This window comes from Dama dama, chromosome X, assembly GCF_033118175.1.
Source record: "Dama dama isolate Ldn47 chromosome X, ASM3311817v1, whole genome shotgun sequence".
Taxonomy (NCBI): domain Eukaryota; kingdom Metazoa; phylum Chordata; class Mammalia; order Artiodactyla; family Cervidae; genus Dama; species Dama dama.
This window is the reverse complement of record NC_083714.1, coordinates 22,788,701-22,932,879: the sequence shown is the minus strand read 5'-3', so window position 1 is coordinate 22,932,879 and position 144,179 is coordinate 22,788,701. Positions and strand designations below refer to the sequence as shown.

The 144,179-nt window shown below is 43.6% G+C and overlaps 2 protein-coding genes across 2 annotated transcripts; one reads left to right on the top strand and one right to left on the bottom strand.

Annotated features, from left to right (window-relative positions):
* Positions 1–81,199: 81,199 nt before the first annotated feature.
* Positions 81,200–124,982, top strand: KIAA1210 (KIAA1210 ortholog). Its single transcript, XM_061137526.1, has 12 exons — positions 81,200–81,260; positions 86,387–86,555; positions 89,486–89,612; positions 89,855–89,980; positions 93,108–93,251; positions 110,131–110,325; positions 113,887–113,995; positions 116,149–117,052; positions 117,263–119,943; positions 121,073–121,236; positions 122,994–123,099; positions 124,810–124,982. Exons 1-12 carry the CDS (start codon positions 81,200–81,202, stop codon positions 124,980–124,982), a joined length of 4,959 nt encoding a protein of 1,652 aa, XP_060993509.1.
* Positions 124,983–131,076: 6,094 nt separating this feature from the next.
* Positions 131,077–133,775, bottom strand: CT47C1 (cancer/testis antigen family 47 member C1). Its single transcript, XM_061137524.1, has 3 exons — positions 133,139–133,775; positions 132,130–132,271; positions 131,077–131,089 (listed from the first exon to the last, which is right to left on the bottom strand). Exons 1-3 carry the CDS (start codon positions 133,773–133,775, stop codon positions 131,077–131,079), a joined length of 792 nt encoding a protein of 263 aa, XP_060993507.1.
* Between the last annotated feature and the right edge of the window lie 10,404 nt (positions 133,776–144,179).

The following is a 144,179-nucleotide window of genomic DNA, read 5'->3' as shown; positions in this document are numbered from 1 at the left end:
CCAAAGCAAGGAGAAATAAGGAAATATAAAAGAACAGAAATCAATTAAATTGAAAACAAAAGGCAATGACAGCAAAAGTAGATTCTTTGAAAAGATCAATGGAAATGACAATCCTCAAGTAATACTGACAAAGGAAAGAAAGAAGACAAATTAGTAATATCAGGAATGAAGCAGAATACCCATACAGGCACTGTAAACATCAATGGAATAATAAGGGAATAACTCCAATAATTCTATCAAAAATTTGACAATTCAGATGAAATGCTCCAGTTCCTTGAAAACCACAGACTACCAAAACTCACCCAAGAAGAATTAACCTGAATAGGTAATTGAAAGTAATTAAGGTAATTGAATTACTAAAACATTCCACCAAAAATAGCCCTGTCCAAGATGGCTTCCTTGGTGAATTCTACCAAACATTTAAAGGAGATATAATGCAAGTTCCACCTAGTTTCTTTCATAAAACAGAAGAGGAAGGAAATACGTCTCAACTCATTTTATGAGGCCAGCATCAGCCTGATACCAAAACCTGACAAAGATGTGACAGATACAGAATGAAGGGATAAAATAGATGATTAAGCAGTTAATCCCACTAGGGGATTGTAAGTAGAAAAACATGGGGGACCCCTGTTAGTTAACTCAAGAAAGCAGGTTTGCTTAACTACAGAACCAAGCAAGCTTGCTTAGCAACAAAACTATGCAACAGAAGCACAGGACATGCTCCAAAACAATAAAACAATGGTGGCATGAGACCCACATCCTGTCCAGTGAGCTCAGTAAGTTAATGAGCCCTAAGACATGTTCTCTGCACACATAAAGACAATAATTTGTGGGCTTAGCTTGACCATGTAGGGACAAGAAAACTCCTCTGCCCAACCTGGAGGAGGAGCCGATGATGGAAGCATGACATCTACTCAAGAAAGACAAAGAAGTTCTTCTCCCCCTCTCCACTTTTCCTTTGATTATAAAACCATAGCCCAATAAGTTCTTAGATCATGGCATTTCTTGCCCGCCTGCTTGTAAACCTCACAAGCATCCTATTCTAATAAATCACTTATCTACCACTTTGCTCTTGCTGAATTCTTCTCTGCACTGAGACATAAAGGACTATGGTACTGGAGCTCTTCAGAGTCCTGGAAATGACACCATGTATTGGTTTCATATGGTCCAAAAATCAAGCAATCAAACTACAGGCCAATATTCCTCATGAATGTAGACCCAACAGTTTTCAACAACATATTTGTAGATGGAATTCAGCAACATATAAAAAGAATATGTCACAACCAAGAGGAATCACCTGAAAATGTAATGTAAGGCATATTCTAATTTGAAAAGCAGCCAATGTAATCAACCACATTAACAGTCTAAAGAAGAAAATATAGATGCCTAGGCCTCAGTATAGATGCCTTGGTTCAGACCAAATGAATCAGCACTTTTATGAGCAGGAGCAGGCAATCTGCATTTTAACAAGTCCCCTAGGTGTTTCTTGGGGTGTCTCAATACCCACAACCTTTCAGAATAAAGAATTCCCCTCTTAGCTTGGCATAAAAGGCCCTCTGTGAGCAAGCCCCTGCCTGCCACTCTGCCTTCATCTTTTATGTCTCCCCTCCTGAAGCTGAAGAAATGTTCAACAACTTGGGGTAACCACTACCTTCCACATACAGATTTTCCTATTCCAGCCATCTGCTCTAGACTCCTCTCTGGCCTTAGCCTAGTGCAATCTTTGCCTTGCTGATTCCCATTCTTTTTTCATAACTTATAGCTCAAACATCACCTTCTCTGGGGCCCCTTCCCTGGGCCAGGCACCCTTCTTGGGGTTCCCACAGTCTCCTTGGACTTTCCTCTCTCAGATCCCTGGCCAAATTGTATTGGGATTTTCTGTTACTTGTTGCCTTACCCTGCTCTTTAATTCAAGGCCAACCCAGAATAGGTGCCAAGTACTTTGTACTTAGATAGCTGGGAGGCAAGGGCTCCCTCCTACAATTGTAGGACAAAGGGAGTGAAACAATGGGCACCTCTGAAAACTCCTCAAAGGCCAAGGGCCCAGTGACAGACAGATACCCGAGACCCTCCTCCATTGTAGGAGGCTAATTGAGGGTTTGTTCTGAGCCTCAGTCTTCCAACTGTGCTTTGGTTTTGTGCAGCCCTTTCACCCATGTGGAGGCAGCAATACACCCAGGGTCAAGACTACAGGTGACTGTCCATTATCAAGTTTAAAGGATGGGGGAGGGGGAGGTGAAAGTGATTAGAAGTGCAAACCACTGAGCACTCTGGACTTAAAACAGTGATTTTCAAATGGATGGTTTTGCCCCCCAGGAACACTTGCCAAAGTCTGGAGACTATTTTGATGGTTACATGAGGGTGGGGCGGGGAGAGGAGGCACTACTGACATCTAGTGGGTAGAAAGCAAGGATGCTGCTAAACATGCTGTAATGCTCAGGACACACTTTCCCAACCCTCAGATAATTATCCAGCCTGAAATGTCAACAATGCAAGTTTGAGAAACCCTTGATCAGAGAGGACTGAGAGGTGGGGCTCAGAACAACCCTGAACGGTGCAGAAATATCATCATCATTCTCAAATTACTTGTCTGCCAAAAAGGCCTGAATAACTGTGTTGATTCTCGAGCCTTTGCTTCTGGGATCAACTGAAGAACCCGGAAGGCAGTTGGTCTCATTGTTTCTGAATAATTAGAAGATGAAGGCCCCCTACAATAGTAAGAAGTCCGATTCATAGACTATTTAAAAATAAGTTATTTTCAAGTAAAACAGTAACCTCAACTAAAGCCTGACAGGATGTGACTAAGTAGAGGTTAACCTTGACCTTTGTTAATGAATAGATAAGGTAAAGCAATTAGCACAAAATTGCATGCAAATGATGCGCCTACCAGACTAGTTGAAATGTCTCCAGCCATTTTTATTCAGATGATTAATTTCAAAGCTTACCATTTTTTAAAGCATTGGGGCTGCCTATACTGTGTACTGTGGATTATGGCTCTTTCAATTAACGAGATTTCACTCTGCTGTTCAGAGATTCAACCAAGGTTTCACTAATCTTAAGTAAAGAGTTTAAAATTAAGATCAAATTATGTAGGAAAAAAGCTGTGTGTGAGATACATTTATTTCTACATTTATATATTTCTTTCTATATCCATCTGTCTCTCTCTCTCTCTTTCTCTCTCCCCATCTCTCTCTCTCTCTGTCTCTCTCTCACACACACACACACACACACACACACACACACACACTTGTAAGGAATAGTGCATAGTATGGGGAACCATGGCCACCTCAAGAAGAGGGTGTTAGAAAGTATTTACAGGATATGGGCTTCTGTTCTGTGATTTGGGGAGAGTTTAAGGTTTGCTCTAGATTGGGTGCTATCAGGAAGCAGGGTCACTTCAATGACTGGATATTTCAATAATTTTATCCAGAAGAAGGGCAGACCAGAGAGATGCTAAAGCTATAATTGATAAACAAGCAGCAGCCACTCATATTAGACAGAAGAGGAAGATGTTTGGTCATTTCTGTGGATTGGACAATGGTCATGTTTTGCCTGGGGTCAGACATGATTAATGAGTGGTCATATTTCTGCCTTGGTCCATTACTGTCACTGAGCGGCATTGTCTGATGGTACTGTTCATGAGATTATTTATATTCAACAGGAGAATAGCAAGTCCTAGCTGTGAGTGCTGGATGACCTGGGATACTTCTTCCTTTCTTGATGTATTATGTTATATTAATATTATATCCCATCCTATCTTACCATATCTTATAGTAATATTATTCAGTATATATATATATATATAATATATATTTCTATATTATATTATATATATTAAAATATATATTTATATATAATATGGGCTTCCCAGCTGGCTCAGATGGTAAAGAATCTACCTGCAATGCGGGAGACCTGGGTTCGATCCCTGGGTCGGGAAGATCCCCTGGAGAAGGGAATGGCAACCCACTCCAGTATTCTTGCCTGGAGAATCCCATGGACAGAGGAGCCTGGTTGGCTATAGTCTATGGGGTTGTAAAGAGTTGGACATGACTTAGCAACTGAACAACAACAATATTTTACATATATGTGTATATATAATAGATAAAATACATTATATAGTGTATATATAATATATAAAATATATACTGAAATGAAAGTGTTAGTTGTTCAGTTGTGTCTGACTCTTTGCAACCCCATGGACTGCAGCATGCCAGGCTTCCCTGTCCTTCACTATCTCCCAGAGTTTCCTCAAACTCATGTCCATTGAGTTGATGCCATCCAAACATCTTATCCTCTGCCACCCCCTTCTCCTCGTGCCCTCAATCATTCTCAGCATCAGGGTCTTTTTCAACTAGCTGGCTCTTTGCATCAGGTGACCAAAGTATTGGCGCTTAAGCTTCAGCACCAGTCCTTCCAATGCATTTTCAGGGTTGATTTCCTTTAGGATTGACTGGTTTGATCTCCTTGAAGGCCAAGGGACTTTCAAGAGTCTTCTTCAGCACCACAGTTCAAAAGCATCAATTCTTTAGCACTCAGCCTTCTTTATGGTCCAACTCTCACACCCATACATGACTACTGGAGAAACCACAGCACTATACAGACCTTTGTTGGCAAAGTGATGTCTCTTTTTTAATACACTATTCTAGGTTTCTCATAGCTTTCCTTCCAAGAAGCGAACATCTTTTAACTCCATGGCTGTAGTCACCATCCACAGTGAATTTGAAGCCCAAGAAAATAAAATATATCACTGCTTCTTCTCTTTTTCCTCTTCTATTTGCCATGAAGTGATGGGACCAGATGCCATGATCTTACTTTTTTGGAATGTTGAATTTTAAGCCCGCTTTTTCACTCTCCTCTTTCACCTCATCAAGAGGCTCTTTAGCTCTTCTTCACTTTCTGCCATTAGAGTGGTATCACCTGCATATCTGAGGTTGTTGATATTTCTCCTGGAAATCTTGATTCTAGCTTGTGGCTTATCCAGCCTGGCATTTAACATAATGTACTCTGGCATATAAGTTAAATAAACAGGATGACAACATATAGCCTTGTCATACTCCTTTCCCAATTTGGAACCAGTCCATTGTTCCATGTCCAGTTCTATTGCTTCTTGACCTGCATACAGGTTTCTCAGTAGACAGGTAAGGTGGTCTGGTATTCCTATCTCTTGAAGAATTTCCCACAGTTTGTTGTGATCCACACAGTTGAAGGCTTTCATGTAGTCACTGAAGCAGATGTTTTTCTGGAATTCCCTTGCTTTCTCTGTGATCCAGTGAATGCTGGCAATTTGATCTCTGGTCTCTCTGCCTTTTCGAAACCCAGCTTGTACATCTGGAGGTTCTCAGTTCACATACTGCTGAAGCCTAACTTGAAGGATTTTGAGTGTAAACTTGCTAGCCTGTGAAATGAGCGCAATTGCACAGTAGTTTGAACATTCTTTGGCATTGCCCTTCTTTGGGATTGGAATGAAAGCTGACCTTTTCCAGTCCTGTAGCCACTGCTGAGTTTTCCAAATTTGGTGACATATTGAATGCAGAACTTTAACAACATCATCTTTTAGGATTTGAAATAGCTCAGCTTGAACTCCATCACCTCCACTAGCTTTATATGTGCCCTGCCACATCCACAGGCTCTGCCTCTACAGATTCAAGTGACTGTGGATGGAAAATATTCAGGAAAAAATTCCAGAAAGTTCCGAAAGGAAAAACTGGAATTTGCCAGGATCCAGGCAACTATTTACATAGAATTTATGTTGTATTAGGTATTATCGACAATCTAAAGATGATTGACAGTATGCAGGAGGATGTGTATAGGTTATTTGCAAACACTGTGGCATCATATAAAGGACTTGAACATCCTTTGGTTTTGGCATCCGCAGCAGGTACTGGAACCAGTCCCCTACTGGTACCAAGGGACAACCTTGGTACCCATAACCTATATTCCCATAACCTAGAATCAACTAGTATTAACTTAGTGTTCTTCCTTCTGGTCATGTATTCAGTGCTTAGATTTTCATTGGTTGGTTTTCTTTGTTTAAAGACTGTACACATGTTCTTTGGCTACTTTAGGAGACATGGTTTCCCCTCTGAGACATCCACAAAGTTAGGACACTCACTAGCACATCAGCACCATGATTCTTCAGGCCTGCCCTCATCCCAGTATGGTCTCTTTCCCTTCCAACCTGCCCACCTCTCTATCTCCACAGCCACCAAAAGCTTTCTCCTGCTTCAGATTCACTGTGAGAACACCATAGCATACGACCTCTGCTGGCGGTGACGGGGAGGTGCATTTTGGCAGCTGAGGGCACATGGCTACTCTACCTGCTTGCTCGCCCCCCATACAGAAGAGACCCTAAACTAAAGGAAGGATGGAAGTCCAGAGTTAGCAAATTGAGAGGGGCACTCTGACACTACACCACTCAGATTTTAGACCACTTAGGTTTCCGGTTGAGGGTTTGGGGATGCCCAACTTGATGGAGCAGGAATTTTGAAACCAAACACGTGATGGAATTGGGGTCCTGATCACCCCATGGCTCTTTATCTGATCTCCATCTTACAGCCAGTCTCAAGGGAATTGGGAACCTGACAGCCGTGGGTGAACATGTGCTGAGTCCTGAGGATGGAGTGATCTGGTGAAGGCCCCTTTATTTATTTATTTTAGTTTATTTACTTTTTAATTAAAGAATAATCGCTTTACAGAAGTTTGCTGTTTTCTGTCAAACCTCAACATGAATCAGCCATAGGTATACATATATCCCCTCCTCTTGAACCTCCCTCCCACCCCCCTCCCCATCCCACCCCTCTAGGTTGATACAGAGCCCCTGTTTGAGTTCCTTGAGACATACAGCAAATTCCCGTTGGCTAGCTATTGTGCATATGGTAACGTAAGTTTTCATGTTACTCTCTCCATACATCTCACCCTCTCCTCCCCTCTCCCCGTGTCCATAAGTCTGTTCTCCATGTCTTTTTCTCCATTGCTGCCCTGCAAATAAATTCTTCGGTACCATCTTTCTAGATTCTGTATGTATGCAATAGTATACAATATTTATCTTTCTCTTTCTGCCTTACTTCACTCTGTGTAATAGGCTCTAGGTTCATCCACCTCATTAGAACTGACTCAAATGCGTTCCTTTTTTATGGCTAATTAATATTCCATTGTGTATATGTACCACAATTTCTTTATCCATTCATCTGTCAATGGACATCTAGGTTTCTTCCATGTTCTAGCTATTGTAAATAGTACTTCAGTGAACATTGGGGTACATGTGTCTTTTTCAGTTTTGGTTTCCTCAGGGTATGTGCCTAGGAGTGGGATTGCTGGGTTATATGGTGGCTTTATTCCTAGTTTTTTAAGGAATCCCCATACCGTCTTCCATAGTGGCTATATCAATTTACATTCTCACCAACAAGTGCAAGAAGGGTCCCTTTTCTCCACACTCTCTCCAGCATTTATTGTTTGTAGACTTTTTTATGATGGCCATTCTGATCGATGTGAGGTAATATCTTGTAGTTTTGATTTGCTTTTCTCTAACAGTGAGCAATGTTGAGCATCTTTTTATGTGTTTGTTAGCCATCTGTATGTCTTCTTTGGAGAAATGTCTGTGTAGGTTTTTTTCCCGCTTTTTGATTGGGTTGTTGGTTTTACTGATATTGAGTTGTATGATCTGCTTGTATATTTTGAAAATTAATCCTTTCTCAGTTGTTTCATTTGCTATTATTTCCTCCTATTCTGAGGGTTGTCTTTTCACCTTGCTTATAGTTTCCTTTGCTGTGCAAAAGCTTTTAAGTTTAATTAGGTCCCTTTAAAAGGGACTTTTCTCTGGGACACCTTCCCTGACCCCTCCTATTATAGTCTCTTTCAAAGAAGTTCTTTGGGATGAGATGAGACCTGGAATGTTAATCTGGGTGTATAAGCTTCTTGGCCTTTCTGAAGCTGTTTCTATATCTTTAAAGAGGTGCTAAAAATAGTCTCCTCTTTGTAAGATTTGTTGTGAAAATGAGAGAAAACATCTACATAGTTCTGATATGTAGTTATATACTTAAAATGTGGTGGCCTAGCCTGCTCACTCAGCCTCAGTGCAATGATCTCTCAGAAATGAGAAAGAAGGGCAAGGAATGGGCCCTGACAAGCTGAGATGTCCTCAAAGGCTGAGAAGGGAAGACTTCTTCCTGTTCTTACCCCTTGCCTCAACTGAGAGCTGGCAGAATCTCCCCCCATCAAAATCTACTCTTAGGTAAGATTAGGGCTGTAACAGGGAGTCTGGCCTTAAGCTGGAAGACTGAAACTCTAAGGGGGAAACACCAAGCATCAGGCAGTGGATGGGAGAAGAACAGATGGAGAGGATTTGCTTCAGTGCCCCCTGAAATCCAGCCCACTCTACACACGAGAAAAAAGGCAGTTTTGGTCAGGAAGTGTTATTAAAGAAGTCACATGGTCCTAGTAGGACACAGTCATTTCCACTGACATGCCACCACAGGGGCTTCCAAACACTAAGACTGGGCTGACTGTTCCTCCTCAGACTTTCGGTTAAGGCTAATGATTCGTAAACAAGCTCATAACTGCAGGCTGGTCTTTCAGTGACCTTGAAGGATACTCCTTCTATAATCCCAACTTCTAATTTGCTTAATTTGTACTTCTAATAATAATGAAAAAGCCATCATGGACTCCCTTCCCCTCTCTGCCCTCCTCCTGTCCCTTCTACCTAATCCAGCCTAAGGCTGTGATCCCTTCATGGGACTGTGGCAAAGGGGCTTGCATAACTCAATGAAGCTACGAGCCATACTGTGTAGAGCCACTCAAGATGGATGGTCATAGTGGAGAGTTCTGACAAAACGTGGTCCACTGGATGAGGGAATGGCAAACCACCCCAATATTCTTGCCATGAGAACCCCATGAACAGTATGAAAAGGCAAAAAGGTATGACACCCGAAGATGAGCCCCCTAGGTTGGAAGGTGTCCAATATGCTACTGCAGAAGAGCAGAGGGCAATTACTAATAGCTCCAGACAGAATGAAACAGCTGGGACAAAGTGGAAACGACACTCAGGTGTGGAAGTGTCTGGTGATGAAAGTAAATTCCAATGCTATGAAGAACAATATTGCATAGGAACCTGGAATGTTAGGTCCATGAATCAAGGTAAACTGAATGTGGTCAAACAAGAGATGGTAAGACTGAACATCAACATTTTAGGGATCAGTGAACTGAAACGGATAGGAATGGGTGAATTTAATTTGGATGACCATTATATCTACTACTGTGAGCAAGAATCCTTTAGAAGAAATGGAGTAGCCCTCATAGTCAACAGAAGAGTCCAAAATGCAGTATTTGAATGCAGTCTAAAAAATGACAGAATGATCTCGGTTTGTTTCCAAGGCAAACCATTCAACATCACGGTAATCTATGTCCCAACCACTGATGCTGAAGAAGCTGAAGTTGACCAGTTTTATGAAGACTTACAAGAACTTCTAGAACTAACACCAAAAAAAGACATCCTTTTCATCATAGGGGATTGAAATGCAAAAGTAGGAAGTCAAGAGATACCTGGAGTAACAGGCAAGTTTGACCTTGGAGTACAAAATGAAGCAAGACAAAGGCTAACAGAGTTTTGTCAAGAGAACACCTTGGTCATAGCAAACATCCTCTTCTAACAACACAAGAGATGACTTTACATGTAGATATCACCAAATGGTTAATACTGAAATCAGATTAATTATATTCTTTGCAGCCAAAGATGGAGAAACTCTTTACAGTGAGCAAAAACAAGACCTGGAGCTGACTGTGGCTCAGATCATCAGCTCCTTATTGCAAAATTCAGACTTAAATGGAAGAAAGTAGGGAAAACCACTAGGCCATTCAGGTGTGACCTAAATCAAATCCCTTATGATTACACAGTGGAGGTGACAAGTAGATTCAAGGGATTAGATCTGATAGACAGAGTGCCTGAAGAACTATGGACTGAGGTTTGTAACACTGTACAGGAGGTGGGACCAAAACCATTCCAAAGAAAAAGAAATGCAAGAAGGCAAAATGATTGTCTGAGGAGGCTTTACAAATAGCTGAGGAAAGAAGAGAAGTGATTACAGCATACTGACACATGTATATGGAATTTAGAAAGGTGATAACGATAACCCTATATGCAGAACAGAAAAAGAGACACAGAAATACAGAACAGACTTTTGAACTTTGTGGGAGAATGTGAGGGTGGGATATTTCAAAAGAACAGCATGTATACTATCTATGGTGAAACAGATCACCAGCCCAGGAGGGATGCACGAGACAAGTGCTCCGGCCTGGTGCACTGGGAAGACCCGGAGGAATCGGGTGGAGAGGGAGGTGAGAGGGGGGATCGGGATTGGGAATACATGTAAATCCATGGCTGATTCATATCAATGTATGACAAAACCCACTGGAAAAAAATAATAATAATAAAAATAAATAAATAAATAAAAAAAATTTAAAAAAAATAAAAAAAAAAATAAAAAAAAAAAAAAGAAAAAAAGAAAGAAGAGAAGTGAAAGGCAAGGGAGAAAGGGAAAGATATACCCAACTGAATGCAGAATTCCAGAGAATAGCAAGGAGAAATAAGAAGGCCTTCTTCAATGAACAATACAAAGAAAGAGAGGAAAACAATAAAATGGTAACGACTAGAGATCTCTTTAAAAAAAAACTGGAGATATCAAGGGAACATTTCATGCAAACATGGGCATGATAAAGAACAGAAACAGTAAGGACCCATCAGAAGCAGAAGAGATTAAGAAGAGGTGGCAAGAATACACAGAAGAACTATACAGAAAAGGTCTTAATGACCCAAATAACCACAACGGTGTGATCACTCACCTAGAGCCAGACATCCTGGAGTGTGAAGTGGGCCTTAGGAAGCATTACTACAAACAAAGCTAGTGGAGGTGATGGAATTCCAGCTGAGCTATTTCAAATCCTAAAAGATGATGTTGTTAAAGTGCTGCATTCAATTTGTTAGCAAATTTGGAAAACTCAGCAGTGGTTATAGGACTGGAAAAAGTCAGTTTTCATTCCAATCCCAAAGAATAGCAGTGCCAAAGAATATTCAGACTACTGTACAGTTACACTCATTTCACATGCTAGCAAGGTTATGCTCAAAATTTTCAAAGCCAGGCTTCAATAGTATCTGAACTGAGAACTTCCAGATGTACAAGCTGAGTTTAGAAAAGGCAGAGAGACCAGAGATTAAATTGCCAGCATTCACTGGATCACAGAGAAAGCAAGGGAATTCCAGAAAAACACCTACTTCTTCAGCGACTACACGAAAGCCTTTGACTCTGTGGATCACAACAAACTGTGGGAAATTCTTCAAGAGATAGGAATACCAGACCACCTTACCTGTCTACTGAGAAACCTGTATGCAGGTCAAGTAGCAACAGCTAGAACTGGACATGGAACAATGGACTGGTTTCAAATTGGGAAAGGAGTAATGACAAGGCTGTATATTGTCACCCTATTTATTTAACTTATATGCCAGAGTACATTATGTGAAATGCCAGGCTGGATGAGCTACAAGCTAGAATCAAGATTGCTAGGAGAAATATCAATAACCTCAGATATGCAGGTGATACCACTCTAATGGCAGAAAGTGAAGAAGAGCTAAAGAGCCTCTAGATGAGGTGAAAGAGGAGAGTGAAAAAGCGGGCTTAAAATTCAACATTCCAAAAAGTAAGATCATGGCATCTGGTCCCATTACTTCATGGCAAATAGAAGGGGAAAAACTGGAGAAGCAGTGATATATTTTATTTTCTTGGGCTTCAAAATCACTGCAGACGTTGACTACAGCCATGAAATCAAAAGATGGTTGCTCCTTGGAAGGAAAGTTATGATAAACCTAGACAACATGTTAAAAAGCAAAGATGTCACTTTCATGACAAAGGTCCATATAGTCATATATCTACTACTGTGGGCAGGAATCCCTTAGAAGAAATGGAGTAGCCATGATGGTCAACAAAAGAGTCTGAAATGCAGTACTTGGATGCAATCTCAAAAACGACAGAATTATCTCTGTTCATTTCCAAGGCAAACCATTCAATACCATGGTAATGCAAGCCTATGCCCCAACCAGTAATGCTGAAGAAGCTGAAGATGAATGGTTCTATGAAGACCTATAAGACCTTCTAGAACTAACACCCAAAAAAGATGTCCTTTTCATTATAGGGGACTGGAATGCAAAAGGAGGAAGTCAAGAAACACCTGGAGTAACAGGCAAATTTGGCCTTGGAGTACAGAATGAAGCAGAGCAAAGGCTAATAGAGTTTTGCCAAGAGAACACACTGGTCATAGCAAACACCCTCTTCCAACAACACAAGAGAAGACTCTTCACATGAACATCACCAGATGGTCAACACCGAAATCAGACTGATTATATTCTTTGCAGCCAAAGATGGAGAAGCTCTATACAGTCAGCAAAAAGAAGACCAGGAGCTGACTGTGGGCTCAGATCATGAACTCCTTATTGCCAAATTCAGACTTAAACTGAAGAGAGTAGGGATAACCACTAGACCATTCAGGTATGACCTAAATCAAATCCCTTATGACTATACAGTGGAAGTGAGAAATAGATTTAAGGGACTAGATCTGGTAGACAGAGTGCCTGATGGACTATGGATGGAGGTTCATGACATTGTACAGGAGACAGGGATCAAGACCATCCCCATGGAAAAGAAATGCAAAAAGGCAAAATGATTGTCTGAGGAGGCCTTACAAATAGCTGTGAAAGGAAGAGAAGTGAAAAGCAAAGGAGAAAAGGAAAGATATTCCCATTTGAATGCAGAGTTCCAAAGAATAGCCAGGAGAGATAAGAGAGCCTTCTTCAGCGATCAATGCAAAGAAATAGAGGAAAACAACAGAATGGGAAAGACTAGAGATCTCTTCAAGAAAATTAGAGATACCAAGGGAACATTTCATGCAAAAATGGGATCAATAAAGGACAGAAATGGTATGGACCTAACAGAAAAAGAAGATATTAAAAAGAGGTGGCAAGAATACACAGAAGAACTGTACAAAAAAGATCTTCATGACCCAGATAATCACAATGGTGTGATCACTCACCTAGAGCCAGACATCCTGGAATGTGAAGTCAAGTGGGCCTTAGAAAGCATCACTACGAACAAAGCTAGTGGAGGTGATGGAATTCCAGTTGAGCTATTTCAAATCCTGAAAGATGATGCTGTGAAAGTGCTGCACTCAATATGCCAGCAAAGTTGGAAAACTTAGCAGTGGCTACAGAACTGGAAAAGGTCAGTTTTCATTCCAATCCCAAAGAAAGGCAATCCCAAAGAATGCTCAAACTACCGCACAATTGCACTCATCTCACACGCTAGTAAAGTAATGCTTAAAATTCTCCAAGCCAGGCTTCAGCAATACATGAACCAAGAACTTCCAGATGTTCAAGCTGGCTTTAGAAAAGGCAGAAGAACCAGAGATTAAATTGCCAATATCCTCTGGATCATCAAAAAAGCAAGAGAGTTCCAGAAAAACATCTATTTCTGCTTTATTGACTATGCCAAAGCCTTCGACTGTGTGGATCACAATAAACTGTGGAAAATTCTGAAAGAGATGGGAATCCCAGACCACCTGACCTGCCTCTTGAGAAACCTGTATGCAGGTCAGGAAGCAACAGTTAGAACTGGATATGGAACAACAGACTGGTTCCAAATAGGAAAAGGAGTATGTCAAGGCTGTATATTGTCACCCTGCTTATTTAACTTATATGCAGAGTACATCATGAGAAATGCTGGGCTGGAGGAAGCACAAGCTGGAATCAAGATTGTCGGGAGAAATATCAATAACCTCAGATATGCAGATGACACCATGCTTATGGCAGAAAGTGAAGAGGAACTAAAAAGTCTCTTGATGAAAGTGAAAGAGGAGAGTGAAAAAGTTGGCTTAAAGCTTAACATTCAGAAAACTAAGATCATGGCATCTGGTCCCATCACCTCATGGGAAATCGATGGGGAGACAGTGGAAACAGTGTCAGACTATTGTTTTGGGCTCCAAAATCACTGCAGATGGTGACTGCAGCCGTGAAATTAAAAGACGCTTACGCCTTGGAAGGAAAGTTATGACCAACTTAGATAGCATATTAAAAAACAGAGAGATTACTTTGCCAACAAAGGTCCGTCTGGTCAAGGCTATGGTTTTTCCAGTCGTCATGTATGGATGTGAGAGTTGGACTGTGAAGAAAGCTGAGCGCCAAAAAATTGATGCTTTTGAACCGTGGTGTTGGAGAAGACTCTTGAGAGTCCCTTGGACTGCAAGGAGACCCAACCAGTCCATCCTAAAGGAGATCAGTCCTGAATATTCATTGGAAGGACTGATGCTGAAGCTGAAACTCCAGTACTTTGGCCACCTCATGCGAAGAGTTGACTCATTGGAAAAGACCCTGATGGTGGGAGGGATTGGGGGCAGGAGGAGAAGGGGACAACAGAGGATGAGATGGCTGGATGGCATCACCGACTCGATGGGCATGAGTTTGAGTAAACTCCCGGAGTTGGTGATGGACAGGGAGGCCTGGCGTGCTGTGATTCATGGGGTTGCAAAGAGTCGGACACGACTGAGTGGCTGAACTGAACTGAACTGATGGTTTCTCCAGTAGTCATGTATGGTTGTGAAAGTTGGAACATAAAGATGGCTGAGTGCTAACGAATTGATGCTTTAGAACTGTGGTGCTGAAGAAGACTCTTGAGAGTCCCTTGGACTGCAAGGAGATCAAACCAGTCAGTCCTAAAAGAGATCAACCCTAAAAATTCATTGGAATGACTGGTGCTGAAGCTTAAGCTCTAATACTTTGGCCACCTGATGCCAGCTCACTGGAAAATACCCTGATGCTGGGAAAGATCAAGGGCAGGAGGAGAAGGGGACAACAGAGGATAAGGATGGCATCACCAAGTCAATGGACATGAGTTTGAGCAAACTCTGAGAGATGATAGTGAAGGACAGGGAAGACTGGCATGCTGCAGTCCATGGTGTCACAAAGAGTTGGACATGACTCAGCTACTGAACAACAACAAAATCTCCCAGACTGAGAATGCCACCTGAGACACAGGCTGTTTTATTTCCCTATCGCAGAGCTGAGCTGGAGGCTCCCTGAAGACAGGGCCCAATATGTGGTTTTAACATTTCATCAAATGCTTCTACATGCCAGGCACTGTGATTTGTCTCTCTCTCTCTTTTTTTTCCAAATTAAAAAATATTCACAGAAAGTTGTGAAGATACTACAGCGAGTTCTTATGTATTTTTTGCCCACTTAGTCCCGACGGTTAAATCTTTCGTTCCTCTAGTAGAATAACAAAATTGGGAAATGGACACTGGTGCAATGTCTGTATGAGTTCAATGTCATTTCATGACAGGTGTAACCACTGCCTTGGTTAAGATCCAGAACTATTCCACCAGCACAAAAATCCCCCTCTAGCTACTTCTGTACAGTCACTTGCTTTCACTTCCCCTCTGCCTTCACTCCTAACCCCTGGAAATGACTCATCTGTGCTCCAACTCTGTACTTTTGTCACTTCAAGAAAGTTACACACATGGAATCAGATTGTGTGTAGCCTTTAGAGGTTGGTTTTTTCCATTCAGCATAATGCCTTTGATATCCATCCAAGTCATTGCATGTCTCTATAGTTTCTGTTCATTTTTTTTTCCATTGGTAGCTAGTGCTTTTGGTATCATGTTTAAGAACTCTATCAAGTCCCTGGTTCTGAAGCTTTTCTCCTGTGTGTTCTCACTCTCCACTCTAGAGAATGGGGGAAACAAACCCTCCCTTCCCCCAAGTTCCACAGCTGATCTATCATGATGTCAAAGATGATCCCACATCCTAACTGGGCCTGGTCCATGGCCACCACTCTGCATGTTCACCGCCTGCATCATAGGAGACTTTCGTCATCACCTCCCACCTGAATGCCTGGAGCAGCTTTCCAACTGTCTCCCCATTTTTACCCTTGGCTGCCCCCCAAACTCAAGGCAAACTTGATTCTGTGTCCTGCCAGAAGCCCTTAAGTAGCTTCCCAAAGCTTTTGGTGAAGTGAAAAGTGAAAGTGTTAGTTGTTCAGTCACGTCCAGGTCTTTGCAACCCCATGGACTGAATCCCGCCAGGCCCCTCTGTCCATGGAATTCTCCAGGCAAGAATACTGGAGTGGGTTGCCATTTCCTTCTCCAGGGGATCTTCCCTACCCAGGGATTGAACCTGGGTCTCCTACATTGCAGGTGGATTCTTTATCATCTGAGCCACAGAGAAGCCCGAAGTTCTTAGGCTGCACCCTAAATCTTGTGGTCCATGAGGCCCCTCTTTGCCAATCTCCCAGAACTCACAGAGCCTCTCTTCCCACTTCCCTCAGCCCCAACCTCTGGCCAGCTTTCTGTTCTTTGAAAGAACATGCCATCTGGCCTCTGGGCTCGCATGTGCAGTGTCCTCTCCCACCTCTCCACCTGGCCAAATTCTTCTCATTCTTCACGTTTCAGCTTTAAATATCACCTCTGTAAAGGCTTCCTAGACCCCTCCACTGAATGAGGGCCTCCCTATCAAAGTATTTAGCACAATCGTAATTAATTAGTTATTCACGAAAGAAATTAATCTCTGTCATGTCTACTGATTAGACTCTAAGCTCCCAAGGAAGCCATGGATATCCAGTTCACCCTTGAATTTCCAGCTCCCGGAGAAGTGTCAGCTCTTAGCGGCTGTTTGGCAGATTCTTCTTGAGTACACACATGAAGGAAAGTTGAAGCTGCTGGTCCTGAGTTACTGTAACTTTAAAAGACAGGGAGGGACTTGGAGCTATTGGGAGGCAGGGATGACTGAATAACACACTGGCTGAACAGCTGGTTGTTCGAGAGGCCTCCTCACTGTAACCTCAGCCCCCTCTTTCTTCCCTCTTCCAGCCTCCCTTTACGGGTGAGAGGCCCCGAGAAGGGAGAAGGTTTTTATGAGGTGCTAGGGACCCATTTTTTGAGACTTATATGTCTGCAAAATGTTGGCAGTTTCTTCAGGACACTTAGATTTCAGGTTTGGCAGCGCTAACTGGAAAGCGTCCTAGGATCTTTAGGAGGTGGGGCGTGGCTTCTGGGTAAGAGAGGCCTCTTTTACTTACCCTATCCAAACAAGTCCCCCTCCTCTCTGCTCCCCCATGAGGCTGTAAGTTCCAGAAGCGCAGAGAGCCTGCCCTGTTCACCACTGTGCCTCCAGGGCCCAGCGTGTGATAGGCTCATCATAAATATTTATTAAGTGAAGGAATGGGGAATGAATGAATGAACAAATGAATGGTTAGCTGAATTGCTGAAGGGACCACAAGTTGCCTGGAAGCCAAAACTGACTGACCTGATTATATGCTCTTGTCCTCCTGTCTTTCTTGGGACCTCTGCCTTGTTCTCTCATCCCAGGCTGAGGGCATCCAGAGGGTGGGAGCAGAGGCCCCCCAGGCCATCCTCGGGGAGGGTTGGCCCTGAACGGTTCAAGGCTCCTTGCTGCAGCTCCCCCCTCCCCCGACTCCCCCATTCAGCCCTTCCTGGCCTCAGAGTTGCTCATGGCTTTCCAAGTTGGCAACTTGCAAATGGATGAACTAATTCCAGCAAATAGTTTCTGATTCCCTCCCTCCCAAGCAGCACGTGCATTTTCATAGCTCAGTTTTATCACTGGAGACCTGGGGGTAGGGGCAACTGTGGAGAGATGTGGCACTTGGGAAAGTGTCCAGACCGTCCCTCCCCCTGGCAGAGTGGGAGGTGGGTGCTGCTACCCACCCCTCCCCCGCAAGAAAGTAAGAAGAAAACACCCTCCCCACCTCATCCCAGCTGGAGGAGGTGACTGGGAAGGCCCTGGAGAGCCACCTGTGGGAGGCGCCCTCTTGGGAGAGACCCAAACCCCAAACTTGTTTCTCTGCCTTTAAATAGGTCACTGAAATGTCAGAGCTGGGAGAGAGGGAAGCGGCCTCCCTGGGCAGCACCCCTCAGGGACAGGCCAGGCTGGCAGCAGCTCCTGAGGCTCAGCTTGGAATTTGTGTGGAAAGGCCTGGCAAGGCCTTGCGCCATTCCCTCAGGAGAGGCTCCAGGTTGGGGCGAGGAGGGGCTGCATTTCCTTAGTCTTACCTGTTACATTTGGACATCTCTGTGCTGTGGAACATGTCCAGCCCAGAAGCCTGGCCCCAGCTGGGGCACTGACTCATTCTCTGTGTGAACCTTGCACAGGTCTCAGCCCTGTCTGGCTTTAGAGTTTACAAATGTAGAACGAGCATGCTTCCTGCCCTGTGTGCTTCCAGAAGGCGATGGGAAGCAAAGGTGATAACAGAATGGAAAGTCCGTGGTCAGAGTAAGAAGCTTTTCTTCTCTCCCATCGCTGCTGGTTCCCTGAACTGGCTGCTGGCCTGTTCCATAGGCCCGGGCGGGCTCTCTTACCTTGGCGTCTCAGAGAGAAGTTTCGCCCAGGGCAGGGGGCTCTCTACATGGGATGCTACAGAGGGCCCTTCAAAGTCTCACCTTTGTCCTGGTGAGCTCTGAACCTTCCTTCTCCCCAACTGGAGCTAACCCCTGGCTTGAGACATTCTTTCACTATCAGCATGAATGTGCCTGTGAGAGCTCAATAGCCCAGTCGTGTCTGACTCTTTGCAACCCCATGGACTGTAGCCCACCAGGCTCCTCTGTCCATGGAATTCTCCAGGCAACAGTACTGGACTGGATTGCCATTACCTTCTCCAGGGGGTCCTCCTGCAACCCAGGGATTGAACTCATGTTTCCTGCATTGCCAGGCAGTCACTAGTGTCACCTGGGAAGCCTTGTCAGCATGAACAAGCACGGACAAAATACCTGCTGGAGCAGTGACTCAGGCTAAGCCATGGCCCCCTCCTCTGGTCAGTAGCAATGAGGACAGGAAAGGAGAGAAACAGGGGGGAAGATCTTCCTTTTTGTGTACTGCTTTACAACTTACCAAGTGTTTCACATTTTCATTTAATCTTCAAATTTTATTTACAGTGATGAAATGGAATTTCAGAGAGGCTAAGCAATTTGTCCAAGGTCACAAAGCATACTAGAGACCGGGCTTCAAAGTATTTTGATTTTAAATTCAAGGCAGTTTGTCTATAAAAAGTTGCTCTTCTATCATCCCCAGGAAGCCCTTGTTGAGATATAATGGGAGACAGATTATTTCAGGGCCTTGACTGTCCACTAACACCTCAGCATGGATTACTATAGCAGGGCCCACGAGAAGGGGACAAATAGAGCAACAGAAGGAACTTTTCTTTTTAAATGGCATTTAAAAAAAATTTTTGAGCTAGGTTGACACGCCCCTGCAAGAAATAATACCAAGATCCCATTTACTCTTTACCCAGTTTCTCCCAATGGTAACACATTGCAAAAACTACAGGATAATGTCACAACCAGGGTATGGCATTAATACTGTCAAAAGATACAGACTATTTCCACTGCCACAAGGATCCCTGATATTGCCCCTTTATAGCCACAGCCACTTCTATCCCACCTCAACCCCCTCCTCATTCCCTGGCAACCACTTACCTGTTCTTCATTTCTATAATTCTGTCATTTCAAGAATGTTACCTGAATAAAATTATACAGTAGGTGTAACCTTTAGAGATTGACTTTTTTTTTTTCACTCAGTATGATTCTCAAGAGATTTGTTCAAGTTGTTGCACATATCAAGACTTGATTCTTTTTATGTCTGGGTAGTAATCCAAGGTATGGATTTTCAGTTTGCTTTGCCATTCACCTGCTGGAGGACATCTAGGCTGATTCCAGATTTTGGCTATTAAAAATAAAGCTGCTATCAATACTCATGTACAAGTGTTTGTGTGACTGTAAGTTTTCATCTTTCCAGGACAGATGCCCAACAGTGTAAGAACTGGGTCATATAGTAGCTGCATGTTTATCTTTTAAAGAAACTGCCAAACTGCTTTCCAGAGTAGCCAAACCATTTTATAGCCCCACCAGCAGTATGGGAAAGTCACTCAGTCATGTCCAACTCTCTGTAACCCCACTGGACTGTAGCCCACCAGGCTCTTCTGTCCATGGAACTCTCCAGGCAAGAATACTGGAATAGGTAGCTATTACCTTCTCCAAGGAATCATCCTGGCTCAGGGATCCAACTCAGGTCTCCTGTATTACAGGCAGAGTCTTTACCATCTGAGCCACCAGGGGATGACAGAGGATGAGATGGTGGGATGGCATCACAGACGCAATGGACAAGAGTTTGCACAAACTCCAGGAGATGGTGAAGGACAGGGAAGCCAGGCATGCTGCAGTCCATGGGGTCGCAAATGAGTCAGACACGACTTAATGACTAAACAACAACATGCAACATATGAATGACTCTATTTCTCTAAATCCTCACCATCATTTGGTGTTGTCACTATTTTCTTTCATTTTAAACTTTCTGATGGGTATGTCACTGTGGTTTTAGTTTTCATTTCCCAAATAATGGCTAGTGATATTGGGAAAGTTTTAATGTACTTGTTGGCTATCTGTATATCCTTTTGGGTGAAATACCTGTTCATGTCATTTTGGCCATTTTAATTGGATTGTTGTGTTTTTTTTTCTGAAGTTGAGTTTGAGAGTTCTTTATATATTCTCGACACTAGTCCTTTGTTGGACATGTGCTTTGCAAATATTTTCTGCCAGTCCGTAGCTCGTCTTTCCATCCTTTTAACAGGGCCTTTCACAGACTAAAAGTTGTTACTTTGATGAAGTCCATCTTACCATTTTTTAAATGGATCATGCTCTTGGTATCAAGTCTAAGAACTTTTGCCTCACCCTAGATCCTGAAGATTTTCTTCTATTGGTTTTCCTAAAAGTTTTTTAATTTTACATTTTATACTTAAATCCATCATCCATTTTGAGTTAACTTCTTTGGGGGGGGGGGACTGTTAATATCTACTTGCTCCAGCATAATTGCAACTTTATCAACAATCAGTTGACCCTGTTTGTGTGACTAGTTCTAGATTCTCTACTGTGTTCATTAATCTATATGTATATTACTCTGATTCCATCCACTTGTTATTTTTCTCTGCCTTTCCATATAAATTTTAGAATAAGCTTGCTGGATTTTGCATTAAACATATACATAATTTGGAGGAGATATGACATTTTTATTCTTTTAAATCTTCTAATTCATGAACACCCCTATATCTCTCCATTTATTTAGACCTTCAATTTCTTTCATCAGTGTTTTGAAGTTTTCAGCAAAGAAATGCTGTATATATTTTGTTGGATTCATACTTAAGTATTTAAATTTTTGAGCAATTGTAAATGGAATTGTATTTAAAAATTTTTGTGTCCTTGCATTCATTACTAATATAAGGGATTTTGTGTCCATGCATTCATTGCTAATAAACAGGAATATAATCAATATTTTTATTTTACTCTTCTATCTTGTGACCTTGTGAACTCACTTATTGGTTCTAGATTTTTTTGTAGCTAGATTGGGATTTTCTATTTAGACAACCATGCCATCTGCAAATAGGGACAATTCTTTTTTCTTTGTTTTATAGCTGTGTACCTTCCCATGTGGCAGAGCCTTCTTACTGTTGGGCAGCAGAAAATTCCTCATTTTCCATTAGGTCTCCTCTGATGCCATCTTGGGGGGAGGTGGGGGCATCTCCTACAGCCTCCTGAGGGAGGAAGTATGGTCTCCTCACTCAGCCTCTGCTGCCTTTAGTGGGGATGGGGCCACAGTTTTTCTGTGCTGTCTGACTGGAGTAGAGTATTTATTTAAAATTGTTTTCTATCTTATGGCCTCTTCCTTTCCTGGTCCTTTGGCTAGCGAAAGCAGGGGCTTTTTTGGACTGTGTCTCTTGTCCTTTTTCAGCTGTCTTCTTTAGTCTAAAGTCTGAGATACCTGAGGCAAAAAGAAAGTCCAAGGAACTCCCTGCTACTGTTGTTCCTCGTGTCCTAAGGCCTCCAGTCTGCCGTTTTCTCTCTACCTTTGAGTCTTTCTCCCCCTCCTCCTCCTTCTTCATAGTGTCCAGCATTCTTATTTGCATTTAGCTGGAGGAATAATGTTCATCTACTCCATCCTCCTGGAAGCAGAAGTCTCCACAGGAAGGTTTTAAAGTAGGCCTGAGAGAGAGGGGAAGAGATCTGGAATTCGGATTTTATAGCTCCACCTAGGTATTGCGGGCCTGCCTCTGGGCTAGGTACATCAATCGGTCCAGATCATCCCAGCGGTCCCAGTTGCCTGAGGTACAAGGTATTGACAGGGATGTATAAAAAGGCAGCTGGGAGGCCCCTAAACATGGCCCAGATTCCAGTTATCCAATTGCACTGTGCTGAGACTTCAGAAGGCTGGGGCAGGCCCCAAGAGCAGCTTTGGCCAGGATTCCAGAGTGAATTGGCCAGACTCCCAGCAGCCTGTAGGTGGCACCTGGCATCAAGGAATTCAGATGTGGGCCTTCCAGGGAGTCCAGTGACTGTGGCCATGACAGTGTTGGTCCCAAGTGTGAGCTCAGCTGATTCAACCAGGTCTTCTTCCTTTAAGTCCACAGGGCCCTGCAGTGAGACTGAGTTCCTCCTTCCAAATGCAGAGACTACCCAGGACGTGGCTGCTCGGAAAGTGGGAGCCTCTCATTTCAGTTTTTTTTTTTTTCCCTCTCATTTCAGTTTTAATGAAGGTTTGTTAAAGGAAAATGTCTGATTCATTGCAAATTAACTCATCAAGCACCAGAGCCTTTTGGTGTGGCTCCTCTTCCTTTATCCATCAGATATCATTTTGTACCAGGCTCAGTTGTAGACACTGTGGATATAAAACAGATAAAATTCCTTTTCCCAAGGAACCTCCCAGTGGAATTATTCTTAAAAATTTTACGTATTTATTTTTGGCTGTGCTGGATCTTCGTTGCTGTGTGGGCTTTTCTCTGGTTGCTGTGAGCAGCGGGCTACTCTTTTGATCCGGTGTACTGTGTGCTGCAGTTAGCAGTGGATGTTTGGAGATCAGAGAGAAGCTTATCTAGAATTGTTTGTTTTCTAAGGAATTGCTTTATTTTTATTATTTTTAACCCCCCCTCCCAGTTTTATTGAGATAGAGTTGACATACAGCACTGTACAAGATTATAGTGCCCAGATAATGATTTGACTTATGTGGATCATGAAATGATTATCACAATAACTTTAGTGAGTATCCATCATCTCACACAGATACAAAATTAAGGAAATACAAAAATATTTTTTCCTTGCGATGAGAACTGTTAGGATTTACTCTCTTTTTTAAAAAGTCTAGAAGTCTTCCCAGGTGGCACTAGTGGTAAAGAACTCGCCTGCCAGTGCAGGAGAGGTAAGGGACCTGGGTTCATTCCTTGGGTTGAGAAGATCTCCTGGAGGAGGACATGGCAACCCACCCCAGTATTCTTGTCTGGAGAATTCCATGGACATAGCATCCTGGTAGGCTACAGTCCATAGGGTTGCAAAGAGTCCGACAGGACTGAGCAACTTAGCACACATTGGATTTGTTACAATATTGCTTCTGTCTTACATTTTGGTTTTTTGGCCACAAAGCATGTGGGATCTTAGTTCCCTGACCAGAGATTGAACCTGCACCCCTTGCATTGAGAGGCAAAGTCTTAACCCCCTGGACCATTAGGGAAGCCCCCAGATTTACTTCCTTAACAGCTTTCAATGATATCATACAGCAGTGCTAATTACATTTACCATGTTGTACTTACATCCCTAGTACTTATTGATCTTATAAGCAGAAGTTTGTATCTTTTGACCACCTTCATTTAGTTCTCCTTCCCTCACCCCCACCTCTTTTTCAATGAACTTGTTTATTTGTTTTCAATGGATAATTGATGAACAACAGTATGTTAATTCCTCCTTCTGAATCACACAACACAGTGATTCAGTATTTCCATACATTTCAAAATGATCACCACGAGAAGTCTAGCTCTCTGCTGTCACGATACAAAGATATTATGTAATTATAATTGTTTTAATTATTGACTAGATTCCTCATACTATACATTTCATACCTGTGATAGAATTGTTGTTCATAAAAATTATCACAGTGATCTACAAAGCACACGAATCCCACCTGCCTAAGGAAAACTGGACTTGGCTGCATTTCTTGCTCAGCTCTGTGCCTTTCCTCATACCCCCCGCATTTGTGGCTGGATCCAGATTGCCCTGAGGAATCTGTTGCTTCGCTAACACATGAATTTTTGGTTGTGCCCCACAGTGTGGCTACCACTTTGGCATCTGGCACCAGGCTCAGGGTCCAGAGGCAGGGATAGAAAAAGGATTCCAGAGACAATGGACTGTGTGGCCAGCAGGCAGTCAGTTGGTGGCGAGTGGCTCTTCGAGAGGCTCTTTACCACAGGGGTCAGACGGCTGGGGTGCCGAGTACTCCTGCTGTAGCGCCCTCTGTAAGCTCAGCCCAGAGTACATATGCCTCCATTTCCCATCTGTGGTTTCTCACAACTGAGCCTGTTCATCAAAGCCGGCCAGAGCCTGCTTCTGAAACCCTGGGTCCTGGGCAGAACAATGCAATTGAGAGAACAACAGGGCCAGTGTTGCCCAGAAGGACTATTGTTGGAGAGATATTAATAGGCTCTTTGGACTCTGGGCCCAGATACACTTTGTCATCTGTTGACCCCTGCTCACCAGGCCCCCAAAGCCTGTGGCTCCTTGCAGATGTGGTCTCCAGGTTCCCGGAGGAGTGTAGATGTGACTAATGGCAATGACTATGGCAGTGGGGTCTGTTTTGTTGTGTAGCTGGACTTGGCCTGAGCTTGCTAGTTACTCCCTCCTTCTGTTTTTTGTTACATCCACTAAAGAAGTGTTTGTTTTCTTTTTAAAAATTTATCAAAGAGACACTCAAGTTTCTATGTAGGGAAAATCAGATGCCCCTTGTTGCTTATTTCCTAGGAGTTATGGAGATTTCTTTCCATCTTGTTTGTTTAGCTGGCATTGTTATTAAGAACCACTTGCAGGAAATCAAAGTAAGTTGCAGCATATATGTTTACGAGCAGATTACAGGGCTCCACTCACAGAATTGCAGACTGGCTGGACTTCAGAGGGCATCCTTCGAGGGTCAGGCTGGTTAAAAATGTCTTAATACCATTCTGGATAGAAAAATCATTTAAAGAAATAATTAAAGTTATTAAAAACAAAACTAATTAAAATGTAAGGACAGAGAAGAAGTAGGTTTCAGGAGGAGGTCATCTCTTCTCTATTTGTAGCTGGTGTAAGATTTCCATTTGGAGAATTCCAGGAAGGAATGAATTGCCATTTGACCATGAGGTGATCGTTCAGTGGAATCCATCAGAGTTTAAGGCATTGTACTTGAAGTGTTGGCCACTGGATGCCCGCCCCCCGGTGAAGATTGGATGGGGGGCAGTGGTAGGAGTGGGGTGGGATGGGGTGGGGGGTGGGTCACCCTCTGGTCGCTTCCCCTCAGGCCTAGTGCACATCCACATGAACTTTGGGGACTGGTTTACAGTCTAGCCAGCCAGAGAAAACAGTATGAATGAGAAAAACATTTACTGAGTACTCCTTCTGTGCCCAGGTCTGGTTCCAACGGTTTTGACCTAGATACAGGCACATCTTATTTAACTTATTTAACACGCTTATTTAACTTATATGCAGAGTACAGCATGAGAAACACTGGGCCGGATGAAGCACAAGCTGGAGTCAAGATTGCCAGGAGAAATATCAATAACCTCAGATATGCAGATGACACCACCTTTATGGCAGAAAGTGAAGAAGAACTAAACAGCCTCTTGATGAAAGTGAAAGAGGAGAGTGAAAAAGTTGGCTTAAAACTCAACATTCAGAAAACTAAGATCATGGCATCTGGTCCCATCACTTCATGGGAAATAGATGGGGAAACAGTGGAAACAGTGACAGACTTCATTTTTGGGGGCTCCAAAATCACTGCAGATGGTGACTGCAGTCATGAAATTAAAAGACGATTGCTCCTTGGAAGAAAAGTTGTCATCAACCTAGACAGCATATTAAAAAACAGAGCCATTACTTTGTCAACAAAGGTCCATCTAGTCAAAGCTATGGTTTTTCCAGTAGTCAAGTATAGGTGTAAGAGTTGGGCTATAAAGAAAGGTGAGTGCTGAATAATTGCTGCTTTTGAACTGTGGTGTTGAAAAAGACTCTTGAGAGTCCCCTGGACTGCAAGAGATCCAACCAGTCCATCCTAAAGGAAATCAGTCCTGAATATTCACTGAAAGGACTGATGCTGAAGCTGAAACTCCAATACTTTGGCCACCTGATGCAAAGAACTGACTCATTTGAAAAGACCCTGATGCTGGGAAAGATTGAAGACAGGAGGAGAAGGGGATGACAGAGGATGAGATGGTTGGAAGGCATCACTGACTCAATGGACATGAGTTTGAGTAAGCTCCGGGAGTTGGTGATGGACAGGGAGGCCAGGCATGCTGCAGTCCATGGGGTCGCAAAGAGTCAGACACGACTGAGCGACTGAACTGAACAAGCACATCTCGGAGAGCTCTCCGGTTTGGTTCCAGATCACCTTGATAAAGTAAATATTGCAATAAAGTGACTCACAACATCTTTTTTTTGTTTCCCAGTGCATATAAAAGTTATGCTTATATTATACTGTTGCCTATTAAGTGTGTAATGATAGCATTACGTCTAAAAAACAATGTACACACTATTAGTCACTCAGTTGTGTCCAACTCTTTGCTACCACATGGACTGTAGCCTGCCAGGCTCCTCTGTCCATGGGGTTCTCCAGGCAAGAATACTGGAATGGGTAGCCATTCCCTTCTTCAGGGGATATTCCCGACCCAGGGATTGAACTCAGGTCTCTGGCATTGCTGGCAGATTTTTTTTTTTTTAACCATCTGAGCCACCAGCGAAGCCCTATCTAAAAATTACTTTATTGCTAAAAAAGTGCTGACCAAATGTTGTTGGCAAAATGGCACCCATAGTCATGCTCAATGCAAGGTGGCCACACATCTTTCATTTGTTAAAATCACAGTGCTTGCAGAGCGCAATACAGTGAGGTACAATAAAATGAGCTATGCCTATAATCTCATTGAAACCTCATGTCAGCCCTCTGAGGGAGGGACCACTGTCATCTTACGAAGAAGTTACAGTGACAGAGGGATCCATGCTGTAAAACCTGAAGGTGTGGCTAGGCCAGCTCTGCCGATTGTTGTAGGTTTAGTCACTTGCCAAGCAAAGGCTACAGTATTTTGGGGACTCACAGGAGGGGCTGCTTCAAGCTTCATAGGCATGAAGGGAGGTGAGGAAACTCTGTGCAGATGTTTGCATGTAGGCAGTGCATCACTCCTTAGCTCCTCCCCCCTGCAGGCTTCCGTATGGAAAGTCTGTTGGTGATTATTCTGGTGTCTGTCTTGTTAACAAACCTCATGGCCAGTTGTTAGCTTTAAGAACTATCTTCCTTTAAAAAAATCATTCAGGAAATCTCTTTCTTTTTGCAAGCTTAAGACAGCGGGGAAGCAGGTCTGTTCATAGGATATCTGCTATATTTGAGTTTTTCTTTGTAAAGTGCTCTGAACATGGAATATAAGTGATAATTATCATTATTGTATTCATATTAGCTGAGTAATGCCTATTACTAGGATCAATGAGGCCTCCAGCTTCTGGCCCTTTATATATAGCAACTAGTTAGACACCCCTTACTCCCTTCATCCTCACCCCACCAACTACAACCTGCAGGGGCAGATCCTGCCATTTAACAGGACTATGAGTTCTTGACTAACTGTTCTATGACCTAAAGGAAAAGCAGGCAGAAAAGTAAATTGTTCTCTCTTGGCCTTTAGTGTGTCCACTGGCAGATTTAGGCAGGTCTAGGACAGTAGGCTCGGAGAAGGCAATGGCACCCCATTCCAGTACTTTTGCCTGGAAAATCCCATGGACGGAGGAGCCTGTTGGGCTGCAGTCCATGGGGTCACGAAGAGTAGGACATGACTGAGCGACTTCACTTTCACTTTTCACTTTCATGCATTGGAGAAGGAAATGGCAACCCACTCCATTGTTCTTGCCTGGAGAATCCCAGGGACGGCGGAGCCTGGTGGGCTGCCGTCTATGGGGTCACATAGAGTCGGACATGACTGAAGTGACTTAGCAGCAGCAGCAGCAGGACAGTAGGCTAGTTTAAGAAAAACCCAGCAACTTTATTGAGACAATTTCTATGCCATGCAACTCAATCTAATTTTTTATAACTTCTTATTATGGCCATTTCTAAACATAGACAAAAGTACCTGGTTACTCAGGTGGTAAAGAATCTGCCTACAATGTGGGAGACTCGGGTTTGATCCCTGGGTCAGGAAGATCTCCTGAAGAAAGGAATGGCTACTCACTCCAGTATTCTTGCCTAGAGAATTCCATGGACAGAGGAGCCTGGCGGGCTACAGTCCATGGGATTGTAAAGAGTTGACTGAGTGACTAACATACACACACTTACACACACACACACTCATATACATAGAAAACAGTAGAATGACTCCCCATGTACCCGCCTCCCAGCTGCAACAATGAACAACTCCTGGCCGATTAATCTTGTATCCATCCTGACACTCCCCACCCTCCTCCCCATATACCCAGGAGTATTTTAAAACAAATCACAGAAAACATTTGAATTCACCTATAATACTCCAGTGTGTATCTCTAACACAGAAAGGATGAAAATAAAATAAAACCACAGGAGCTAATCTGGGTTCAGATTTCTATATTGGAAGTGTCTGTAATGTGATGGGGGTAGTGGTGGTGGTGATGGGAGGGGGTGTTCATGAAAGGCTTGGGAGGATCTATGTCCTCCCTGAAGCTATGCAAAACACTGTGTGTATTTTGTGAGGGGGCCACTGAAGGAGTATAGGCTTCTGTGTGGATGTGTCTCAGGGAAGGAGGGGCAAGACTCAGACTTTCAACAAATGTCAAAGTGGTGTATGACTCCATAAAGGCTTGGAGTTCCTGGTCTAGAGAAAGGGGCTAAGTAGACCTGGCATGGATAAAAGAGTCCTAGTTTTCAGTAGCCAGTAGTGGGTGGCAGAGTTGCTGGGAAGAATGCCACAGCATCGGGCCTGGCGTGGAGGCTTTAGCCTTTCGGTCTGTGCTCTATGCCAAACTCAGGGAGTAGTGTCATTTTGAGTGGGGCCCTAAATCTTCCCAGTACCTCAGAACCCCTTGGTGTGGTGTTTTAAACATGCAGATTCCCTGGGCCCACTCCCCAGCCTTCTGGGTCAGTGGGTCTGAGATGGGGCCTGGGAATCTTCTGTTCACCAAGCTCCGGCTTTGAAAAACACAGGTTCTGTGGCTAAGAGCACCGGCTTTGGAGTCCCACAGCCTTGGGCCTGAACCTTGGCTCTACCTCCTATCAGCTGTGTGGCCTCGGGCAAGTCATGAGACCTCTCCTTAAAGTGGGCCTACTTATAGCTCCTCTGCCCCATGGTTGCAAGAAATAGGTTAGATAATACACGTAAAGTATGTGCATGGTGTCTTACATGAAAAATGGCACTCAATTGGATGGTAGTTCTTTTTCTTCTTTTTTTGTTAAAAATGACCAGTAGTGTCTGGGGCTTCTCTGGTGGCTCAGGGATAGACTCCACCTGCCAATGTGGGAGATGAGGGTTTGATCCCTGGTCTGGGAAGATCCCATGTGCCTTGGAGCAACTAAATCTGTGAGCCGAACTGCTGAGCCTGTGCCCTAGAGGCCATGTGCTGTGACTACTGAAACCCTGGCACCCTAGTGACAGTGCTCTGCAACAAGAGAAGCTACCACAATGAGAAACCCTCACACTGCAACTGGAAAGGAGCCCCCACTCACAACTAGAGGAGAGCCCACGCAACAGTGAAGACCCAGCACAGCCATAAATAAATAAATATCATTTAAAAAAAATGTGCTACAGTGACAGGCTTTGAAAAGGCACTCCTTACAGCCCCCAGGATGATAAGGGTTTACTGTCCTTCTCATAGAATTGCCTAGATTTAAAAAGTATCAAAGTTTATATGATTCATGGGCTCTGCTGACTTCAGCTGATAAGAATGAAGCTGAGAAAACTGATGGGCTGAGGTAGTATTATCAAACTGCCTGGGCCAGAGTGGAACTGGAATTTTTTTTTTTCCTAGGCACCTTCCTGGAGTTGGTGGTCATCTGGAGCATGGTGCGTCAGTCAGGAGACCCTCCATAGCAAAGCCAGCCTGATTTGGCAAATATGTTTCCTGGGCCACACTGAAGACTCTAGGAGAGAATGTGGCTGACTCAGGGCTGGTCCCTCTCACTTGGAGAAAAGGAATTCAAAGCTCACATCCAGCTAAAGGGGGATTGGGGAGCAGTGCTTGCCATACTCTCATATGCATGGGGTGGGGTGCCTCATTGTGATACCAGTGGCCTTTTCTCACTTCCAAACCCTGGTGGTCTCTGGGGACCCAGGGCTGGGAGGCACCAGCACTGGGCCTGTATTTCTTTATACGAGGGAAAGGCCCTGCTAGGCTTCCAACTCTACGAGGGCAGGGCCCTGTCTAGGCCTCACCAGAAAACTGTAACTTCTACTCAGGTCCCCCGGCCTTTAAAACAGGATAATCTGCCCATGAACACTGAGGCCTCAACTCCCCCGTGTCCATCCTTTTTCAAGGTAATTGGGCTTTCTCACCTTGCTGTCACCTTTATTTTGCCAAGCTTACCTCCATTCTGGTGTCTACGTGGTGTCTGACTTTCCAGGTACCATCTCTTGTTTCTGGCTCTGTGCAGCCCTTGGAAATGAACAACCAGACACGGTCTTCTCCCCTCACCCCTGACCCCCACAGACCCTCTCGTCTCCTGGGACACAGATCATACTTTTTTAGGGACTTCAGGTAATTGTCCTGCCTCTGCTCTGCCTGGGCCTCCTGCTAAGGAAAGCTGGCCTGGTCACCTCCATCCCCAGACGAGTGGCCATATAAGTTGTGAATGCAAATGAGTAGTGATGGGCTCCAGAGAGCACTGGCTGTCCAGGTTGCTGTGAGTGGATGGCTGGTGAGGGAGGGAGTGACCCTTCCTTCCTCAAGCCAGTGCTTCTGCCTGCCAACTGTGCTCACAAGTCCAAGGACAGGCTGGTGGCCTTTTGGTCATGGAAGGAACTCTGGGGCCAGGTTGGGGCTGACTCCGTGTCTGTTCTCTGATGGCTGACAAACATGCAGGCCACTTTTCTGCCCAGAGGCCTCTGGCTACAGGGTCCGTGGAGCCAGTGGGGAGCTAACTTGAGCTATCTCTGGCCTTCTCAGCAGATGGAAACTTGGAATGGTGAGAATCTTGGGGAAGGGACTTTGTGGAAATTTCTGGGAAACTGAGGCTCAAGCAGAGAGCCTATTTTGTCATCCTCCCCTTTGAAAGAGTTCAAAGTGTCTGAGGCCTTCTTCCTGTCTTCCTGAGTTCAGCCTGGTGGCTGTCATGAGCGTTTATGTGGTGCTTAAGCTTCCCAGCTAGCTGGGATCACTGCCCAGGCTGAAGAAAGACACCAGCAGTGTGTCCAGGTAATTACTGTGACCCCAGCAGATGTCCAGGTAATTATGCATGTGTGTGTGTGTATGTGCACGCTTGTGTTTTGAAATGTTGATTTTTTTTCCCCTAAAGCAGAGTTAAGGAAAATGTTTGCACAGGGAACTCTGTTCAATCTTACATGGCAACTTAGATGAAAGGGGAGTTTGGGGGAGAATGGATACATGTATATGTATGGCTGAGGCCCTCTGCTGTCCACCTGAAACTATCACAGCATTGTCAATCAGCTATACTCCAATATGAGCTTCCCATTTTGGGGTTATAGGAAGATAGGGAAGAAGGAATAGTTAGGGGCTTTGGGATGGACACTTACACTCTGCTATATTTAAAGTGGATAACTAACAAAGACCTACTGTATAGCACAGGGAACTCTGCTCAATTTTATGTGGCAGCCTGGATGGGAAGGGAGCTTGGGGGAGAATGGATACATGTACATGTATGGCTGAGTCCCTTCACTGTTCACTTGAAACTTTCACAACATTGTTAATCAGCTATCCAGTTCAGTTCAGTTCAGTTTGGTCACTCAGTCATGTCCCACTCTTTGCGACCCCATGAACCGCAGCATGCCAGGCCTCCCTGTCCATCACCAACTCCCGGAGTTCACCCAAACCCATGTCCATTGAGTCGGTGATGCCATCCAACCATCTCATCCTCTGTCATCCCCTTCTCCTCCCACCCTCAATCTTTCCCAGCAGCAGGGTCTTTTCAAATGAGTCAGCTCTTTGCATCAGGTGGCCAAAGTATAGGAGTTTCCGCTTCAGCATCAGTCCTTCCAATGAACACCCAAGACTGATCTCCTTTAGGATGGACTGGTTGGATCTCCTTGCAGTCCAAGGGACTTTCAAGAGTCTTCTCCAACACCACAGTTCAAAAGCATCAATTCTTCTGTGCTCAGCTTTCTTTATAATCAGCTATACTCCAATATAAAATAAAAAGCTTTTTAAAAATATTTTAAAAAAGGAGAGCTAAGGAAAATGCTTGAGGAGGCCCAAGTAATTGATTGAGCCTGTGTCCCCCTAGGAAACAGACTCTTCTGACCCAAAACTGTTTCAGCCAAGGATAATTTGGAAAATCAGACAAAGCAGCATTTAGGGAGGGCTGCCAAAGCCACCCCTCCGTTGGTACCATTGGCCAGTGTAACTTCAATTTGGGTTTCTGTGTTCACTTGAGTTTTCTCATGGAGAATAGCCCAGGAGCTAATCACTGAAGAAAACTTGATAGAGTGCTGCTGTGCTGAATGCTGTGGGGGGACACAGAGATTGAGGAAGAAAGAGCTCTTGTCATCAAATAGCCTCATGAGGAAACATGACAGTAGTGTGATACAGGGTAGTTTGGGGCTTATTCAGAGCCTTTTTCTGATTTTATGGGTCTAGGGTGGGGGCCCAGGAATCTATTTGATCACACTGCCCAGGAGGCTTGGCATTTATGGCAAGCCACTTCTCTTCAAACCTTGGGGTCCTTGGCACAATGAGACAGATGACCTCCCAGAGTTTGTCCTGCTCTGATACTCTGAGATTCCCTGAAAAGCCAATTCACTAACCCCACACGGAGGCCTATAATGGGTACCAGACTTACCAAGACAGATAGCCTTTCTAGGAGCTCTGAAGAGGGGGAATCCTTGTTGAATTGGGGGTGAGAATGGCCTTTCCTTGTTGCCAACAAAGCTCCATCTAGTCAAAGCTATGGTTTTTCCAGTAGTCATGTATGGATGTGGGAGTTGGACTATAAAGAAAGCTGAGCATTGAAGAATTGATGCTTTTGAACTGTGGTGTTGGAGAAGACTCTTGAGAATCCCTTGGACAGCAAGGAGATCCAACCAGTCCACCCTAAAGGAAATCAGTTCTGAATATTCATTGGAAGGACTGATGCTGAAGCGGAAACTCCAATACTTTGGCCACCTGATGCGAAGAGATGACTCGTTTGAAAAGACCCTGCTGCTGGGAAAGATTGAGGGTGGGAGGAGAAGGGGATGACAGAGGATGAGATGGTTGGATGGCATCACCGACTCAATGGACATGGGTTTGGGTGAACTCCGGGAGTTGGTGATGGACAGGGAGGCCTGGCATGCTGCAGTCCATGGGGTTGCAAAGAGTCAGACATGACTGAGCAACTGAACTGAACCGATGGTCTTTCTTCATGGAGACATTCCAGATGAGGCCTCAGAGGGTGGAACGAGGATTTGGAGAGTATGGTGAAACTATGTGACCAAAGGTTCAAGGCTGTGCCATGCTGCTCCTCTGTTTTCCTTTGTGCTTCTTATTGGGGACTGGCAATGGAAGAGTTGAGTTGGGGATAAGAAAGTCACACTGAGCACCACTCAAGGCCAGATCTCAAGTCCCTTGAAATTTCTCAGATCCCGTTCCTACCGAAAGTCAGGGAACCCTCATTAGGTACTGACTAGTTGTTACTGGGCGGGGGAGGGGGTATTTTATGAGGTCATTAATTCATTCCATAAACCTTTACTGAATGCTTAGTTCGGCTAGGTCTTTTTTTTTTTTTGAGATATAATTGACATACAACATGATATTAGTTTCAGTTGTATAACAAACTGATGTGATATTTGTATATATTGCTAAATGATCACCATCATAAGTCTAGTTAACATCTGTTAACACACAGAACTACATTTTTTTTTCTTGGATGAGAACTTTTAAGATCTACTCTCTTAGCAACTTTCAACTCTGCAATACAATATCATTAATTATAGTCACCACGCTGTACCTCACATCCCCAGGACTTATCTCTTTTATAACTAGAAGTTTGTACTTTTTGACCTCCCTGACTTGGTCTTGTGTTGAGTGCTAAAGTTACATAGATGAATAAAATGTTGTGCCCATCCTTGAGAGGCCTCAGTTTGAGCAGTCAATTACAGTGAGATGGGTGCATCCAAGATCTTACATGGACATTAGTGAGCAGAGAGGCTGTGATGGGGGAGAGGGGACAAGGAAGACCTCACAAAGGAGGTAGATATGATTCACCAGATTGAGGGAGGAAGAGGGGAGCATTTTGGGGTAGAGGTGGTCACTGCTAAGTCACTTCAGTCATGTCTGACTCTGTGCGACCCCATCCTTGGGATTCTCCAGGCAAGAACACTGGAGTGGGTTGCCATTTCCTTCTCCAATGCATAAAAGTGAAAAGTGAAAGTGAAGTCGCTCAGTCATGTCCGACTCTTCGCGACCCCATGGTCTGCAGCCTACCAGGCTCCTCCTCTTCCATCCATGGGATTTTCCAGGGAAGTGTACTGGAGTGGGGTGCCATTGCCTTCTCTGGGTGTAGAGGTGGTAGAGAAGTGTAAAACCGTATGGCACACCAGTGATGAATTAGCACAGCTTCACAGCTTGTAGGCCTATCACCTGTTCCTCCTCTAGTTGATATAAATGGTTTGAGGGCCCTATGGGAATGTTGGGGTGTTGAGTACAGTATAGCAGGGGCCATTGCTTGTGTCTCACCAAGTTTTCCCACTCTATCTTAAAAGCTCTAGGGAGGCAAGGGAGTGATTTGAAAACAGATATTGACTTGGATGAATTTGAGTTTTAGAATTTTCCCTTTGGTGGTTTTATAGATGGCGGGGATGGAATGAGTTGAGTAATAGCCAGAAAACTATTGAGAATAAATTTCTCTGGTCCACTGAGAGTTGATGAATTGGGGCAGTACCCAGGAGACTGAGCTATAGGTGGACTGGAGATCTATTTGGTAGTTAAAATCTGTAGTTTATTGATTAGTTGACAGTGGGGGTGTTGAGGGAGAAGATGGAGCTGAGGATGACTTCCCAGTTTGTGACTGGGATCATTAGATGGGAAGGGAAGGTTTAGGGGATTGTGGATTAAGGAGAGAAAACAAGTTAAGTTTTGGACAAGCTGAGTTTGAAGTGTTTATGGGACATCCAGGTAGAGATGTCCAGTTGTTTTTGTTGTTTAGTTACCAAGCTGTGTCCGAATCTTTGTGACCCTATGGACTGTAGCCCACCAGGCTCCTCTGTCCATGGGGTTTCTCAGGCAAGAAGACTGGAGTGGGTTGCCATTTCCTCCATGGGATCTTCCTGATCTAGGGATTGAACCCACATCTTCATTGGCAGGTGGATTCTTTATCACTGAGCCACCAAGGAAGCCCTGATATCCAGTAGGCAGCTGGATAGTGAGAGAGGTGCAGCTGAGAAATGTTTCTGAGGAGGGATTGCTGGATCCTATGTTTATTTCCTCCCTATATATTAAAAAAACAATATTTTTACTCTTAATACACTTCTAAGGACAGATTTTGGTGCTATATAAGGTTTTATACTTTCTCCTTCCCAATATCTACATATCCACCATTCATAACACATCATGTATCCACTCTTAAATTCCCATTATTTATATAAAAATTCCCCTAAATCATGAGGGAAATTAAAAGATCTCAGATCACTTCTTCACTCCTTGCAGCCAAGTGTGGATATTCCAAAAGTCAACCAGGTGTTTGTTCAAGATTCTAGAAGGCATTTGTAATTTCCATGGGCTTATTGACTGTTTGTATATCTTCTTTATAGAAATGTCCATTCAATTCTCTTGCCCATGTTTTAAATTGGGTGGTTTATTTTTTGTTGTTGAATTGTAGGAGTTCTTTATATATTCTGGTTATCAACTGCTTATTAGATATACAGTTTGCAAACACTTTCTCCCATTCTTTGGGTACATTCATTTTTACAGAATGACTTTTCTTTGAACAAGGATCCCAGTCCTGTTCCCCTAGTTCTACAATTGACTAAAATGAGGATAACACACCCTGCCCTGCCCAATAATAATAACAAACACTTACCAAGCACTTGATAAGTGCCAGACACTGTTCTGTTTACACACATTAACTCATTTAATCTTCAAACAAAACTGTCAAGTAGGTACTATTTTATTTTCATCCTTATTTTATAAATGGGAAAACTGGGTTATAGAGAGTATATGACTTGCCTGAGGCCAGTAGGTGCCAGAGCTGATATGTTACCAAGCAGCCTTGCCTTAAAACCCATACATTCATGTCTCAGGGAACTCAAACAGGGGCGTTGTATCAACCTAGAGGGGTGGGATGGGGAGGGGGATGGGAAGGAGGTTCAGGAGGGAGGGGACATATCTATACATAAGGCTGATTCATGTTGATGTTTGACAGAAAACAACAAAATTCTGTAAAGCAGTTATCCTTCAATTAAAAATAAATAAATTAAAAAACAAACAAACAAAAAACCCCATACATTCACCCATTTCACCAGGCCACTTCCCTTACTGTGCTCTTGTGAGGAGCCAAGGTGTGAGGAAGGCCAGAAAACTGGTAAGTGCTGTAAACAGACAAGAGATGGTTTTCATTTCTGGGCATATTCAGAGAATAGTGAGGGTTCATTGACCTGGACAGGCCAGTTCGGGGGCACACCAAGATCATGGGGAATCAGGGAGAGGTCTGTGCCAGGCACAGGGCCCTTGGTGCAGACAGACCATGGGCTTTGGAGTCCAGCCACAAGACATGAAGAAAAAAGATGTGCCCTTCACATTGGACTCTCTCTGCCAGGTCTCCAGTTGTTAATGTGCATTCCCTAGGAATGTGGGTCGCTAAGCCATGTCTTACTCTTGGCGACTCCATGGACTGTAGCCTGCTGGGCTCCTCTGTCCATGGGATTTCCTAGGCAAAGACACTGGTGTGGGTAGCCATTTCCTTCTCCAGGGGATCTTCCCAACCCAGGGATCGAATCTGCATCTTCTGTGTCTCCTGCATTGTAGGCAGATTTTTTACCTTCATGGAAGGTACCATGTCCCCTAGGAATAGTTCCTTGTACCTACATAACACTTAAAAATTAAAACAGAGGTTTACACACATTATTCCACCAGATCCTTGTAATAACCAGTCAGACAGAAAGGGTGGGGATTATTGTTATTATTTTACCAATGGGAAAATTGAGACTCAAAGCTTAAATGCCTAATCAAAAGCCCCAGTTGGTGGCCAAATCAGAAATAAAACAATGATCCTTGAATCTTTTCATTCATTCAGTCAGTTCAGTCACTCAGTCCTGTCCGACTCTTTGTGACCCCATGGACTATAGCACACCAGGCTTCCCTGTCCATCACCAACTCCTGGAGCTTGCTCAAACTCACATCCATCGAGTCGGTGATGTCATCCAACCATCTCATCCTCCGTCGTCCCCTCTGTCATCCTCCTGCCTTCAATCTTTCCCAACATCAGGGTCTTTTCCAATGAGTCAGTTCTTCGCATCAGGTGGCCAAACTACTGGAGCTTCAGCTCCAGCATCAGTCCTTTCAATGAATATTCAGGACTAATTTCCTTTAGGATGGACTGGTTTGACCTACTTGCTGTCCAAGAGACTCTCAGGAGTCTTCTCTAACATCACAGTTCAAAAGCATCAATTCTTTGGTGCTCAGCTTTCTTTATGGTCCAAATCTCACATCCATACATGACTACTGGAAAAACCATAGCTTTGACTAGATGGACCTTTGTCAGCAAAGTAATGTCTCTGCTTTTTAATATGCTGTCTAGGTTGGTGATAGCTTTTCTTCTAAGGAGCAAATGTCTTTTAATTTCATGGTTGCAGTCATCATTTGGAGTGATTTTGGAGGCCCCCAAAATAAAGTCTCTCACTGTTTCCATTGTTTCCCCATCTATTTGCCATGAAATGATGGGACCAGATGCCATGATCTTAGTTTTTTGAATGTTGAGTTTTAAGCCAACTTTTTCACTCTTCTCTTTCACTTTCATCAAGAAGCTCTTTAGTTCTTCTTTCATTCATTCTTCTTTTCATTCATTCATCAATAAATCTTTTTGCACACAAAGGAGCCTATTCCTTCCCTAGCTCGGGGGCCAAATAGACAGGAAAAGCTATGTGTGCTAACCTCTCCCTCTCCCAGAGAGAGGTGAGCCAGAGCCTGGCCCCCGGTTTCCCACATGAAAGCTCTGTAGGTCACTAAGTGTTTCCTTTTCAGCCCACTGATCATCAGCTGGCTAGGACCTTGGTTCTGAGGGTCAGGAACCCAAGAATTTATATACCCCTCTAGGTCGACACTGTCTCCCTTGTGTGATGCAACAACTCTATGAAAGAAGTCCAGAGGACACTATTGCCTCCATGGATAGATGTGGAAACTGAGACCTGGGAGGGTAAGTAACATGCCTGAGGTCATGCTGCTAATAAACGCTGAAGGATCTGCCTTCAATATCAGTATATTTTTTAAATCACTACAGCAAGTTGCTAAAAGGCCCCTGGAGTGGTTAATGGTTACAGACTTAACCATTAAAGTTCTGTATTATGATGTGGTTGTGCCAGTTCAAGTGCGCCAGTATACACATTCTGGGCTGCCCTGACCAATAGCACACAGCAAGCTTGGAGCAGGCAACCGGCAATGTGGTATGGCATTGTGTAAATAAACAAACACCACCAAAATGAGAACCAAAGACACTACTGATTCAGTGCTTACTACACCAGGGAGTCTGCTATCCTCATCTGACAGAGACTCTGAGGTAGGCAGGGGAGGGAGAAAGCTTTACAGTGAAAAAAGGGGAAGGCTTCAGGTATGACCTGACTGGAGGCTGTTTCACTGGGGAAGCTGGAGGTGGGCTAACTAGAAGCAGGACATCCTATACAATTGTTTTGTGAAGCCTATTTGGCTTCCTCTGGCTATTCCTGAGTTGGAAGTGTTGAGGGTGTCGGGGGTGGAATAGCAGCAAAAATAGGGAATCTGGGCTGATTATTGAGAGCTTGTGGTTTGATGTCCCAGGTGGTTGTTACAGAGGTGTGGGTCACAGTTCTATTGTCATACACCATACGATCTGGCTATTGTCTGTTTATATATCCAACTTTTCAATATAAGGGAGTGAAAAATTGCCCTAACTGAAAAATCTATTGTAGTGGCTAAAATGTCCATTGTTGCTCTTCAGTCACCAAGTCGTGTGACTTTTTGCCACCTCATGGACTGCAGCATGCCATACCTCCCTGCCCCTCACCATCTCCCAGGAGTTGCCCAAGTTCATGTCCATTGAATCGGTGATCTCATCGAACCATTTCATCCTCTGTTGTCTCCTTCTCCTCCTGCCTTCAAACTTTCCCAGCACCAGGGTCTTTTTGAATGAGCTGGTCTTCGCATCAAGCAGCCAAAGTATTGGAACTTCAGCTTCAACATCAGTCCTTTCAATGAGTATTCAGAGTTGATTTCCTTTAGGAAAGAAAGGATTTCCTTTCCATATGTGCCTGTCACTGTCACCCATCAGAAGCTAGTTTGCTGTGTGTATAGGAAAAGAGAGTTCAGATAAAAAAGTTTGTTGCAGGAGGGTGCTGGCAATGTCTGGACTCCTGAGGCTATGCTCAGTCAAATAAGACCAGGCTGGAGATCGGAGGAGGGCACTCAAGAGTGAGCACTCCCCAGATTAAACGGAATAGGTGTGAAAGAGCCTCCAAGACCTTTTTTCAATTGACGCCCTCCATTCAGAACACTTTTGCAGCATATCAGTTGTTTTAATTCACCCATGCCACTTTCCACTGTGACTTATTCCCATTTATTTTAATTAGTTTATTTTTGGTATAGACTTCCTTTTTTAAGAGCAGTGTTAGGTTCACAGCAAAATTAAAAGGAAGATACAGACATTTCCCATATATCCCCTGCTGCTCATATGCACAGCCTCCTGCAGAGAGGTACATTTGTTAACGTTGATGAACCTACACGGACACATCATTATCACCCAAAGACCATCATTTACATTATGGTTCACTCCTCGTTTTGTACATTCTATGGGTATAGACAAATGTATAATGACATGTATCAACCATTATAGTATCATACAGAATATTTTCACCACGCTAAATATTCTCTCTGCTCTGACTGTTCATTGCTCCCTCACTCCTTGGACGTGGGGTAGCTCCTCTCGACTGCCGCCCCTGACCTTGGATGTGGGGTAGCTCCTCTCGGCCACTGTCCCTGACCTGGGTTCCAAAATCACTGCAGATGGTGAATGCACCCATGAAATTAAAAGACACTTACTCCTTGGAAGGAAAGCTATGACCAACCTAGACAACATATTAAAAAGCAGAGACATTACTTTGTCAACAAAAGTCCATCTAGTCAAGGCCAAGGTTTTTCCAGTGGTCATGTATGGATGTGAGAGTTGGATTATAAAAAAAGCTGAGCACCGAAGGAATGATGCTTTTGAACTGTGGTGTTGGAGAAGACTGTTGAGAGTCCCTTGGACTGCAAGGAGATCCAACCAGTCCATTCTAAAGGAGATCAATCCTGGGTGGTCACTCGAAGGAGTGATGTTGAAGCGGAAACTCCAGTACTTTGGCCACCTGATGTGAAGAGCTGACTCATTAAAAAAAAAAAAAAACAAACAAAAAAAAAAAAAACCCTGATTATGGGAAAGATAGAGGGCGGGAGGAGAAGGGGATGACAGAGGATGAGATGGTTGGATGGCATCACCGACTCAATGGACATGGGTTTGGGTGGACTCCGGGAGTTGTTGATGGACAGGGAGGCCTGGTGTGCTGCAGTTCATGGGGTCACAAAGAGTAGAACACGACTGAGCGACTGAACTGAACTGAACCTGCATGAAATTTTCCCTTGGTATCTCTTATTTTCTTGAAGGTATCTCTAGTTTTTCCTGTTCTATTGTTTTCCTCTATTTCTTTGCACTGATCACTGAGGAAGGCCTTCTTATCTCTCCTTGCTATTCTTTGAAACTCTGCATTCAAATGTGTATACCTTTCCTTTTCTCCTTTGCCTTTTGCTTCTCTTCTTTTCATAACTATTTGTAAGGCCTGCTCAACCATTTTGCCTTTTTGCTTTTCGTCTTCTTGGGGATGGTCTTGATCAGTGCCTCCTGTACAATGTCACAAACCTCCATCCATAGTTCTTCAGGGACTCTTTCAGATCTAATCCCTTGAATCTGTTTGTCACATCCACTGTATAATTGTTAGGGATTTGATTTAGGTCATACCTGAATGGTCTAGTGGTTTTCCCTAATTTCTTCAATTTAAGTCTGAATTTGGCAATAAAGAGTTCATGATCTGAGCCACAGTCAGCTCCCAGTCTTGTTTTTGCTGACTGTATAGAGCTTCTCCATCTTTGGCTGCAAATAATATAATCAATCTGATTTTGGTGTTGACCATCTGGTGATGTCCATGTGTAGAGTGTTCTCTTGTGTTGTTGGAAGAGGGTGTTTGCTATGACCAGTGTGTTCTCTTGGCAAAACTCTATTAGCCTTTGCTCTGCTTCATTCTGTACTCCAAGGCCAAATTTGCCTGTTACTCCAGGTGTTTCTTGACTTCCTGCTTTTGCATTCCAGTCCCCTATAATGAAAAGGACATCTTTTTTGGGTGTTAGTTCTAGAAGGTCTTGTAGGTCTTCATAGAACTGTTCAACTTCAGCTTCTTCAGCATTACTGGTTGGGGCATAGACTTGGATTACTCTGATATTGAATGGTTTCCTTGGAAACGAACAGAGATCATTCTGTCATTTTTGAGATTGCATCCAAGTACTGCATTTCGGATTCTTGTTGACTATGATGGCTACTCCATTTCTTCTAAGGGACTCCTGCCCACAGTAATAGATATAATGGTCCCTGAGTTAAATTCAGCCATTCCAGTCAATTTTAGTTCGCTGATTCCTAGAATGTCGACGTTCACTCTTGCCATCTCCTGTTTGACCACTTCCAATTTGCCTTGATTCCTGGACCTAACATTCCAGGTTCCTATGCAATGTAAGTATCAGACCTTGCTTCTATCACCAGTCCCATCCACAACTGGGTGTTTTTTTGCTTTGGCTCCATCCCTTCATTCTTTCTGGAGTTATTTCTCCACTGGTCTCCAATAGCATAAGGGCATCTACTGACCTGGGGAGTTCATCTTCAGTGTCCTTTTCATACTGTTCATGGGGTTCTCAAGGCAAGAATACTGAAGGGGTTTGCCATTCCCTTCTCTAGCAGACTGTTTTGTCAGAATTCTCCACCATGACCTGTCCATCTTGGGTGGCCCTACATGGCATGGCTCATAGTTTCATTGAGTTAAACAAGGCTGTGGTCCATGTGATCAGATTGGTTAGTTTTCTGTGATTGTGGTTTTCAGTCTGTCTGCTCTCTGATGGAGAAGGATAAGAGGCTTATGGAAGCTTCCTGATGGGAGAGACTGACTGAGGGGGAAACTGGGTCTTGTTCTGATGGTGGGGCCATGCTCAGTAAATCTTTAATCCAATTTTCTATTGAAGGACGGGGCTGTGTTTCCTCCCTGTTATTTGACCTGAGGCCAAACTATGGTGGAGGTAATGAAGGTAATGGCGACCTCCTTCAAAAGGTCCCATGCACACACTGCTTCACTTAGTGCCCCCACCCCTGCAGCAGGCCACTACCAACCCATGTGTCTGCTGGAGACTCCTGGACACTCACAGGCAAGTCTGGGTCGGTCTCTTGTGGGGTCACTGCTCCTTTCTCCTGGGTCCTGGTGTGTACAAGTTTCTGTTTGTGCCTTCCAAGAGTCTGTTTCCCAAGTCCTGTGTAAGTTCTGGTGGCTCTATGGTGGAATTAATGGCGACCTGCTCCAAGAGGGCTTATGCCATACCCAGGTCTATTGCACCCAGAGCCCCTGTCCCTGCAGCAGTCCACTGCTGACCCGTGCCTACACAGGAGACACTCAAACACAGTTCTGTCTCAGTCTCTGTGGGTCTCTGGGTCCTGGTGCATATAAGGTATGTTTGAGTCCTTTGAATGTCTCTGGTAGGTACGGGGTTTGATTCTAAATGTGATTCTGCCCCTCCTACTGTCTTGCTGTGGCTTCTCCTTTGCCCTTGAACATGGGGTATCTCCTCAAAGTGGGTGTACCAATGTACATTCTTACCATTAGCATGGGAGAGTTCCCTTTTCTCCATACCCTCTCCAGTATTTATTGCTTGTCCTTCTTTCGTTTCTGATACTAGTAATTTGTACCCTCGCTATTTTTCTTAGTAAGCCCTAGCTGTGACTCTGAGAGTTGTCCACATGAAGCCGCCAATAATTTGTTCAGGTTTTCCTGCCCCAGCACTGGTTCCCTGGAGCAGTTTATGCCTATGAATCTTGGCTTTGGGGAGCCGTCACTCCCTGTACTTGCTTGTCTCTCTCTCCAGTCTTGGGGGCAGCAGTTTGTCCTGAGTCCTCCCCACTTTATGGATCTAGGAAGAGTCAGTGATTTTATAGTTTGTTCAGCTTTCTACTTGTTAGAACAGAGTGGTGACACCTAAGCTTCTTATGTGCAGAACCAAAAACCAGAAGTCCTGTTATATGATTTTTTTCAGTTGTATTGTGATATAATTGATATATAACATCATATAAGTTTAAGATGTAATATGTGATGCTTTGATACATGTATATATTGTGAAATGATTACCACAATAAAGATAGTTAACACCTCCATCACCTCACATAATTGCTTTTTTGTTTGTTTTTTGGTGAGAACATTTATGATTTACTCTCTCACCAACTTTCAAGCATTTCCATATGACGGGATTGAAAACCCAAACAAACTTTTTGGCCAATCCAATATCTAATACAGTATTGTTAACTATAATCACAATGCAGTACATTAGATCCCCAGAACTTATTCATAAAACTGGAAGCATGTACTCTTTTACCACATCTCCACATTTCTCCTACTTCCCAGTCCCAGGCACCCAGCATTCTACTCTCTATTTCTATGAATTCAACTTTTTTAGATTCCATATATGTGAGATTGTATGGTACTTATTGTTCTCTGTCTGCCTTATTTTGCTAAGCATAATACCTTCAAGATCCATCCATGTTGTCATCAGTGGCAGGATTTCCTTCTTTTTTTCATGACTGAATAATATTCTTGTGTGTGTGTGTGACATTTTCTTTATCTATTTATCTGTTGGTGGACCCTTAGGTTGTTTCCATGTCTTGGCTATTGTGAGTAATATACATGAAGGTGCAGATATTTCTTTGAAATAGTGATTTCCTTTTCTTTGTGTATATACTCAGAGTGGGATCAATGGATCATATGGTAAAGAAAGAAAGTGAAACTGTTAGTAGCTCAGTCGTGTCTGACTCTTTGTGACCTCATGGACTGTACCCACCAGGCTCCTCTGTCTGTGGAATTCTCCAGGCAAGAATACTGGAGTGGGTAGCCATTCCCTTATCCAGGGGATCTTCCTGACTGAGGGGTCAAACTAGGGCCTCCTGCATTGCAGGCAGATTCTTTACCATTATAGCTACCAGGGAAGCCCAGATCATATAGTAGCTATAATTTAATTTTTGAGGAAACTTCATACTGTTTTCCATAGTGCTTGTACAATTCTGTATGGTTTTATTTATATAACATTCTCAAAATGACAAAATTATGGAAATGGAGAACAGATTAGTGGTTTCCAGGGCCTGAGGTAGGGGATGAGGTAGAAAGGAAGTAGATGTAACTGTGAAAGGACAACATGAGGGATCCTGGTAGTGATGAAAATGTTCTATACCTTAATTGTATTGTTATTTCCCTGGTTGTGACATTATACTGTAGTTTTGCAAGATGTTACCATTGGGAGAAACTAAGTAAAGCGTACATGGGATCTCTCTGTATTACTTCTTAAACTGCCTGTAAACCTAGCTTAAAATAAAAAAAAGAAAAGACCTTTCTGTGCCTATGTTTATCCCCTTCTCCTGGGCCCTCATTTGGGTCAGCATTGATGTGTAAAAGCTAAGTCATTTTGAGGCTGGTGGTAATTCACCAGAGCAGTTGAAGCTGGCAGTCAAACAGGTGATGTATAGGAGGTGGCCTGAAAATCAACATCTTTCCTTCATTCTACCCCGACTCAAATAGCTTCTGCACTGGACCTACCATGATACCTAAGCCTCCCACCATTGATGTCACTCTTTGGGAACATCTCTTAGCGTGCCTATGCTCTTTGTGGCTGAGACAAGTAACGTGTTTGTTGGCATGATTACTTTTACTAGCTATTGTCACCTTCCAGACAGTAAGGTGTTGAGTAAACAGGACAGACTTTGGGACTGAGTATGAGAGAGAGGTCACCATGGCAGTTCTTAAATTCTCACTCCCAAGGGTCATCTGAGAGTCTTCTGGTGAGCAATTATCAAAGAAGGAGGGACAACTTCTTGGCCTGGGAGGGAGAGATTGCCAAGATTGCTTGTGTGTGTGCTAAGTCATTTCAGTGGTATCAGACTCTTTGTAACCCCATGGACTGTAGTCCACCAGGCTCCTCTGTCCATGGGATTCTCCAGGCAAGAATACTGGAGTGGGTTGCCATGCCCTCCCCCAGGGGATCTTTCCGACCCAGAGATCGAACCCATGTCTCTTATGTCTCCTGCTTTGGCAGGCAGGATCTTTACCACTAGTACCACCTGGGAAGCCCCCCAAGATTGCTTACCAGGTGGGAAAAAGATAAAAAAGCAGGGTAGAGCATGATTCATTTTTGTGTGTTTGTTTGCTCTTTGTTTTTGTAAATAAAAAGAACACAAACCATATATGTAAGGAGGAATCCAAGAAGTAGGATATGGACTTGCTGGGAATGAAGGGCAGAGAGGGGCTTGTAAGTTTCATCATTTTATACCTTTGTGTGCCATTAGAACTTTTCAACCACATTTTCTTTCTTTCTTTGGAGTCTTTGGAGGCCAGCTGCCCTGGCTACATGCCTTTACTTGTCGCACTGACCAGTCATTCAACTCAGGATGCCAGGGGCCTAGGAGGGAAGGGTTAGGAACCCCCTTCTCCAGGATGTTAAGTAATGAAAGAAATAAAATGACAGCAGGAGGCTGTTTGGGTTGGCCTGTGTGAATCACTGATTCCAGACCAAGGGGTCGCTTTCTTCTCAGCTGCCGAGGCAAGGAAGCCAAAACAGTTCCCTGCCTGACTAGGTGGTGAAAAATCCCACTTTCTGTGCCAAGCAAGTCTCCTTCCTCCAGTGGGGGTGGCATCTCTGGGCTGATGGCAGGGTGGAAGGGGGCTGAAGGCTCTGGACCATGATTCCTGTAGGGGAGGTGCAATTTGGCAGTGCTTCTGACCCCGGAGGTGGTAGCCAGGTGCCTCACACCTCCCAGCTCTGGGCTTATGAAAGTGTGAGTGATAAATGTGTGTGCTTTCTCTTTCCCCGTGATTTTCAGGTTGGAGGTCATTATTTTGGCCAAAAGGGAAGTGAGGGAAAAGAAGATTGGATTCCTCCTCTTTCCTGAGCACTGCTGCATCCTCAGACTTGAGGGCCAGGGAGCTGGGGGTAGTGAGAAGGGGTCATTCTAGAGTTTTCACACAGTCAGGAGAAAGGAAATGAAGGCATCCAGTAAGAAACTGGAAACGGTCTCCCACTTCCTGGCAGCTTTGCTCCCAACACCATTGGCCCCATCTGAGCTCCAGTTTCCAGTCAGGAAAGGGAAAATCTGAAACACAGGCAAATCAAGCAGGCAGGCAGATGGATGGGTGTGCGTTTAGAAACATTTCACAAAGCGTCTGTTTACAAACTCTTCTCCTCTCCGCTCAGCCAGGAGGGTCTGCTAGGACCACACCTGGAGGCAAGTTTGTGTTATTGGATACAGAGCCTGAAAGCAATAAAACTACATTCTAAACAGTTTATACAGTACACACTTCCTCCAAATCTGGAGTGTGGCAAGCGATGGTGACTTTCTTGGTTGTCCCCTCCTTCAATCTGAGGTGTCGAGAGACAGAAGGAGATACTCAGTGACTCTGAAGACTGCTTGATGGGGGAGGAAGTGAAGGAAGGTGAAGGGGAGGGAAAGTGGACGAGGATTTGAAGGAAGAAGTTGACTGTGGTCTACCATTAGCCAATGGCTTTGTAAGCACCATTATGTACTCATGCCTCCCTTTCAGCCCTCCAATTCCAGGGAGGCATTCTTTCCTCCCCCAACTCCCATCATAGTCTCTTTCTGGCTTGCCCCTCCCCATCCCTACCAGCTCTGCCCTGAATGTGAATTTGCATCCGACTTGCACCTGTTTAAAAATGTTGGGGACTTGGGGATGTCCTTGCTCCACCAAGTATAGTTTCCCTCCGTTCATCTCCCTCAGAAATAGCTCTGGCTTTGTTGGTCTTTAATTCCTGAATCTCACCTGCCCCCAGACTCCCTAGGGTGTTGTGAGGGCAGATTTTCTGAAGGCACTCAGATGTCCAAGTGGATGGCTCCATAGAAGCCATAAGTCAGCTCTTTAGCTTATCCTCCCAGGCTTTCTGAGGTGTCACTCCATCTGAGATGCTGTGGTCAGCAAGGTCATGTGGACTCAGACTCTACACTGCTTTGTCTTTCTCTTTCCCAACCCCTAAACTCACCATTTCTTTGCCAGTCTTAGCGAGAACACATTAAGTGAGACACAGAAAATAGAGGGAAGAGAGAAAGAGCAAGGGGGGAGACAGAAGCCACAAGCCACAGGGACTGAGAGGAACCTTCTGAATGGTTTGCATCTGCTCAGAAGTGAGTGAGTCTCACTATTCTCTGTTTAAGGCCTTAGTGATTACAGATTTTTTTTTTTTCAAGAGCAAGATGTTTAAAAGTCTTGGTCTGATTTTAAAGTCCATCCTGAAGGTTTTAGCTGAATGTACCCAGCATGTTTTAGACTCACTGGAATCACTGATTAGAGCCAGGAAGCTCAAATTTCCTCCCAAAGCGATGGAGGCATTTATCTAAGAACTCGGGGAGTCACTTGCAGTGTTTGCATCCCTCTTTGGTGGGGAGGGAGCAGTTGTGCCCTGCTACCCCTGGAAACCTGTCTTATTTACCTGGCATCCTAAGGATGTGCCCACCTTGCTTAGCAGAAATCATCCCTATCCTGAAAGCCAAGTAATGGAATGCATGTCTTCCTGGTATTTACAAAAGGTGACACTTTCCCCCAAAGTCTGGATATGCATGAAGGTATCTACCTTCAATTTTAAGACTTAAAAAAACATCTATTTCCCAAATTGTTGTTTTTATAGTCGTATCTTCTTACTCAGCTCCCCTTTCTCTGTCTCTGCCTTATACATACACACACACACCCCTACACATTTTTTTCTGAACTATTTTAGCATAAATTGCAGACATCATTCTACTTCACCTCTAAATACTTCAGCATGAATCTCCTAAGAACAAAAGACATTTTCCCACTAAATGACAATACAGTTATTACACCTCAGAAACTTAGCCAGTCAGAACTTGACCCCAGCTCTGACTCCAGAGCATGAACAGCAAGTTCTGTGAGAGTTCAGCATAAAGAACCATAAGTGCAGTCTGGGAATCACAGGATGGATTTTCCATGGACTTTCTCCTCCTAAATATCCACAGGTAAGGGAAGAAAGGAGTTGGCCAAATAGCTGCAAAGCATGCATAATCAAAGTCCATGGTTTTCAGAGTGTGTTCTACTTGGGTGGGCGGGGAATGACACAGATTTGCCTTCCTAATTAGCTTCTTCTCTGGCCAATCTTAAATTGGTCTTTCTCAACCACCCACTGACATTACAACTGGGGTAGCTACCCCAGAAGTTGTTCTTTGATGAAAACACAATAGCAGAAAATCCCCTAAGTGGGTAAGCCACATATGAATAACAGAGAACTGACCACAAATTCCAGCTAAAAAGGAATTCTAGCTAGACATGTTAGCCACAGATCAGGATTCAGTATCTACAATACATTAAATAGATCTAGTCCTTGGTTAGTTATGTTAAGAGAGGGTTCCATGCACTCCCCTGCTCACCCAGTGAAATTCCAGAAGCAGGCTCTTGCTCACTGCAGACTGAAGGAGAAAGCAGGCCGGATGCTACAGATCAACCAAAAGCCCCTGAGGGATTCTGACCTGGCTTTCTTCTCTCTATTCAGGGAAGCCAGATTTAGACAGACTGTCAGATTAGCCCCAGTCCTGCGGTGCTTACTGACCTCCCTGAATGCAGGCCCAGGAGAAACCTTGACCTTTTAAAAGTCCTTGATTTCATTCAGTAATTTTAAGAAGCCAAAAGCCTGCGTCTGCACTTGCTTCACTTTTCACGCTTTCACCAGCCATTTCACAAGTGAAAATCTTGCTGATCTCTGCATCTCTGATGCCAGGACGGAGATTCACAGAACTGGGATTGGGAGAGATACCCTCTTGCACTTTCCAGGTAGCCAGCATTAGGTCACACTTTGGGGCTCTCTCCAGACCTTTTGGTTTGGGGCAGGCACAATCTGATCAGCAAGTATTTCTGAAGCCACTGAGCCATGATATAACTGGGATCCACCGGGTATATGCACTTTTTGGTGGGGACTTTTATCTCATGGGCATCACTTGAGATCGCACAACATTAAAGACATTTTTGCTCTTAGTGTTTGTGACCCCAGACTTGCTTAGGGAGTAAATGGTTTTCCTTAGGATTAAACAAGAACAAGCGGATCAAAAATAGTGTTTTGGTTGAGATGAGAAGACTTGCATCCTTGCTATTCAGCCCCTTTGGGGCTTCGCCTCTCTCTCCCTTCCTCTGTCCCTCCCTTCCCTCAGGCTGCAGATCTAAAATGCCAGAAAGCGACTTCTTTGCATTTTCTCCCCAAAGCTGTGGAGTGTCCTTCCCCGCCTGGATCAAAGTCTCTAACTCCTCAGGGCTTCCCCTCCGATTTACTCCTTACACTCGTCAGGGATCCAGGGAGGCTAAGAAAGAGCATCTGGTGTCTTTCACTAAGGATGCTGTGGTTGTGGGATGTTGGAGGCAGAGGAAAAAGGGAGTTAACGGTTCCTAACCACTAAGGAACAAGCTCGGCCCTTTTTGGACCCAGTTCAGAAGACAGCAAGAAGCCTCTGAGAAGAAACTTTATCTGTCCACTGATAGCGCTGGCCGGCGTGTCTGGGGCTCCGTGCGCGTGAGCACCGGCGTATAAAGCTGCCCCCAAGGGCAGGCCCCCAGCACTGGCTCCTAAGCGCCCCAGCGGTTAGGGCGCACAACTGGTCTCCGGCTCCCTCGGAGGCGCCATGGCTATGTGTTCCTACTGCCTGAAGGCTGCAGAGTAAGTGATGGGCGCTGTAAATGCTGCAACTGGACTGCACGGAGTGGGGAGTGGCACAGCGCTGGCCGTTGGTGCGGGCATCTCTTCCCGCCTGAGCCCGGCGCCCGCCGCCCACCACGAAGAGCGGCAGCTGCCAGGCACCCGAGGGCGCGCGGCGGGGAACGCGCGGCCTCCGAGGCTCGAACTCGCGTCGCGGAGGAAGCTCCTGGGAGGGCTCGTGCAGGTTTGCGTACCTGGGCCTGTGCGCGCGCGTGGGAAAGCGGTGGTCCGGGCGCGCGGCGGGCGCTTCCAGGACTCTGAGGTCTTTCGGAGGGGGCGGGACGGGGTGGGGCTGCACTGGCAGACTTTCTCTTTCCCGCCTCCCGCCGCTGTCCCCACCTGGCTCACCTGAGTCCCCCGGGAGCTCGGGCTCCCTTCGGCAAAGAGAGGAGGGGAAAGGAGGAGAGAGGGATGGAAAGAGAGAGGGGGAATTTGGGTGAGTGGAGAAAATCACCTCAAAGTTTCTGAGCCGTCTTCATTTGTGAAATCTGTTCCCGGCTGTACAAGGCGCAGCCTCCCAGTTACTGGACGTGGCATTAGCTCCAAGCAGTTTAATCTCACTAGGTGTTCCTGGAGGTGTTTTTGGATGTCATGTGTGCGTCTTTCATGCAGTGACAACAGGAAGAAGCAGAATGGATCTAGTCATATGATTGATTTATGGATGTGCAGTTATTTTGCATTTTCGTTCAGGAAGCTAACACTCCTCTGCCTCAGCTCTCACAATCCAGAACCATGCCGGAAACTCACCTCACTCATGGCAGGTCTCCAATAGTCCAGAATTGCCGAGGGGGTGGGGGTGGCGGGGTGGGAATGCGGAGGGTGCGGGGGAGGTGGGAGGGTGTTTGGCCTGGCCCCTGGAGTCCTCTGTCCTTATGGAAAGGCACAGTGTGGACAGCGACTGGCGGCCTCTGGCCTGCAGGCCCACAGTTGTATTCCATGTGACTTTTAGTGGCACTCCATTTGAGGCACCCGAGAGGGGAGATTTAGGCATGGAGGTGTGGGTAGGCTGGCTGCCCGTGTTGCTGCTTCTCCAGATGGGTACCAGAGCACGCTCCTGTTCTTTCAATGGGGAGTGGACCTGGCCTCTTGAAACTTGAAAAGCATCCTTGCAACTGTTTTATCACCCCAGCTTCTGGGCTCACTGTTGTCCCCCTCAGCCTAGGGCCTCAGTTGGATGACATGGAAATGACAAGGCTTTCTCTGTGGTACTCACTGTAGCACCAGATCATGGACAGGTAGACGGCAGAGGCTTTAGGAGGAAGAGGGAGATGACAACCATTACAGTAGGAGAAGATGCTAACGGTGTTGTTATTGCTCCCAGGTGGATGAGCCCCTTCCTCCGTGGGGCTCAGTGCTGGCTTCTGTTCGATCCTCCTGCTTGCAAACACACGTGGGGCCCTTCATCCTAATGTCCACTTTCCACGCAGCCTGAGGTCTTTGGGGTGGAAAAGGGGGATTAGTGGACCAAATGACCTCTTCCTGTGGCCACCATTAGAGGCCTGAGCTCATCTGCTGATTTATGGAATCTGGGCTGAAGGCACAGGGGAAATGATAAGAGAGCATTTGAGGAGATAAAGGAGTTAAGGCTTCTATAAATAAGAAGCTTGGGGTCCCTCATAGGACCTATGGAGACTCAGGAACCATTCAAAACGACTGTGCACCTGCTCTATAGAAAGCTTTGTGCTGAGCATCGTGGAAGAAACTTATGCTTTGCCTTCCTGGAGCCAAGCAAGCACAGTGCCTGGCACTGATATTCGTTGAAGGAATGTTGTTGACTGAACCAAGGTGCTCTTGAGGAGCTTGCCTTTTGCGGGAGTGGTCAGGCTAGTCAGCAGCAATTTGCCAGAGGTGGGGTGAGAGGCATAGGCTCCCTAGGACAAAAGGTAAAGGAGAACAGGAGTCTGGGGTAAGAAGTAGCGGCAGGGAGGACTGGAAGAAGGAGATGAGATGAATGGCAATAGAGAGCAGAATTTGGGTGAGTGGAGAAAATCACCTTACATTTTCTGAGTTGTCTTAATTTTCCAAATTTGTTCCAACCTATACAATATGCAGTCTTCAATTTATTTGATGTGGTGTTAGGGTCCCTTTTCTGAGCTTTTTTGAGGGCTAGGGGAAGAGACAAACCAGGAGGGAGATTGGGCTGCTGAAACATTCACTGCTTCTCATGTGAGCCTTGGGTTTCCTGTCACTCTCCACACCTCCCTCCCATATGCCCCACAGGAGGGTTTCCTAGAATCACAACTTGGCCACCTTAGGAGGGTGGCACCCTTTCAAGAAAGCCCAGTAGACTTTGAAAGTTGAATTTGGGTGGAAACACAGGGTTAGTTCATAGTCTCCTCTGCAGATCACAGTTGCATTCTAGATATTTTATACAGGTGAGTACATTTATGATATGAGTTGGAGCTGTTTGGCCAGTGTTGGAAAAATGTTCAGAGCCATCCATATCCTTGTAGGCATGGCTCCATGCCACCAACCCCACTGGCCCCTCGCTCTAACCAGGTGAGTTGCTAGGGTACCAATTTTGGTGTTTAAATTCAGAAACCAGTTCTTGTTAGATCTAGCTCTTGCTTGAGATAGCTAGCTATTAAGTTCTTGCTTGAGATAGCTAGCTATTAGCTAGCTAAAAGTTCTGTTCTTTTCATAGACACAGAATGACAACAGGTGACAAGTGAATTATCAAGGGATCAGTGGGTGTGCTTGTTGGTAAAGGGAGAAAGTAGTAGGCATCTTGAATTATGTGAGATTGTTTTGTGCAAGTACATGAGGAGATGGAGGAAAAGTGTAAGACCTTTCTTAACCAGATAAGATCCTGTGATGGTGCAATGGGTGAAAAGGTTTTTATTTTAAGGGTGAGAAAACCAGACACTAAAGTTGGGTCACACAGTCAATGACAAGTGTAAGATTAGAATCCTGGGTACTCTGTCTTCCAGTGTAGAGCTGTATAGTCGGGGAAAGAGGAAAAACCATCTTCTGAGCAAAGGACGAAAAGCCTGCATCATGCTGCTGTGACCCCTCGCAGAGGTCGATTCAGCCCAAAGCAAAATAGTGAGCTAGAGCAGCTTGGGTTTTGGCAACCTCAGTCTCCTCTGTCACAACCATTTCCCATTTCAGCCCCTTCCCGCTCTGGGTGTTCTGGGCCTGCACCTTGCCCTCCTCCCTCAGCCTCCGGTGTCCCAGGTTGTGGACCCCTCTAGGCTAACACACTGCCATCCTGTGGCCCAGGGGCTAGCTCCTGGCCAGACTGGCCAGTGGATGCTAGGTTGGTGGGCCTGGATGGATTACTCCTGATGATGTGCGTTTTGATATGACCTGACTACGTTTGTGTCACTCTGACGCTCGGGGCTCAACCGGAGGACTTTGCAGGTTGCTGAGTGCCTCACATCGTGCTGGGCAGCTTCTCCTACTCTCAGACGGGATGCAGGAAGCTGAGCACTTCTGCCATAAGCCCTGACCCCTGACCAGAGAAGAACTATTGTAATTGATGGGCCCGTCTTCTCCCCTTGGCTGCAAAACTTGCCTGATGTCCCCCAAAGCAGTGGAGGCTGCTATATTTGAGATTAGAGGTCACACATGTTAGCTCTTTCTGAGTTCCAGTTGTTGGTGTTCAAGGGGTCCATGCGTTCTCTTTTTAATAAAAAAATTTTTTTTTGACTATGCTAAGTCTTCATTGCTGTGTTTGGGCTTTCTCTGGTTGTGGTAAGCAGGGGCTATTCTTCATTCAATGCCCGGGCTTCTCATTGCAGTAGCTTCTCTTGTTGCGGAGCATGGGCCCTAAAACATGGGCCTTCAGTAGTGGTGACTCTTGGGCTCTGGAGCATAGGCTCAATGCTTGTGGCTCATGGGCTTAGTTGCTCCATTGCATGTGGAACCCTTGCATTGACAGGTGGATTCTTAACCACTGGACCACCAGGGAAGTCCCATGCATTCTTTCTTGGCCCTGAGCACCCAAATACTAGAGGAAACCCACCCCAGGTCCCTCCAGTGGCTGATGATCTCCAGGCTGTCTCCCCTCTCACCTGTAGCCTGTTCTCCTGAACCCGAGGCTGATAGGCACCCGGGGAGCTGTGATGAACATGAAGCCTGGCTCCCCTTGACCTTCCAGTTGGGGAAGGCAAATATGGATGAGCAGAAAGCTTCTGAAATGTTTGTGGAGCTGCAGTCATTCAGCTTGCCAGCTCAGATCCACCCTCCACTCCTCACTGTTATTAAGAGTTTGGTGGCTCAGTGGTAAAGAATCTGCCTGCCAAGCAGGAGACTCGGGTTCCATCCCTGGGTCGGGAAGATCCCCTGGAGAAGGAAATGGCAACCCACTCCAGTATTCTTGCCTGAGGAATCCCATGGACAGAGGGGCCTGGCAGACTACCAGTCCATGGGGGTCACATAGAGTCGGACACAACTGAGCGACCTAACAACAACAACAACAACAACAACAATATGGTCATTAGAGATCCATGTGGCACTTTGCTTCCTTCTTTCCTTCACTTCTTCCATTTTTTTTTTCTTCTTCTAGTTTTAGAAGAAAAACTATTAACTCCAGTTCCCCTGGCAAGGGGTACAGACTGGCTGTTGCATTTTGCTAACCTGCATTCACACTGTGGCATCTGCCTGAGGCCCTATCCATTCATAAGCATGATAAGAGAGCCTTGGGGTGGCAGGTGACCACCCAGGAGGCGACGCCCTGGACCCCCAGCCTCACCCTCTGCTGGGGAGGTGGGGGAAAGCGAGATCTCTGGAAAGTTCTTGAATAAACTACTTGCCACATTTACCAGCTGACCAAAAGTTTGTCTCCTTTGATTAGAACATTGTTAAAATATTTAACTTTCTGCAAAAATTCATTTAGGAGTGAATGGCTTTCAAAGCTTTTGGAGATTTCCCTCAGCATGCAGTTGACAGGTCCCATTGGTCTTTAGCAGCTTTCTAGGGCTTCCCTGGTAGCTCAGCTGGTAAAGAATCCACCTGCAATGCAGGAGACCCAAGTTCGATCCCTGGGTGGGGAAGATCCCTTGGAGAAAGGAAGGCAACCCACTCCAGTATTCTTGCCTGGAGCCTGGTGGGCAACAGTCTATGGGATTGCAGAGTCAGACACGACTGAATGACTAAGCACAGCATAGCTTTCTAAGGAGTGTTGCATTTGTTGTAAGGAGGTTTAGTTTCCTTAGGCATGTATGAAAAATGTGGAAGAGTAATATTATTTCATCAGTAAGCAAATTTTTAGCATTTTGTATGGGAATGTTTACACTAGTTTCTTTTGAATCTTTGAAAGCCCATATTTTGTTGGGCCAACTTTAGAATTTGGGGGATTCTTTCACCAGTTTCTCAAATAACACAGCATTTTGTTATTTCTGGAAGTTAGTAGCCAAAATGCAGTGTGTGATGTGATTGCTTCTATTGTTTCCTCATTGATTTTCTACGCTGACAGTCCTTTAGCTTTTTTTTTAAGATTTTTTTTTTTTTTTTGCTGTGGGCCATTTTTTAAAGAAGTTTTTATAGAATTTGTCATAATATTATTTCTGTTTTATATTTTTTTTTGTTTGTTTGTTTTTTGGCCTTGAGGCATGTGGGATCTTAGCTCCTCCCCGATCCCAGGGATCAAACCTGCACGCCTTGCATTGGAAAGTGGTCTTAACCAGTGGACCGCCAGGGAAGTCCCTCCTTTAGCTTTTTAAACCAATTCATTCCTTATCCTGCCTTGACAACTTCATATTCATGGTTAATGGAGAGGAAATTGGAGGGACTCATCATACAGTACATCACAGTGATCCTCACTTGACATCTTCACACTCATCCTGCTGCTTTAAATGGTTTTCCTCTTTTAGGAAATCTTCAGTAGCTCTTAAACCCACTCAATGCAAATTACTGTAGACTGTGATTTACTAGAAAAAAATGAGTGTCAGTGAAATGGCTTGTTTTCAGGAGGCTAAGGTAAGGTCGTGATAAGATTTGCCATTTGCTAACCTTAACCTTAACCCAGAGGTTCTCAGCAGAGGTGTGGGGAGCACTTCGGCTCCCCCAGGGGATGGTTGGTCATATCCGAAGACTTGCTCTGTTGTCAGAACGAGGGGGAAGGTGTGCTACTGACATCTAGTGGGTAGAGGCCAGGGATGCTACTCGGCATCCCGAAGTGCACAGGACTGCCCCCACAACAAATTCTCCAGCCCCAAATGGCAGTAGTGTCAAGGCTGAGAAACCCTGCCTTCAATGAATAACATTTTAAGTAGAAGTCTTCTGCTGCTGCTGCTAAGTTGTTTCAGTCGTGTCCGACTCTGTGCGACCCCATAGACAGCAGCCCACCAGGCTCCACAGTCCCTGGGATTCTCCAGGCAAGAACACTGGAGTGGGTTGCCATTTCCTTCTCCAGTGCATGAAAGTGAAAAGTGACAGTGAAGTCGCTCAGTCGTGTCCAACTCCTAGCAACCCCATGGACTGCAGCCTACCAGGCCCCTCTGTCCATGGGATTTTCCAGGCAAGAGTACTGGAGTGGGGTGCCATTGCCTTCTCCAAAGTAGAAGTCTAAGGAGGGTCTAAGCACCCTTAAGTGCTTAGACCAATGCTATCCAATAGAAGTTTCTGTGTTGATGGTAATGTCTCCTGTCTGTACTATTCAATTCAATAGCCACTAGCCATGCATGGCTGCTGAGCACTTGGAATGCAACCAATGTGACCAAGGAACTGAGTTTTTAATTTTATTTCACTTTATCAATGTATGACAAAACCCACTGGAAAAAAAAATAATAATAAAAATAAATTGAAAAAAAAAATAAAGTTAAATAGCTCCATGTGGCTGGTGGCTTCTATATTGGACTCAACTTTATTTTTTAAAATATTTATTTATTTATCTGGCTGTGTTGGGTCTTAGTTGCAGCACTCAGCCTTTTTATTGCAGCTTTTGGGCTTCTCTAGTTGCAGCCTGTGGGCTTAGTGGCCCCCTTTTCTAGTTGTGACATGTGGGCTTAGTGGCCGTGTGGCATGTGGGATCCCAGTTCCCTGACCAGGGTTTGAACTCAGGTTCCTTGCATTGGAAGTTGGATTCTTAACCACTGGACCACCGGGGAAGTCCCTGCACTCGACTTTAGAGGTGCTATAGTACAGTGGAGCATGGTTCTGGGATCAGACTGTCCTGGGGTTGGGTCCCTGGTCTATCACTTTCTAGCTTTGTGGCCTCATGTGTGTCATCTAAGCTGCTGAGCCCCAGTTTCCTCATCTGTAAAATGGGGGTAATAATGGGACCTAATCCTCGGAGGATTAGGATAGCCACTGAAATAATGCATGTGATACGAAGCATGTAGTGCAGTGCCTAGCACAGCAAGCATTTGAGAGATGTTAATAGTTATTGCCAGAGATTCATGATTAATAGAGTAATTGGCATCAAGGAAATGGGGCTTCTGCAGGGCTTACAAATGAGTCCTCCCATGGGATATTACTTAAAGGCCACTTTTGAGGCAGAGTCCTGACTCTCAGCCCTCATAGCATTACCACAGATGTGTCCCCATGCCTTTTTGGGGCCTTGGTTTTCTTATCTGTAAAATAGGAATAGTGAAAATAATGATGCTACTTCCCTTTTAAAGTTATTTATAGTTATCTTCTTATTTATTTTTGACTGTGCTTGGTCTTCACTGCTGCATAGGCTTTCTCTAGTTGCGGTGCTTGAGTCTCATTGTGGTGACTTCTCTTGTTGTGGAGCGTGGGTTCTAGGGTGAGTGGGCTTCTGTAGTTGCAGAATGCAGGCTTTAGAGTACTGGCTTCAGTAGTTGTGGTGCATGGGCTTAGTTGCCCTGTGGCATGTGGAATCTTCCTGGACCAGGGATCAAACCCGTGTCCCCTGCATTGGCAGGTGGCTTTTTAACCACTGGACCACCAGGGAAGTCCTGCTTCTCTGTTTATGTCACAGAATTGTCTGGACAGTCAAATGGTTGTAAAGGTGCTTTGAGGAGCACAAGGCTGTCTCTAAGTACATGGTTTATGAGTTTGCACACAAGTGTGCTTTTGCTTAGATTTGGTGCAAAATTCTGCCTTGGTAGAACTGTCTTCAGTTTGGGATGGGAGTGCCTGAATCAGGGCGTTTGTACTGGGGAGCAGCACAAGCCAGGAGCTCCACACAATGTCAGGGCCTCCTCTGTCCAACACCTAGCCAGTAACGTGACAGGAAGCCCAGGTACCACTTTAAGGGTATGTAGAAGTTTGGCGTTTGGGATTGGGTCATCAGAGCAATGTGTAGACTGGCTTGGCTTGCAGGCAACTAATGAAGGAGCAAGGCATCTAGCCTAAGGGAAGAGAAGAAGGCCACTCCCAGCAGCTTACCTTGTCCTATCAAAGGCCATGCTGCCCCAAGGCTCGGCCACCTGGCATAGTATGTGGCCTGAGAGATACACATGTACAATTACTGAAAGTATTCGGCACCATATAGTAGAAAGAACTTGGGGTTTTGGAGTCAGACATGGGCTTGCATCCTTACAGTGCTACTTACTAGCTGTGTGGCCATGGGTGAGTACCCGAGCCTTCCTGGGCCTCAGTTGTCTCATCTGTAAAATGGAGATAATGACCCTACCTTGTAGGGTTGTCACACGGATCCACTCAGGTAACTCATAGGCACATAGGTTGCCCTCAGTAAATGTGAGTTCCCTTGCCACCTAATGTTGACAAACAAAGAACAACTTTTAACCAACTAATGAGTCATACTCCCGTTTTTGTTCTTCTGAGATATAAGGAAAATGAGTTTTCTCCTTGTGACCTGGGAGAATTGTTTAGATCTTTTTTTTTTTTTTTTAACATTTTCTTTATGTGGACCATTTTTTAAAGTCTTGATTGAATTTGTTATTATATTGTTTCTGTTTTCTGTTTTGGTTTTTTGGCCTTGGGGCATGTGAGATCTCAGCTCCCTGACCAGGAATTGAACTCATACCCCCTGCACTGGAAGGCGAAGTCTTAACCACTGGACTGCCAGGGAAGTCCCTCGATCTTTCTTAAGAAGAGGAAAAGGGAAAAGGATTCTCCTTGCTGTGCTACTTCCCTGTCTGGAAGAGCAGTCTGAACTGTTTAGGGGTAGACGAGGATGAAGGCCAAAATACAGGGCTCTGAGTTAGTCATGAAACAGTGTAAATGAGAAGCCTGAGCGGCCTCTACTGGGCTGGGGAGTCCCCTGAGAGAAGTCATCATACTCTGTGTGCCAGAGAAAGGCTTTCTGGGGACAGTAGGTTTCCCAGGCATTTGGAATTTAAACTCAAACCATATCTGTGGCCACTTGACAAAGTGATGGCTAAAGAGCAAAGGACACAGGTTGGATGCAGTTGGCTTTGTCATCACATGGCCATGGCCACAGCCCCAGGCCCCAGGTCCCAGTGCACAGAGCCATTTGACAATGCTGCTGGTCACCAGGGGGCTGGCTGCTGGAGAGTATGCAGATAATACAGGGAGCCTCATCACCTACTTCTGGGAAACCGATGAAGACATAGGGGGGTCTTAGGTTATTAACGCCATGGCAAGGACAGTTTTCCCATGGAGAAGGAAGGGTAGTAATGATAGTTGTTTAGTTGCTCAGTCATGTACAACTGTTTGTGACCCCATGGACTGCAGCATGCCAGGCTCCTCTGTCCACCACTGTCTCCCAGAGATTGCTCAAACTCATCTTCATTGAGTCAGTGATACTATCTAACCATCTCGTCCTCTGCAGCCCCCTTCTGCTTTTGCCTTCAGTCTTTCCCAGAATCAAGGTCTTTTCCAAAGAGTTGGCTCTTTGCATCAGATTGCCAAAGTATTGAAACTTTAGCTTCAGCATCAATCCTTCCAATGAATATTCAGGGTTGATTTCCTTTAGGATTGACTGGTTTGATATCCTTGCTGTCCAAGGGACTCTCAAGAGTCTTCTCCAGCACCACAATTTGTTATTTTTTTTAACAGTATTAAAACTATTTTTAGAGTGAAGTAAGCCAGAAAGATAAAGAACATTACAGCATACTGACACATGTATATGGAATTTAGAAAGGTGATAACGATAACCCTATATGCAGAACAGAAAAAGAGACACAGAAATACAGAACAGACTTTTGAACTTTGTGGGAGAATGTGAGGGTGGGATATTTCAAAAGAACAGCATGTATACTATCTATGGTGAAACAGATCACCAGCCCAGGAGGGATGCACGAGACAAGTGCTCCGGCCTCGTGCACTGGGAAGACCCAGAGGAATCGGGTGGAGAGGGAGGTGGGAGGGGGGATCGGGATTGGGAATACATGTAAATCCATGGCTGATTCATATCAATGTATGACAAAACCCACTGGAAAAAAATAATAATAATAATAATAAAAAAATTAAAAAAAAATAAAATAAAACTATTTTTATTTTATTTATTTATTTATTTTTAATTTTTTTTTTTTTAGTTGGAGGCTAATTACTTCACAACATTTCGGTGGGTTTTGTCATACATTGATATGAATCAGCCATAGAGTTACACGTATTCCCCATCCCGATCCCCGCTCCCACCTCCCTCTCCACCTGATTCCTCTGGGTCTTCCCAGTGCACCAGGCCCGAGCACTTGTCTCATGCATCCCACCTGGGCTGGTGATCTGTTTCACCATAGATAGTATACATGCTGTTCTTTCGAAACATCCGACCCTCACCTTCTCCCACAGAGTTCAAAAGTCTGTCCTGTACTTCTGTGTCTCTTTTTCTGTTTTGCATATAGGGTTATCGTTACCATCTTTCTAAATTCCATATATATGTGTTAGTATGCTGTAATGTTCTTTCTCTTTCTGGCTTACTTCACTCTGTATAATGGGCTCCAGTTTTATCCATCATTAGAATGGATTCAAATGAATTCTTTTTAATGGCTGAGTAATATTCCATGGTGTATATGTACCACAGCTTCCTTATCCATTCATCTGCTGATGGGCATCTAGGTTGCTTCCATGTCCTGGCTATTATAAACACCAGCACCACAATTTGAAAGCATCAATTCTTCGGTGCTCAGCCTTCTTAATGGTCCAACTCTCGATCTGAATGTGACTACTGAAAAAACCATAGCTTTGGTTAGAGGGACCTTTGTCTGCAAATTGATGTCTCTGCTTCTCAATACACTGTCTAGGTTTGTCATAGCTTTTCTTCCAAGGAGCAAGTGTCTTTTAATTTCATGGCTGCAATCACTGTCCACGGTGATTTTGGAGCCCCACAAAATAAAGTCTCTCACTGTTTCCACTCTTTCCCCATTTATTTGCTATGAAGTGATAGGTCCAGATGCCATGATCTTAGTTTTTTGAATGTTGAGTTTTAAGCCAGTTTTTTGACTCTCCTCTTTCACCTTCATCAAGAGGCTCTTTAGTTCCTCTTTACTATCTGCCATCAGAGTGGTATCATCTGTATATCTGAGGTTGTTGATATTTCTCCTGGCAATCTTGATTCCACCTTAGCTACCATGTATTGAGAGCTTAGCATGTGCTACCCCTCATGCCAAGAGCTTTATATGGATTAGTTCATCAAACTGTCTGTGAGAGCAAGACCTTCTCTTTTTTGAGCACTATTCTGATTTCTTCTTAGTACATAGTAGGTCCTCAGCAAACAGTTATTGAGTGATGGAGTCCTCAGTTAACTGATGCTGAAGGTACTCTTAGCCCCACTGAACATATAAGGAAATTTCATTTCTGAACAGTTCAGTGACTGGCCCAAGATCACAGGCTAGTCATTGATAAGAGCCAGGATTCACACCTAGATTTGTCCTACTTTGTGGCCTAATCCTTTTGCCACTATGTCATGCTTCCTTCTCAGAAGGTCAAGGTGCCAGATTTCTCTCTCCACGACAAAGGAACATCTGCTAAATTTCTTAATATGACAACCAAAGCATGATTTGCCAAAACATTTGATAAATTGGACTTCATTAAAATTAAGAACTTCTGCTCAGTGAAAGACATTGTTCAGAGAAGGAAAAAACAAATCCAGAATATGAGGAAATGTTTGCAAAACACATTTCTGAAAAATCATTTGTTTCAGAATATAAAAAGAACTCAAAACTCAAAAACAAAAGAAACTACTGGAGCAGAGACTCAAGGCCACTGCACAAAGACATGATACTGTGACAGCCATATTTCCTTCATCCCACCTACTTCCTCCATCACCCCTGTTCTGTCTCCATACAGGTTCATTTTGTGGATAAGGAAACGGAGGCATGAAGAATTATATGAGTTGTCCAAGTCACACAGCTTGTTGGAATTTTATTAGTTTGGTGTTCTAGCCCTCAAAAAAACTCAGGACCTGATGGAGAGGGGAATAGTTTCATCTGTTGGGGCCAAGGCTAAATGGGGAAAAAAATAAACAAAGGGCCCTATATTGTCAGAGCAACTTGCTTGAATTTTTTTTGAAAAGTAGAAACATAAAACTGTACACCTCTCATTTGAACATTTGGAACTATTTTTCTTGTTACAAACACAACATATTGTAACAATATAATTCAGATATCTACTATAGTATATATAGTAGATGTTCAAAATGAGGAATGGAAACAAGAGAAGGGAAAGAGAAGAGATAGGACATGGGAAAGTCTAGATATGGATAGGAAAAAAGGAACAAATAGTAGGCACTGTATTTCAGAAAAGATTCTACTAGATATTGATAAAGTTATGTTTCATTTTTACATCAATAAGGTCATTATCCCCATCCTATAAGCTGTGGGTCATGGTTACTTCCCCTTCCTTATTGCATCCAGCTCTCCCCTTTCCATTAGCCTGAATGTTCTGGAAAAATGGAAAGTATGTCAAGGGGAAACTCTTCTGAGCCCTATGGGGGTTGGGGAATAGAAAGGGTCCTCGGAATCAAGGCAGACCTGCCTGTTCACATTTTGAGCAGAGCCTAGTAGATAAGGCAGGAAAAGTCTACTCTTCTGGGTTTGCATAAAACATATGAACAGGTTTCTGTATTAGTTCAGTTTTCATTTGTGGTACTTGGAGGGGATTTCTAGAAGCCCTTTAAGAGAATTAGATGAAAAAAAATTCCCACTAAATCTCCATCTTCTATTTTTGAAAGACATAATATTACTTTCACTTGTGAAGAATGTTTGTTTCTTCTGTGCCTGTGGCTTCCGTAGCCAAATGTCAATGATCTAAAGACCTTATTTCATGTAGAAATGGCCTATGTTTGCTTATTCAGAGTTGGAGGAAACTCTCTGAGATGGGATAGTTAATTCTCTGATAGGGATTAACGCCTGATTTGAAAAAAAATATTTTAATGTTTCACTTAAAGAGAAAGAAAAAATGAATGGGGAATTTTAAATCAGGTCTCCTGCAACTGTGTGTATTTTTAAAAATAGGGCAGTAGCTTAGGCTTCTATACAAGTTAAAAGTAGGAGAGTTTTTTGAAAAAACAATAAGCTGCATTGCAGGCAGATTCTTTACCATTTGAGCTGCCAAGGGAAGCCCAGATCATATGGTAGTTCTATTTTAATTTTTTGAGGAAACTTCTGAAGGCAGGTCCCCAGTTGGCAAACTCAAGCAAGGCTTATAGGGGGCCTCTGCAAAATCTAGCCTCTCTAGGTATGAACTGTGAACCCCGAATGATTATCTCAGTGAATCATAGAATCCTGAAATGTCTGGGTTGAAAAGACCCCTTGATTCAAGTGCCGCCCAATCTCTTGCTTCTTAGGTGAGCAAACTGCAGCCCAGAGAGAGGACTGGGACTGCCTAAGGCCTCACAGTTAATTAATAGCAGGACTGGGGTGTCAACTTTCCCTAAGTTACTCTAGGACTCCTTGGAGGTTCAAGTCTTAAAGACATTCATTAGAAAAACAAAATGTCTTCCCTTGCAGTCTCAGTTCTCTAGTATCATTCAAGTTGCTTTTTCTTCACCACCATGTCCATTTCTTATGGCTCCCCATTTCAGCTTCTCTGTTCCAGCCAGGCCTGATGGTCACCCCTGGTTTACAGTGGGGTTTCCTTAAAGTGGGGTGTTTGGACTCTGTACCTCTGTACCCAGGAACTTACAGAACCTGCAGATCTCTGGGCCCCACCCCCATGGAAGAATCAGAATCCCTGGGGGCAAAGACCCCAGAATCAGTGATTTTTCACGTAGGTTGATAACTTCCAGCTCCCTCCTTGAATCCATTTTTTGCACCATGGTCCATGTATCTACTAGTAGTTTCAAAAAGTGTACTATTTCTTTTTTTTTTTTTTTACTGAAATACATTGCTTTATGAAGTTGTGTTAGTTTCAGGTGTCCAACAAAGTGACTCAGAATATATATATACATTCTTTATCAGATTCTTTTCAATTATTGGTTATTACAAGATATTGATTATAGTTCCCTGTGCTATACAATAGGTCCTTGTTGTTTATTTCATTTAATCCCAAGTCCCCAATATATTCCTCCTCTACCCCCTACTATTTCTTGAGTGCTCTCTTTGTACCAGGCACTGTGCTATTTTTTATTCATTCCTCAGATGCTGGCTGTGTGCTCCCCTCTCATCCTCAAGTGGACCACGTGGGAGGGGTCATGTGAGTGCCCGTACTGGGCACTGCTCCCACGGTGGCTTTTCCCCCGCCAGGCCATTCTGATCACAGATTCTTGCACCTTAAAGTTGAAGAAAGCCTGGTAGATTTTTGTTCTCCTGGGTCTCACTGCTACTTTTCTTTTCCCCTGAGGTGGTTACCCTGCTGGGAAGAGCTTTGTTGCACACATCATTTACCTCTTCTTTTCTAAATAGCCTATTTTTTAAAATATTTTATTGGCGTATAATTGCTTTACGATGTTGTTATTTTCTGCTGTACAACGAAGTGAATCAGCTATATGTATACATATAATCCCTCCCTCTTGGACCTCTTGACACCCCCCACCCCTCTAGGTCATCACAGAGCCCTGAGAGGAGCTCCGTGAGCTATACAGCAGGTTCCCACTAGCTATCTATTTTACGTATTGTAGTTCTTCAAAGTAACAATCATTATCTCTTTCCTGCGCGGGGGTGATGGCAGCCAAATGAGGGAATGAGCGTGAGAATGCCCTGAGCACTGTGCCCAGGGATCTTCTCTGCGTCTGAGGCCTGCAGTGAACACAGATGAGGACCAGAAATCTCCCTTCTGCCCTTGGCCATCTTGGCCTTTCTCTCCTCCTCTACTAGCCACCATCTAGCCTGGCCCAGCTCCAGGCTGTCTTTCAGGGTGTCCCTCTTTCTCCACCCTCTTGGTGTTCTGTTTAGCCTCAGGCTCTGGGACACTCCGTTTTCCAGTCCATTGCTATCTGATGTCCCTTGTCCTGGCATCTCCCTCCTGTGGCCCTGTCAGCATTTCTCTGGAAACTTCTGGGTTCTTTTGCAGGCACTGGACCAAAGAGGTTTGAGAGTCATGTGTGAGAGCAGACCCGACCTTAAGCGAAATGGATGTAGGTGAGCCAGGTACCACCCAAACCTCAGTGCCCCAAGCACATCACTTTAAGCCAGAGTCCTCAGGCTCTTCCTGATCACCCCGGGCTGGTGACTGTCACCTGCCCTCTCTGCCCCCACCCCCAGCTCACCTATGCTGACACTCAGTGTCTCAGGCCTCAAGCTGTCAAACTTTTCTGCCTAGCAAATGGGCTTTCCAAATGTGGGCTTCCCCTCCCAGGTTTTTCATGACGACTCCAGCCCACACCGAGAGGTCCCTTCCAGTCCCTTTAGCTACTTTAACATGGAACCACCCACAAAAGTGCCCTCTGGAACCCCCTATGCTGTACTGCCTCCCATCTGTGAATCCTCCCGTCTGAGATTCTCCTTCACCACTCTCACCCTCCCTCTTCCTTGACCTCAATTACAGCTAGATCTCAGCTTTTTAGTACTGCCTTGCTGCTCCCTGTCCAACTTGGCTTTGTGATGTGTTCTGGACACACTTCTCCAGCTTAACCTTGGCTCTCTGCCTCCTTTCTGCCCCTCAGTCCCCTGTACCACACACATGTGCAGGCAACACACACTCTGGCTTCCTGTGCCATGACTGTTGGGCCCTGCAGAAGCCTCCTATATGGAGTCAATACCCAAGAGTTTATTTAGCCTTTGAGTCCTCATCTTCTTATGAATTCTTGTCCTAAAATATCATGAAAGAACACAAGACCAGTTTGTCTCACCTCCTCATTTTACAAATGCAGGAACAGAGGTCCAGCTATGACTGAGGCGAGGCCGCCAAGATGAGCTGTAGAAAGGCAGAATCAGGACCCAGGCCTTCTGATTCCCAATCAAGCCCTGCTTTCCATTTTTCATGTGTATCTTTTTCTTTGTAATCAGGGAATGGGTCGTTTTAGCGTAGCGCTTATGGGCTCTGGAGTCAAATGACCTCAGTTCAAATCCTGCCCTCACCATGTACCCGCGTGTGACCCCCGGGCAGTTACTTAGCCTGTCAGTTTCCTCATCTGCCAAATGGGAGAGGCATGAAAATAAATAGCACCTACCTCACAGAACTGCTGTGAGGATTAAAAGGGACAGTGTCTGCAAAACACTTCAGACGGTGTCTGCACATACTGAATGTCCAGTAAATGTTCACTGTTTTATTTTATTATTGTCTCCATAGAGCCAAAACAGGACTGAGTACATAGTAGGACTGCATAAGACTTTGTGGTACAAAGAGAGAGGCCTCGAGAAATGATAGTCTGACTTTGTTGTCTGGTCCTAATGGTGGGTTTAATGCTAATGGTGCTAATTCTAATGGTGGGTGTTTAAGGCCACGGAAAACGGAAAGATCTGGGGACCAGAGAGCGCTTGGATAATTCTCCCTGCAGCTCTAGGTAGGCAGCTGCTTCTTTGCTCTGTTGCAGGGCTGTCTGTGGGACTAAGGGTAAGGAAATCTGGGGTTTTAAAGATACCCCCAAATATGACTTTGACTGAGATTGGCCAGGACTCTCATATTCTTGGAGGCATATTTATTTCAATAGTCCTGGACTGCTTGCTGATGGCAACAACACCCTTCCTTCTGTCCATTCCCTTCCTGTGGAGACATGGGACCTTGTTTTATTTCACCCTGGAACTGGGAGGCCAAAGGCTATTCATCATAGCCATGAAGTGATTGCCTCTCCAGCTCCACCCTATGGGCTAAGGGACCTTAAGATAAAACCCAGAAGTTACAAGTGGGCTTCACGAAAATCACAGATAGTTCAGCTTGGGCTGAGGGCCTATTTTTGTGGCTGGGTTCTCTTCCTTTTATCTCCCCTGCCTCCCCCACCAGGGAACCACTGCCAATGCAGGAACCAGCCAGCCACAGAGAATTCACAGCCTAACCCAGCATCACTAACCTCTTTTCTTCTTCTTTTGCCTTTTTCCCCTCCTTGAAGATTTTTTGACCCTCCTCCACCCACCTGATGGATTATTGACTGCTAGGAGCAACAGCAACTGCAACAAATACAGGATAAAATAAAAAGCCTCAGACACACTCTGCTTGGGACACACTTGAGAGCTGGAGGGGAGTTGGAGTCTAGATCTCTTGGCACCCAATACACACTTAAAGCTGTGAAATCTATCCTCAGGGCCCCTTGACTCCATTCTGGCTCTTCTTTGAGTCTCCCAGTGTCCCCATGTTTCCTGCTCCCCTTGCTGGTAACCCACTTCAGCCTGGCCATCCATGCTACAGACCTATCTTTTTAATATCGTGTGATCTCATATCACAATATATGTTCAGTGAGCCATTTTTGGTGGGACTCTATTGTTAAAATGACCGGCAAATCTTTGCAAAGATATTAGGGGCTGATAATGACTTAGCAAGTTATCCTGTTTTCAAGTCCTATAATGAGCTAAGATGTGAGATTCTTTGGGGCAGGAGCAAGTGGGCATTTAATACCAGATTTTGCTAATTAAGGAGGGAGCAGCATGTAGTGGTCAAATCATGGGCTCTGAAATCCACCAGAACTCGGTTTGAGTCCTAGCCCTATTACTTACTGCTTGTATGGCCTTGCCCAGATTACCTAATTTCAGCGAGACTCGGTTTTCTCATCTGGGAAATGGGGCTGAATTTAAGAAAAACGAAATAACACAGCCTACTTCATAGGGCTCTTGTGAGATTCAATGAAATAACGCATGTAAAACCATTTTCAGAGTCAACCTGGCACAGAGTAAGGACTCAGCAGTTTGATTGTATTAATTGTGTCATATGAATTGCCCCCGACTGTGCAAGAGCAGAGCTTTTAATCATAGTCTATGTAGATTGACAAGACAGAATACAACTCCCCATCAGCTAGTCTCTGAGGCCACCAGGGAGATGACAGAATGAACCTTTGAAGCCAAGTTCTCTGCCTTTTTATTTATTTATTTTTGACTGCACTGGGTCTTCGTTGCTCCGTGGGGGCTCTTCTCTAGTTTCAGAGCATAGGCTTCTCATTGTGGTGGCTTCTCTTGTTGCAGAGCATGGGCTCTAGGGCTTCAATAGCTGCAGCATGAGGGTTCAGCAGTTGCAGCTCACAGGCTCTAGAGCACAGGCTCAATAGTTGTGGCACATGGGCTTAGTTATTCCACAGCATGTGATATCTTTCCTGATCAGGGATTGAACCGGTGTTCCCTGTGTTGATAGGTGGATTCTTCACCACTGGATCACCAGGGAAGCCCAATCTCTGCATTTTTAATCTGCACCCCCAGTGTGCTAAGTCACTTCAGTTGTGTCTGACTCTTTGTGACCCCATGGCCTGTAGCTGGCCAGGCTCCTCTGTCCATGGGATTCTCCAGGCAAGAATACTGGAGTGGGTTGCCATGCTCTCCTCGGGGGATCGTCCCAACCCAGGGACTGAACCTGCGTCTCTTACATCTCCTGGCACTGGCAGATGAGCTCTTTACCACTTGTGCCACCACGTCCCCAGCAGATCTAAGATGTTAGGAGCCACATGAGTTGGGTCTTTCTGTGATTCTCCTGGTTTACTAGAGGGGTGAGGTGCAATGAGGGGGAAAGGAAGGCAGAACCAGAGCCTTTTCAAATGGAAGTGCTGGAGGAGGAAGAGGCACAGAGAAGGAAACAAAACAAAGAAGAGGAGGGTGGGGGATGGAGAACCTGTAGCCTGCGTGGCTGTGGCAGCTGCTTCTTGGAGATAAGGAGCGGATCTTTCCAGTTCCTCTCTTCTCCCACTGGAGAGATGATGCTCTGCAGACATTTTGAGCAGGTTTCCAACCAAGACAACCTCTTCTTTTGAGGTTGCCAGGATAAAGACATTCGCTCTGGATGACGATGATCAGGGTGTTGACAGGTATTCCTGAAATGGGCTTCCATGTGATGGGGCAGTGGAGAGTGGTGGGTTGTCATCTTCCTCTGGCCTCCAGGCGTGGAAGAAAGGCCTGGGGGATAGTTACTCTGGATCAGGTGTCCGAGGCAGGAGTCCCCTAGAGGGTGTGTCTGGGTGTCTGCTTGATGGTTCTGGTGGCCACGTGCCCACGGGTGATGGTGTGGAGTGTGGAGGAGCAGCCCTCTAGCCCTTGGACATCTTCCTGTTGACATCCGTGGGCATTTGCGGGTTGGCTTCGCAGAGGCTGCTGAAGAGGTCTTTTCAAATAATGAGCCACCAAAGCTTCCCGGTGGCTCAGATGGTAAAGAATCTGCCTGCAATGTGGAATACCCAGGTTTGATTCCTGGGTCAGGAAGATCCCCTGGAGAAGGGAATGGCAACCCACTCCCAGTATTCTTGCCTGGAGAATCCCATGGACAGAGGAGCCTGGCGGGCTGCAGTCCATGGGGTCACAAAGAGTCGGACATGACTGAGCGACTGACACTTTCGTTTTCAAAGCCATGTATCAGTTTCTGCTTTGGGCAGAGACCCACCCAGGGCCCTCAGAGCTAGGATAGATGACTGTCAAGATTGTTCTCCTCAAGTGTATGGGCACCAAGTAGGGGAAGAGGGCGGGTGGGATGAATTGGGAGATTGGAATTGACATATATACACTGTACTATGTATAAATTAGATAGCTAATGAGAATCTATTGTATAGCATGAAATAGAGTGTTCTGTGGTAACCTAAATGGTAAGAAAATTCAAAAAAGAGGAGGTGTATGTATATGTACAGCTGACTCACTTGGCTATACAGTAGAAACTAACACAACATTGTAAAGCAATTATACTCCAATAAAAGTTAAAAAAAGAAAAGATTTCTCCTAAGTCCAGCATCCCATGAGGGATGGGATGGAATCCTCTGCACCCAGGAGCGTGAGCAAACAGAGGTTCCAGAGCTAACTGGTTGGCCTCGAGCCTGCTGAGACATGCTGCCACCCTGGCCCCAGCTGTGAAAATGCCAGTCATGCTGATGACCTCAGAAAGCCCTGATTCGTGCTTGGAAGTAGTCAGAGCCTGGGTGGAACTCAGCATCACAGCTGCACTACTCCGAGTGAGTGCTGCCAGTCAGTGGGGTGACTGGCCATGTCAGAGTCATTCTGATAACTGGTGGGCTTGCTAGGTGGGACTTCTAGAGCTCGTTATGTGATTCGAGGGGCAGCTGTCTCCATCATGGAGTCCAAGGGCCACATTTCAAGAATTGGCCAAATCTTTGGTTTTCTCCTGCCAATCTCATGCAAGGAAAAGAGGAAGGGGGAATGATCACGCTCCATTAGAGGTTAGCTTATTTTACAACTAGTAAGGGGAAAAGGGGCCCTTTCTCATACTTTCATTTCAGGGAGAGCCCTGGTTCCTCAATGAGTTGGCATCCTGGCAAAAGACATTTCCTCTAGAAGTAGCTGGGCACTTCCCCTCCCCCTTCCCGGGTCGTGCCTCAGAATGATCGGCTCAAGATTCTACATCCACAGGTTGGTGGTTACACAGCACACACACCTGGCTGAGGGGACAGAGTATAGACATATTTGAAAGAAGTTGGTGACATTCTCTTACTAAGGTGAGCCTTCAGGGTTTTCACCTGTTCTAATATTTGGCAAGGTCTATCTAACCTGCTCAGCCGACAGGCCACTTGAGAGAGTGGTAACCTATGTTCTTCATAAAGAAGTGCTTGTGGTGAAATGGGTTGGGGAAGGGGATAAACAGTCCCCTCATGGACCTCTTACCAAATTCTGCCTTGTGGCTTATATGGCTCCAAACTTGCCCCACTTTTTACTTCCTTCTCCATTAGAGCTGGGGCCCGTAGGACTTGTATTTGTATTCTATTCATATTCATGTTCATTGCTGTGTAACAAATGCCAAAAATTTGAGTGTCTTACCACACAAATTTATTATCTCTCAGTTTCTATGAATCAAGAGACTAGGCATGGTTTTTCAAGCCCTCTGCTCAGGGCCTCACAAGACTGCAGTCAATGGATCAGACAGGGCTGAGGGCCCATCTGAAGTTATCTTCCAAACTGACTGCTTATTGGCAGAATGCAGTTTCTCTGAGGCTGTGGGGTTGAGGTCCCTACTTCATTGATAGCTGTCAGTTAAGGTTTGCCCTTAGCCGCTGCCATTCTCTGCCACTTGGTCCTCTCCACAAAATGGCAGTTTGTTCCTTCCAGGCCCACAGGAGAGTGTCCACTGCAGCTTTGAATCTCTCTGACTTCTATATGTGATCTCTATACCCACTTCTTTTTTTTTTTTACTTCAGACAGCAAAGAGCATTTATTGACTAAGATAACTATATTGGTAAAGATGCTTTCAGATTTTTATGAAATTATTTCCAGTCATATATCTGAGACATTTAATAATTGTTAAATGTCTGTTTAACAATAAATAATTGTTACATATATTATAGTGTACAGGTAAATCTTACCACTGTATCGCATGCGTGCATGCTAAGTCTCTCAGTCGGGCCCAACTCTTTGCAACCCCATGGACTGTAGCCTGCTAGGCTTCTCTGTCCGTGGAATTCTCCAGGCAAGAATACTGGACTGGGTTGCCACGCCCTCCTCCAGGGGTTCTTCCTGACCCAGGGATTGAACCCAAGTCTCAGGCACCTCCTGCATTGGCAGGCAGGTTCTTTGCCACTAGGGCCACCTGGGAAGCCCCTACTGTTTTAGCTATGTCATTTTGAAAGTATTATTGTGTAACCTTTTTAACAAAAGTTCTGCTAGAAAATTATGCCCTAATGTCCTAAGGCACACTATATATAAAGAATCCCATGGCTGATTCATGTGAATGTAGGGCAAAAACCACCACAATATTGTAAAGTAATTAGCCTCCAATTAAAATAAATAAATTAATTTTTTAAAAAAGAATTAACTTCTCATGATCCTCAGGGAAATTGATAAAATAGCCATTCAAACATTGTTTGTAAGGCTTGTTTCTGGCTAAATCCCAGTTTAGAGGGTCCATTGATGACCAATGACTTTGGTACTGTTTCTTTCAAACTACCTAAAAGTAAAGATCGGCAACAAAATATTGGGCAAGCCAATGTCTTATTGATGATATAAGAGTTTTGTATGAAATATGAAAACCTTTTTAGTTATACCTTTGGGGTGAAGGACTGAGATCTAGAAAATGAAATACGGAAACACTAGTCAAATTTTATGATCACATTCATAGACCCACTGTTTTTTAATTGGAGGAAAATTGCTTTACAATGTTGTGTTGGTTTCTGCCATACAGCAATGCAAATCGGTCATAATTATACATATATCCTCTCCTTCTTGAGCCTCCCCTCCCCCTCCTATCCCATTCCCCACCTCTAGGTCATCATAGAGCATGAGCCTGGGCTCCCTGTGCTACATAGTAACTTCCCTCTAGCTATCTATTTTACACATTTTGTTGTTCAGTCACTAAGTTGTGTCCAGCTCTTTGTGACCCCATGGACAGCAGCATGCCAGGCTTCCTTGTCCTTTACTTTCTCCTGGAGTTTGCTTAAACTCATGTACATTGAGTTGGTGATGCCATCTCATCCTCTGTCACCACCTTCTCCTTCCCTCAATCTTTCCCAGCATCAGGGTCTTTTCCAATGAGTCAGCTATTTGCATTAGGTGGCCCAAGTATTGGAGCTTCAGCTTCAGCATCAGTCCTTTCAATGAATCTTCAGGGTTGATTTCCTTTAGGATTGACTGGTTTGATCTCCTTGCTGTGTAGGGGACTCTTAAAAGTCTTCTCTAGCACACATGATAGTGTATATATGTCAATGCTACTTTCTCAATTCACCTACCCTCTCCATCCTCCACTGTGTCCACAAGTCCATTCTCTATGCATAGATGCACTTTTTTAGTATATTTGTTGCCGAAGTGAGCACACATAGATGCACTTTTAAAAGAGATCACCTGATTAGGCCAGGTCCACCCACACTCAAGGGGTGGGGATTTATAAGGCATGCAAACCAGGGAGGCAACAACCTTGGGGGTCATTGTAGAATTCTGCCTACCACAGACTCTATGAAAAACATTTTATTCTATCAATTTTTTAAAATGACGCCAGCTGCTTCTCATTAGCATTCTCCACTCTGGGAAGGCAGCAAAGCTGTCTACAAAGTCTACTGAATCCTTAAACATGACCAGGCTGTGGTTAAAACATTTCAACAACCTTGGAAGACAGGCCTTTTTACTTGTTTTTTTCTCTCCTCCCCTCGTCTCCCCAGAGCCCTTGTTCAGCTCTTAAGTCAGATGGTTTGAAAAGGAAAAGGCTGTTCTGGGGCTTCAGCATCTGGGACTGGCCTAGAAAGAGCAAGACCATATTTAAACAATGACTCACAATGAAACTTTCTATTTCTGCTGGATCAGGCTTCCCGATGACCATTATTACAGGACTTTATGCTTTCTGGAAGTGGTTCTGAAGGCCTCTCATCCTTCGTTGGATAAAAACATACGTTATCTCCTTTTCCCTTACTCAGTTTGCCAGCTTTTTCATGGGACTTCATGTAGAGGGGTCTTTTGCTGTGAGTGTATCTCAAGTTGTACCCATATGTTTAAGCAAGAAAGTCATTTCCCCCCGATTCCTATTTGTCACTACATCCCCCCTCCCCTAACTCCTGCACTCATCCATCCATAAAGACACACAGTGGGCACCTTCCTGGGCCTGGTATCATGCTAGGTGCTGTGTTAGTTGGTCAGTTGCGTCCAACTCTTTGCAACCCCATGGATTGTAGCCCACCAGGCTCCTCTGTCCATGGGATTTTCCAGGCAAGAATACTGGAGTGGATTGCCATTTCCTTCTCCAGGGGATCTTCCCAACCCAGGGATCAAACCTGGGTCTCCCGCATTGCAAGCAGACTCTTTACCATCTGAGCCACTAGGGTGCTAGGTGCTGGGAATCTCCAGATAAGTGAAATGGGGTCCCTGTCTCCAAGGGGATATCAACCACGACAGACACGTCCAAGGGGCAAGGGGCAAGGCAGAGGGGCAAGGGTGTTGGGTGAGGGTAGCATCTTTGAGCTGGATTTTGAAGAATGTGTAAGATTTCAAGGATGCGGGGCCAAGGGAGGCGGTGTTCCAGGCCAAGTGGACTGCTTGTGCAGAGCACAGACAATGCAAAAGAACACAGTGTAGTCAGGCAATGATGAGTGATTTGGGGAGACCAGATCATGAGGGTGCGAGTGGGGGTGGACTACTGGAGAACAGAGGAGGGTGGGGAGCACCTGCTAACTAAGAGCTTTGAGTGTTAAGATCTTGGCTGTGATCCTGCAGGCAACAGGAAGGGGGTGAACTCATCTAAGCTCATGGTCAGATTGAGATAGCACTGAGGTGACAGCAATTTTTGCTAAACGTCATAAATAAAACTATAGACAAGCCGGGAAGCAGTGCCAAGGCCACCGTTAAAGAGCACCAGTATAATTAAGTAACCAATTCACTTTAAACTTCTATTAACCATAATGAGAAACATGAAAGAAACGCAGTCTGGGACTCCCCTGGCGTTCCAGTGGTTAAGACTCTATGCTTCCACTGTGGGGGACATGGGTTTGATCCCAGGTCAGGGAACTAAGCTCCTGCATGCTACGCAGCGCAGTCAGAAGAAATAAATTAAAAAAAAAAAAATACAGCCTTTCTGCCTCTCTGAGGAGATACTGGGGAAACAAAGCTCTGGTTAATAAGGTCAGCCTGGGGAAAATGGAAAGAAGTTTTGCCTATGGTGGTAGCTGGAAAGGAGGATGAGGCAGACTGTGTTTCCCTGAAATCTCATCAAAGAGGACCTGGGCCTCGCCTGGCTGAGTGGGGCTCCACACACAGGCATCTCGTGCCTGGGACACCTGGGAACGGAGTCTCTGTGACAAGGACAAGAGCGCTTGGTTCTGTGCAGGTGGATAACCTAGTGGCGGGGCCTGCCTTGCTGGGAGCTGCTAAGCTAGTGAATAAGAAGTTTCCTCTCCCAGGACAAGTCTTCCCTTGCCTCCTGTAGCATGCCTCGACTTCTAAGAAATTTCTGACCCAAAAGATGGTTCTTTCGTTACTTCTCCTTTTATTAAATCTAGGCATTCACTCCACAAACATTAATCAAGTGCCTTATATATCTGCCTGTGATGCAGGAGACCCAGGTTCAATACCTGGGTGGGGAAGATCCCCTGGAGGAGGGCATGGCAACCCACTCCAGTATTCTTGCCTGGAGAATTCCATGGACAGAGGAGCCTGGTGGGCTACAGTCCATGGGGCTGCAAAGAGTCAGATACAACTTAGCGACTAACACTTTCACTTTATATATGTACCAGGTACATTCCAGGTGCTGGGAGATCCAATGATGAACAAAACAGACAAGGCCCCTGCCCTAATGGAATTTACATTTTAGCAGAGGAGACAGATAAGACATTGTAACTAAATTAATATAGAATATAATTTCAGATAGTGATGACTGCTATAAGATGTGAGCAAAGGATAAAGTGACAGAGAGAGACTAGAGGCTTTAACTAGAATTATCACAGAGGTTCTGTCTGAGAGATAACCTCGGAGCTGACTTGACTTCTATAAAGGAAGCATTCATGCAACCATCTGGGGAAAGAGCCCTCCAGGCAGAGGCAGCAAATCAAAGACCCTGTGATTGAAAGAGGCTGGGCATGCTGGGGATTAACATGAAGACCAGTGAGGCTAGAGTGGAGGAAAAAAGTAGGAGGGTAGTAGGATTGGTGGTCAAGGGGGGCATGGTTGTGGGACCAGAGCACATAAAACCCAGAATGAGTGTGAGGGGACCCAATCATCTGATACACACTGTTAGGTGGAAATGTTGGCTGCATGCATGCATGCTTAGTCACTTTGGTCATCTCCAACTCTGTCTGACACCCTGGACTGTAGCCCACCACGCTCTTTTGTCCATAGGATTCTCCAGGCAAAAATACTGGAGTGGGTTGCCATGCCCTCCTCCAGGGCATCTTCCCCACCCAGGGAGTGAACCCGTGTCTCTTATGTCTCCTGCATTGGCCGGCAGGTTATTTACCACTTAGCACCACTGGGAAGCCCCTGGAAATGTTGGCTACACAGATGCTCTAGGAATGCGGAGTTTAGGGATGAGGCTGTCTAGAGACAGAAGTTTTGGATTCTAGTGTCTAGATAGTATTGATAAAGTGTGAATGAGATCATCTAGAATATGGATGGTGAAGGAAATGGCAGCCTACTCCAGGATTCTTGCCTGGGGAATCCCATGCACAGAGGAGCCTGGTGGGCTATAGCCCATGGAGTCACAAAGAGTCAGACACAACTGAAGTGGTTTAGCACACAGAATATGGTAGTCAGTAGCCCCATGGGACTACTGAACATTTGAAATGTGGCCAGCCCAAATTGAGAAGTGCTAGACGTGTAAAATACAAACAAGATTTCAAAGACAGTATGAAAAAAAAAGAACATAAAATACCTCATTGATATTATTTTTATAATGATTACGTTTTAAAATGATAAGACTTTGGTTCTGAGTTAAATGCAATACATTATTAAGATTAACTTCAAGAAAAAAAGATAAACTTCACCTGTTTCTTCTTGCTTTTTAAAATGTGGCTACTAGAAAATTTAAAATTACCTCTGTGGCTTGCAATTGTGGCTCCTGTTAACATTTCCATGTGATGGTGCTGGTCTAGGAAATCACTGTAGATAAAGGAAAGGACCAAGGGTAGAGCCCTCAAATGCTACAACATTTCACATCCAGGGAAAGGAGGAAGATACAGCCAATGGGGTAGAGGAAAATGAAGGGAGTATGATGTGATGTTCAGAAAGGCAAGTGATAAAATTATTCAACAAAGAGGGAGTGTCATATGCTGCTGGGAAGGCAGGTCAGGCAGCAGATGGTTGGATTGAACATGAGCGGTTTTACTGCAGTGGTTTGGAAGTAGTTGGATTTGGAAAGCTGGTTGGAGAGAGCACAGAAGTGAAGACATAAGAGTGGTAAGTTAAGAGATCTCTTTAAAGTTTGGCTTTAAAGAAATGCAGAGAAATGGGTGGTAACAGGAAGAGGATTTCAAATCTAGAGGAGGTTCATGTGTTTGGTTGTGGTTGTTGGTTTGTTGCTCTGGAAGGGGAGACAGCTCTGCTGATGGTGGTACTGCCCTTGGGGCCCTCAATTGGGGAAATAAGGCAAGTATGCCAGAAAGAATTTGAGACAGTTGAAACTCAAAGATTATTTAGATTGAATGATTTTCTTAGAGCTCTAGGAACACAGATGCCGGCAGGACGCTTTCTTTCTTTGTTTTACCTTTGTCTTCCATCTTTTTCTTTTTGGTTGTCCTTCCCCTTCCTTCTTCTACCCCTGACAGGGGTGGGTCAAAAGCAACGTTAGCCTGCTGTGGCCTGGTATTTTGGAAAATGGGCTCCTTTTCCATGGGCTTCTGTAAAGCTCAGAGATAGTTTATTTCCCAAGTATCTAAGAAGCCTTTCTTAGTTGCAGGGGAAAGGGTACTTCCATGTTTATGAAGATGTCACAGGGACTCGCCAGTGATGTGAATTGTTCCTGGCCTAAGGAATTCTCCTGTTCTCCTGTTGAATTTCTGAGGGGCTTCTGAATTTCTCTATCCCTTTGCTCCTTCCAGATCTCCAGATGGAACTTGTGTGTGTGTGTGTCTGTGTGTGTGTATGTATATACATCTATACATGTATATATATGTATAGATGTATATGTATGTGTGTGTGTATATATGTATATATAGTTTGTGTCATAATTAGTGAGTACTGCGTGGATCTGGGGTTGTCATCTTCAGGCAGAATTGTGATATTGGATCATAGAGTTTTAGTGACTTGAATAAAGTGTCAATACCTTTCAGTCAAAGCCCACCTGGAACACATCTGCCATTGAACAAGCTGGTTTTATTATTCATTGCAGTGAGAAAGAACACACACCCGTGGGGAACCATGGGACTTCTCAGTGAGAGAGTCTCAAGTCATTTTGATACCAGGACCCTGTCAGCTTTCCATGTGGTTTGGAAACTTTTGCTTGCCAAGGCCTCAGTCACTCTCAGTGGGTGACCGTTCAAGTTCACCTTCACCTCAGAGCCTGTGGTCACCCCTCTCTAGCTCCAGAGAAATATCAGAGCTTACGGCTAGAGGGAAGTGCAGGCTGGGCCTGGAGCCCATCTGTGAAATATGGTGGCTTGACTATTTCCAGAAGCAGAACAGATCCAGGGTAGGGAGAAGGGATCCAGAACCTACTTAATTCAACTTGATGGCACTTGAATCAAGACCCCAAGGGGAGCTATGATAAGTCCCTGCCTGCCTCTCCACAGTGCTCCTGCTGTATGTGAATATAGCATCCTTTCTCTGGGTTATGGTACTCATCAGAACCCTTCCCCTCCACACACCAACTCCCATTAAAAATGTCAGCATAATTTAAAAAGTGTGATTATCAATTGACATGCTTCCCTAGACGTATCATCTCTAGCTTTGGCTAGAATGAATGGAAAATGTATGGTATTATGATTGAGGTTAATATACAGGAAAAAAATTGAAAGCATTATATTGTTGTTGTTTTAGTTGCTAAGTCATGTCTAACTCTTTTCCACCCCATGGACTATATAGCCCTCCAGGCTCCTTTGTCCATGGAATTCTCCAGGCAAGAATACTGGGTGAGTTGCCATTTCCTTCTCCAGGGGATTGTGCCTACCCAGGGTTCGAAACTGGATCTCCTGCATTGGCAGACAGGTTCTTTACCACTGAGTCACTCAGGAAGGCCAAAGCATCATATAGGAATACCTATATCTTGGCAGCAAAAACAGTACAGAAGATGAAAAATAATACGAAATTTCAGAGTATTATTTTTAAATATGTAAGTAATTCCTTGTGCTTTTGAGTCTACAGAGGCTAAAATTTAAACAAAAAGCTTGTTGAAATTATTGCTATGTATTATGCATCATTTCTTTAAATAAAAAATTTGAGACTTGCCTAAAAAAAGAAAATGTACAGTAGACTCTCAGTTGATTATCTGCACTAATGGAAAGGAGGTCAGGGACAGATAATTCTCCTATGACATAGAATCAAAGTCAAGGGAGAATTATCCTTTTGATGGTCACTTTGACTGTTTCTCATTCTGGGCTACTTAAAACAATGCTGTGAGAAACATTCTTGCATGTATATTGTTGTGTGCAAGTGTGAGTATAGTTACAGGGTAAAGTTCCAGTTGTGATGTTATTGTATCGAAAGGTATGTGTATTTTTTTATTTTGATACTGTGAAATTGCTTATTCAGAGAGCAATTTATACTCCATAATGTATGAACGTGTCTATTTTCCCCATCTTTGTCAGCATGGAACATCAAAATTAAAACTTCTTGACAATCTGATAGGTGAAAATGTTGGCTTGATATTTTTATTTACATTTCTTTAATTATGAGTAGGACTGAGCATTTCTTTATGTATTTCTTTTTTTATAAACTTCTGGTTGTATCATTTGCCCCATTTTATATCCAGTGGTTTGTCTTTTACTGATTTATATGCACTCTTGACAATTAAGAAAATCGACCCTGAAGTCTATATTTGCTGTAAGTATTACTTCCTAGCTTGTTATTCTTTTGCTGACTCTATTTTTTTTGGCCAAAAGTTTAAAATTTTTATGTAGTCAGGTATCTCAATTTTTTCTTTATAGCTATCTATATAGCTATAGCTATATCAATACAATTCTGTCTGCCTGGGTACACCCATGAATAGTAAAAGGCCTCCAAATCTAATGGGCCCCCACACAAAGCAATAGATCAGGTTTTGTATATTTGTCTTTTATTTTTTGGTAACAGTTTTATTTATTTATTTATTCTTGGCTGAGCTACATGGCATGTGGGATCTTAGTTTCCTCACCAGGGATCAAACTTGCACCCTGTGCATTGGAAGCATGGAGTCTTAACCACTGAACTGCCAGGGAAGCCCCAGTAATAGCCTTACTGAGCTATAATTCATATATGATACAATTCACTCTTTTAAAGTATACAGTTCAGTGCTTTTTAGTATATTCAAAGATTTGGAGACTTCCCTGGTGGTTAAGAATCTGCCTTCCAATGCAGGGGATTCAGGTTTGATCCTTGGTTGGGGAACTTAGGTTCCACATGCCACAGAGCAACTAACCTGTAAGCCACAACTAGAGAACCCTCACACCACAATAAGGATCCCAGGTGCCACAACTAAGACCCTAGGGAGCCAAATAAATAAAATTTTTAAAAATCAAAGATTTGTATGACTATCACAATTAATTTTAGAATATTGTTATCACCTCAGAAAGGAATTCTGTGCTCTGTCACTCAAAAAAAGCACCTCTAGCCCTAAGCAAAACACTTTCTGTGTTTACCTATCTTGTACATTTCATGTAAATGGAATCATTGTCTTTTTTAAAGGAAGAATAGTTCTCTCTAATGGCAATTCCCTTTATATATCTTTTCTTGCATAGTTTAAGAATCTAACTGGAGGATAAGGAGTCAGGTAAAATGATTGTGTAATATACTGGATATCGAATGATTTTTTTTTTTTTTTGGTTTCTTGCTCTATATTTTATTTTAGTGAACCAATGATGGCTGAATCACTAAGTGAAGTTTCTGGCAGTGTGGAAGTTCTGGAGACCAGTGATGAGGGTAAGTAACCCAGTAAAATCTTGATAACTAGAACTAGATTTGTTTAGTGTGTTTAACCCCTAGAGGAAAGAATCAAGTCACAAGAAGACAAGTTCATATCAAATTTCTAATGACAATAGACTCAGTCCATATTTACTTTTCCATCTTCTAAGCTCTTCTCTTTCATCGCAATCTCTGATAGTCTAAAAAGTTTTGTCTATACCTTGTAATCTTCCTTGAATATGGTTGCCAGGTTCTGTTTACTAAGGCAAGAGAAGTATTTCTGCTTAATCAGAAAAAGAAATCAGAACAGGCCATGATCGGAGAGGTTCAATTGAGGTTTTGCCATAGATAGTAATCCAGATTTAACCAACAGATAAATTTGTAATTTTGAGGTACAAGGGGGTATAGTAACAAAAGACACCATCATAGGCTTCTATTAAATGGGAACAATTTACAAAAATTTCTTTTGCAAAACCTACTTAGACGTGTATACATTTAAATTATAATTATAAACTATGAATCACCTGTGAGTGATAGGAGACTATGAATGGGGTAATAGGCAAAGGTCACTAAAAATGATAAGTTTTACTGACACTGAAAAAAAATGTGGGGGGCGGGGGAGGAACCTTAAGATATAAGGTGAGACATTGAATTTAAAGACAGAACTGAATTGAACAGTTCACTGGGTTGTTCTTCAATGATTGCTGAGTTTTCTTAGTAGTGTGTGGGGCAGAAGACTTGGTCTGGAAAGACAAAGAACAGGGAACCTTCTTGTGGCTTCCCAGAGGCCTGACTTCACTAATGAAGTGAGTAGGAGGATGCTGAACATGGTGCATGGATCCCTGAGGGCAGGGCTTGGGTCTTCATCTCTGTGTCACCATTGTTCAGTATTGGGCCTCAGAGAGCATGATTAGACACTCAAAAGTTTTTAAGAAATGAATGAATAAATAAATGTATGACAGGCCTCCTCACCAAAGCAGCCCCAACAACCAAATGAACTGACCTATCCTTTTGGATACGAGCTAGACAGATGTCTACCAAAAAAAATGGCAATGCAGTGCATCTTGATGAAGAGTGGAGGTAAGGAAATACCCTTTCTCTGTTCACAATCCTTTTTAAGAGACCAAACATTTGGGTACATTTGTAGTATGAGTCATTGCCAGACAGAGAATACAGTGGCTGTTGGGAAGTTGAAGGGAAGAAAGGCTAATTAGAAGAATTTTCTTTCCAAGAAGCAATGCAAGAGAACGAGGTCACCATTATGCGCCTTGCATTTTGAAAGCTCATTAAGTTCAACTCAGAAGGGCTGCCTGTGTGCATGGTAGACAAGCAAATACACAACCTGAGGCAATAATTTCTTCATTGGAGTTGTGTTATTTTCTCTGGGGGAAGATCGGGGGATGGCTTCCATGGGCTGTTTCCTGGCATGTGACATACTGCCGGCCCTCAGTGGATGGGGATGTTGAAAGCTACTGCCTGTTTGGAAATATGTAGTCCTTGGACTCAGACAGGGAGGCCAATGGCTTTGTTACAGGAGAAATCCAGACAGCTGTCAGCTCACTGACCACCACTGCTGTGCCTTGTAGGGGAATAAGTTACCCAGTGTACAGGTGACCTACATAAGTGTTGTTGTTGTTTAGTCACTAAGCCATGTCCAACTCTTTGTGACCCCATGGACTGTAGCACACTAGGCTCCTCTGTCTATGGGATTTCCAAGGCAAGAATACTGGAGTGGGAGGTGGGCAAAGCTAGAGGATTTCAAGTTGCAAACCTGCTTCTTACATACCAGCAAAGAGAGACAGGAGAGAATCAGCAGGTGGCAGCTAGATCCGTGACACAATCTACAAACACTTAATAACTGAATAAAAACACTTCCAATAAACTTTTCAGGCTGTAAAACTGAGGTGGCACTGCCCAGTTCTTTATCACTGGGCAGGAATTATTTAGTGGTCTGTTGGAGCTGGCTCATGCTGACTTGAGAGGCTGTGCATGTCTCTTCCTAAATGTCATATTACTAGCTTGAAATTGACCACAATGGGAGTATTTACACCACAGTTCAGTTTAGTTCAGTTCAGTCCCTCAGTCGTGTCCAACTCTTTGCCACCCCATAAATCACAGCACACCAGGCCTCCCTGTCCATCACCAACTCCCAGAGTTTACTCAAACTCATGCCCATCGAGTCAGTGATGCCATCCAGTCATCTCATTCTCTGTCATCCCCTTCTCCTCCTGCCCTCAATCCCTCCCAGCATCAGGGTCTTTTCCAATGAGTCAACTCTTCGCATGAGGTGGCCAAAGTATTGGTGTTTCAGCTTCAGCATCAGTCCTTCCAATGAACACGCAGGACTGATCTCCTTTAGGGTTTACACCACAGAAGTAGGCAAATACTACAGATACTACAAATACATTTACCCTGAGATCTAATTGGTAAATATATCCCAGTAAAAAACTGAGTATAGTCATTAACAGAGTATAGTAATCAGGATTTTACATAAAAATCTCCCCAATTCATGGATTTTAGAAATCCTTAGGGGGTGGGAAGATTAAGAAAGCTGGGGAGCAAAATGCAGATTATTTTAGAGCCAGCCTACTCTGTCCTGTATACTTTTCCGCACTTCCGTGTTGAATCCTCACAGTAGTTCTATGAGGTCAAACATCATTTTAAATAATTCATTATCCTAGAAATTCATTTAATTTTTTTCCTTAAAAAATTAAAGAATGGAACTTGGAAAAATAAATATTTCCTAATGCGTCTTCATGCTTTATTCTGTCTGTCTCAAGGTACACTTGCCAAATTTATCCTAACCATGACCCTATGTAGGTATATCCTAGTAAATGAGAGATTCCTCAGACCATTCAGAACTGACGTTACTTAAGCAGCGATTATCAAGCATACATACTACCATCTTCCTTCATTGCCCCAATGGTGCTTCTCTTTATCTATAGATGGTTAGATGGTTAGAATTGATAGATCTGTTTTACAGATAGAATTGAATCTGGTCTTTTTTTTTTTTCATTTATTTTTATTAGTTGGAGGCTAGAATTGAATCTGGTCTTAATAGACAATTATTGATTCCTTAATTCTAGCTCATTTATTAGCATTTACTACATGCCAGATCTTATGCCAAACTCTTTACCACATTATTTACAATTTGTATCAATCCCGATAAGGGCCAGTATTTAAATGATAGGATGCTTAAGAATGGCTCTGCACAGTGATCTCAATTTAAGGGATGTGGCAAGCTATGTTGGTTTTCTGCACCCCTCAGTGGATTCAGTTGTCTCTGGAGTGTCACAGTGTGTTTGCATTGTGCTAGTTGCTAAAAAGGATGCTTAAGAGGGCCTGGCTACAGCCCTGAGGTGGGGGACAGTATCTAAGACATAGAACCGCATTTTATTCCTTTCTCATTGATACGCAAAACGTAGTAAGTGCTTGACCTTAATAAATGTTCCCTGAATAGTTGAATGAATGAATGAATGGACAGACTAGAGAACATTCAGATGCAAAATGTGTGGTGCCAACAGTCAAGTTTTAAGTGTGCAAAGAGGAGCATGAATTGTAGTGATGGTGGAAAATTGGACTTAAGGCAGGCCTTGAGGTTTAGAAACCTTTCTAAAGGTTCTATTATAGGCAGGCCCGGGAGTAATCAGTACACAGACAGGCCATAATATTTCAGCACTAGAAGGAGCCCTACTTCAGCATTTGCCTAAGTGTGTTTTGCTAGACGTTCTGCATACATGCACTGGGGAGACAACATTGTTACCCAGTTTCTTGGCACTTCACCATCCACATAGGCATGTTGAAGTTTCAGAAAACTTTTGTTGGAACACAGACTGCTAAACTGTGTTTAATCAGCGTTTTCCAGATTGACTAGACTGCACACCCCCCTTTTCATGCAACAGACCTATGAGCATCCCTCTGAACACACTTTGGGAGACACTGATTAGCATGATCCCCTCATTTTCCAGCTGAGCCCCAGAGAGGTTGAGTGACTTACCTGAGGTTACAGAGCTAATCGATAGCAGAGCCAAACCAAGCTCAGGATTCTAGAGTTTTCTTACTCTCTGGTGGTGTTTTCCATCACATCACTAAGCCTATATTGTAACAGTCTTGTTGACTTCCAGAGACCAGGCTGTTGGGAACTGGAATGAGACACCTGAGTTGGTAAATTACTGCATGTGAAGCAGTAAGAGCAGGTTCCTTCTTACGGATGAATGCAGCACAAACTCCTCTCCCCTTTCCCTCCTCTGAGCCTGGAGAAGGATATATGTACTTATTAGGAAACTCAAGAAAACCCAGAGAGAGCCTGAGGAGCATTGAAAGCTGCCCTGGTTTTTTTTTTTTTAATGATAGTAGAACAAACTTTCAATTATCTGCATGTGCAGAGGGCAGTAGCCCTGTAGGTAATCTGAACCAATCAGCAATAATTGAGGAACAGTGCACATAATTCACCCACACATACACGCACACACACATACACCCTCCCTTGCAAAATTCTTTGGTCTCGTTGTCACGCCTTTTGCACAGGGTGCTTCTTTGCCCAGCACCCCTTTCTTCCCAATTCCTGGCCCTCTCCCTTCCTCATAAAGCCCTTCTTAGAAGACATCTTCCATGACCACACCAACCCCCTGCACTTGTGCCTTGGGTCTGCATCCTTGCAGCACACAGGTTGGGCAATACCAGCTCCCACATGGATTTCCAAAGGTCCTGAAGTATCTGTCACATGTGGAAGCTTGGCTTCCCAGCTGGATCACGAAGACTCCAGTGATCAGGGTACCAAGTGCTTATGTTGGCTCAAAAGTTGCTGCGTATGAATGAACTTCTTAGGACCAGGAAAGAGGTGTGTGTTAATAGTTGAAATTGAGAGGCAAGTGCATGCAGGGTGAGTTGAGCCTGAATAGAGGCTGCCCAGAGGCCACAGGCTGGGGCCTGAGCTTCTGCTTTCACCAGAAACTCGGATATTTTGTTGGTGAGTTCCTAAGAAGAGAACAAAACAGATGAACGATGCCAGGGGCACTGGTGTGAAAGCTAGGACCCACAAGGCCTCTGGGATCCTACTCCTCATTCCCGTCATGAAAGCCATTTCCTCTCCTGTCTTCCCTTCCACCATCACACTCTGCTTCAATTGCATTTCTAACTTCCAGGAAAAAAGAAATCCAAATTTAAAGCCTTCAAGAGCTTCTTTGGCAAGAAGAAGAAGAAAGAGTCCAAAGGTGCCCGGGGAGGGAGATGGCTCAAACAAAGCTTGTCCAGCAGCAGTATTGACATCTTTTCTCTGAAGTCAGTTCAAGAAGGTCAACAAACCAAGCCAGGGTAAGCTCAGGAGGGGTGAAGGCCAGGGACAAGGCAAAGGGCAGGGAGCTACATCCAGGTCCTCCTTTGGTGGCTGAATCATCACTGGCCTTTAGTCCCCAGGGGCTCTTGGTCATCCTGCCTGTGGGAGGTGGGTCTGCAGCCATTGCCAATGCAGCCACATCCTGGGGGGGGGGGGGGTTTCCCCTGTGCTCATAGATATATGCTTGCTGTCTGGGCCTCACAGGTCAGTGGGTTGGATGGGGCATACCAAATGCATACCCCACTCCCCTAAGAGCACTGGGTGAGAGGGTGTGGGTAGATCAGGGCAATCCTGCTGTGTCACAGCTACAAGCACTTGAGATGTGGAGCCTACCACTAGAGAGGAGCTGGTGGCCTCTGTTTCGTAAGTGAAGGATAGTCTCCATCATTTTGGAAGCTTGATCTGATTTGCTTGCCCAGCCCTCAGACTCCAGATCTCATAATGTGTGATTAAAATCTTAGGTGGTGAAGCCATCTAGCTGGGTTGGGACATAAGGATGAAATCACTGTGTTAATTAAAAAAAAAAAAAAACAGGCAAGCAAGGAACCCAAGTCTATTTCTCCCTCCATCCCAAGAGACTGGGGGAAATGCTGTAACTGATCATATAAAGTATGGGGAAGACTGTTTCTCAGCCACCACTGCCACTCCTATTCATATTTTCATCTTTGAGGACCCAAATTCCACATCTTAGAAATGTGGAAAATCTGGATGCCCAGTATCCACCCAGCTCTTTCTGGATCAATTGAATTCCCCTCTATGGAGTTCCACTTGGACTTGTTCCCCTGGCCTTAAACCCCAGACTCATCTGAAATCCCAACAGAACTCAAGTGTCCTGCTATCCATTGTCTCAAGGCTTTGCTTGGAGGTAATGAAAGGTAGTAGAGGTGATGGAATTCCAGTTGAGCTATTTCAAATCCTAAAAGATGATTCTGTGAAAGTGCTGCACTCAGTATGTCAGCAAGTTTGGAAAGCTCAGCAGTGGCCACAAGACTGGAAAAGGTCAGTTTTCATTCCAATCCCAAAGAAAGGCAATGCCAAAGAATGTTCAAACTACCACACAATTGCACTCATCTCATATGCTAGCAAAGTAATGCTCAAAATTCTCCAAGCTAGGCTTCAGCAGTATGTGAACTGAGAAATTCCAGATGTTCAAGTTGAATTTAGCAAAGGCAGAGGAACCAGAGATCAAATTGCCAACATCCGTTGGTTCATAGAAAAAGCAAGAGAGTACCAGGAAAACTTCTACTTCTGCTTTATTGACTACACCAAAGTCTTTGTGTGGATAACAACAAACTGTGGAAGATTCTTAAAGATGGGAATACCAGATCACCTTACCTGCTTCCTGAGAAGTCTGTACACATGTCAAAAAGCAACAGTTAGAACTAGACATGGAACAATGGACTGGTTCCAAATTGGGAAAGGAGTACGTCAAGGCTGTATCTTATCACTCTGCTTATTTAACTTACATGCAGAGTCAGTTCAGCTCATTTCAGTTTCTCAGTCGTGTCTAACTCTTTGCGACCCCATGGACTGCAGCACACTAGGCCTCCCTATCCATCACCAAACTCCTGGAGTTTACTCAAACTCATGTCCACTGAGTCGGTGATGCCATCCAACCATCTCATCCTCTGTCGCCCCCTTCTCCTTCCACTTTCAATATTTCCCAGCATCAGGGTCTTTCCAAAAGAGCCAACTCATTGGAAGAGACCCTGATGCTGGGAAAGATTGAGGGCAGGAGGAGAAGGGGAAGACAGAGGATGAGTTGTTTGGATGATATCACAGACTCAATGGACATGAATTTGAGCAAGCTCCAGGAGTTGGTGATGGACAAGGAGGCCTGGAATGCTGCAGTTCATGGGGTTGCAAAGAGTAAGATGCAACTGAGCAACTGAACTGAACTGAACTAATAAGGCAGTTAGCAAATGTGTTATACTGCCTACTAACAGCACAGAGGTCTCTTTAAAACGGACCTTAATGAGTGCATTGAATGTGAGGAATTTCAGATAGCTTTACTAGGGAGGGAGATGGTTTTGCACCGAGGAGCTTGCTTCATACCTCACAAACCATACATTATAGACCATTGCCTTATAGGTCTCAGTCAGTTCAGTCACTCAGTCATATAGATATAAGGAAGACTAAGATTAGCTCTACTAAAATCCAGAGGGTGGGGTGGAAGAGGGAAGATCTTTTATAACTTTCACCTTAATAATAGCAAGACTCAGAGTCTTCCTTCCCCTTCCACAGTGTTGTCACTGCTGAACTGTATACTTTCAGTGGTGAATTATATGGTATGTAAGCTATATCTCAGTAAAGCTATTATATTAAAAAAATATGTGGATCATTTGAAAACGTTAAAATTATGCAGAAGTACATAGAGTATAAAATGAAAGTACTCCTGCTCTTCCTAGTGCCATTCCTCAGAGGGAAACACCGCTAACAGTTTGGTGGATACCCTTCCAGACTTTTCTCTGTGATCACAAACTATATATGTATGTAATATATGTGTGCTCAGTCACTTCATTCATATCTGATTCTTTGTGAACCCATGGACTGTAGCTCGCCAGGCTCCTCTGTCCATAGGATTCTCCAGGCAAGAATACTGGAGTGGGTTGCCATGCCCTCCTTCAGGGGATCTTCCCAACCCAAGGATCGAACGGGAGTCTCTTACGTCTCCTGAATTGGCTGGCGAGCTCTTTACCACTAGCACCACCTGGGAAGCCCATGTCATATATGTATATGTATTAAATGGGACCATACTATTCTTTATTTTTTTCACTCAATATCTCACAGAAGACTGTGTGTGTCAGCACATATGCTTCTGAGGTGTCTGTGGTAAGCCATAGTATAGATACACATGTATCTTTGGTTCCCTTGGCTGCTTTCATAAGACTTTTTCCTTCCTGGTCAGGGCCAAGAACAGAATGGGGACCAGAGCCCTGTCTCATGACAGCATCTTTGTGTTGGAGCCTGACCCTGAAAGATCAGAAAGGAAGCTATACCCCTCTCCAGAGATCCCAAGAGGCAGACCTTTGCAGGTAATGGTGAACTCGAGCAGCAGCGCATACTTGGACTACTCCTGACTCCACCCCCACTGTTGTAAACGCTGAATGAGAGAATATCTAAGTATATGATGAGCTTCCCTAGTGCCTGACACACAGTATTGGCCAGGATCACCATATTCACTTCTCTTTACGCTCCCCCAAAATGCTCTGAGTATTATAATGGTGACATTAATGTGCAGGCATTCCAACCCCCATGTTTTTTCTTTCTTCCACAGAGATCTCATGTTTTTATTACTCTGCCTAGAGCTGAGATTGGTAGCATGCATGAAGCTGTGTTTGGAACTGTGCCAAGAGGTACAGACAGAAGTGAATTCTGTGTTGCAGGCTCCAAGACCACTGAGGTAATAAAGTAGAATTGTTCAAAGTCAAACAGGCAGACCTATTCTTGAATCCCTGCTCTATTATTTATTGGCCCTGTGACTTTGGGCTGATTACTTAATCTCTCTGAGCCCTCCTTTCTTCATCTATAATGGGTATAATATAAATATCTAGTTCAAGGGGTTGCCTGTGAGGATTGAATAAAGACTCAGAGAGATTAAAGAAATTGTTCCAGCTTACCATACAGTTAGTGGTAGCCCTGAAACTCTGATTCAGATGTGTTGACCTCCAGCCTTTAGTCTTTCCATTAGCCCAGTCTGTAAGATGTTGAAGTTCTCTGGCCCTGCCTCAACAGGAAGGAGGGTACATCTTTAGTCTCCATTGTCTGAGGAGGCCTCACAAATAGCTGAGAAAAGAAGAGAAGGGAAAGATAAGGGAGAAAGGGAAAGATATATCCATCTGAGTACAGAGTTCCAGAGAATAGCAAGGAGAGATAAGAAAGCCTTCCTCATGATTAATGCAAAGAAATAGAGGAAAACAATAGAATGGGAAAAACTAGAGATCTCTTTAAGAAAATTAGAGATACCAAGGGAATATTTCATACAAAGATGGGCACAATAAAGGACAGAAATGGTATGGACCTAACAGAAGCAGAAGATATTAAGAAGAGGTGGCAAGAATACACAGAAGAACTGTACAAACAAGGTCTTAGGTAACCACTATGGTAACCACATTGGTGTTACCATCTATCGCCTAAAGATAGATAGATACCCTGGAATGTGAAGCCAAGTGGGCCTTAGGAAGCATTACTATGAACAAAGCTAGTAGAGGTGATAGAATTCCAGTTGAGCTATTTCAAATCCTAAAAGATGATACTGTGAAAGTGTGGCACTCAATATACCAGCAAATTTGGAAAATTCAGCAGTGGCCATAGGACTGGAAAAGGTCAGTTTTCATTCCAATCCCAAAGAAGAGCAATGCCAAAGAAGGTTCAAACTAGCACACAATGGTACTCATTTCATATGCTAGCAAGGCCATGCTCAAAATCCTTCAAGCTAGGCTTCAACAGCCTGGAATTTCACACTATGTACTCTGCATATAAGTTAAATAAGCAGGGTGACAATATGCTGCCTAGATGTATTTTTCCCAATTTGGAACCAGCCTGTTGTCCCATGTCCAGTTCTCACTGTTGCTTCTTGACCTTCATACAGGTTTATCAGGAGACAGGTAAGGTGGTCTGGTATTTCCATTTCTTTAAGAATTTTCCACAGTTTGTTATGATCCACACAGTCAAAGCCTTCTGAGTATTCAGTGAAGCAGAAGTAGATGTCTTTCTGGAATTCTCTTGCTTTTTTCTATGATCCAACGGATGTTAGCAATTTGATCTCTGGTTCCTCTGCCTTTGCTAAATCCAGCTTGAACATCTGGAAGTTCTCAGTTCACGTACTGCTGGGGGGGAAATGGAAACAGTGACAGACTTTATTTCCTTGGGCTCCAAAATCACTGTGAACAGTAACTACAGCCATGAAATTAAAAGATGCTTGCTCCTTGGAAGGAAAGCTATGACAAACCTAGACAGTGTATTAAAAAGCAGAGACATCACTTTGCCAACAAAAGTCTGTCCAGTCAAAGCTATGGTTTTTCCAGTAGTCATGTATGGATTTTGAGAGTTGGACCATAAAGAAGGCTGAGAGCCAAAGAATTGATACTTTTGAACTGTCACGCTAGAGAAGACTCTTGAGAGTCCCTTGGACTGCAAGGAGATCAAACCAGTCAATCCTAAAGGAAATCAACCCTGAATATTCATTGGAAGGACTGATGCTGAAGCTGAAGCTCCAATACTTTGACCACCTGATGCGAAGAGCCAACTCATTGGAAGAGACCCTGATGCTGGGAAAAATTGAGGGCAGGAGGAGAAGAGGGTGACAGAGAATGAGATGGTTAGATGGCATCACAGACTCAATGGATATGAGTTTGAGCAAACTCCAGGTGATAGTGAAGGACCGGGAAGGTTGGTGTGCTGCAGTCCATGGGGTTGCAAAGAGTCAGACACAACTTAGTGAGTGAGCAACAAAAGCCAAGTAAAGCCTTCCGTAAAAGTTAGCTGCCATTAGTACAGTGATTATTATTATAATTGTGCTTTGGGATTGTTAATCCCCAAGGTTTGTTCTTAAGAGCCCCGAGTGGGGCCTAGTAGTCATAAGAGGGCACCTTAGACATTGGCCAGGAGTACCCCACAGGCAGAAACTCAATGTGGCCCCTTTTCTTTGGCTTTGAGAGTTTGACACCCATCTGTCCTGAGCAGGAGCAGAACCTATGACAGAATCAAGCATGTCTGTTCCATGTCAACAAGGATTTTGTTTTGTTTATTGCTGTAGACCCAGTGCCTAGAATGGGTGTGGCACATTGTACATGCTTAGCCAGTATTTGTTAAAGATAAATTTGGGGGTTCTGATACACATCAAGAGGATCATGGCAGGGGCCAGTGCCTCCAATTCAAGTATAACATGAACTCCTAACTGGAATCAACTAAATCAGTCTGCTGAAGCTCAAGGTAAAACCAAATGAACAATTTTTATCCCCTTCAGAAAACTAGTCATCCAGTTCTAACCAGGAATAGTTGTGTAGATTTTCTAATATTGCCAGAAAGTCAGTCTCAACAGGCTTAAGATAAGCAAACAACACAGTCAAGATTCCATCCAGACAATTCCTGGACAGAGAGAATGATAGAAATAAAGATTGTAGCCTGGATGCCAAGCCCAGAACATAACCCAAAGGCTCATCTCCCCAAGATACGGACTTCCAAAGACAAGACCAAAATCAAAACAAAGATCGGACTCAAATAAGATTTCTAGTTGGCATCAGTAGGACATAACACCAGGATTCTGGTTTTGAGCAAGGAAGCAATTTAAAGTTTCTGTCTTTGGGATTGGCAAAAATGTGCAGCAATCCAGAGGGTGAGCCCAGGCTATTTATTAGTCTTTGGTTTGAGTATATACTAGAAGTGAAGACAAGGAAGTGGGAGATTCTTTCCTTGGCTCATTTTTCTTTTTTCCCACTTTGGGTTCTTAACCCTTCAACCTTTGAGCAACAGGTAATTTGGGGGAAGGCACACAAGTTTTTAACTTTTTCTTTCTATACTCTTGACAGATCCCACTACTGCGTCCATGCCAACGCAGCATCAGCTCACATCTCATTCGATCTGACACCATCTTTAAGGATCTTGAAGAAATGTCTGTTGATTATGAGCCACTTAAGAAGAGTTCATCATACAATATCTTGACATGGGAGAAGGTGAGTGTTAGTTCCGGCTGAAGTTGCAGGTTAGGGGCGGCGGGTGCACAAGTCAGAGGCGTAATTTCTTCTTGCCTATCTTTTTTCCTGCTGTAGCTCAATACTAAGGGGATGTTTGGGGAAGGAGCTGCCATTTTTGGCTTTTAATTTGCCTGTTGGTTTACATTTTCTGTCCAATTCTAAAAACCAAATAATCAGCACTGTAATTTATAAGGTATGGGAGACAGTATTTCTGGAAAAAAAAAGTTTGCAGATATTTTCAGTTCTTTCATGAAGAAAACTAATAGAGATTTTTATGGATGTAAAAAGCCTCTACAATTTCTAATTCCAAAAATCCCAAAGGTTAGGGCACATAGTATGGTTTCATAAACACATATCCATATGAAAAATCATTTGATATGAGAGGGCATGTATGTGTATTTCATGCATCTAGCTTTGCCAGCCAACTGGCATGTATTTCATGCATCTAGCTTTGCCATCAACTGGAAAATCAGTAGACTGTCCTCATTAACACCTCCATTCACAAACTATTGTGTGGTTAATTGGATTGGCTTTTTCTACATCAATCATGATGATCATATTATTTTTCCTTCATTCTTTTAATATGGTATATTACATTTGATTTTCATAATATATTATATAGTGATTTTCATATGTTAAACCTCCTAATTCTGGGATAAATCCCAGTCGCTCATCATGTATAATTGCCCTTAAAATGCTGTTGGATTTGGTTTGCTAGTATTTTGCATGTGTATTCATGAGGGATATAGGTTATAGCATTCATTTCTTGTGATGCCTTTATCTGGCTTTGGAGTCATGGTAATGCTTGCCTTGTAGAATCAGAAAGTATTCCCTCTTACATGTGTTTTGAATTATTTGTGAGGGATTGGTATTATTTAAAAGTTTGGTAGAATTCACCAGTGAAGCCATCTGGTCCTGTTTTTTTTTTTGTTGTTTCGAGGTTTTGATTACTGATTCAATCTGTTGCTATAGGTATATTCAGGTTTTCCATTTCTTTTTTATCCAATTTTAGTAATTTGGATATGTCTAGGAATTTACCCATTTCATTTAGGCTATCTATACAAGTATTCATAGTACTGTTTTATAATCCTTTTTATTTCTGTAATGTTGGTAGTAATTGTTCCCTTTCAATTCTGATTTTAATAATTTGTGTCTTATTTTTTTCTTAATCAATCTAGCTAAAGATTTGTCCATTTTGTTTTACTTTTCAAAGGATCAACTTTTGGTTTCATTGATTTTCCATATTGTTTTTCTATTCCCTATTTCATTATCTCTGCCTTAATCTCTATTATTTCCTTTCTCTTGGTAGCTTTGGGTTTAGTTTCATCTTTCTGGGTTCCTTAAGGTGGAACAATAGGGTAGTGATTTGAGAGCTTTCTTCTTTTTTTAACAAGCATATACAGCTATACATTTCTAAAGACTGTTTTTGCTGTACCACATAAGTTTATGTTGTGTTTTATTATTAATTCATGTCAAAGTATTTTCTAACTTTCCTTTTGATTTCTTCTTTGATCCATTCATTGCTTAAGGGTATGTTGTTTAGTTTCCACCTATCTGTGAATTTTCCAGTCTTCCTTCTGTTATTGATTGTATAGTTTTGTTCTGTGTGATCAGAGAAGATATTTTGCATGGTTTCAATCTTTTAAAATTTATTAAGACTTATTTTGTAGCCTAGCATATGGTTTATACAGGAGAATGTTCCATGTGCATTTCAGAAGAATACATATTATGCTCTTGTTGAATGGACTATTTTATATATATATATATATATATATATATATATATATATATATATATATATGTTAAGTTTACATTATTGTTTCAAGTCCTCTATTTTTTTATTGACCTTTTGTCTAGCTGTTTATTCATAATTGAAAGTGGGATACTGACGTCTTTATTGTTGTATAACTGTCCATTTCCTCCTTCAGTTCTGTCAATTTTTGCTTCATGTATTCAGGAGTGGGTCTGTTGTTCTGTTTATGACTGTTCTATCTTCCTGATGGATTGACCCTTTTATCAATATATAATGTCCATCTTTGTCTCCTACAACAATTTTGACTTGAAATCTGTTTTGTTTGATTTTAGTATAGCCACCCCAGCTCTCTTTTGGTTATCATTTTCTTGGAATCCCTTTAATCATCCTTTCACTTTCAACTTGTTTGTGTTTTTAGATCTAAAGCAAGTATCTTGTAGACAGCATACAAATAGATCATGTTTTTAAAACTCATCTTGCTAATTTCTGCCTTTTGATTGGAGAGTTTAATTTACATTCACAGCAATTACTAATAATAAAGGACTTCTGCCATTTAGCTCTTTATTGTACCTCGGTTCTTCCATTACTACCTTCTTTTGGATTTTTTAAAAATTTATTTATTTTAATTGGAGGCTAATTACTTTACAATATTGTAGTGGTTTTTGCCATACATTGACATGAATCAGCCATGGGTGTACATGTGTTCCCCATCCTGAACCCCCCTCCCACCTCCCTCTCCATCCCATCCCTCTGGGTAATCCCAGTGCACCAGCCTTGAGCACCCTGTCTCATGCATTGAACCTGGACTGGTGATCTGTTTCACATATGATAATACACATGTTTCAATGCTATTCTCTCAGATCATCCCACCCTCACCTTTTCCCACAGAGTCCAAAAGTCTGTTTTATACATCTATGTCTCTTTTGCTGTCTCACATGTAGGGTTATCATTACCATCTTTCTAAATTCCATATATATGCGTTAATATACTGTATTGTTGATTTTCTTTCTGACTTACTTCACTCTGTATAATAAGCTCCAGTTTCATCCACCTCATTAGAACTGATTCAAATGAATTCTTTTTAACGGCTGAGTAATATTCCATTCTGTATATGTACCACAGCTTTCTTATCCATTCTTCTGCTGATGGACATCTAGGTTGCTTCCATGTCCTGGCTATTATAAACAGTGCTGCAGTGAGTATTGGGGTACACGTGTCTCTTTCAATTCTGGTTTCCTCAGTGTGTATACCCAGGAGTGAGATTGCTGGGTCATATGGCAGCTCTATTTCCAGTTTTTTAAAGGAATCTCCACACTGTTCTCCATAGTGGCTGTACTAGTTTGCATTCCCACCAACAGTGTAAGAGGGTTCCCTTTACTCCAAACCCTCTCCAGCATTTATTGCTTGTAGATTTTTGGATAGCAGCCATTCTGACCGGAGTGAAATGGTACCTCATTGTGTTTTGATTTGCATTTCTCTGATAATGAGTGATGTTGAGCATCTTTTCATGTGTTTGTTAGCCATCTGTATGTCTTTTTTGGAGAAATGTCTGTTTAGTTCTTTGGTGTATTTTTTGATTGAGTCGTTTATTTTTCTGGAATTGAGCTGCAGGAGTTGCTTGTATATTTTTGAGATTAATTCTTTGTCAGTTGCTTCATTTGCTATTATTTTCTCGCATTATAAAGGTTGTCTTTTCACCTTGCTTATAGTTTACTTCGTTGTGTAAAAGCTTTTAAGTTTAATTAGGTCCCATTTGTTTATTTTTGGTTTTATTTCCATTACTCTGGGAGGTGGGTCATAGAGGATCCTGTGTTTTGCATATGTTTTCCTCTAGGAGTTTTATAGTTTCTGGTCTTACATTTAGATCTTTAATCCATTTTGAGTTTATTTTTGTGTATGGTGTTAGAAAGTGTTCTAGTTTCATTCTTTTACAGGTGGTTGACCAGTTTCCCAGCACCACTTGTTAAAGAGATTGTCTTTTTTCCATTGTATATTCTTGTCTCCTTTGTCAAAGATAAGGTGTCCATAGGTGCGTGGATTTATCTCTGGGCTTTCTATTTTGTTCCATTGATCTATATTTCTGTCTTTGTGCCAGTACCATACTGTCTTGATGACTGTGGCTTTGTAGTAGGCTCTGAAGTCAGGCAGGTTGATTCCTCCAGTTCCATTCTTCTTTCTCAAGATTGCTTTGGCTATTCGAGGTTTTTTGTATTTCCATACAAATTGTGAAATTGTTTGCTCTAGTTCTGTGAAAAATACCGTTGGTAGTTTGATAGGGATTGCACTGAAGCTATAGATTGCTTTGGGTAGTATACTCATTTTCACTATATTGATTCTTCCAATCCATGAACATGGTATATTTCTCCATCTATTTGTGTCCTCTTTGATTTCTTTTGTCAGTGTTTTATAGTTATCTATATGTAGGTCTTTTGTTTCTTTAGGTAGATATATTCCTAAGTATTTTATTCTGTTCATTGCAATTGTGAATGGAATTGTTTTCTTAATTTCTCTTTTTGTTTTCTCATTGTTAGTGTATAGGAATACAAGGGCTTTCTGTGTGTTAATTTTATATCCTGAAACTTTACTATATTCATTGATTAGCTCTAGTAATTTTCTGGTGGAGTCTTTAGGGTTTTCTAAGTAGAGGATCATGTCATCTGCAAACAGTGATAGTTTTACTTCTTTTTTTCCCAATCTGGATTCCTTTTATTTCTTTTTCTGCTCTGACTGCTGTGGCCAAAACTTCCAAAACTATGTTTTGGAATATTGGTGGTGAGCGTGGGCACCCTTGTCTTGTTCCTGACTTTAGGGGAGAGGCTTTCAATTTTTCACCATTGAGGATAATGTTTGCTGTGGATTTGTCATATATAGCCTTTATTATGTTGAGGTACATTCCTTCTATTCCTGCTTTCTGGAGGGTTTTTTTTTTTTTATCATAAATGGATGTTGAATTTTGTCAAAGGCTTTCTCTGCATCTATTGAGATAATCATACGGTTTTTATCTTTCAATTTGTTAATATGGTGTATTACATTGATTGACTTGCAGATATTAAAGAACCCTTGCATCCCTGGGATAAAAACCACTTGGTCATGGTGTATGATTTTTTTAATATGTTGTTGGATTCTGTTTGCTATAATTTTGTTAAGGATTTTTGCATCTATGCTCATCAGTAATATTGGCCTGTAGTTTTCTTTTTTGTGGCATCTTTGTCCGGTTTTGGTATTAGGGTGATGGTGGCCTCATAGAACGAGTTTGAAAGTTTACCTTCCTCTGCAATTTTCTGGAAGAGTTTGAGTAAGATAAGTGTTAGCTCTTCTCTAAATTTTTTGTAGAATTCAGCTGTGAAGCCATCTGGTCCTGGGCTTTTGTTTGCTGGAAGATTTTTGATGACAGTTTTGATTTTCATGCTTGTGATGAGTCTGTTAAGATCTTATACTTCTTCCTGGTACAGTTTTGGAAAGTTATACTTTTCTAAGAATTTGTCCATTTCTTCCAAGTTGTCCATTTTATTGGCATATAGCTACTGTTAGTAGTCTGTTATTATCCTTTGTATTTCTGTGTTGTCTGTTGTGATCTTTCCATTTTCATTTCTAATTTTGTTGATTTGCTTCCTCTCCCTTTGTTTCTTGATGAGTCTGGCTAATGGTTTCTCTATTTTATTTATCTTCTCAAAGAACCAGCTTTTAGCTTTGTTGATTTTTGCTATGGTCTCTTTAGTTTCTTTTGCATTTATTTCCGCCCTAATTTTTAAGATTTCTTTCCTTCTACTAACACTGGGGTTCTTAATTTCTTCCTTTGCTTTAGGTGTAGAGTTAGGTTATTTATTTGACTTTTTTCTTGTTTCTTGAGGTAAGCCTGTATTGCTATGAGCCTTCCCCTTAGCAGTGCTTTTACAGTGTCCCATAGGTTTTGGGTTGTTGTGTTTTCATTTTCTTTCATTTCTATGTATATTTTGATTTCTTTTATGATTTCTTCTGTGATTTGTTGGTTATTCAGAAGCGTGTTTTTCAACCTGCATATGTTGGGATTTTTAATAGTTTTTTTTTTTTTTCCTGTAATTGACATCTAATCTTACTGCATTGTGGTCAGAAAAGATGCTTGGAATAATTTCAATTTTTTTGAGTTTACCAAGGCTAGATTTATGGCCCAGGTTGTGATCTATCCTGGAGAAGGTTCCGTGAGTACTTGAGAAAAAGGTGAAATTCATTGTTTTGGGGTGAAATGTCCTATAGATATCAATCAGGTCTAACTGGTCCATTTTATCATTTAAAGTTTGTATTTCCTTGTTAATTTTCTGTTTAGTTGATCTATCCAAAGGTGTGAGTGGGTTATTAAAGTCTCCCACTATTATTGTGTTATTGTTAATTTCCCCTTTCATACTCGTTAGCATTTGCCTTACATATTGCGGTGCTCCTATGTTGGGTGCATATATATTTATAAATGATATATCTTCTTCTTGGATTGATCCTTTGATCATTATGTAGTGTCCTTCTTTGTCTCTTTTCACAGCCTTTATTTTAAAGTCTATTTTATCTGATATGAGTATTGCTACTCCTGCTTTCTTTTGGTCTCCATTTGCGTGAAATATTTTTTTTCCAGCCCTTCACTTTCAGTCTGTATGTGTCCCTTGTTTTGAGGTGGGTCTCCTGTAGACAGCATATATAAGGGTCTTGTTTTTGTGTCCATTCAGCCAGTCTTTGTCTTTTGGTTGGGGCATTCAACCCATTTATGTTTAAGGTAATCATTGATAAGTATGATCCCGTTGCCATTTTCTTTGTTCTTTGGGTTCGAGTTTATACACCCTTTCTGTGTTTCCTGTCTAGAGAAGATCCTTTAGCATCTGTTGGAGAGCTGGTTTGGTGGTGCTGAATTCTCTAAGCTTTTGCTTGTCTGTAAAGCTTTTGATTTGTCCTTCATGTTTGAATGAGATCCTTGCTGGGTACAGTAATCTGGGTTGTAGGTTTTTCTCTTTCATCACTTTAAGTGTGTCCTGCCATTCCCTTCTGGCCTGAAGAGTTTCTATTGAAAGAACAGCTGCTATCCTTATGGGAATCCCCTTGTGTGTTATTTGTTGTTTCTCCCTTGCTGCTTTTAATATTTGTTTTTTGTGTTTGATCTTTGTTAATTTGATTAATATGTGCCTTGGGGTGTTTTGCCTTGGGTTTATCCTGTTTGGGACTCTCTGGGTTTCTTGGACTTGGGTGACTATTTCTTTCCCCATTTTAGGGAGGTTTTCAACTATTATCTCCTCGAGTATTTTCTCATGGCCTTTCTTTTTGTCTTCTTCTTCTGGGGCTCCTATGACTCAAATGTTGGGGCATTTAACATTGTCCCAGAGGTCCCTGAGGTTGTCCTCATTTCTTTTAATTCTTTTTTCTTTTTTCCTCTCTGCTTTATTTATTTCTACCATTATATCTTTTACCTCACTTATCCTATCTTCTGCCTCAGTTGTTCTACTGTTGGTTCCCTCCAGAGTGTTTTTTTAAATCTCATTTATTGCATTATTCATTATTTATTGACTATTTTTTGTTTCTTCTAGGTCCTTGTTAAACATTTCTTGCCTCTTCTCAATGCTTGTCTCCAGGCTATTTATCTGTAACTCCATTTTGTTTTCTAGACTTTGGATCATTTTTACTCTCATTATTCTGAATTCTTTTTCAGGTAGACTCCCTATCTCCTCCTATTTTGTTTGGTTTGGTGGGCATTTATCATGTTCCTTTACCTGTTGAGCATTTCTCTGCATTTCTCTTTTCATCTTGTTTAGATTGCTGTGTTTGGGGTGGCCTTTCTGTATTCTGGCAGTTTGTGGTTCCTTTTTATTGTAGAGGTTCCTCCCTGTGGGTGGGGTTGGATGAGTGGCTTGTCAAGGTTTCGTGGTTAGGGAAGCTTGCTTTGGTGTTCTAGTGGGTGGAGCTGGATTTCTTCTCTCTGGAGTGCAATGAAGTGTCCAGTAGTGAGTTTTGAGATGTCTATGGGTTTGGTGTGATTTTGGGCAGCCTGTATATTGAAGCTCAGGGCTATGTTCCTGCATTGCTGGAGAATTTGCATGGTATGTCTTGCTCTGGAACTTGTTGGCTCTTGGGTGATGCTTGGTTTCAGTGTAGGTATGGAGGCTTTTGGATGATCTCTTATCGATTAATGTTCCCTGGAGTCGGGAGTTCTCTGGTGTTCTCAGGTTTTGGGCTTAAGCCTCCTGCCTCTGGTTGGCAGTCTTATTCTTCCAGTAGCCTCAAGACTTCTCCATCCATACAGTACCAATGATAAAACATCTAGGTTAATGGTGAAAAGATTCTCCACAGTGAGGGACACCCAGAGAGGTTCACAGTTACATGGAGAAGAGAAGAGGGAGGAAGGAGATAGAGGTGACCAGGTGAAGAAGAGGGGGAATCAAAAGGGGAGAGAGCAGTCTAGCCAGTAATCAATTCCCTATGTGCTCTCCACAGTCTGGAACCCTCAGAGAGGTTCATGGATTACATAGAGAAGAGAAGAGGGAGGAAGGAGATAGAGGTGACCAGGAGGAAAAGGGAATCAAAAGGAGAGAGACAGATCCAGGCAGTAATCAGTTCCCTAAGTGTTCTCCAAAGCCCAGAACACACACAGAGTTTCACAGAGTTGGGTAGAGAAGAGAAGGGGGAGAGGGGAGATAGAGGTGACCTGGGGAAGAAAAAGGAGTCAAGAGGGGGAGAGAGTAATCGAGCAAGTAATCACACTCCTAAGTAAAAATGGGTACGGAAGATTGGATTCTTAAAGGTACAACATTGACGACAAATACCAAAAAGCAAGGATTAAAAATCTAGAGTAGAGGTTAGACTCTCAAAAATACAATATTAAAAAACAAAAACAAAACAAAGTCATAAAAATTATAAAAAATATATATGAAGTTTGCTTTAAAAATAGGGTCTTTTTTGCAAGGTAATAGTAGGTTATAAAAATGAAAATTAAATGAGTAATAGAGGACTTAAAAATTTTTTTAAATTAAAAAATGATAATAGTAAAATTATATCTAGGAATTTCTCTGGAGCTGTTGTGGGCAGTGTGGGGTCAGTTCAGTTTCAGATAGTTCCTTGTTCCAGCTTATACTTCTCAAGATCTATAGGCCCCTTCCAATATAGTCGGTGCTAACTACAGGGTTTTAATCTGTTGCACCTGTCACTTCCAAAGCGGTTCCCCCTGTTTATTTTGGCTTCTTCTGTTTGACAGGTCTCTTCAGTGTCTAATTTCCACCCTGACACAAGGGGGTGAAGGTGGTCACTTATTTAGGCTCACTTGTTCAGCCGTGCTGTGGGGAGGGAGGAACACTGCAAGCAAATATCACTGGCGTGTGTGGGGAGTGCTCACAGTGTCTGGGCCACACTGGGTTTGCCCCGGTTCACGGGTGTGTGCTTTCCCAGTCTACACTGCTCAGGCTCCAGGTTGCTCTGCAGGGGAACTGTCTAAAGTGGGCCCTGGGTTGTGTGCACTTCCCAGGTCTAAGCCGCACAGGTTCAGGTTCTCGGGTACTCCACAAAGGCACAGACTTGGTTGGGCCTGCGTTTTGTGCCCTTCCCAGGTCCAAGCAGCTCAGGCGACCAGGTGCTTGGTGAGCGCACTCTCCCCAAGTGGGGAGGTACATCTTATCACCTCCCCCAGCCTAGCCGCTCAGTTTCCTGGGTGCACCGTCTCAGGTGTGTTGTGTGTCTCTTCTGGGAGCTGATCTCTGGCTGCAACCTCCAGGCGGATGTCAACTGTCCAGAATCCCAGGAAGTCTTGGTTAGCAGCTGGGAGCCTGCTCGCAGTTTGGTAGAGAATGCCGTCTCTGGGGCCAAGTTTGCCCCTCGCCTTCCGGCTCTGGCTGCCCCCTGCCTGCCTCCCTGCCTCTAGTGGGGGATGGGCCAGTCCGCAGCCAGCTAGCTCTCCTCTGGTGTTTGCTTAGTCCTTTATTCTGTGAGTGGGCCCGGCAGTGCCTTAGGTTAGGGCTTTTCACAAGATAGCTCTGTCTCTCTCTCTCTTTTTTCCTCTCTCTCTCTGACTATCCCACAGTTTGGGTTGCTATTTCACGTTAGCTCCCTCAGATTGCCCTCAGGGCATTCAGGCCCAGTCCTTACCCTAAGCAATGCAGCCCGTGCCTCCCTGTTCAGCCCCCTGCTTGCTGGTGGTGGATGTGAGCATCTGGACTACTTCTCTGCTGGGAGTTGCCGTTAGGCACATAATCTGTGGGTTTTATTTATTTATTTTTTTATGTTTTCCTCTCAGTTATGTTGCCCTCTAAGATTCCAAAACTCCCCACAGACCCGCTGGTGAGAGAGTGTCCTGGTGTTTGGAAACTTCTCCTCTTTTAAGACTCCCTTCCTGGGATGGGTCTCCATTCCTAACTCTTTTGTCTCTCTTTTTATCTTTTATGTTTTGTCCTACTTCCTTTCAAAGACAATGGGCTGCCTTTCTGGGTTCCTGATGTCCTCTGCCAGCGTTCAGAAGTTGTTTTGTGGAATTTGCTCAGCGTTCAAATGTTCTTTTGATGAATTTGTGGGGGAGAAAGTGGTCTCCCCGTCCTATTCCTCTGCCATCGTAGGACTGCCCTCCCTTATTTTGGATTTAATTTAAAAAGTTTTAGTGTACTGTTTTCATTCCCTTCTCATTTCCTTTTTTATATATTTTTAAGTTATTTTCTTAGTGGTTACCTTGGGGGTTACACTTAAGAAAATTAACATTTTAAAACATGTCGTTTTCTCTTTCTTTTAATTTGAGTAGGCTAACTATATATTTTATAGATTAATGAATAGAATTAAACTATTTATAGTCAACATTTCCTAACATCAGTCTAAACATTTGTCCTGCTGAATGTAGTAAACTCTCTATTAGTAAATTCAAGAATTGAGTCAAGTTGTTATAGGTTAAATATTGGGCTTACAGGCAGAAATTCTAATCTTTGATGTTCTCCCAAGCATGAGAGTTTCATGGCTATTTCTGCTAAGTTATTGCCCTGGTTTATTAGTTCAGGAGGGTGAATACAAGGAGCGGGCATGTGGCAGCAACAGTAGCAATAGCAGCAGCAGTAGCATCCCATGAAGGAGCTTTAATCACCATCCCAAGCAGATGTGCTGGCCTGGATGCTTCTCTGAGCTTCTCATAAATTATGACATCCCAATCTCTTATATCCCCAAAGGCTTCCCCACAAACCCAGCTCCGACTGCCTTCTCACTAAGCATCAAGTAGGGAGCTAGGCAGAAAACCAAATCAAATAGAGAAGTCAGACTAAAAGATGACCAAATCTCTATCCTTTCAAAGAGTCTGCCTGCAATACAGGAGAGCTGGGTTCAATCCCTGGGTTGGGAAGATCCCCTGGAGAAGGAAATGGCAACCCATTCCAGTATTCTTGCCTGGATAATCCCATGGACAGAGGAGCCTTGTGTGCTACAGTCCATGGGGTCACAAAGAGTCGGACACGACTGAGTGACCAACACACACTACCCTCTCCGAGTCTTTCCAAGTTTGCTGTTTCCTTCTTTCTTTTCTGAGCTGCTGCCTCCTACTGGTGACACAGGGAAATGCATGTTGTCTCTCAAGGACCCAAAGCTTACTTTTTCCTCCGAAATCCCTGGGGCAGAATGGGAAGGACTTCCTTAAGGCCTTGTTGTCTAAGACTACTTATTCCACACTTCCTTGGGTATAGAGTTGTGTGCCTTGTCCCTTTCAGTTCCAGTTTAGCAAACCCCCGTGTTTCTTCCCCATCCTCGGACCAGAGGATCCTCCTACTTAGAGCTTCCCTGACCCCTGCTACCTTCCCAACCTGGTTCATCTTCATCAATGAGTCAACTTCATATTCCCCAATGAGTCTGTAGAATATTTTTCCTCAATATGGCTTTTTATGGAGAAAAACAATTGTATGGAAAAGAAGTCATGCATTTTCATTCTTGAGAAAGAGCTGTATCCGTTATTTTGGTGCTTAAAGCTCGAGCTGATTAAATGCCTAGACTTTAGTCCCATTGCAGGATAAATGTTGCTAACATTTAACATGGTGGGGGTTAAGTAGCTTCCAGTTATTCCACTGTATTGGCCAATGAAGAGTTCATTTAGATTGCTGAAAGGTTCTCCCCTTATCATGTTTCTTGCTTTGCCCATGATGGCTTACTTCATAATTCACCATTATTATTTACAAATAGGTCTCCAAAGCCCAGAACAATATTCTTAAAAATCCTTTGATATATCAGAAGAGAGCATAATGCCCACTTCCCCATTGCTGCATAGAAATTTGTAGCTTACAAAGTTATTTTGCATAGATATAGGTGCATTTCATTCTCTCAAAAACTCTGAAATGTAGATAGGGAAGATACTATTATTCCCATTTTGGGTGGAAAAAACAGGTTCAGAGAGGTGAAAATGACTTGACCAAGGCCACAGTGCCAATCAGAGATACAGCTGGGACTCAGACTGAGGATTCCTCCCCAAATTCATACCAGTTTTCACTCAGCCATGTGGACTCTAGCAGTTCTCTAAATTTGGACAACCAATGCCCACCAATAACAATAGCAACTAATGCTTGCTCAGACTTTCCTGTGTAAAAGGCACTTCACATGTATCATTTCATCTAATTTTAAAAACAGCACACTAAAGTGTATATTATTATTATCCCTATATTAAAGACATAGAAACTGAGGCTCAAAGAGGTTAAGTAACTTGTCCGAGCTCAAACAGTTTTAAAAATGGCTTGGCTAAGACCTCAAATTCAGGCCTCTGACTCCAAAGTTCATGTTCTTATTCTCTATACTAAAGAAATTAGGGAGCTTTAGCTAGCAGGGAGCTCCATGGGATATGTGAAATTCTACCTCCTACAACTTTCAGGATGGCAAAATGGCACAACACCTTTTATGAAACAGAAATTCTGAGTGAAGTTGCAGTTGCACAGGAATTCGCAGGAATGAGCACACAATGCACTTTGACACACTTGGGAAATTAAAGTCTTAATAGCCAGTCATATCCTGTGCCAGCATACTATGGCAGAGAAGTCTCCTACTGAGAACCACTTTTCCCACCAAGAGCTGCTGCTTCTTCTGGAGTTGTTCCAAAGACTACTTGCCTTGGGAGCTTTCAGCTGAATGGCTCACACAGAACCTAGCTCCCTAGCATGCCAGTGTCAGAACCTCCCAGATAGTTTCAGAGTGAGCTTTTTTCCTAAAGTGACAGCTTTTCAGGCCAAAGGCTTGATAAAATCTGGCCTAAATAGCCACCAGGTAATGCCATTATTTAAGACACAACAATTGGGAACAGATAAGCTATCTCCTGCACACACTGAATCTAGAAATTGCTAGAATTTTGCTGAGCTTGATTTGTTTGATATTCCAAGAAGCAGCCAAACTGCTCTCTATCCCCACTCAAGTGTTTCGTATCAATAGTTAAAAGAAAATGGGAAAACCCTGGCACCATACAACAGACAAAGAAACCATCAAAAGGATGATCAAAAGGGTGCATGTTTGATTGAAGTATTTTATACGGGGTCAAGAAACATGACAGAAAGGGGAAAGGAGCTAAAATGTGTTTTAATTGTTCAAAGAGCACTCCTTACAGCGTATCACTGTCCAGCACCCCGCCCCCCCCAACCAGTGCTGAAGGATCCTCTCCCCTGCCCTAAGTCCTGACCCAGGTTCCTTCCCCAGGAAGGTTCTGGGTTAGTAACCGCCAGGCCTGGCACATCTCTCAGATGTTGAGGTGAAAGGAGCTCATTTCATTCCAGCTGTTAATCAGAAGCTGTCTGTGCTAACTCCCCTCTAAATCACAGGCGAAGAAATGAAAACATCTTGGCCTTCCTGAATAATATACACCTTGAGTGTGTTGGCTCTCAGAGTGCAGGGAGGGAGGAGTGGGGTTGCAGTAGGGTTGGCGAAGGAAAAATAGAGGAAGGAGTCCCATTTCCTGCACTTGCTTTTCTTTCAGAAACCTGCCAGGAAAGGATTCAGTTTGTTTTTCCTGGGTAGCCTGGAAAATTCTGTGGTTGATTCCTGCGGTAACTTGTCTAGGTTTCTCCTGACTAATATGGCTGGAGGAAAAAGCAGGGCCTAAGAAGGAACCCTGCTTCCCAGAGGGAACAGATATGGGTGCCTCCTGTTCTAAGGCACCTGATGTGGTTATTTAGGAGCTTTCTGTGCTTCTGTTTGAAAATAGGAGCCTTTCTCTTCATGGCAGAGGACTAGACAGTGATTCACAACTCTAGCCCCCAGAAGACTCACTTGGAGAACCTGTTAAGCCTATTCTAAGGCCCCCTCCCCTGATAGTATTATTCATCAGATCTTAATGTGTCTGTAAAAGTGCTTTTTTAGCACTCACTCCAGGTGATTCTGATACTGGGGGGGGGGGGGGGGGGGGATTCCCAGACCATATTTTGAGAAATATTGCCCAGAATTCCAAAGAGTTTATTTGAATAGTTTATTTAATTCACTGGTGAGTTTAAGGGAAGTTGTAAAATATATACAACTTACATACTCTAAACCCAACCACAGAGATGCTCTTCGGCCTGTTTTGAATCACATGCCTGAGCTTGAGTGCCATAATCAGGTGGAGATGATGCTTGATGGCTTCACAGTCTCATTTTTAGTCCAGGTTTGAGGGCAGCTGTGGGCCTGTGTATAGACTGAATGCTCAAATATTCCTTAATGACAGTCCATCAGGCATAAGGAGACTAGTGGCCATTATTAAGTTTGATGGACTCTTGGCTTAGGCTGTGATTGGGAACAGATAAGCTATCTCCTGCATACATTCAATCTAGTAATTGCTAGAATTTTGCTGAGCCCGATTTGTTTGTTATGCTATAGAATGTGTTTCATGAAATGGTGCTTATATCTATAGTGTTATGCCACAAAATTTGGGGTGACAACTGAATTGAACATGTTTCTTTATTAAGTGTGTATTTACTTGCTGAATAGGCATCTTATGTTAGTTTTCATGCAAAGTAGTTTACATGGTATCCTCTAGAATACCATGACATCCTCTAGCAACTCTTATTTCTAGATCCACAGACTGCTGAGACTTTTTCCATCTATATTTGGCTGGAACTAGTGGGTCTCAGAAAAAATAACTAAAATGATACAGAGAACAGAGCAGCTTTTTCTGACGACCTCTCAGAAGGTCAACGTCTCTTTGGAGCTTTTAACATAATTAATTCACCCTGTCAACAAACATTTATTGAGCAACTACTGTGTACTAAGCACAGTTGTAGGTGTTAGGAATACAGTAGTAAATAAAACAGATGAAATCTCTTCTTTAATGGAGTTTATATTGCAGTGGGGGGCATGATATCGACAATAAACAAGAAAAATAGGCAAAATACACAGTATGTTAGACAGTGATAAAAAGTGCCAAGGAGGAAAAAAATAATCCAGGGAGGGGGATTGTGAAGTGTCAGGTAGAAGGCTAACATTTCAAATAAGTTGGCTGGGGAAAGTGTCACTGAGAAGGTGGCTTTTGTATCCAGACCTGAAGGGAGTGAGTGAGCTAACAGGGACATGGGGGAGGAGCAGAAACAGCAAGTGAAAATGCCTTGAGGGAAGAGTATGCAAGGAATGTTTGAGGAACAGCAAACCAGCATTGGGTCTGGAACAGAAAGTGGTAAAAGCCACAGTCAGAGAGGCAGTGGAGAGACAGATCACGTGAAGTTAGTGGGGGCATAGATGTTGTCATCCAGTCCCCAAAGACCAGAACGCTAAGACCACTCTGAAGCATGAAAAAAGAAATATTCAGAACAATAAAACAAGAGCCACTAGTCTGTATACTGAGTATTAAGTTCATAATTCCAAGAGATAACACAAGCTAAAGATAAATTAATAGTATCAGGATGAGGTGTTATATAAATTCGTGGATGGCCGTTACCTAAAGAAGTTATAAAAGGCTTGAGGCCACTCTATATTTTGTGTGATGGGCCCCACAAAGATAACTATATCATTCTGCTCCCTTTCCTAGAATCAACAAGAGGATGGTGAGCTGAATGTATCATCAGTCTGACCTGCTAGCTATGTTAAGTCCCCAGGCGTTGGAATCACAGGCCATAAAAGAACCATATTGGGAGCTAAGATAGTAACTAAGGTTACCACTGGAGCAACATATAATGGTCCAGGGGAAATGTGAAGGGATGTGAAGGCTGCAAATACCCTAGCACTGCATAAAGCTAGTTTGGGAAGAACTAGTGAGTAAACACACATGGAAGTTCCGTCTATCTGCTAAACTGCATCATTTGCCATTGACATCCAGGAGAGAGAGGGGTCATCACCTTGCCTTCAAAGGGGCTTCTGCTAGCACAAATACTTGGAACTTCTTAGAAATAAGAAGGTGCTCTGGGGTGTCTCCTCAAGGTGTAGTAAAAGCCATGTCAAGAAGCCTGGAGCTGTAAAGCAATTATCCTTCAATTAAAAAAAAATTAATTAATCAAAAGAAAGGAAGCCCGGAGGAGACTATTTTGAAAGTCCTACAGAGAAAGCCAACTAGGAGCCCCCAGGCCAGATAGGTTAAAGGTATAGAGGCCAGCCATAGCGAGGACAAGGCGACAGGCTCCATCCCCACCCTGTTGGTGGTGGCGCACTCCATCCCTCTGGGCACTGTCATCAGCCTTGCATCCAGAAACCATAAATATAAGGTAGTGTACTGTTTGTGCAAATGCAGCTTTCAGAAAAACCCTCTTCCAACCAGATTTCTTCCTTCCTCCGAGCACTCCTATGGAGAAATCGCTGAGCCCTAATGGGTTTTACTGACATAGATTGTGCCTCTCACCCCAGTCAGCCCCTTCTGTTAATATAAGAGGGGTACAGGACAAGAGAACATGCAAAACCTCTGACTTTGTGAATGCTGTATAATTGTGGGGTTCCTATCCTGAGGGCAAAGGAGAGCTCCTGAATGCATTCTAAGCAGGGGAGCAACCTGAACATCTTGTTTCTTGTTTTCACCTGCAAGGGAACCAGTTGAAATTGTGCACCTTGCCTCCAATGAGTCCATTGACCAGAAGCTTGACTCTAGCTGTAGGAAAAAGGGACAGCAGATCATGAAGGAGTTCTCTAGGAATATTTCTTCAGCCAGAGGAATTTTTAACTTTGAGACCAAGGCCAGCATGCAAAGCTGATTCATTTCTCTTTTCCTACTCTCTCCAGAGTGCCTTTGAGCCCTCGTCTGGACTGGTTCGCTCACAGTCCTTGATCACGTTTGCCATGCCCTCCTTGTCCAGCAGCACCCGATTGCCTGTTGGCTTCAACACCCCAGCCACCACCCAGAGCTGTTTGGATTCCTCAGCTGCTCGACACAAGATGGGTTTAAATCCCCGGAAACAAAAGAGCATCCAGGTGACTGTAAGTCCTTTAGGAGGCCTGAGAATACACTCCCATATAAGAAAATATGAGTTCCAGGAGTTCCCTGGTGGTTAGGATTCCAGGCTTTCATTGCTGTGGCCTGGGCTCAATCTGAAGTCAGGGAAGCAGAACCTGCAAGCTGTGCTCATGCCCCACCCTCCAAAAAGATGAGTTCCAACCTTTGCAGACTGCTCCTAGGAAAGTGGTATAGTTTGAGGGATCCATACCCTAAGTAGGGATGGTAAAGTCAAGGACACTGTCCCAGGTTTGACAGCCCCGGAGAGAGGTGAGCACACTTGTGTCTAGTGCCTGGGATGTCTACTGTAGATGGAACTTACATAAAAGGGATAGAAGAAAGCAGAAACAGTGACCTAGCTCTTAAGAAATTGCTTACTGGTCTTAGTATCTGGGAATTCACTCAGTGCTCTTTGTAGAAGATATTCAATCATAGCCCAGATCAGGATTCTTTTTAATTATGAATCAGATAAGACCCATAAGTTACAATTGGCAGCACTGTTCCACTTATTTGGAGGTCAGGCTTCCAGCAATGCCAAGCATTCAGAACTCAGCTATTAACCCCTCCAAAGACCTCTCCGTGTCACATACAGGTCGCCAAGTTCTTATGCTTTCTAGCACACTTAGGCAAGCCAATTATGTTTAAAACATGGCCACAGACCAGAATCAGATCTGATACCAAAGAGAAGTGACAGTTGATAGCAGAAAGAAATGACACAAACTATCTGGGGCCATTTAGTATAGGGATCAAGAACCTTGCCCACCTGTATCAGGGCCACACTGTATCAGCATCCAGTGTAATAGGACATGTTCACTACTCATCCAAATCATCAAGAAAAGTTGGACTATATTCCCTGATCTGTGTTTAGGAAGATAGGGAAGCAATTCCTTTGAAAAAGATTTTTTTTTTTTACTAAAAACTGAGAATTAAACCAAGAACTTCCAGATGTACAAGCTAGATTTAGAAAAGGCAGAGTAACTAGAGATCAAATTGCTAACATCCATTGGATCATTGAAAAAGCAAGGGAATTCCAGAAAAACATCTTCTGCTTCATTGACTGCAAAAGCCTTTGACTGTGCAAATCACAACAAACTGTGGAAAATTCTTAAAGAGATGGGAATACCAGATTACCTTACCCGCCTCGTGAGAAATCTGTATGCAGGTGAAGAAGCAACAGTTAGAACCAGACATGGAACAATGGACTGGTTCAAAATTGGGAAAGAAGTACATCAAGGCTATATTGTCACCCTGCTTATTTAACTTATATGTAGAGTACATCATGCGAAATGCTGGGCTAGATGAATCACAAGCTGGAATCAAGATTGCTGGGAGATATACATATCTATGGCTGATTCATGTTGATGTTTGGCAGAAACCAACACAATTCTGTAAAGCAATTATCCTTCAATTAAAAATAAATAACATTTAAAAAAAAAAAAAGGTTGCCAGGAAAAATACCAACAACCTCAGATATGCAGATGATACCTGCTAAGGGCAGAAAGCAAAGAGGAACTAAACAGCCTCTTTGACAAAGGTGAAAGAGGAGAGTGAAAAAGCTGGCTTAAAATTCAACATTCAAAAAACTAAGATCATGTCATTCGGTCCCATCGGCATTTCCCTTCATGGCAAATAATGGGGAAAAAATGGAAACGGTGGCAGATTTTATTTTCTTGGGTTCCAAAATCACTGTGGTGAGTGACTGCAGCCATGAAATTAAAATTGAAAGATCCTTGGTTCAAGCTATGACAAACCTAGACAGCGTATTAGAAAGCAGAGATATCACTTTGCTGACAAAAGTCCATATAGTCAAAGCTAAGGTTTTTTCCAGTAGTCATGTATAGATGTAAGAGTTGAACCATTAAAAAGGCTGAACACCAAAGAATTGATGCTTTCGAAATGTGGTGCTGGAGAAGACTCTTGAGAGTCCCTTGGACAGCAAGAAGATCAAACCAATCCTAAAGGAAATCAACTCTGACTATTCATTGTAAAGACTGATGCTGAAGTTGAAGCTCCAATACTTTGGCCACCTGATATAAAGAGCCGACTCATTGGAAAAGGCCCTGATGCTGGGAAAGACTGAGGGCAAGAGGAGAAGGGGGTGACAGAGGATGAGATCGTTGGATGGCATCACCAACTCAATAAACATGAGTTTGAGCAAACTCTAGGAGATAGTGAATGACAGAGGAGCCTGGCACGCTACAGTCCATGGGGTCACAAAGAGTCAGACACGACTTAGTTACTGAATGACAACAACAAAGAATTTTAAAAATTTGGTATTTTAAATAATGTGTCAGTTAGCTGGAAGATTCACTTGGCTGAGTCTTTAGCCTCAGTAACTCTGGGCTATAAGTAAAGGGCTATAAATCAGAGATGGAGGAGATGAAAAGGTTTCATAGTTACAGGCATTTTACTGGGAAGGACATTAAAGCACAAATAGATGTCCAAGGTCAAACACTCTGGTAATGGCAGAAGTAGGACCAGAACCCCATCTTCTGACTTCCAGTTCAGTTCTCTTTTCACCCCCATCATGTTGCCCCTAGCTTAACCATTGCAGTTTTGCTTTAGAAAGAAAATAAAGTATAAGATCAAAGAACAGCTGGTGAAACGGTAGGCCTGGGAGGAAGGCCTTCTAGTAGCACTGAGAGAATCTCCTTGGTTCAATGTCAAGCAGAGGGTGATCAATCACTAGGCCATATACATCAAGTCCTGTATATGCATGATCGCCTGGACACTTCACCACAAACCTGGACACATAGGGAATGTTGATGAAAGAAGACTTAGCAAAACCCTTCTTTCTGACTTTCTTCTTTCTGCACAGCCTAATTGAGGTAAGGCCTGGGTAGCATTCTCTAACAGGGTCAGGGCATCTACTTCTTCCTTTTGCCTCTCTCCCTGACACATGGATGAATGAAAATAAAAGTGTTCAGGATCCTTTATGACAGAGAGGCTGCTGCTACAGGCTCTCTGCTTTGGAATTTCTTAGATCTGCAAGTCCCAGAGAGGGTTCCCCTTATTCTTAATTAATAGATGTGGACAGAGATATAGAGAGTAACTTGCCCAAGATCATACAGAGAGCACATGATGGAGCAGAGATCTGAACCCAGGTCTATCTGACCTGATCCATTCAAAAGTAAATAATTTTGAGCTGAGTCTGTTTACTGAGGCACTTCAACTGGGAACATAGAGCTGTATGTTTGCCTTTAAGATGTATATCATGATTGTTGTCAGGCCCCACAGCCCCATCGTCAGATTATGGCCTTGCAGTGTGGATCAGTGGTTTCTGGGGTATTTTCAAGAGTTCCCTGCAGTATATCACTCAGAGACCAGAAACTTCAAATCTAAATGAAGTACTGCCAGTAGGTAAAATGATCACCAGGTTATGGATGCTACTAAAATAATTTCCATTGTGAATGGTATTGTTATTCTCCCAACACAGCCATTTGGATAGCAAGGACTTTTTTTTCCTGATGCTTTTTTTCTTTGGCAACCATGCAGGGGTGGGTGGAGAGCATTTCAGCCTGATTCAAGCTCTTTCCCTCTTCTAGGAGAAACCAAAACAGGAGGAGCCAAGCCTCCCAGTGGCTTCTGAAGAAGAGAAAAGCACAACCAAACCGAAAGAAGCTGACCAAAAGAAGCCGAAAAAAGACAGCGCAGGTTGGCATATCTTTGCCGTCACCCATAAACACATACTCAAGCTTAATGGCACAGTGCTATGTGACAAGAACTATATAATGAGAATTGCCCAAGCCTGCTATCCTTGGTCTTCTGAGGGCTTTAAATTTAAGATGCATATTAATATGGTCCAAGTTTCTCTGTTTGAACTGCCCATTTAATATAGTTGCCACTTGTGTTAGGTAAAGGGCCATACCTGGATTCCTATTTTACCTAAATGAATTTCCAACCAGAGAGATGTTTTGTGCGTATTTGTTTGTCAGTTTGTTTAATCCTCTCCACATCTAATGTCCATGCCGAGTTCTTCAGTGAGCCCAGACATCTGAGGGCAGCCAGTGATTTCCCCTTCAGCTTTCCCCCACAGCAACAGAACCAGACAACAATAACAGAATTGGTGAAAAAGCCTGTTTTTTCAAAGTTGCTTTTCTCTGCTAGTAGAGAGAAAAGGTCTTGTGTTAACAGTGAGACCAGTTCCCCTATCCATGGGCAAAGAGGGCTTGGACAACTGCAGACAGATGCCCTTGGCAGCCAACACCTATCAAACCCCCAAACAAAAAATATCACTGGAGTGAAAAATCACTCTGTGTGTTTGTGTGTGTGTATTGGCTCCAGCTGATGGCAATCTAATTTCAAGCAACACTTGGTAAATCAAAATTCCTGTTCCACAAATTAAGTCAAATAGTTATTTCATATTTTTGCCATAAAGGGTTTCACATGTGGATTCAAAGTCAGGATATCTCTAAAAACATTTTCCCATGAAGAGTAACAAAACCACAAAACTCTTCTATATAACAACAACAAAGAAATTAGATGAGTGACTTTTATCTTTCTTTTTATCCTCTTTTCATATTTATTTTTAATAGCTGTCCCTTTTACACAGAGGATAAAACTTACTCGGTGTCCATGAGGGCAGATACTTTGATTTTCCATGTCATGGGAGTGTTTTGGAATGCAGCTCCCTGCACCCCTCCACTCCCCACCCCCGCCCCCGCAACTGTGCCCAGTTCTAGATTCTAAATGTGCAACCACTAGATGGAGCTAGAGACCAGTGGATGATGGAGGGGAGGTGGCCAAGGCCCTCTCACCCAGGGATTAAAGTGAGTGGTAAAAAAAACAATACTTTGGCCACCTGATGCGAAGAACTGACTCTTTTGAAAAGACCCTGATGCTGGGAAAGATTGAAGACGGGAGGAGAAGGGGATGACAGAGGATGAGATGGATGGATGGCATCACCAACTCAATAGACATGAGTGTGAGTAAACTCCGGGAGTTGGTGATGGACAGGCGTCCTGCAGTCCATGGGGTCACAAAGAGCCGGACATACTGAGCAACCGAACTGAACTGAACTGAAAAAACCCACCTGCCAGTGCAGGAGACGTGGATTCTCTGGAGAAGAGCATAGCAACCCACTCCAGTATTGCCTGTGAAATCCCGTGGACAGAGGAGCCTGGAGGGCTACAGTCCATGGGGTTGCAAAGAGTAGGACACGACAGAACACACATAGTAAAATTACTAGGGAAGAGAAGACCAACCTGTAGAACTGCTGCCTTGTGTTTGACCTGAAGCCTGTAGATCGGTGCAAATATTAAGGCTTTTCAAGAATTTCTTTGCATGTATATTATGTCAGATTATTTTAATAAAGAGAGTTGAAAGCAGAAGAAGTGGGGAAGCATAATCCTACCTTGCAGATAACCCCTGTTGACACCTTTCTTAAAAAAATAAAAATATCTGTATATCATGTTAAAATTAAGTAGAATTAAGTAGAAAATATAAATACTAAGGAGGAAGTAAAATTTCCCTTCACCTTGCCCCAGTCAGTCTCCTAAAAGGTAATCATTGTTACAAGTTCAAAAATTGCTTTTTGATGTGTCTCACTTCTAGTGGTAGAACAGACTGTTGATATGATGGTGATGTGCCAACCTTGGAATCAGTTCATAAAACTGAATTTCACTTAGATTTAAAAATTTCCAACTGCAGAAGGCTAATAGTGACCTAGTTGTTCTCTATCTTCTGAGTAGCTACTTCTCTACACTAGGGAATTCAATAGCAAATAGGTACCCATTGGGCCAGGGCAGAGTATTCTTATTTTAGAAAATCAAAAGAACACATTTTTCCTTTCCTTCTGTTTGGTACAGGTGCCTCAAGCCAGGAACAGAGCAACAAGACTGAGATCACTAAACAGAAGACAATGGATCAGGCTACAAACACAGCTGCTACTGAGAGTCAGAGTTACCCATTTCCAGCAGCATACATGAAACGCCGTGAAAAGAAAAGCTCAAGTACTTCAGGAACGAGCGAGTGTGGATACAAAGAAAGAAGCTTTAAACAATTCACTGGAGTGCTTGGCCTAAGTGATGGAGCTGGGTCCCCACCTGATGATAACAAAGCCAGGGACTGCCATTTCTGGCAACTGTCCTTGGAGAAGCAAGTCATGGAGCAGCCCACACCACCGCAGACAGAAAGCACTACTCAGGAGCTGCCGCCAGGTAAAGATGACCCAGGAAGGGGAATTGCCGAGGCAGATTCTGAAACCAGAAAAGCGTTAGCATCACAACTCAAGCCTGAAGACATGGAAGAGCCCGTGGTGGGTGGTCTGTCACCATCCCATGAAGATGGGACTTCTGGAGCCAAGAAGCCAGAAGCCAGGGCTGCTCTATCACATGTGGCAGGAAGGCTATTTACACCCCAAGATACTCTCTTGGTGGCAGTGGATGATCAGATGTTTATGGAGCCTTCTCAGAGCCAGCCAGGAAGGGAAGCTTCTGGCTTTGATGTGAGAAGTGTCCAATATAAAATGAAGTCCACTCAAGAGACCCTCAAAGAAAAGCCTCCCAGAAGTGTTCTGCAGGCCTTAACAGCGAGGATCTCCAGGAGCGTGAGTGCCTTGGTAGAGGGAGCCCTTTGTGCCAGGAAACCACCTCCCAGAAGCCTTTCATGGTCCTTCGGGAAGTCAAAAGCTACAGTCATCATCTCAGATCCCAAGAGCACTTCAGAGGAGGACAGTGATTCTGAGCAACAGCTGGCTCCTGGACATTCTTCCCCACCCTCCAAGATGCACAGGAATGAAGAAGTCTTCCCAGAATCAAAAGGTTCAGCTGTGGAACTGAGCAGTCCCGAGCAGCAGCAGGCCCCTAGGTATTCTTCACAGTCCTTGGGGAAGTCTAAAGCCACAGCTGTCTTCTCTGATTCCGAGAGCATTTCCAAAGAGGGCAGTGACTTTGAGCAGCACGAGGCTCCCACACCCTCTCTCCAGTCCCTGAGCAAGTCCAAAGATGGCCAAGAAGTCTTCACAAAATCGGGTTCCCTGGGACAGATGAGTGGTTCCAATGAGCCGCTGACTCCCACATGTGCTTCCTGGGCTGTGGGGGAGCCTGAAGACCAAGTCTCCATGGGATCAAATAGTTATGTGGAGAAGTACAACAGTGCCAATAACACCAAGGAAGAGGTGTCTCCTGGACCCCCTGTCCAGGTCATGGGACCCCCTAACCAGGCCGTGGGATCCTCTGCCCAGGCTGTGGCAAATCCTAAATACCCCAGAGAAATCTCCCTGGTTTCAAAGACCATACCTGAAGTACAGGGTGCTTCTGTGTGGCAGGTGCCTCCCAGGGACACTTTCCAGTCCTGGGTGAGCCCTAAATTCGAGCAATCTGCCTCCACAGGCCCAGAGAGCGTGGCCATGGAGTGGGGCATTTCCATGGAGCCACTGCCTCCCAGAGTGTCTTCTAAGCGCCTGATGAGGCCAAAAGTTGAGCCACCAGTCTCCTTGGATCCAGGAGAGATGACATTTAAAAGGATGACTTCTGCGGGGGTGCTGCCTCCGAGACATCCTTCTCAGCCTTCAGTGAAACCAGCAGCTCAGCAAGAAAGCTCTGCATGTCGAGAGAGCCCCGATGTTGAGAAGACCACACCTGCGCACTTGCTAACTTTCCCATGTCCTCCCCAGGCCACGGTGAGGCCATCAGTTGAGTACCAAGACTCCATGGGTGCAGAAAGCACTGTGGTTGAGAAGAGCATTTCTACGAAGCCACTGCTTCCCAAGCCTCTTTCTCAGCCCCCGATGAGAGCTCTGGACCAGCAACAAGTCTCTGTGACTTATTCTGAAGCTGAACAGAGTGTATTTGCAGGTTTGGAGGGTTCTGTTGCTCAGAAGATCATTCTGGTGGAGAAATTGCTCCCCAAATATTCCCCCCAGCCCTTGACAAAGCCTCGAGCCCAGAAAACCTTGGAGAACATTACTGTTGAGGAGGGCAGCTTTGTGGAGGTGCCGCCTCTCCAGCTCTTGGTGAAGTCTAAATTCCAGCCACGGGGCATTCCGCTGGAGTCCATGAGTGCTCCCACAGAATGGAGCGGTCTGGGGGTGCCTGTGCCTCCCAGACCCACCATCCAGCAGTCCTGGGAGATCCCCATGTTTGAGGAACCAGCCTCTGAAGGTCCAGAGAGTGCTGCCATTGAGTGGGGCATTATCATCAAGCCGCTGCCTCCCGGAGGGACTTCTCAGGCCCCGATGAGAGCAGGAGTCAAACAAGCAATCACTGAAGGTCCAGAGAGTGTCAACACTGAAGGGGATGCATCTACCGAGCTGCTGCCTGACAAACATCCCTACTCCATCGTGAGACAGAAAGTCCAGCAAATATCATTGAGTTTTGAGAGTGCTGCTGCCAAAGTGGGCATTTCTGGAAGGCCACTGCCTCCCATATATCCCAGCCGAGTGCTTAAAAAGTCTAAAGTTCTGGAGATGTCCTTACGTCTAGAGAGCATGGCTGATAAAGAAGTCATACCTAAGAAATCGGTGATTGTCAAGCGTCCTTCTCAGTCATTCGTGAAGTATATGGCACAGCATGTCTTTTCAGAGAGGCCTGCTACAGAGGAGGGAGCTTGCATGGATCCTTCATCTTCAAATCCACCTTCCAAATCATTGAAGCCTAAAGTGGAGCAGCAAGTTTCCTCAGGCTGGGAGAGTATAGATGTTGAGGGAGCCATTTCTTTGAAGGAAGTGCCCATGAAAAGCCTTTTGCCAAGCTCAGGGAAACCCAAAGACCTGCAAGAAGTCCTCTCCCATTCAGAGAGTGCCCCTGCGAAGCTGAGCAGTTTGAAAGAGCAGCTCCCTCCCAGACATCTTGCCCACACACTGGGGAAGCCTGAGTACCAGCAAGAAACCTCCTCAGCTTCTGAGAGCTCTCCTGAAGAATGGAAGAGTTCTGAAGAGTGGCTGCCTGGCAAACACCCCAGCCAAGTCAAAGATGGAGCTGAGTTTCAACCACTGATGCTGTCAAAAGGCCCAGTGAGTGCACCTGTGAAGCAGAGCGATTCTGAGCAGCACCTGCCTCCCAAACAAATTTTTCAGGCTCCTGCAGACCCTGAACACCAGCAACAGGTTTATCCAAGTCCCGTGAGTGCTGCCGCTGAGGAAACCACTTTGGAGAGTGATTCTAGCTGCTGGTCTCTACCCAGAGACCTGGCTTCTCCAAACCAAATCAAGAAACCCAGCCAAAGCTCTGAAGACCTCACTAAGAATGTCACAACTGCCCCTACCAAGCCCATGCTGGCCGCTGCTCCTGCCTTGCAGTCGCCCACTTCTGGAAGCAGTTCCTCTCAGGAGGAAGTTCCTGAGAGCGATGATCAAAATAACAGCCGTTCAGATTCATCCAACAGCGGGGCTGATGTTGAAAAGCTTTTTGGAGTCCGACTGAGAAGAACCTCTTCCTCACAGAAGTATAAGGGTGGGAAACAAGGTTTTACCAAGCTTTCTTCACCCTCCTTGGGCTCAATTTCATCCTCTGTAGGTACACCCCAGCCAATCAGAAGGGCTTCCAAGGGGACCCTGGGCACCAGGCAAAACCTCACCACAGTATATGACTTGGCAGAGAAGCAACAGAGGAGGCCCAAATCTGAAAGCATGGCCAAGAAGCAACCTGCTTACAGGATCCCAGGTGAGTCTTTATCTTCCCACATGGGTAGCAGGTACCAAGAAGAGAAAAGAACCAGAAAGAAAAGTCTTGAATGGAAGGAAGTCTGTTCTAGCCTTGCCCATTACCTTGTGGCTTTGATAGGGCTGGCTTGGGGATTTAGGGGCAGAAATAATGCTCTATTCTAGATAAATAGATTTGGAGATGGTTAACTTGGAGTCTTCTCTTTCCCAAGGGGGTCTCCTTTGAACATTTGTCCACATTCTGTAATGGACATGTAACCATCTCCCCATCCCCCTTACCCCATATACATGTAGATGGGATTTTATGCCTTTCTCAAAATACCTTTACATGCATTATGCTCCCTTCAACACCATGTAGCTTTTTATTATTTATTTATTTATTTTTTAATTTATTGCTACTCAGCACATGGGATTTTAGTTCCATGACCAGAGATCAAACCTGCTGTAGTGGAAATATGGAGTCTTAAGCACTGGACCTCCAGGGAAGTCCCCCATGTATATTTTTGAAGCCAACTCATTAATAGAGCACTATGTTCAGACTCTCAGCTTGAAGTCTTAATTTATTGTAAATGTTTGTACTTCCACAGCTTCTTAACTCACCTGAAATGTCTAAGAATCAAGAGCTAGGTGACTTTTTGAGCATTTATCTTTCTCAAAGCCTTTTTACCTTCAGAATTATCATCACATAGTCTTGTACATGCCTATAACCATATCCATAACCACACACTTTCATTAGAGACCATGAAGTAACAGATGCAATAAGATTTTCCTTGGAGTTAGAGAAATGACATCAGTGGCCTAATCATCTGGCTTCCTAGGAACTTCTCTAGCCCACTTGGCAACCATTGTCCTACCTGAATTGGGGATAGAAAGAGAGATGGACAAGGGAGGGAAAGGGACCAGTAAGAGGACAGTTGACAAACTTTGAAGTGCAGCTTATCTACTCAAGGCGTTCCTGCCTTTCAAAGTTGTGGGGAAGGCACTAAAGAATGGAGCCCTTCTCTATATGTTGTTTATTTTCACTTGGCAGTTAACAAAGATCCCATTTAAGACATTATTGTAGGTAGGTCCCAGTCAGTCTCAAGACTCAGCCTGCCTCACTTTAGTTCTTTCTTTTATTCCTTTCTCAGGGAAAGCTCCTGGTCGACGGTCAGAGTATGCCACCTCAGAGCCAGCTTGGATAACCACGATAAAGCAGGAGCAGGGGAGCTTCCAGGCCAACATTCCTCCCAAAGAGCCAAGACTCAAGAGTAGAGCTGCAGCCAAGGCTGAGAAGAAAGAACCCAGACATGGAGTAGGACCTCGAGCAGCCTACAAAGCACTTCAAAAGGTCATTGGAGCCAATTGATTAAGCTTGTATTAGGAACTTGGCCAGACATGCAGTTCCCCACCTCTTTGGGTGCATTAATCAAAGCAAATGGACTGTTGGGGGGAAATACTTGGTTTGTACTCATAGAAAGGTGCCCCCACTTTATGTTCCTAAAGGATTTGTGAAAAGGATTTGTGATGCGTAGAGAAGATTCTTTTTTTTTTTTTTTTTTTAGTTGGAGGCTAATTACTTTACAATATTGTAGTGGTTTTTGCCATACATTGACATGAATCAGTCATGGATTTACATGTGTTCCCCATCCCGATCCCCCCTCCCGCCTCCCTCCCCATCCCATCCTTCTGGGTCTTCCCAGTGCACCAGCCCTGAGCACTTGTCTCATGCATCCAACCTGGGCTGGTGACCTGTTTCACACTTGATGGTATACTTGTTTCAATGCTATTCTCTCAGAACATCCCACTCTCGCCTTCTCCCACAGAGTCCAAAAGTCTGTTCATAGAGAAGATTCTATAAATCAAATCCTGTTCTAAATATTCTAGAACAGGATTCCTCCAAATTGGTTGAGGCATAAGTCGATATAAGAAAACCCCAAAGGTCACCACTGGGGTGAGTTGAGTAACTATTCTTACAAATATTTTAGGCCTCTAAATATGTATATGCATTTAAGAAAATATGAGTGGAATTAAACTATATTCTTTTTCACTTAACATTTTATTTCTGGGCACCTTTCCATTATCAGCACATAATGATATACCTTTATGTAAATAAAGGTAATGTTTGGTGTTCGGGCTTCCATATATTGATTTGGTTTGGTCTGGCACCTCCCTATAGATTAAAAGTGAAATTATGTGATGAACTAGGCTAATGGATCAGAACATGATAGGATGACGTCTTGCTTTTAATGTCCCATTTGCAATGTCTTTGGAAGTTTTAGAATGAAGACCCTTCTTGTCAACACTGCATAAAACTGCCTCAAGAAAACTCAATGAAGTTTACTTAACAAGAGATGTCTAAGTTCCTATACTTTTAAGTGCTTACAGAATTTGTTGAAGGATCATGTGAAAAACTGCGTTCACTTTTTGCCTTAAAGATCTTTTCATTTCATCATTATTATTTTTATGGGAGCAGGATCATACAGGTAGAAAAGTCTACCTTGGTTAAAGTTTTGTCAGAGGGAAATACACTAGGATATGTAAACCAATTAATTTAGATCAGTTGTAGTGAGGTTAATTTGAAAAGCTTAAAATGTACCATTTTGAAAAGATCTATAGTTGTATCATTTTCTAATGCAAGACATGAACACAAGATGTAAACAAGTTTTGTTGTGTAGAAATCTATGGAAGCCAATTAATTGATAAGATTTGTTTGCAACCATCACATTTCAGTTAGCTTTCTGTTAAGTGCTGGTAAACTGCTAGAGAAAAGGTTGTAGTTGGGCTAAATAAGTCTCATGTTAATCTGTTTACACTGTTTATATGGTTAGATAACCTTTTCTCCCAGCTCAGAAAGGTGATAAAGCTGAACCAGCTTAGATTTTGTGATCCTAAATTCTGAATCTAGGTGCTTTCTGTGCTCTTTCCTTCCTTACCTCTCTCTCTTTCTTTTTGGTTAATGTTGAACTTATAATACCCAGGACGGGATGTGCACCTATGATCTGAGTAAGTAATTTGCTATTTTCATGTCAGGACTTATAAGATCTTTCTGTTTTCATTTTTATATTAAAGGGAACTGGCCTTGTAAGTGAAAGCCAACCAAGAATGGTTCTCACTTCTGATGTCAAGAGACAAGAGAAGGTGGCACCAACAAAACCTCCGAAGTCTACCAAAACAGGTAAAACAACAACAACAACAACAAAAATACCCTATCCCTCCACTCCCAAAAGAGCTCTCACAGAATGTGAAACTTCCTATTTCAAACTCAGGCAATATGTGTCTCTTCCGCCAAATCAGCTTGTGATTCTCTCATAGTACTTCCATTAGATACAGATATTAGCTTGTTTTAGGAAAATCCAACTATTATGACTAATATAAATCAGTCCAGTGTGTAACTTTCAGAGAGCCTTTCAGTCTTTTACCCCATCAAGGAATCTGTATAGGAACAAAATTGTGATCATGCACTAGAACGTTCCTGTGGCTGGTATTCAAAAGGAGAGAATACCAAGCCACTTTCGAGCTCACAGCAAAGCGGTATTTTCTCACCCTCTACATTCCCAGTGAAACTGTGAAAAATAATCTGGTATAAATGCCCAATAGTATTGAATTTTTAAAAACTATTTAAAAGGCTTGTTTCAACTCCTCCATATTCTGAGCAGAGGTATGAGAGGTGGGGCATGTTGAAAGCTGAGAAAACCACTGTGCTGTGATAAAATCAAATGGGGTCTCATCTGTAGAGTTATGGGTCAGAGGGATTTTTTTTTTTTCTAGAAGGAGTAGGGAGAGGGGAGGATAGGTTTATATTGAGTCATCTTTGTTCTCTTCCTTAGTCCATCTCATGAAGAAATTAGACTAGGAATTTAGGAATCCACTGGCCATGATATAGCAGCACTTGACCTGCTTAGGTCAAGTGACCTAAGCCTCTCATGGGCATGGTACTCCTATCAAGTGGTTTTCAACTCTTACTATGTATTAGAATCACCTGATGTGATTTTTAAAAAATTATAGATAGTCCTGGATCCATTGCTGGAGATTCTAATTCAATTGGTTCACGAAATAGCATGTGCATTTGTATTTTTAAAGAGACCCTGAAGTGAAGTGAAGTGAAGTCACTCAGTCGTGTCCGACTCTTTTGGACCCCATGGACTGTAGCCTACCAGGCTACTCAGTCCATGGGATTTTCTAGTTAAGAGTACTGGAGTGGATTGCCATTTCCTTCTCCAGGGGATCTTCCCGACCCAGGGATTGAACCCAGGTCTCCCACATTGTAGGCAGACGCTTTACCATCTGAGCTACCAGGGAAGTCCCAAAGAGACCCTAAGTGGTTCTAATATGTGTCCAGGGTTGAGAACCACTGGCTGACTAAGCCACTAAGTCAGTCAACCGTAAAGCAGGATGAGGGAGGAGGTACTTTTAGAACTGGGGCATAGCGAGGTAGTCTGCTCAGTAGGAGCAGTTGATATAATGTTATTTAGCATAGACTTTTCCTGGGTGGACCTACTGAGTCATCAACAGTGATTTCATACAATATAAGGGATTGGCAAAACAAAACCAATATTACCTTATTTGAAATTTTAAAAACTGAATGGATACCATATAACATGTTTCCGCTCTGGTCTCAGTTCAAAAGTATAAGACAGTCCAATAATAACGACCCAAAGATTGGCAGTTACAGTTGCAGTATTTATTCTCAGGCCTTCCAATGCCCAGGCCTCTGTGGTACTGGCCATATTGACATTACTCCTTTCACATACCACTGCCCATGCACTGACTTTTACAAACCAGAGGAAACCTAAAAGAAAGAAAAATTTTATTGCATCCCATAAACATACTTCAGTATCTCTGGGGCTTCTTACTGCTTATGTTATTTGCTATGGTTTGGTTCCAGTTGGATTTGAAGATGAGAAGATACTTCAAGTACCTTTGATGGAAAAAGAAACCAGGTCTGCTACACTTCCAGCCATGCTACCACAGCCAGTTGAACCAGCTGAGCCGGTTTGGTTCTCCCTGGCCAAGAAGAAAGCTGAGGCGTGGAGCCATATAGCAGAAACAATGCAATAAACCGCTCCTGGGTGGAGTATCAGCATTTCAAATTATAATTGCCAATAGCTATATTAATGCCATGTAGTGAATTATTTACTGTAGCCATTTTTATTAAGCATAAGAGCCTTAAAATGGGCATTAAAGCTAATAATTATTTGAATGAAATAGATGCCATGAATGCCTAACCTTCAGTACAGTCACTGCCAGCATCTGAAAACCCAGCATTTCCTTTATAAAAACTATGTAAAATGTTTGCACTGCTGTTGAATTGAGAAATCTTTAACTTTGGACCATGGGCTGTAGAAGGGAGAAAGCTAAAACATTTTGTTGGTGCAACTAAGAGGTAGGCATTTCCCTTGTTCAAATAAATTCATTCTAATGGAAATGTCCAGATGATCTGGCCCAAGGATTGGCTTGTATGTTTTATGAGCCTAATTCAATGCTTCAGTTCTTTCATTGCTGCTCTGAACTTTGTAAAGCCTCCTAAGAAGAGGTGGTATTGATAGAAGTGAAAATTCTGGGTTTCCAAGAAAAAATTTGCACAGCCAGCTCCCCAGTCTGTCCATTGCCCTTTGAAACACCTTCTTTGTATCCCTGAGGGCCCCCAACCCCTGCAACTTATACAGAGCTCTCTTTGCACATGCTGCATGTCAACCTGTCGAAAGTCTGGCAGCTGTGAGCACCCTCCTATGAGGCATAACATTCCTTGGGGACTATCATGCTCCTCTGAGGGGTTAGCCCTCCAGTGTTTGACCTCTTACCCCAGTGCCACTGTGGTCCTCTCTAGTTGCTCAGAAGCATATTGCGTGTCATACACATCCTATTTTTAAAGTACTTAAGGCCCTCTTAAAATTCAAAATTCTGCAGATGGGGGCTTCCCTGGTGACTCAGACAATAAAGAATCTGCCTGCAATTCAGGAGACCTGGGTTTGATTCCTAGGTCAGGAAGATCCCCTGGAGGAGGGCATGGCAACACACTCCAGTATTCTTGCCTGGGAAATCCAATGGACAGAAGAACCTGGTGGGCTACAGTCCATGGGGTCGTGAAGAGTCGAACACAACTGAGCAGCTAAGCACAGCACATCACAACAGAGGCCGAAAGCTGTGCTTTTAGTCAGGCAGATGGGAAGCCTTCCACGAAGGAAGTCTGGGGCTCCTGGACAGCTTGTCTTATGCCCTGGCTCCCAGTAGCCCAGTTTCTTGTTGCTTTCCCTCAGCAGCCTCTGTTTCACAAGATTTGGGCTCAAAGCAAGACTGAATTCTCAAAGCCATAGGACAGGTGGCTTTCTGCTAACAGGAAGCCTGGAGTGATTGAATTAGCCTTTCCCTGCCCTCATTCCTAGAGGCACACACACCCAACAGTCACTAGGCTGGACAGCTCCTACCTCTCCAGTGAACCACTCACTCCAAGTCCTTGCCCTCCATTCCATCCCCCCCACACACCTGCCACACACACACACACACTAAACACTAAGGGAGAGCTCCTTCTGGATGCCTGGACAGTACCTGGCTCATTTTCTCAGGGAACCCAGAAGTGTCTTAGTATTATACCTTTCATGGTATCTGCCTCTGTCACCGTGGAGCTACTTTGTTTAAACAGAAATGCAGCCCTAGACATAACTGTGCCTTTAAATTCTGAGTAGGGTGCTGCCTTATGCAAGAAAAATTCAGAGGCTATAGGGTGGCAGAGGTAATTTCAACCCTTGGTGCTTGGTTTTCCTGATGATGGTATAATGTGATACTGTACAATCATTTGCTGGATTTTGCATTTTCTGTATAAAACAAATATTTTTCCTTATACTATATTTTTGCCTTTTTGATAATGCTAGGTTTTTGATTGATTGATTGGGTTTGATTCTGTTGTATTTCCATAGTGAACAGTTCATTAAGGTAGATACCTTTACCCAGGAAATCTTGTGGTAGGTTAACTGTTACACCTCCCTTCCCCCTCTTCTCAGGCTGGACCACAATTACGTTATTCTCACTCTGAGAACTCTCCATTAACAATTTCTTTTTCACAGTTAACAACAAAAAAAATATGTTTTAAGTAAAGAGGTTAAGTCTTTTTTAATGCATAAAGGCACGTTTTGGTAGGTTTTCAGCTTCTTTTAGCATTCTTGATTTCTGCTGTATGCAAAGCAAATAAATTCAATAAAGCTTGTTCTATAGTTTGTCTCTGTCTGTCACACGGGAAGGGAAATTGAATAGGTTATTGACAATTTAGACCCAAGGGTTGTCAGAAGAGCAAATGATCTTGAGAGGTTGTGTGGAGCAGAAAGGACCCCTACGCAGGTGTGCCTGACCAAGCTGATGGCCTCCAGGTAGCTGTCTATATGAGGGAGTGGTAGTACTGAAGAGGAGGTTTTCACGTGTGTAAACACATAAGGAGCAAAGAGATGGGTGGAAGAGAAAATGCAGACAGGTGAGTAGAGGGGACAAGATGGAGGTTGTACTGCAGCCTGGCTCAGGGACTAGGTCTGAGTCTTCCTGCAAGATAGGCTTCTAGAACAAGCCATTATCAAAAGGAAGGGGCCCCGCTGTGCTCAGGTAACAAAGTGTAACACAGAGTGAGCAAGGGGAAAAGGTAATAAAGCAGATATTTAATCTGGCCTGCCCATAACATTTGTCCTATTTGCAATGTTCAAAAAAAAGAGTTTAGTTAGGGATCCACATAACATGTCTAAAAATATTTAAAATGTTTAAATCAAATGATAAACCATTAAATAAGTTGTATCTCCTTTCATGACAAATGTACCTTCCTAATGACCTGAAAGGCCAGGTTGGGATTTAGAATTCTCAGATTCCTCTATGTTCTGCCCTGATGATGTGGGAAGAGCTGCCCTCCCTCCCCTCCCCCTGCCCATGCCCTGGCTCCTAGGCCAGGGCACATCCCGTTCTGGGCCTACAACCCCTCCTTGGGCCTGGGAGCACCCACCCCAGCAGTGAGTGTAGTCAGCCCTCCCCAGGACAGGTCTAAGATGAGCACATGGGCCCTAGGAGCAGGCTAGGGACTGTTCAGGGCTGCCAGGTACCTGGAGCATGGGCTAGCAAGGACACACCCCTTGTTCCCACGGGCTGGGCTCCTGGCCCTGGCGGGAGGGGTGTGGCTGGAAGAGGACCAAAGTGGGCCCTCTAAAGACAGAGATACCTCTTGCCTGGGCCTAGAAACAATACTATTTTAACAACTAGCACCGCAGAAATACTAATAAATCAGAACCAGTTTGAAGGGCCTCAAATCATACTAGTTGACCTGCCCTTTCAGTTGAAATAATGGTGACAGGGAGTGCTTTGCCTTCTGTCTCACCATGTGGTTCTAGCCATAATAATATAACACATTTTAAAATGTCAACATCGGTGACAAAAAAAATGACAGTGTAAGTGTTAAGTTTACTTTGACAGATATTAGTGGAGCACCTACTAAGTGGACAACTCAGTGCCTATGACTTTGGGAAAGATAAAATATTTTAAGGCCCCAGCCATTCAGAAGTTCACAGTCCTGGGGGAGGTGAGGTGGGGGCAGGAGATACACACATATATAAATCATGCACAAATACTTGGACACAAATGTTCATAGCAGCACTATTCACAATAATCAAAAGGTGGAAACAATGTAAATGTCTACCAACAAAAGGAATGGATAAACAAACTGTGGTATATACATACAACAGAAATATTATTCAGCTCTAAAATTAAGTGCTGATACATGCTACAATGTAGATGAGCCTTAAAAAATTATGCTAAGTGAAAGAAGCCAGACACAAAAGTTCACATATTGTATGGTTTTGTTTATAGGAAATGTCCAGGATAGGTTAATTCATTGAGATAGAAAGCAGATTGGTGGCTGCCAGGGAATCAGAGGGTGAGGAAATGGTGAATGACTGCTTAATAGGTACAGAGTTTTAGGTTGATGAAAATGCTCAGAACTAAAGATGTGGTTGCACAAAATTGTCAATGTCATTGAATTGTTCACTTTTAAATGGTTGATTTTAAGTGAACTTCACCTCAATTAAAAATGCTCTTCCCCAGTGGCTCAGAGGTTAAAGCGTCTGCCTCCAATGCGGGAGACCCGGGTTCGATCCCTGGGTTGGGAAGATCCCCTGGAGAAGGAAATGGCAACCCATCCAGTATTCTTGCCTGGAGAATCCCATGGACGGAGGAGCCTGGTGGGCTACAGTCCACGGGGTCGCAAAGAGTTGGACACGACTGAGCTTTCACTTCACTTCACTTCACTTCCCACAGAATATGAGAGAAGGTATCAGTGCTACCAAGAGAGCACTTAGGAAGCTTCAACTAAATGCAGAAATGAGCCTGGCTAGTCTCAGGTCCCCAGGCCCATCCCCTTCTCTGATCCACTGATCAAATATGACTTATCCTTTTTTTCCTCTTAAACAGAGTCTAGATTTTAAGCTTATTCTCTCCCTTTCCTTATTTTACTAATTTTTAAATTATGAAATATTTCAGACCTACACAAAGGTATAGAGAATAATACTGTTGACATCTATGTACTCACCACCCAGCTTAAGAAATGTAATATTACAAATATAGTTGAAGCCCACTGTGGATCCCTTCCCAATAGGATTGCCATCCTTTTCTTTCCCCAAGGGGTAGCCACCATCCTAAATGTAGTGTTTATCTTTCCACTGCATGCCTTTCTGTATGTCCGAGTACACACACATCCTCACAGCCATTGCCTTTTACTCTGTGTATATATTCACCACCCATACCTGGTGTGTGAATGTTCTCTTAGACTTCATATACCCGGTATCATGTCTGTGACCTTCTGAAACCAGCTCTGTCCCTTGGATATTTTTCTGGAAGTGTTAGTCATTCAGTCGTGTCCAACTCTTTGCGACCCCATGCACTGTAGCCTTGCAGGCTCCTCTATCCACGGAATTCTCCAGGCAAGAATGGGTTGCCATGCCCTTCTCCAGGGATCTTCCCAACCCAGGGGTTGAACTTGGGTCTCCTGCATTGCAGGCAGATTCTTTACCATCTGAACCACCAGCGAAGCCATCCCCATCCACAGCCTTTCTGTGTCTCAGCCCCTGTGAATCCTAATCTCCTCCCCAGTTCAGCCACTACCATCCTGTTCAATTTATCTCCAGCATCCCCAAGCCAGTGAATGAAGGCTGGTCCCACCATAGATGGATCTCAGCTTCTCCCCCTGCGGCTCTCAACCATCGCTTCTCAAACCTTAACTGCATCAGAATCCCCTGGAGGGCTTATTAAAACACAGACTGCTGGGCCCCACTCCCAAAGTTTCTGATTCACAGGTCTTAGGTGGAGATTAAGAATTCCTGGGTGATGCTGATAATGCTATTTTAAGGACCAAACTTTGAGAACCAGTGCTCCAGATCAGCCTCTGGGCTCAGGCTCAGCAGCACTATTTGGCCTCCAGGCTAGCTGGGCCATACATCAGGTTTCCTTCAAAAGCACCTAGCAGTACTGTGAAATACACATATAACACAAGTCATGTGTAATTTTAAATGTTCTAGTAGCCACACTTAAAAAGTAAAAAGAAACTGGAGGAAGTCATTTTAATGCTGTATTTGTTTAATACTAGATTATCATTTCAATGTGTAATTAGTTATTAATGAGACTTTACATTATTTTTTACACTTGCAGCATATTTCAACTCAGGTTAGCCACCTTTTGAATGTTCCACAACTACACATGGCTAGTAACTAGTGCAGTAAACAAGCTCAGTTCTAAAGGCTTGATCTCCATTTCTGTCTTTACAAAAATTGTTTTAAACTTGATATTTCAATTTATTTGGGGCTGCAATAAAAGAATTTAAAACAGGCTTACCAAATGGTGGAAAGTGATGCCTTTCAATGAAGGTAAAGTGTGTCAAACAAAAGTGAAAGAGATTTGAGTCAGGATTATTTGTCTAAACAAAATCTGCCCGCATTTCAGCTTATTAATTTAAAACAAACTTATTTTTAACTAGAACAAATGCTATCAAATATATCTGTAGAAGATAAAAGTCATATGTTATTGGATATCACTTTTAGGGAAATGAATTTTGGAATGGAATCAGCGTTAATAACATTCCCATGGGCTTCTGCAAAATGAAAAACCTAAAAGTCTTGATCCTTCTTTCTCCATCTTTCTAGTCTTCCAAACTGCAGGATGAAATAAGAGAAAATGAATAATTATACAGCATTAACCAGCACCAGAGACTTTCTTAATCTAAGATAACAGTTGGCCCTATCTATATTTGCTGCTATCTATATCTGAGGGCTGTTATCTCAACAAGTAGGGAAGAAAAACATATTTTCCTCTTGTAACCTGCATCATAGATACTGGTACAAATACAACCTGATGGCTTCAATTATGTGATCCTAACAACCTTGTCTCCCTCTTGCCCAACACCATAAATGTTTTTTTTTCCCTTTGAGAGGCTATTCTGGGACTTAAATCACTCTTTTCACCTTAAAAGTCTGTGCTCAGTCCACAGATGATACTCCCTTACTCTCCCAGACCCTGTTTCCATATCTACCATATGAGAAAGAGGCGGTTATGAAATACACCACTATGAAAATGAGGGGAAAAAACGTTAATCATTAAAGACAAGATATATCTTATACCTTCATTACCAGCTCACTGATAAGCAACAGTCATACTATGACAAAGTTGCTCTTCTTTTAACTGTCACATAAAATTTAAAAATCTACAACTGAACAAACGTTTAGCTGTTAAACACTAAATGTGGTCCCTACTTGAAATTCTGAACTTTTTGCTATTTGTAAGTAGTCACATTCTAAAAGATGTCATCTCTTAGTACAGGAGACTCCACTTCTGTGGTCAGGAAATAAACACTCTACTAGTTCAAAGCCCAGTTACTTTCGCTGCTGTTTCTAGTAACTGTCTACTAACAAATACTGGTCTTAGGTACTGATACATTTACAACTTGTTAGGAGTCTCACAGGTAGAGGACAAAAGACCTCACTAAAACAAATGAGGAGCAATGAAGTATATTTCAGTACACAATGCACTTTATATTACTAGGTGTGTGAGTGTTCTATAAACATTAGGTAAATTTGAATTGTTGAACTAATTTTAAACAAACTTTTTCTTAATTTACTGGGAGAATTAAAAAGCAAAAAAAAATCTGTAAATGCCTGGGAATAGCTGGGTTATTTTCAAAGCTATACACAGATACCTGGACTTTCTGGGCCTGTCCTTTGCTGGGTCCAGATTATTTTCTGGTTCTTCTTGTTTTTTGTTATACTTCTCTTCTTTCCCCTCACTTTCAGTGTCTTGGGCCTCTTTTTCGGAGTTCTCATCCTGGTACTTAGTTATTTCTTTAGTGAAGAATAATACAGAGTTTGGGACCACACGTTCACAGGAAAAAAAAATCCCAATGCATAAGGAATAGCAACAGACATCTAGAACTCTACCCTCAGGAGGAGGAGGATAGGAGCAACTAAGAAAAGAGTAACTGGGGGCCTTCCTTCTGGTGGATACAACATTTCCATGGCCCTCACTTTGCTGCTGCTTGATCATTTTCACAATCATATTATTTCTTCTTCTCTAGTAAATCTGTCACCCTGTGCTACTGATTACTTCTGGCCAAAGATCAGAATCCTTTGGGTCTGATGCATTCTATATGTTTTGGTCAGAACTTTCTCACCAAAATATGTTTTGTTTCAATGACAAATTCTATGGTGAAGGTCATTAGTTCCTCAACCCCCTGAATACTTCATTTTGACCAAGTGCTCCTGTATCAGTTCATAATATTTTGGGATCAACTTTCCAAGAATCTTGTCATTTTTAAAAGCTATGAATCAAATATGAGGTATGCCATTTGTTTGTTCTCTTCCACGTCCTCTCAAGCTCCCTCCCAAACAACTGCCTTCACTGATCTTCACCTATGGGCTCATAACTGGCACCAATCATCTCAGATCTCTTACCAGGGCTGGCAGAGGGAAGCTTATTTCTCCCCGGCCCCCCCCCCCCCAAATCAGAGAGGTCGTTATGGAGTTGGGCTTCTACTGGGCCCCTCTGGCCTTCGATTCAAGGAGGCCCTGATTCCCAGCCTCCCCTCCCAAGCTCCCCCCCCACCCCGAGCCTGCCCCCTCCTCGGGATCCCTGGTCCCCAGACCCGGCCTGCAGATGCCAGTGTCCCCGTCCCCCCTACCCCAACAACCCCCACCCTCCTGAAGGCTCACCCTCAGGGGCAGCCGGCTCCTGCGCCATCTCCCACAAGCTGGACTCCTCAGACTCCTCAGTGGCTGTCTCCCATAAAGAAGCTTCCTCGGCTTCCTCTGCCTCCTCCACCTCCTGGGCTGGGGCCTTCCCCGCCGGCCCCTCCCCCGGTCCATCCGATGACACCCAGAGATCAGAGAACTCGGCCACCTCGGCCGAGCCTTGATCAGACGAGTGCTGCTGGGCCCGGTGCCGGACTGACACGTGGCCTTCATGACGCTGGACTAGGTCGTTGCAGTAGATGCCGTTCAGCAACGAGCGCACCAAGTCCAGGAATGTTAAGCGGAAGCCGGCCATGGGGGAGTGGCGTGCATCCACTATGAGGTCCAGGCCCCCTGCCTGCTCCTCCTCCCCATCCTCGGCCGGCCCGATGTCAGAGTCCTCCTCAGGGCTCCCCCTCTCCAGGGCAACCTCCCTTGGGCCTCCCGAGGCCCCGGCAATTCCGCCCTCCCCAGCCTCAGGCACGGCGTCACCCCTGCGAGGCCCGGAGTTGCGGTCCACACCTTCGCTGGCTCTGGCCGTTCCGGTCTGCACCCCCGCCGTGCCTGCTGGGCCTTCCTGCCCGTCAGGGGCTGGATCTCCACCCCTCGTGGTGGACATGGCACTGGGCAGTTACCTCAGTTGGGCGGGTGATGACAGCAACAGCGCAGGTGGTGGCACCTGAAGTGGCTGCCCTGAGGGGAGGCTGAGGGTGGTGGGACAGGACGAGGTGGCCACTGAAGAGACGACAGAGGAGGCCCCACGACAGGGAGGGTAGGCAGCCAATGGTGAGAGCGTCCCACCGGAAGCTGGGTCTCAGGCAGTGGAGACAGGCCTGATGCAAAAGATTCCCCTAGGCCGCAGATGAGGGGCGGGGCCATAAGAGTAGCCAATAGGACGTGCCCTCTCGTCACAAGCTCTGAGCTCATTTGCTGACAAATAAGGATTGACGTGCCCTGTGTCCAATGAACAATCAAGGCACTTAGACTGTAGAATTGTTCACAATCGTCTCCTGGTTCTTTTGACGCCCTGGGTTTGGTTCTAGCCTACGTTTAAGTCCGGAAGGTTCATGTCCTTTTAGTTTTACGATTGTCCAAAAAACCCACAATGGTGCAATATATTGATAATGTGGGTTGAGGAAACTTCTGTAAAAGGCAGAGAGTTAACATTTGGGGCTTGGAGGTGCTCAAAGATAAAATCAAGATTGTTATTATGTAGGTACTTACATAACAGAAGTCCACAACAAATGTCCACAAATATTGCTGAAACTAAAAAAATATTAATAATTGCTTACAATGTTTAAATAATATAGGTCTATTAGTGAGAAGAATGAAATTCTTTTGGCAGAATATCATTTTGCTTAACTGAAGATCAAAGTGTTCTCTGTCATCAAAACTGTATATGTTCATCTGTTCTGTAATGAAGTTTTACATAGTTCACCTTTGCAAATGTCTTTTCACACAGATATTGGCAAATACTGGTATCAGTCCATGAGATATGTACTTCTAAATACTGGTATCAATCCACAAGCATGTGATTTTAATTTAGCATATTCATTATTTGGAAGAAAATTATAGAATTCTATTAGGTTCTTTTGATATTTGCCTTTTAGCATGTCATTACATTGCAGAGTAATCACTTTCTTTTGAAGTTTATGTGGAAGCTCCTCAACTGCACAATTTAGTGGATCTGAAATATGGAAATTTCCTTTGTACTTGCATGGTGGTGGTGGTGGGTTAGTCGCTAAGTCATGTCCGACTTTTGTGACCCCATGGACTGTAGCATGCCAGGCTCCTCTGTCCATGAGATTCTCCAGGCAAGAATACTGGAGTGGGTTGCCATTTCCTTCTCCAGTGGATCTTCCCAACCCAGGCATCAAACCCGGGTCTCCTGTACTGCAGGCAGATTCTTTCCCAACAGAGCTATAATGGAAGCCCTTGTACTTAGAGGACTGAAAAAAAGCCCTTATACATAGAGGACTGAAAAAAAGCTGCTGGAATTATAGTATGAGCTTGAATATATATCTACTGCAAATTTGTATGTGAATAGAGAGCTCCCTTAATTTAACTTTTGAAAGCATCTGAAGAGTATAAAGCAGTCTGACAATACTTTGATTCAAATAATGTTAATTGTCATTGAAATGACTTTACCACAATATGTTTTTTAATATAAGCACTGTTCGCTTTGTAATTTTAGGTTTAGTTCATTAAGAAATATTATCAAACCTGGAACAAAAGCTAATTTCCAAAGCCATTCGGTGTTAAATGGTAATTGAGGGAGATGTTCTCAATAAAAAATAATTCAATCTCCACCATGAGCTTAAAAAATCACATACACATACAGAGTGGTAGAGAAATTCAGGATATCCTACTTCTATTTCTGAAAAAAGTTCACAGAACCATGATGGTTGAGTTCCTGAGAGTGAATTATGTTTCCCATTAACACTGTCAGTTTAATAACACATGAGAGATTCAAATATTATCTGCAATGTGACTGCTGATAAATAATATAATGAATAACCCAAAGAGTTAAAGACCTTATGTTTTCACAAATTTTGTATATTTGTTCACTAAGTCTTTTCTTCTCCACTCATATTTTTAACACCATCAGTTGTAACATCTTAGATTCCACTTCAGGTTATACTAAGTGCTTTTTCAACTTCTTCAAAAACATTCAACCCAGCCAGAGTAGTTACATGCAGATTGTTCACATATACTAATTCTTCAGTCATTGTAAACTGCAGTCACCAACCTCTCAGTCCTAGTCTGCCCAATATTGTTATTGCCAAATTCATTGGATGACAAGTATGAAATTTTTGACATGTTTTGTTAGACAATGCAAGTATTGACATTACCAGGAAAACCTCAGGCAGGCCTTGGAACTCAAGTCTCTCTCAAAGTAAATAAAAATGTTGACTGACTATATCGCTCAAATTTCTTGAAGAAAAGTCGTAGCTCTGCCACTTGTCACCCCAAAGATGAGCTCATTAAGAAGCTGCCAATAAAAAACTATGGCTGTGAAATGACAAAGGTTACTGTGACTAACCATTTCAGAGCTGAGTCACTACTGACTAATTCACACATAAGGAACAGTAGTACCAATATAGGATATGATGCAAAAACAGTGCCTCTGTCCATACAATGAAAGGTGATCTTTCATATGGGGTCTAAGCTACCTTCAAGTCCCTTACTGTTCACTCTGATTTAACAATAAACAGCTACATAGATTAACATCAGAGTCAAATCTCTGTGATACTCAATATGAAGTAGACACAGAGCAGCTAAATAAAAGACATTCAAGGAATTCAGACAAATCACTGTCAAAAATTTTGGTAGTAAATATCCACTGGTAGAAAAGCTTGAGGGGTATGTGGGCCTTTGTATACTGATAGTGGTTTCTGCAATTTCTCTTTGTGATATTTTACTGTCAATAAATTAGCTGACAAAGATAAGTATTTTATTCATGAATGAGCACACTGCTTCACCACTTCCAGTTCATCAGAAAGTTTCTCTGCTTCTTACAATCAGAGACAAGAAGCCTAGCAATAGTTATATGGACTTGTTAAGAAAAATCCAGTCCAATGCACTCTGCTCTTCATAAAACTCACACATGAAGAGAGTCCCAGAAACACAATGTAAAAACAACAACAATTTAGCTTGACTCATTAAATAAACAACAACCCAACAATATTAATAATATCTGTTGACCCATGAAGTTATAGAACATACACTACAGACACTAGCCATTCACTCACCAGGCAAGTATTGAGTACCCACCTATATACTCGGGGTTGTGCTAGGGAGGCCTCTGTCACAAATGCCTAAGACTAATGACTTGCTCTAGTTCATGGTCTAGAGGGGAAGACAGACACTTGGACAATAATGACCCAAGTGTCAAGTGCTAAAACAGGGATGAACCCAAAATGCTATGGGAGTATGGGAAAAAGAATGATTAATTGGGAGGGGAAAGGAAAGAGGGAAAGGAAAAAGGGGAGGACAGAGAGGGGATGGAAAGAAGTAGAATAACTAACTGGGGAAGTACTCAAGGGGAGACATTTCACCTGCATCCTGAAGGATCTCTAGGAGTTTACCTAGCAATGAAGGATAGCAGAGAAAGGGGAAGAATGAGGGAAGGAGGTCTCTGCATGGAAAGGAAACAGCCTGCATAGTAGAAGAGATGTGTGTGTGTGTGTGTGTGTGTGCATGTGTGTATATGTATACCTGTCCAGGGAATGAAATGGCTCCAGGATGGGCAGAGTGGCAGATAGGCCTGGAAAGCAGATTGAGGTCATAATGACTGCTACTAATAATTAATTATTCCTGCTAAAATTATTACTAAGAATGTCTTCTACATAAGGGCATATTTCTCTTTGTGTTATTAATCCCTTCCCCTCTCACTTAGCGCAGTGCCCTTCTATCTTTTTTTGCCTCCTACACAAACTCATCCGTTTTATTCATCAAATCATACATTTACACATCTACCAAATTTATTGGGTAACTTCCAATGTACCAATGCCATGTGCCATTAGAACTGGCATTTGTATCTGTTTGTGTTCAACACATAAAACTCAAACATGGCAGAACTGTCCACAGTCCCCATCCTATTGTATCCCCCATCATCATTCCTGGGCCCTTCCTGGAGAGGTTGGCTGAGACCTCAGGAACCTGGGCCCTCCTAGCTGTGCACAGTGTTGCTGTTCTGATATATTTGTCAAGATTTCATTCATACTCAATCACATCCTTTCCTGTTGATTCCTCCACTTATCAGTAGTGCCGAAACACAACAGGATGTCTGCTGTCAATGAGGAAGTCTCTGGTAACAAAGTGTGCACCTCTGTGTAGGGAGGTGGGACGGGGCACCAGGCTTGCCATGGAGAAAGCTGTTGTCATGGAGCAAGCTGTTGCCAATGAAAACCTGTGACTGTGAAATGATGGGAGTAAAGAGGACCCTGGAGGAAGTGGTGCTTTGGCAGCTGCAACAAGCTATCTCCCTACGAGGTTGGCATTGGGTCCAGCTTCCTGGGAGGAGAACTAATTGGCACCAGCAAACAAAGAAGAAAGGAAGATGCTGAGCAGGTGTCCCTTTAGGAAATACGTAAAGCAAAACTGACGGAGATCTCCTCCCACCTCTGACATGGGACTCTCTTCATGGCAAGTGTGTGTCCCAGAAGTCCACGGGTCAGTCTCCAGGGACTCATTCCTCTGCCTGAGCCCTGTGGCTGCAAACCCATCCAGGACAACCCACCCACTATCACTGATGTTCGGTTGCTGCCTACTCTCCATCTCCAGCCTTGACTTCTGATCTTCTCCAAGTCAGGAAGTTGGCACAATCTGGGGTTTCCGATTTCCTTAAGGGAAGGTGCTTGCTTTCCCCACCCCACTCCCCGTTGGTCAACAGAAGTGGCCACATCCTTTCCTTTTGCAGATCCATCATCAGTGTCGGGAGAGGAGAAACAGGGGAAGGACCCAGGGCCACAACAGCTGGAAGAGGTCTCCACTTCCTGGCGGGCATGGCAGGGCACACTCCCCGAAGATCAGTCCTGAGCTCTCCTTTACAGCCCGGCCCCAAACTCACCCCTCCAGGAAGCCTTCTCTTCTGTATCTGCTCCTCATGCGACCCCCACAGGCTCTCCTGGTTGCACTGAGATGTGTGGGCACTGTTTGGCTCCCCTGGAAAAGCACAGGCCCTTTAGGGGGACGGTCCAGACCTTCTTCAAGTTTGCGACTCCCCTCCCCCGGGGTCTGCACAGGTAGGTGTCTGTTGATTGAATCACGGGGCTTTTGAATCCCTCTCACCGTCAATGGCGCTTCTCTTCTACTTGCCCAGGCCTGACTGTCTCCGGAGGGTCTTCCCGCCCTCTTCCCATCTCACTTTGGCTCCTCTGCAAGGCCTCCCGGGAGGTTTCCACACCTGTGGCCAGGTGTGATGCTGTGGTGGTGGGTACAACGAGGGCCTGCGCCCCCAGGGGAGCCCCCCCCACGCCCACAGGGACTGACTTGTGCTGTCATTGGCCTCCTAGACCACGTGTCACGGCCAGAGCGGGCTGTGGGTGCTCACCGAAGAGAAGCACCCACACAGGGGTGCCATCTCCCTAGGGGAGACGAAAGCCCTGGGGTAAAGAGCGCAGCCCTCTGTTCACAGAAGCCGCTGGAGGGCAGGGAGTCAGCAGGCCTGCGGGAGTCTCTGGACTTGACCTGGCCTGCACATCTCAAGGGGGTCACTGCCCAGCCTGTGACCTGGAGCCCAGCCCCTGGGAGTGGGGTGGAGTGTCAGGGCTCCATCCTTCCTGCTGAGCAGAAGTTCGGCCCTTCGGGGCCCTGGCCCTGGCCGAGTCAGTGCTGACTCGGCCCCTTTTCACTCACAGGCTCCCCTAGCTTGTGGGGTTTACATTTTCTCCTCAAGGCTCAGTTGTCCTCCCTAGGTTGAAGCTCGTTCATCATTCTTAGTGACTTTAACATCCACTTGGATGACCCATCGCACACCCTAGACTTTCACTTCCCTTACATCCTTTTTATGTGTGTGTGGTGAAGGCAAGCACAGCAGTTACTGCAAGGTACTGAGCAAAGAGTAAGGGGCAGCTAATGCTAGAAAGACCTGCATTCCCTGATGGCTTTCAGGGAAGGGGTTTAAAGGCAAGGTGAGGGAGAGGATCAAGGGGAATGTGATCATCTTATGCACAATTCTCTGATCAGTGGGTGGTGAGGTAACCAAGTGAGGTCACAGGGGTTAACATTACCAACGTCCAGGCTCCAGTCCAAATGTGGGCTGTGTGCTTGCCACTCGCCACTTTCCATTTGAGTGGGGTCTGGTTTCTGCAAAACACCTCTGAAATGCATAAGCTGCTTCTTATTTCTCTGAGGTGTGTTTTTGATTTGTAATTCTACAATTCTGCTGATCTTAGAGTGTCCTGGAGGGCAAAAAACAACCATAGCTCACCTGGGAACATAGACACTGGTGACAGCCATTCCTGGGAGTTCCCTCCACCATGTGGACACCTGGACCAGCAAAAGCCATCCTGGAGTTCACCTTCTAGCTCATCCATGCCAAGATCTCATAACTGCTTTATCTGGTCTTTTCTACAACTTTACATCAGATACTCACCTCTTGATGTGATCCTACCCTAGCCTTTGTCATCATCAGAAACTACACCATTTTGAAAATTTCTACTCTAGCACTACAGTTCTTCAAGCTCATCATATTACTTCTCCAATTCATTGATTGCACCACTGTTTCACTCTTCATCTGCCCACTGTTTTCTCCATTTGCTTCCTTACCCAGTACAGAGTCCATGCATTGATATCATCATAATCACTCTGTAGGGAGAATGATGCCCCCCATAAAGATGTCCACATCCTAATCCCCGAAATCCTGTGAATATTTTAGGTTATATAGCAAAGAGAAATGGAGGTTAAAATGGAATTAGGGTTGCTAATCAGCTGACCTTAGAATAAAGGAGATTATCCTGGTTTAGGCAGATGAACCCAGTGCAATCACAAGTTTCCCTCAAAGTGGAAGCGGGGATTGGAAGAGAGAACTGGAGAGATGGCAGCATGAGAAAGACTCAGCCCAATGTTGCTGGCTTTTTAGATGTAGGAGGGGGCTAGAAGCAAAGGAACACAGGGAGCTTCTAGAAGCTATTAATAGAAAAAGCAACAATACAGATTTGCTCCCAGAGTCTCCTGAATGAATGCAAACCCGCTGACACCTTGATTTTAGCCTTGTAAAACACATTTTGGACTTCTGACTTCCAGAACTGTAAGATAAAAAAAAAAAAAACGTGTACTGTTTAAAGTCACTAGGTTTGTGGTAATTTGTTGCATCAGCAATGGGAAACCAATACACTCTCCCTTGTTAAAGTCAGTCCATTTCCTTTCTCCTCTTAGCTCCCTATCATATCCACTAGGCAATCCACAACACTACTTGAACCACATGCTTCTTTGTCTATATTGCAGCAGCTGAAAATACTAAAAATTGTATGACTGGGCTGACCACAAATTGATGACCATGAGCACACTCAAGACTGCCTGGAGCTTCCCTGGTGGTCCAGTGGTTAAGAATCCACCTTGCAATGCAAGGGACACTGGTGCGATCCCTGGTCTGGGAAGATCCCACATGCCACGGAGCTCCTAAGCCTGTGGGCCATAATTACTGATCCCACATGCCACGACTGCTGAGATCATGTGCTGCAACTACTGAAACCTGAGCACCTAGAGTCTGGCTCCACAGCAAGAGAAACTCCTGCAATGAGAAGCCCACACATGGCAACAAAGAGTAGCCCTCACTGACCACAACTAGAGAAAGCCACATGCAGCAACAAAGATGGAGCACAGCCAAAAAAATAAAATGCATAAGTAAATCTTAAAAAAAAAACAAAACTGCCTGGCAACCTCACTACACTTCCTCTCCACCTCAAATCTTTGACAACTACACCATGCAACACCCAGCCCCCTCTGTGTCTTAGCTTCCTCATTTTGCATGATTTGTCATCTACTCTACCTTAGTCACTCATTCCTGGTGCCATGCCTCGGGCCCCAGACCTTCTTAATGAAAATCGATATTAGTTCCAAAAATCTCAACTTCAAAAATCCCGCACTCTTATTTTTCCAGTCTGGTCCTCTTCTTCTTCTTATGATCCTCAATAACCACCATCTGGTCAAAGTCATGGATCACTTTTCTAATTCTTATCCTTTTAGATCCTTCAGTCACAGCTGTCCATACAATTTACATTCCCACCAACAGCATACATGGTTTCCCTTTTCTCCACACCCTTGCCGACACTTGTTATTTGTGTTCTTTTGGGGATAACCATTCTGACGGGTGTGAGGTGATAGCTCATTGTGGTTTGGATTTGCATTTCTCTGATAATTAGTAATGTTGAACATCTTCTCACGTGCCTGCTAGCCATCTGTCTTCTTTGGAAAAATGTCCATTCAGGTCTTCTGTCCATATTTTGTTGTTTTTCTTTAAATTGAAATATAGCTGATTTGTGGTATTGTGTTAGTTTCAGGTATATAGCAAACTGAACCAGTTATGTGTACACATTTTTCAGGTTATTTTCCATTAGAAATTATTACAAGATATTGACTATAGTTCCCTGTGCCATACAGTAAATCCTTGTTGCCTATGTATTTTATGTATAGTAGTTTGTTATTCCCATATTCCTAATTTATCCCTCCCTTACTTTCTCTTTTGGTAACTGTAAGTTTGTTTTTTATGTCTGTGAATCTATTTCTGTTTTGTGTGTAGATTCATTTGTATTATATCTTAGATTCCATGCATAAGTGATATCATACACTATTTGTCTCTGTATGACTTACCTCACTTAATATGATATTATCTAGGTCCAACCATGTTGCTGCAAAAATTGTGCCCATTTTTTAATCAGGTTGTTTGTTTTTTTGATATTAAGTTATATGAGCTGTTTATGTATACTGGATGTTAACCCCTTATCAGTCATGTAGTGAAATGAAGTGAGGTTGCTCAGTCATGTCCGACTCTTTGCGACCCCATGGACTGTAGCCTACCAGGCTCCTCCATCCACGGGATTTTTCAGGCAAGAGTACTGGAGTGGGTTGCCATTTCCTTCTCCAGAGATCTTCCCGACTCAGGGGTCGAACCTGGGTCTCCCGCATTGTAAGCAAAGGCTTTTACCATCTGAGCCACCAGGGAAGTCTTTTATCAGTCATATAATTTGCAAATATATTCTCCTATTCTGAAGGTTGTCATTTCATCTTATTTATGGTTTCCTTTGCTGTGCAAAAACTTTTAAGTTTAAATAGGTCTCACTTATTTGTTTTTGCTTTTATTTTCATTACTCTAGGAGGTGGGTCAAAAAACATGTTGGTGTGATTTATGTCAGAGTGTTTTGCCTATGTTCTCTTTTAGGAGTTTTATGGTTTTAGGTCTTGCATTTAAGCCTTTAGTCTATTTTGAGTTTATATTTGTATGTGGTATGAAGAAATGTTTTAATTTTGTTCTTTCACATGTAGCTGTCCAGTTTTCCCAGCACCACTTATTGAAGGGACTGTCTTTTCTCCATTGTATATTCTTGCCTCCTTTGTCATAGATTAATTGGCTATAGGTGTGTGGGTTTATTTCTGGGCTTCCTGTCCTGTTCCATTGACCTATGTATCTGTTTTTGTGCCAGTACCATGGTGGTTTGTGCCATACTATATGTGGTTGGTCTGAAGTTAGGAAGCCTAATTCCTCCAGCTTTGTCCTTTTTTCTCAAGATTGCTTTGACTATTTGGGGTATAATTGACTTCTTATCCTCCAAGTCTCAGTTCCGTGTCACCTCCTCAAAGAGGTCTTCTCTTACCCCAGTTGTTTTCTGTCTCAACGCCATGTCCTTTTCCTTCATAGAGCTTATTACCATCTGTACAGATTTGCTTGTCTTCCTCACTGTAAGCTCACTGTAAGACAGAAGCCTTATTTGCCTTATGCAGTGTTGTATTCCCATCACTCAATACACAGTGTTCACTGAGAAATGGCAGTTGATGAGCAAGAATTAAACTCCTGATGAGAGAATGGATAAAACAAAGTGATAGCCTATGTTAGCACCTTGCCCACGTGCCACCTGCCATTCCAACTGGCACCAGGAAAAGTCTCTATGTCATAGGGAAAGGGCAAATTTGGCCAGCCATTCTCAAATGCAGCAGCACAGCAGAGTCCCTGGGAATTAAAAAAAAGAATAGTAACATGGCCATCCTCCCTGTAATGTCAAAGTTCTGATGTAATCTGAGTGGCTCTGGCAGATATCCTTTATGCACTACCTCAAGACTGCCACTGGGTGGAGCAGTAGGACTGTGTTTTGGAGTGGAGTTTGGGCTTTGCTATAGGCAGATTTGTTTTGGGTGTTTGTTGGCAACTCTTAACCTCAGATCTTATTCCAGGAGTGTTGGCTTGACAGTGCCTCCAGGAAAGTTCTAGTCCTGGTTTCTTTTCCTTGTCCTTTCGGGTTCACAATAAAAGAAAAAAACAAACCCTACCTAACCTTCCCTCACCTCTCCTAACCTGCCCTTACAA

Bases quoted from the DNA above. Each gene is read 5' to 3' on its own strand.
- KIAA1210 (XM_061137526.1), top strand. From the start codon at position 81,200: ATGGCTGAATCACTAAGTGAAGTTTCTGGCAGTGTGGAAGTTCTGGAG. The intron at 110,326-113,886 runs GTAAGTCCTTTA...TCCCTCTTCTAG, and splicing joins AAAAGAGCATCCAGGTGACT to GAGAAACCAAAACAGGAGGA. The intron at 113,996-116,148 runs GTTGGCATATCT...TGTTTGGTACAG, and splicing joins GCCGAAAAAAGACAGCGCAG to GTGCCTCAAGCCAGGAACAG.
- CT47C1 (XM_061137524.1), bottom strand. From the start codon at position 133,775: ATGTCCACCACGAGGGGTGGAGATCCAGCCCCTGACGGGCAGGAAGGC. The intron at 132,272-133,138 runs GTGAGCCTTCAG...TCTTCACTAAAG, and splicing joins GGAGCCGGCTGCCCCTGAGG to AAATAACTAAGTACCAGGAT.